Here is a 141,894-nt window from a genome sequence, read left to right on the forward strand (position 1 = left end):
TTAAAACCCTGGGGGTTTAAAAACCTAGAATAGTAGAATCCTAAGAAATTAATTTTCTAGCACATCTGACACCTTAGAAGTGTTAAAACCCTCTAATAGTGTACTTCCAGGACACAGTACCTTGGTGCTTCTGAACCTCCAGCAGAGCTGAACTGAGGCCCTTAGTATCTAACTTTGCCACCTCCTCATTGTGTAGGAAGGGAAACTGAGGCTTAACAGAGCGACATGTCCTGTCCCAGGCCTCATAGGAAAGTGGCAACCTTGTTTACCTAAGGTACTTTCTTGCTTTCTTGCAAGGAGGAGGGGCAGAAAGAGGAAAAGCTCTTCCCATTTTAAAGGTGAGGCAATGCGGGGTGGGGGGTGTCTTATGTATGTAATCTCAGCTACTAGGGAGGCTGAGGCAGAAGGATGGCTTGAGCCCAGGAGTTCAAGACCAGCCTGGGCAATATAGTGAGACCTTGCCTCTTAAAATAAAGGCAGGGCAACAGGGCTGCCAAAAAGTGAACACCATGTCCAAGTTCTGACCAGAAAACCCAAGGACCCTGTATCCGGGGATGGCTGGAATGAGACATATTCCGAGGAGGAAGATGGAGGCACCAGGACAGATGTTCCCAGAAAGCATGAAGGAAGGGAGACCCTGGAAGAGGGGCTCCAATGCTTCCCCGTCTCTGGACTGAGGGTCAGAGCTTAGGCCATCAACTCTCCTAGGGGCATCTTCGGACCAAAAAATCCAGAGTCAAGGCCTCTCCGTGCTCCATTTAGAAATGAGGCAGCCAGGCCCTCATCTTTCAGAAGGGCCCAGACACCCTACCTCCGTCCCATAAGCCCCTGGGGCTGAGTCAAGGCTTCTCCGGGAGGGGGCCTCTGCCCAGCTGTCCCCTGTGCGTCATGTGCAGGAGGCCAGGCGGCTCGCCTTACAGGGACCCGGCCACCTCTATATATAGCCCCTAGAAGACAGCTGCGCAGTCTAAGCAAGCCGCAGCAGGAAAGCAGGGGTACAGAGAGGAGCCCCCTTGGCACCGCCACCACACCCTAGGCCATCCATCATGGCGCTGGGCTTGGAGCAGGCGGAGGAGCAGCGGTTGTACCAGCAGACGCTCCTGCAAGACGGTCTCAAGGACATGCTGGACCATGGCAAGTTCCTCGACTGTGTGGTGCGGGCGGGCGAGCGCGAGTTCCCGTGCCATCGCCTGGTGCTGGCCGCCTGCAGCCCCTACTTCCGGGCGCGCTTCCTAGCCGAGCCGGAGCGCGCGGGCGAGCTGCACCTGGAGGAGGTGTCCCCAGACGTGGTGGCCCAGGTGCTGCACTACCTGTACACGTCAGAGATCGCGCTGGACGAGGCGAGCGTGCAGGATTTGTTCGCCGCGGCGCACCGCTTCCAGATCCCTTCCATCTTCACCATCTGCGTGTCCTTCCTGCAGAAGCGCCTGTGCCTCTCCAACTGCCTGGCCGTCTTCCGTCTGGGCCTCCTGCTCGACTGCGCGCGTCTCGCCGTGGCTGCCCGCGACTTCATCTGCGCTCACTTCTCGCTGGTGGCGCGCGACGCTGACTTCCTCGGACTCTCGGCCGATGAGCTCATCGCCATCATCTCTAGTGACGGCCTTAACGTGGAGAAGGAGGAGGCGGTGTTCGAGGCCGTGATGCGGTGGGCTGGCAGCGGCGACGCCGAGGCGCAGGCTGAGCGCCAGCGCGCGCTGCCCACCGTCTTCGAGAGCGTGCGCTGCCGCTTGCTGCCGCGCGCCTTTCTAGAGAGCCGCGTGGAGCGCCACCCTCTCGTGCGTGCCCAGCCCGAGTTGCTGCGCAAGGTGCAGATGGTGAAGGATGCACACGAGGGCCGCATCACCACGCTGCGGAAGAAAAAGAAGGGGAAAGACGCAGCCGGGGTCAAGGAGGCTGATAAGGGCACAGGCGAAGCCAAAGCAGAGGAGGATGAGGAGGCCGAACGTATCCTTCCTGGGATCCTCAATGACACCCTGCGCTTCGGCATGTTCCTGCAGGACCTCATCTTTATGATCAGTGAGGAGGGCGCTGTGGCCTACGATCCAGCAGCCAACGAGTGCTACTGTGCCTCCCTCTCCAACCAGGTCCCCAAGAACCACGTCAGCCTGGTTACCAAGGAGAACCAGGTCTTTGTGGCTGGAGGCCTCTTCTACAACGAAGACAACAAAGAGGACCCCATGAGCGCATACTTCCTGCAGGTGCCTGACCAGCCTTGGGAGCTGCCAGCTAATGCTGGGCTCTGGGCACTGGGGGCAGTCTTGGGGCCCAGGAGGGGCTTGTGTCTACACAAGGAAATGCCACTGGGTCTAGGGTGAGATGTAGACTGGGGCGGTTGACTGATAGCCACCTGCTTGAAGGTTGAAGACAGTCAATAGGCAACTGCCAAAAAGCAGCATAACTCTGGTATCTCAATTTCAGGGGTGAGGTAGCCCCAAGATGGCGTATGTTGGAGGCCCTGGCCCTGCACAGAGGTTGGGGTGGGGCACAGTGAGGAGGAGCAAGGTCTGTGTAAGGATCCTGGGCAGGGCCTCTTGGTGAAGGCCAGGCCTGGAGCTCGCAGCAGTGTCCCAGACAAAGGAACAATCCTGTCTGGTCCTCCCATTGTACAGATGAGGAAACTGAGGCCCAGAAGGGATCAGCAGAGTGGAGTGCCAGGTCTGAGTTGGGGTGCGACTGTGAGATCTCAAAGGGCAGAGACAGTTTCCTGGAGACTGGCCATATAAGTTTGAGCCTTGCCAGTGGGGTGGGATTTGGAGACGTGAAGGGGAAGATGGTAATGTTTCCAGCCAAGGAACGATAAGCAAGGGATAGAACTGGGGCTTAGCCTGGTGAGCAGCATGCTCAGGGAGGCCTGACCAGCGAGAGAGGTGACAGGCACTTGGTGCCAGGGTTAAGCTCACAGGCCTTACAGTTGCACTGGGGATGAGGGCAGCTTCACCAGCTACTAGCTCAGCAGTGTGGACACATTGCTTATTCTCTCTAGGCCTCTGTTTGTAAGTGGGGATACTATTCTTCCTGCATGATAAGGTCGTTGGAAAGTTAAATGATGCTTATAAAGTGCTCATCAGCACAGTGCTCAGCCCTCAGAAAACTTTCCAAAAAGATGAGCCCCTAGTATTCATATCTTTATTACAAGGCTGTGGAGGTGAACAAGGCCATGGACTGTAGCTTTTACAGGGCGAAAAGTAGGACTGTATTTGGAAGTTTCCTGAACAGTGGGATGGGGTGGAGAGCAGGGGGCAGGCAGGCCTCAGTTGGGAGCCGTTCAGCCTGGGAAAGCAAGGCCATAGCTGGACCTCCTTGCAGAGCTCCCCATCATTTCTATGCTGTGGTGCCCTACCGCCTGCTATAATGGTGGTTGCCGGGAGCCTGCCTGGGCGTGGGGGACACTCATCTGCTCTCAGCCTGATGGCAGGAGGGGCACTGTCTCTCAGGGTGCCTCCGGGCTGCATTGGCCCTACCTGGGTTCCCGACCTCCTCTGCGACCTGGGGCAGCGGGACTGAGTGGTGCTGGGCTGGGGCTGGGGGAGTAGGGGGCAGTTGCTGACTGGACACCTGGCCTGCAGTTTGACCACCTGGACTCAGAGTGGCTGGGGATGCCACCACTGCCCTCACCCCGCTGCCTCTTTGGCCTGGGAGAGGCTCTCAACTCCATCTACGTGGTCGGTGGCAGAGAGATCAAGGACGGCGAGCGCTGCCTGGACTCGGTCATGTGCTACGACAGGCTGTGAGCGTGGCTGGGGTGGGGCTGAGCACCCTGGGGGTGGGTGGGGCACCCTGGGGGTGGGTGGGAGGCCGAAGCTGGTCTAGAGCCTGGGGTGGGATTTGGAGCTAGAGCCTTGGGCTCAGAGTGGAGGTAGGCTTGGGTAAGGGCAGGGAGGTTGGAGGGCAGGGTGGGAGCAAAGAACTGAGAGGCCTGGGAAGTTCCAGCAATGGATCTGATGCATCTCGAATATGTGTTAGGAGGATGGGTGCATGGGTGCAGAGATAGGGACTGAGCCGAGCCTGGGTGGGTGCCCACCCCAACCCCCACCCCCACTCCCATCTCCTCCAGGTCATTCAAATGGGGTGAATCGGACCCGCTGCCTTACACGGTGTATGGCCACACAGTGCTCTCTCACATGGACCTTGTCTACGTCATTGGCGGCAAAGGCAGTGACAGGTGAGACTGGGCCTGGAGCGAATCTGTGGAGCATAGGTAGAATCTCCCAGAGGCTGTCAGCAGTTTGTCCTGGCTGCCCTGGCAGACGATTGCAGGGAGGCATGGCTGGGCTCCTGCTTCTCTCCACCGTTCCCACCCTCCACCCCACAGGAAGTGCCTGAACAAGATGTGCGTCTATGACCCCAAGAAGTTCGAGTGGAAGGAGCTGGCACCCATGCAGACCGCCCGCTCACTCTTTGGGGCCACTGTCCATGATGGCCGCATTATTGTGGCAGCTGGGGTCACCGACACAGGGCTGACCAGTTCTGCCGAAGTGTACAGCATCACAGACAACAAGTACGAAAGCTTGTCTCTTCCACCAAGGACAACTGTGTGGCTTTGGGCTTCTGTCAGCCTCAGCAGGAGCCGCAGTCCCTGTCTTGGGTCTCCAGTGTTGAGCTGGGACATCAGTATAGAAACAGACCTTCTCCCCTGATCAGCAGTGAGCAGAGGGCTGGGGGAGGGGATGCCAGGTTGCTCATTCAGGGACTCAAAACAGGCAATGGCTTGGTGCAAGGGATGTAGCAGTGAACAAGACAGAAGCTGCCCTGCCTGGGACACCAGAAAAGAGAAAACTGAACTGAGAGATAGTTGTACTCAACTGGCAAAAATGGTGAGGGTGGTGGGAGGAGGTTGTCCCAGACCAAGGAAATGTGGTGCGGAGGCAGTTAGGAGAAAAAACGCAAGGCCCACGGGAGGGAAGGCATTGCTCCGGCTGGGTGGAGGCGGGTGGGTCATGGAGATGGGATGGCAGTGCTGGGGCTGGAGCGGGGGCCAGCAGGAGAGGGACTGTATCTCATCTGTGTTCTACTAAAGTACTTCATGGCAGCTGATATAGAGAGCAGATTAGGGATTTCCCAGGGGACAGGAAGGTCAGGGGTGATGAAGGCCTGGACCTGGGGGCACAGCAGGGATGAGGCTGAGGGGATGCATGGGACAAAGACAGGCCAGGGCTTCTTACACAGTGATGGGCATGCGAATCTCCCGGGGATCGTGTTAAAGTGCAGATTCTGATTCTCAGTATGCAGAGGGCTGAGAGCCTGTAAGTCTGCATTTCTAACACCCCCAGGAGATGCTGATGCTGCTGGGCTGTGAACCACATTTTGAGTAGCAAGAGTCTAGGAGGTGGAAGAAACAGGGCTTAGCTATTGATTGGATGTGGGGGTGAGGGGGGAGAAGTACACGCTTCTGAGTGAGGGTGGGAGGCCACTTACTGGATAATCATTGGGATTGGGTAGGGAAAATGAGGGTCCAGTTAGGACATGTGGACTTGAAGTGCCTGGGGGTGTCCAAAAGGACCCCACCTGGGAGAGAGAGGGCTGAGCTGGAGGGAGAGATCTGGGGGTCAATAGCACATGGAGGGGCCAAGCTCCCTCAGGAGAGAGGGTGTAAATGGGAGGAGCTGAGGTCCAAGCCCTGATGGTGGGGGCAGCTTGCGTTATCCAGGAAGGAGGCCACGAAGGTGAGGCCGGAGAGATAGGAGGTGAGGAAAGTCATGTCAGCAGGGCTGTGTGCTGTAGGACCTCAGTGAGTGTGCAGTGTCTGGGGACCTCAGGGAGGGCAGTTTTGGAGGATGGGACTAAGGCCCAAGGCAGGAGCCAGAGCAGTGAAGATACATTGAGAACAACTGGGCTGTGAAAGGAGAAGGACGGAGCAGGTGTGCAAGGGGGGCGGGGCTGCCGCTGAGGGGCAAGAGGACTGCATCCAGGGCAAGGCTGGGGGCCTGCTAGGGACTGGGGTCATGAGTTAGAGAGTGGAGTTAGTTCAGGAGAGGAGGAGGGGCAGTGGGGAGATCCACAGTGGACTTTGCTGGACAGGTTGGATAGAATGGCAAGAGGACAAGGAAAGGAAAGGGGAGGAGCAAGAGAATGGGGAAGGAAGGGAAGACCAGAGGGACAGGAAGGGGAACAGGGTTGGGGGCATGGGTGCTTGGGACTTGGATTGCAAAGGGTTGCAGTTGGAGCTGTGGGTGCTGTGTGGCAGGGACAGTCACTGGGCTTGCCGAGGCACCCCAATGATGCACCTTCTCATACAACCCCAGGTGGGCACCCTTCGAAGCCTTCCCACAGGAGCGTAGCTCACTCAGCCTGGTCAGCCTGGTGGGTACCCTCTATGCCATCGGTGGCTTTGCCACACTGGAGACTGAGTCTGGAGAGCTGGTTCCCACAGAGCTCAATGACATCTGGAGGTGAGTCCGGCCCCAGGGAGGCCAGGGGGCATCATGAGCAAGGCTGACACTCCATAGCACCATGGTGGGGTACCAAGGCACTGGGCAAGCTCCTCTGGGGGCAAAGCGGATCCCTCTTCTAGGGAGTCCTGTAGGGAGGAACAGCCCATATACCCTGCTCGGCTGTTTCTCGCCAGTTTGTTGGGAAAGTCTGGGCTTGCACAGATGGCACCATGCCCCACTGTGGAGCAGCAACAATGTTGCAGACGGGAGCAGACCCAAGCTTAGGTCACAGACCCACAGAAACAGGGCCCAAGTAGCAGCCGGATTTCCTCTCTCCTGCCTTCCAGGTGCTTGGTGTGGAAGGAGGGCTGCCACTAGGAAGCAGCTGGAGCCCTGGCCTTTCAGAACCATTGCTCTCTATGGCTGGTCCTTTGTGGGGGTGGGGGAAGGAAGCTTTAGCCTCTGGGGCATCTCCTTCCTGAATCTGCAGCCATCCCCACTGCTGCAGGCAGCCCCTGGGGAGCAGTGCTGCCGGAGGGTGGGACTTGAGACTTCGTAGAAATACAGCATTGATGGGATGGTGTGGGGAGTGTAGACTTTCTTGGAGGGGAACTTTGAGGAATATGGAAACACCCCTTGAGAATTGATCTTTCCTGGGGAGGAAGACCCTTCCTGGAGTGTGGGGTGAGTGTTCCTTGAGTTGGATCTTGTGGAGTTCTCCTTTCCCAGAGCCTGGGGATTTTCAGGAGCAGATCTCCCTAGAGATGGGCCGAGCGCGCTCAGCCACCCATCTCTGCTGCATTCCACTCTGGACTCAGTTGACCGAGCTCCCCGTCCTTGTCCCCACTCTCTCTCACCCCCAGGTATAACGAGGAGGAGAAGAAGTGGGAGGGTGTCCTGCGGGAGATCGCCTACGCAGCAGGTGCCACCTTCCTACCAGTGCGGCTTAATGTGCTGCGTCTGACCAAGATGTGATCAGCTCAGGGAGACTGAACTAAGGACCCCTCCCATCCTGTGACACTCATTGGCCTGGCCTTGTGGGGGCTCCAGGGAAGAGGCTAGGCCAGAGCCTACCTGGATCCAATTATGGTGCCCCAGGGGCTGTGTCAGCCAAGGAAAGGGAAGTGCTGCTTAGTCCTGGACTTTTGGGCAAGGATGAGAAACTAGAGGCTTCTCCAGTGTTGCCGTATCTCCCTAGGTTGTCTTGATCCATGAACCAGAACCACAGAGCGGTATCCCAGGCCATGTCCTGGCCCTGCCCCAGCTTGGCTGAGTGTGCTGGCAAAGTTCCCCACAGGACTCAGTCTTCCTGTCTGTCAGATGGGAGCATCCGCATCAAGTGCAGTGTACAGTGCAGACATGTCTCCTTCTTTAGGAAGAATAAAGCGCCGTCTGAGCAAGCAGCTCAGGGTCTGCATCAGTACTCCACCAGTCAGTGAGCAGGTGTTTCGAAGACTTGGGGCTTCAATGTTCCGCTGTTGGGCTGCCAAGGTCGATGGGCTCTGCCCTCCATCTGGTGTCCCCTCCTCCCTATGGGTGGGAACCCTCCCCTGCCTGAGGCCTAGAGCCTCCAGCTCTTCAGCCACCATGGACGTGGAGCCAGGGGACTGTGGGAAGAAGGGGCAGGGAGCAGCCAAGCTGTTGTAGAAAAGTCTTTTATTCTATCAGTCAGGCCCCATCTGGCCCAAGGATAGCTGAGCAGAGCCTGTCCCTCTACCCGCTCCCTCCTACTCCGGCTTCTCTTTGTCCTGCTTCTGCTCCTCCTCCAGTGCCAAGTTTCGCTCACGCTCCTTTACTAGCTGGACACCACAATAGGTGACAAACAGGATGACCAGCGTGGTCTGGGGGAACCCTGTGTGGGGAGGGAGTCATAGATGCTTGGGAGCAGCACCGCATCCTCGGCGAGTTTTCTCTTCCCACCCCTCTCCCCGCTGGATGGGCCCTCCCTGCTGAGTCCCGGGGTGATGAGAGGGTAGGAGGCATTTTGGAAGGTCCCAGTCCTTGAGGCTGATGCCTGGCACCTTCTGCATCCCCACACCCTTGTCCCTTACCTGTGAGTAGCAGGCGTCGGGCAACCAGCTGTGTGAACTCGAGGCTGTTCAGACTCACAAGGTTGTACATGATGATGGCCCAGAAGTTCATGGCTCCAAACAGGGCCCGGACCCTGCGGGACATCTGCACTGACAGAGAGGCCTATTCGGTCCAGGAAAGCATGGGCAGCGGGACAAGAGGCCAAAGGAAAGAGGACGTGGTGGGTCAGCATCCTTACCCACATGGCCAGTCAGGTCTTAGGGCTATGTCTGGGTCTTGGGGAGCCCCAGGTCAGCTCTCCCTCCTTGTTAAACATGGGGAAACAGTTCCAGAGAGAGGGCAAGGCCTGACCAACATGGCAAGGCCCAGGTGCTCCATTCCCCATAGAAGGGAGGGATGGGCAGATTCCCACAGAGTGAGCCATTGCCCTGACAACCAGGAGGGTGGTGGTGAGAAAGTTCTGGTTTGGGGGCCAGGTGGTTGGACAACTCCAGAAAGCAGAAGTGCCCCCCTGCCCTCCATAACCCAGACAGTCCCAGCCCCAGGTCTTCCCTGCTCACCTCAATTCGTGCTAGGGGCCCCCACTCTGCCAGTTTTTGCACCCAAAGCTCAAAGTTGAGGCCAAAGCAGTTAAGGAATGACCACAGGTAGACAATGTCACAAGGCCCAAGCCACAGAGTGGTGATGGCAAATGTGGCCACTGTGGCCGCCAGCTCTGGGATCACAGCGGAATGCTCCCCACCAATGTGATCATACACATATCTGCAGGAAAAATGGGAGAAGGGCCACTGGGAGTATGGGAAAGGGCAGGGATGAGATGGGAGAGGACACACAACAGGCGACCTCCTCAACACTGTCACCCTGGGTGCATTCAACATTCCTGACCTCAGGTAGTGGTTCCTCCTCCAACCAACTTCAAATTGTGGCAGGCTCAGCCTGGGACATTATAGCTTCTCTAGCTCTGTTCATTTACTCCCCAAATGATCTCATCCAGACCCAAGATTCCAAGTCGTGTCTCTATGCCGATGACCCCTAAATCTGTGTCTTTAGGCCAGTCTCTCCTGATTTGTATATCCAATTGCTACTAGCCATGTCACTTGATTGACAGATTCCCCTATCCCTGCTCAAACCCTGCTCCGTCCTTATCTCAGTGAATGGCACCACCATCCATTCAGTTGCTCAGGGTATAAGCCTTGGTGCCTTCTCGGATTCTCAATTTGCCTCATCACCAACATCCAAGCAAGCCAGCAAATTCTGTTGACTCCTCTCAGTCCTGACCACTGCTCACCTCCTCTACAACCACCACCCTAGTCAAGATGATCCCTCTTTTCACATAAATTATTGCAAGAGCCTCTTAAGTGGTCTTCTCGTTTCTGCTTTTGCCCCCACAGTTCATTCTACATACAGCAGCCAGAGGTATCTTTTGAGAGTGTAGCTCAGGTCACATCACTTCCATGATTAACCCCTCTGAATAGCTCCCCATTACAACTGGAATAAACTCAGTCTCTTTACTCTGGCTAGAAGATCCCAAGTGGTTTGGTTTCTGTTCCCTCCCTGATCTCATCAGTCACCATGCTCCCCCTGCTCACTATGCTGGCCTCATTGGCCTTTCTGACCTTCACACCCACACAGTTGGTTTGTGTCTCAAGGCCTTTGCCCTTGTTGTACCCTCTACCTGGTATTCTCTGCTCCACATATCCTTATCACTCAAATCTCAATTCAAATATCATCTCCTCAGAGAAGCCCACCCAGACCCCAACTAAAGAAGCCTCTACCGTGTTGCCAACTTCTATCCCATTGCACATTTTATTTTCTTCATAACACTTACACTCTCCAAAATTATCTTAGTTATGTCTGTTTACCTGTTTATGGTCTGTTTCACCCCACTAGACTGTAAGCTCCATGAGGTCAGGGTCTTTGCCATGTTCACTGCTGTATCCCCAGTGCCTAGAACAGGCCTGGCATGCAGCAGGTGCTCAGTAAATATTTGTTAAATAAATTCAGTGGAAGACCCATGAATAACCAGCCTTTCCATTCCTCGACCTCCTCATTTCCAATGGCTTTTTTCTCCACTCCACCTCAGCCACCCACACCCATGGCCATGCCCCAACTTTGTCACCACTTGAAAGTTCACTCCTTTCTAATTCCCACTCTTTGCCCAGCCCCTCTTGACCTCCTGGCCCCCCAGCTTCCGTCCTTCAATCCCATTGATCTTGTGACCCTCCCATCTTCACCACCGTCCTTAGCAGGCTTATATCCAATGAGTCACCACTATAAATAATCTAAAAACCCTTATTCCTGACTTCTTCCTTCTCACCCATCTGTGAGAGCCCAATCCCCTACTTTCTCCTCAGCTACATCCAGGCAGCTAAGCCCCATGGGGGAAATCTCACATCTTCACATGCTGGAGTTCATAAGCCCGCCACCTCCAATACAACCTGGGTGCTTAGTGCCAAGGTTTCTCTGGTTAGCTGCTTCTCCCATGCTCTGCAAGGGCCACTGTGTCCTTATCTCCCCACAAGTATGAGTGGAGAGATAGTATGAGTGGGGGGATCCAGGCTGGGTTGCGGGGGTAGGCATATATGTTGCCTCCCTCCATGTCCCCAGTCCTGGCTTTCTCAGCTGATGGCCATGCCTCCTGCTTCCTGGAGAAGGCTGAAGCCTTCAGGTGGAATCCCTTACGTGTCTACACTAACCTGCCTTCATCTGCATCTACACTGGCTTCTCTTCCTCCTCCTCCCACTGAAGCCAGGCCTCTGCCTGGAACTAGACACCATCACCTCCTTCCTTCTCAGGGACCTCATTCCTGAGGTGATTAAATCAATCACCCCTATATCCTGCATCACCAGCTTCTCTGTTGAATAATTCTTCTTAGCATGTCCCATTCTCTCCTATCTTTAACACATCCTTCGTCTCCCTCAGCCACCCCTGTCTTCCCCCTGCAGTCCCAGGCTTTTCCAGGAGTCATTACACACTCCTCTACTCCTCAGTTGACTTTCCCTCCTTACCTGCCCCTGCCTTGCCAGTGAAAGGCTGAAAACCTCCATGTTACCAGCACTAATCTTTGGTCTCCAGCTTCCTTGAGGCTCAGTGGCATCTGACCCAGCTGCCCCCACCATGCCTGGATGGTCTTCCCTTGGCTTTCAGAGTGGCCCATGACCTTGATTCTTCTCCTGCCCCTCCAACCACTCTTTCCAGTCCTTTCTGCTGGTTCTTCCTTTTCCTTCCAAGCAGAGCTCTTGCAGGCCAAATCTCAGCCATCCCCATCTCTCCTCTTCTCACGCCACTCCCTCTCCTGAGGACTTACCCACTCCCAAAGCCTAAAAACCACCTGCCTATACTCAGGACGCTCTGAGTTCCATCAGTCCTCCAGACCCTCAGAACCCCAGACCCTCAGACCCAACCACCTCCCTGAACCTCCACAGGGATATCTCCTAGATTGCAACTAGACATTTCTTAAACTGAAGCCCTCTCTGGAAACTACCCTCCATCTTCCCAGGCTGCACATAGGAATTTCAGCGTCATCTCCCTCTCCTTCCCGACACCCACACTTCATGGCCACATCCTATCCAGGCTGCTGTCTGTGTGACCCTCCTCCCACCACCTCTCTGCACTTCTGGGGCCCTCACTCAAGTCCTAACTTCTATATCTTTCACCTAGGCCTCTGCCAAGACCTCCTCACTGCCCTCTGCTTCCCCTGGCCCGGGGTGATCTTTTAAAATGTGGACCCATCTTGGCACTGCCCTGTTCAGACACCCGGCAGGATGGCTGTGACCACCCCCACCCCACCCCTACTCACTTGCAAAGCCAGTCATTGATGCCACGGTCAAAGTGCCTGTAAAAGAAAAGCAGAGAGCCATGTGCCCATCAGGTGCAGCGCTCCCCAGGCATGAGGGAAGAGGCTAGGGTAAGATGTGGTTTGAGGGGGTGAACCTCCCCCCCCCCCAGCCCGGCACTCACGTTTCTGCGAAGACGTAGAGCGCGGTGATGCACTTGGGAGGCTGAGGTGGGTCCAGGTGGTCGAGGCACGCCACAGTGTTGACAACGCCAAAGAGGACGGCCGCCTTCACCCAGTCATACACCAGGTTTGAATAGGCTAGGCCAGCTGGGGACAGGGCACCATCACTGCCTGGGGTTCATCGCCTGAGGCCTGCCCCCATGGAGACCCTGTCCCACCATTTCCTTGCAGAGACACCAGGCTCTGCCTGCCCCACGGAGAACCCCCATATTGTGGAAATCAGCCATGCCTGGTGGGCTCTGTGGGATGCTGCTCTGGCCCTACAGGATGAAGCTAATGCCAAGACCCATGCATTAGAAAGAATAAGCCCCTGCTCCCATGCCCTTAGGTGCTGTGCCCTGTGGGCCTCAGCTTCCCCGACTGTGGCACCGTGGGGGTGCAGAGGGTCTGTTTTCCTGGGGTGGCAGCCCTGCCCCCATCTCTCTTCTGAGGACCTACCGAGGGCACTGTCTGGGAGGCGGTTGGCGAACTTGAGGTCACTGGGGATGGTGAGGATGTAGAAGAAGTGAAAGAAGATATCGACGGCCATGATGGCCACCACGCTCAGGCCTGCCTGGGCTCGGATGTGCCACAGCTCACCCTCGCGTCTCACTGGCTCCACCTGGCTCACCTGAGGGGATGCGAAGGGTCTGAGGGAAGAGGCAAGCCCTGCCCAGGGAGCCCTGTCTGAGGGGGGTTCACCAACTACTTGGGGCAGGAGGAGACATGGCTTTATCCAGGAGTCCTGCCTAAGGGTGGAGACACAGGTCACCCTGGAGTCTGAGGAGGATTCACAGCCAGCCACAGGAGACCCAGTTCTGTCCTGGGAGCCCCATTTGTGAGGGAGGAGAACATTCATGGCCTGGGAGTCCTGTCTGAGAAAAGAGATATCTCCACCCTGGGGTCCCTGCTGGAGGGGAAAGGTGGCCCCATCCTGGGGTCTGAGGAGGAAGGGGAGACATGGCTTCATCCTGGAATCATGCCTGAGGATGGGGATACAGCCTGCTTTGGGAATTCTATCTGAGATGGAAACCCCAATCTGAAAAGGGAGATTCAGCCCTGTTCTAGAAGCCCACAGGGTGTCCCCTCACCTGGGCATGGAAGCGATCAAAGGTCATGATGGGCCCGAAGAAGAAGAAGGGCAGATAGAAGTTGTACTTGAGCAGGTCAGCTAGGGAGTAGTGGCGGTCAGGGTGGGCGCAGCTCTCCAGTGCAAAGCTGGTGCAGCGCAGCACTGTGAAGCTGCTGCCCCCATGAAACAGCACCTCTTGAAGATCAAAAGTGCCTGTTACAAATCCGCTCTGGAGGGGGAAAGAACAGGCCACCAGCTCACTAGGGTGCCTCCTGTCTCTGGAAAACCTACTCCCCACTCCCTAGCTTCCTATAGGGGCCCAGCCTGGTCCTGTCCCTTCCTCTTTTCCAGAGCAGTTAACTTTGGCCACTGCTCTGTCCCAGCAACGTGAGGAGCAGGGGATGAGCCGGCAGTTCCTCCTGTGATGCAGGTGGTGACCGTGTGGCCAGGGCATACCCAAAAGCTTGAAGACAGGTGGAAATGTGAAGGGAATACTTGGGGATACTTGGGGTGCAAGGACTTTGGATGAAGTGAGAGGTTTGGGATCTTATCCCTACACCCTCTACCCTTGCACCAGTTCACACCTGCCAAGAGATTAGGGGGTCCATCTTGAAGGAGGCCAGGCTGGCCAAGCCAAGGCCAAGACAGAGCCAGGGCTGGCCCAAGAGTGAGGCCACATAGAGCCCCACACAGTGACCAAGCAGCAGCAGGAGGTACCAAGGGCCCATCGTGCCCATCACAGCCAGGGCCCCGTACGCAGCATACATCCAGGAGCGGAGCTGTGGACAGGGAGAAGGCTTCAGTTTTGCCATACAAATGGGGGTGTGACCCCAGAAGGGGGTTCCCACAACCCTTGTGGTAAAAGAGGAGCTGGCAGGGGGAAGCTGGGTGGCCCAGGTCCAGCTCACCTGTGGGGCAACCATTGTGCAGAGTTTAGCAAACAGCACATGTCCGGAGAGGGCGAAGATGATGACGTTGCGAAAGGAGGTGAACCACATCACCCACTCGAAGTCAGCCACATCCTGGGGCAGTCCGGAGCAGGAGGAGGTGGGGCAGGTGAGGGTGGGAGAGGGGGCAGGACGAGCTGGAACCTAGACTGGTCAGAGCCCCAGCACCTTCCCAGCCTTCATGTTCTTCTTTTATTATTATCATTTTTAAATTTAATAATTATTATTTTTTACCACTAGCCAAACCCAATGTGTCCTCTTTACACAAACACAAGTGCCTGCAGGTCTCCACACTCCTCTCTGAAGGAAGTACTCAGGCAGGAGGGTAGAGAGGAGTGAAGGGCACCATAGGGGCTGCTGGGTCCCTCAAAGCTCGCCCTCTCCTCCGCACGTTGCCTACCATTCCCCCTTTACTGCTTTGTTTCTGGGAAGGGAGGTGCTGGAGGCTCCGCTGAAGCACACTCCGCTAATGTGACCCATTTCCCAAGTGAGCAGGGCCCGGGCAAACTTGATGTCCCGGAAGGATACAGGAGGAGCCAGTGGAGAAGCTGAAGGCACTGAAGCTCAAGCCAGAGGCTCCCGAGCTGTGAGAAGCTCTCTGTTACTTGACAACATCTGGAACAGCGGAGAGGGGAGAAGGGTTCGGGATGGGAGGGACCCTCGGGTGTGGGGGACCTACCATCTTCCGGCCAATGTACTCCCAGCCAGGTCGCACAGACTCCCGGAAGGCCTTCCTGTGGGCCCCATCTGAGAACAGAGTGTGGCCTCAGGGAGAGGGGCCTTCACATCCCCTGCCCCTCCTTCCCCCGTGGACAAGGCTGCCCCCATCCTGCGGAGCGAGGGCGTCAGGAGCAGGGCGCAGGTCTGGGTCTTGCTGTGTATCTGGGTCCAGGCCTCTGTGTGTGGGGGGGGTGGGGTGGGGTGTATATGTCTGTGTGTTTGTGTGTCTGTGTGTGTATGTGTGTGTTTGTGTGTGTCTGAGTCCAGGTCTGTGTGTGTGTGTGTGTGTGTGTGTCGGGGTGTGTGTGTGTGTCTGGGTCTAGGTCTGTGTGTGTGCGCCTGGGTTCGGGCCTGTGTGTGTGCGGTGTGTGTGTGTGTTCTATGTGTGTGACTCTGTGTCCATTTCTCTGTCAGTTTCTCTGCATCTCTGTGTTCCTGTGACTGAACCTGGCTCCACCAGCCTCCAGTGCCTATCTGAGATGGGAGCCCCAGGCTGAAAAGGGAGATCCAGCCTTGTTCTAGAAGGAATACCCTGGGTCTGGAGCCTGTAAGTTTCTGGCTTTGCTGGTTGGAACCCTGAAGCCCCCAGGGGAAGAAGGGTCCTGTCCACTTGCCCCGAGGCACAGCCATTACCTTGTGAAGCCTCAAGGAGGCCCCGGCCAGCATAGGCCAGGGCCCCACTCAGCACCAGAGAGTAGAGGCCCAGCTCAGCCGTCGGCAATGCTGTCTTGATGCCCATAGCCTGGACAGGGCTGGGGAGACAGGTTGGGTGAGGGAATTACAGTCTCCAGCCCAGCTTAGCCCCACCTCATGGTCCTGCCACCCCAGTGAGGACCCCACTCTGAAGAGAGATTGTCCCACCAGCCCCTTGGGGACCTTGTACCATCACTCTGCCCACCCCTGTGTCCCCCACTGCTCACAGGCCACCGAACACCAGTGCCCCATCCCAGCTGCTGCTCTTGTCCCCACCCACCCATCAAGGCTCTTGCTGTCAGAGCCCTCACTCACAGCCTGCCTCCCTCACCTTCATTTACATCTTCATACCTTCCAGACACACCGGCCCCACCCTCTGCTAAAACCGCTCCTGCCAAGGCCCCCATGACCTTCGTTCGGAGAAACCCCACCTTTATCACTACAGTCAGGTTTCTAACTGCAGGGTCCCCACCCTGATCAACAAGTCTCCCTCAGCTCCTCACAAAGCCCCAGCCTCTCTAAGACCCTTTCTCTGACTCCCACTCCCCTCCCTGAGATCCCATGACCAACCCAGGTGCTGCCCCTGGAGCCAAGCCTCCATCCCTCGCATTAAGCCTCCAGCCTATCACTGACCTCCATTCCCCCAACAAGTCCCCAAGCTCCAGCCTGCCACACCCCAGTCCCTGCCTGTGTCTGTAACCACACTGCCCCACTCTCTCAGTGCTCTGTGTATTCAGGCCCTGGGCACCGGCTGGAGGCTGTGCTATTTGAGGAGGTGCCCTGGAGTAGCGGATGTGGGGCCAGGCGGGGGGCCAGGCGGGGCCAGGGAGGGCACTGGCTGCTGTCCAAGGTACTGACCAGAATCAGGCCCTGGTTGAGTCTCACCACTCCCTCCAGCAGGGGCCTAGCTTGTACCCTGGAGAACTGCTGGGCTGTCCTGCAGCTCAGTTAGCACCTTTGCCCTTCCTACCCTGCTTCAGCCTGGCCCAGGGGCTTCCCAAGGACCCCATGGGTACAGACATAGGGCCCAAATTAAAGGGAGGAACATGTCCAGGCACCCCTTGGGCTGATAGGGCAAAGAGGTGGCTGATGTGGCCCTTTCGCCCACCCTTGATCCTCCCCCAAATCTTCATCCCCAGCCCTGCAGCCATCTCCCCTGCCAACCCCCACCCCCGCCCGCAATCTCCTCGTACAGATGGAGGGGTCATGGGCCAGATAGGGGCAGGGACCTCTCAAGGTCACACAGCAGACCTGGGACAGACTTCTGCTTGCCTCCCCTCAGGATCGGGTTTCTCAGTGACACCTTCTGGAATCTGGGGTAAGAGAAGACCACCACTGCCTCTCCCCACAGCAGAGGCTGCCAGCCTGATGGCTGTGCTGCCGGCCTGAGGGTGGAGGCACCTCCTCATCAGCTGGGTGGGGGTGGAGAGGCCCTGGGGATCAGGTTAATGGAGCAGGAGCTTGAAACCGGAGCACAGTGAAGAGCCCGCGAAATAGCTTTGTCAGCTGCCTCCCACTCGCCACTTTCCAATTTTAGCTCCCCATGGCCGGTGCGGGGTGTCCCCAGAGAGGCCTCTGCAAGGAGCTGGCCCCCAGCCTGAGGCCTCTCCTGATAGACCCCCGGACCAGGGCTGGCCTGTGGACACAGGGGCATCCCTTTTCCCCTGGTCCTGCCTGCCCCAGATGCCCCTGGGGTAAAGCCCCTTTTGTGGCCCGTGACTTGGGATGAGGGCCTGGGGTGTGCCCCACAAGTCTCAAGAGCCCCAGAGTAGCTGCATCCCCAGCTGGCACTGACCTTGAGGAGGCCGCAAGGGACCCTGGCACACTGCCCACCTCAGGCTCTGGGGTCCTGCGTCCAACTGTCCGTCCGTCCGACCGGCTGAGCTCTGGGGCTACGGTGGGGTGTGTCCAGCCCTGGGGTCCCCACCCCCTCGAGGTTATGAGCGGTGAGTGGTGACAGCGGGAGGAGGAGGGGGAGGAGGAGGTGGCCTTCCTGGAGCGGAGCTGAGCAGAGTGGAGCAGAGCCGAGTGCTGCAGAGCTGCTGGCCACAGGGAGCCGCAGGGAGGATCCTTGAAGGGGGGCGGGTGCTGGGGGGGAGGGTGTCCAGTAGCATAGGCTCAGACAGGGACACCTGGGCCTCTCTTCAGCCTGCCTCCCCTGGCTCCTAGAGAGCCTGTGCCTCTCTCTCACTGCTACCCAGGACTTCCCTCTTCCAGGAAGTTTCCTGGTGGCCCCATCAGCCTCTCCAGGCTTGTAAGCCCTACCCCTACCACAGCCACACACATTCACAACATGCACACACTTTCACACTTGGACTCCAGGGACTCCAGCTCCTACCTTTACATATGACCTCCTAAGGGCTATCCCAGAGCAGACTCATCTCACCCCCTGACCTGGTCCTTTTCATTATGCCATGAGTCCTGGTTGGTCATGCATCAGTGCATCAGGGAGGGCTGACTTGCCTGATGGGACTGGAACTAGCATGGGACATGTGGCTGAGAGGGGTCCCCATAAGCCAGCTCTGTCCCATAGGGAGGGTCCCGACTGGAGGGGTGCTAGCAGGGTCACTTGGCAAGGCTTGTGGGTACTTGGAATGGCTGGTATCCTCTCGATGGCAGAGTAGAGGCAGACAGGAAGACAGGTGTATTCCTTTTTTTTTTTTTTTTTTTTTTTGAGACGGAGTCTTGCTCAGTCGCCCAGGCTGGAGTGCGGTGGCCCGATCTCGGCTCACTGCAAGCTCCGCCTCCTGGGTTCTCGCCATTCTCCTGCCTCAGCCTCCCAAGTAGCTGGGACTACAGGCGCCCGCCACCACACCCGGCTGGTTTTTTGTATTTTTAGTAGAGACGGGGTTTCACCATGTTAGCCAGGATGGTCTCGATCTCCTGACCTCGAGATCCGCCCGTCTCGGCCTCCCAAAGTGCTGGGATTACAGGCGTGAGCCACCGCGCCCGGCCGACAGGTATATTCCTAACCAACTAGGGGTCCTGGTAGGACAGGGCCCTCATTCTGGAAGGGAGCATCCAAGGTCTCAGCCCTGGATACCTGAGGGAAGGGGTATCCTGAAGGTGCCCCTGAGATTAAGAATCTCTGACAGTGCCCCCCTCAGATGAGGCCAAGTCTGTGCTATTTATGGAGGCCTGTTTACGTGTGTGCTTGTGGGGAGGCTCTAGGGGGTAGAAGGAGTTTTGTGACTGTGATCAGTCACAGGACAGCTCCTGGAGCCCCTACTGATCCTGTGACCCCAGCTTCAGGCTCAGCTGAGGAGGCAGGAGGGAGGTGCTGCTCCCCACCCACTAGGGCCCAGGAAGGGGAGAGATTGCACTTAGGCAGTGAGCTGCTTCCTGAGCATGCAGACACGCTGGCCTGGAGGACAGAAAGGAGACCCCCAACATACACACTCCACACAGGATGCAGAGGCCCGTGTCTGTGGTCCCAGACCCTGAGAAGCATGAATGGTGACTAGTGCACAGTGTGGGTGCTGGGTTAGGGCTGTGGTGGGTAATGGGCACTAGAGAGGCCAGCATCAGGGAGGAAAGGATACCTGAGCCAGACTTCAGGGTTAAGGAGGGCTTCCTTGGGGGGCGGGGCGTCAATGGTTGTTAGGAGTAAATTAATCATAGTAGCCGGGACGTACATGGATTAACCTTTTAATTTCACCACAGCCCTTAGGGAAGATGTTGCCATTGTCTGCAGTTGGGAGAAGAAGAACCTGGCACATGAGGAAGCCAAGTAATTGGACCAGCCCTGTAAGCTCCTGGCACTGACTGCCCTGCAGGGGCGACAACCCCGTGCACCCACAGTGGGGCCCTCACGAGGCTCAAAGAAAATGGCTCAAGGGAGCAGACACGGTGGTTTGACCCCAGAGTTAAGAACACAGGTTCAGCCAATTTACTTGAGCCTGAGCTGGTGTACCCCACTTCTTAGGGTCTCAGATCCTCGGTTGTAAAATGGGCATACCGCTGGCCCTGGCCCTCACCAGGGTGGCAGGGGGCATCCGGTGACTCACTCCATGACAAGGGCCTTGCTCATAAACAGAGGCTATTAGAGAGCCACAGACACCCTGACCCCCAGAGGCCCAGAGAGGCTGGATTCACACTCAGCAGTGAGGCCTTCCCCGGGTGACCCACAACCAGCAGGGTCTGCAGGGAGTGTGGTGTGTGGAAATGGCAAGAGGGGTGGAGGGCTAGGGAAGTCCCATGGATCTGTGACTGGACAGCCTGAGGCCAGTTCCACTGTGTCTGAGGCGGGTGGCGGGGGAGGGCACCTGGCGAGGCCAGCGCACTCGACAGACAGGAAACTGACTGAGCTAAGACCAGCAGTTGGTCCTGGGGCTGTCCCAAATGCCACAAGGGCCACTGGGAAAGATATGGCGGGGAGTGGGAACAATTCTCTCAAATCTGAGTCCCATTTCAATTTTTAAACTTTCTTTGGTTGTTTGTTGCTCAAAGTAAAAATGCGAGGAAAGTATCCTGTGTGTTTGCATGTATATATGCAACTGTGTTTTCTATTAGTTGTGTGTAGAGTCTGTGTGTACGTTTTGTGTTGTAGGTTGTTCATGGCATGTGTTTGCTGTGTATGTGTATCCTGTGTATTGCTTGTGTGTGCACATGTATCGTACATATGTGTGTATATGTGTGTTGTGTGTGTGCAAGGCTCAGGGATATAAGAGAGACAGTGTATGTAAAGGCACACCTGTGGGGAGAAGGTGGGTAGGCAGACTTCTTTGTGCTTAGGGCTGGCTGTGGGCTGGCTGGGGGTGGGGAGGAGAAGCTTCTTCTGGCCCCTGGATGTGGGGGTCCAGAGGAGCACACCCACTGGAGGTCACCTTGCCCTGGGCTCCTGGGAGCAGGGGAGGGGCCCAGTGACAGTGTAGTGTGTTTAAGCCTGAGCCAGGCTGTAACCCTGCCCAGCTCAGCTGTGGTGCCCCAGAGGCCCCCATGGGGACAGTGGCCAAACTACATCCACAGCTCAGCCAGGCCTCACCTATCAGTGCTGGAACCTGAGCACCAAGATCCCGCAGCACCTGCCTGGTGTGTGGCAGGGAAAGCCCTCACGTGAGGCAACTCCACCGCTTAACTCTTTACTTGCCCCTGCCCCTCAACCCACCAGGGCACCTGCACTCTCCCCTCCAGCTGCCTCCTCGTGGCTCTGGCCAGGGCCCTTAGTGTCTTATCCAGCACACCTGTTGCCCACCTGCCTGAGGGATAGGGAGGTCATCCTCAGGGTGCCTGGGACAGACAGTGCTACCTAGGAGTGGCACTGGTACTCACCTGGACAGACCAGCTGCCTGGCTCTGTACCTGGCCCACCTGGGTTAGGTTTCTCAGGGTCCCTATCTTTGACCCCTTTGACAACTTCCTTCCCTTGAAAATCCTTCTCCCAGGCTCTCCCCACCTTCCCTTTGCCCCTCCTTGCTCCTTTGCCTTAGGGAGATGTGAAGGACACAGGACTCCCTGACAGCCCCCTCTCCACCCAGATCTGATCAAGGAGGCTGGGAACTTGGGAACTGCCACAGGGATGGGGTGGGGATGGTGGGGGAAGCCCTGCGGTGCTGCAGCCCGGTCTTGCATCCTTCCCCACCCAGCTCCATCATGGCTTTTCCCACGCCTCTGATTGGACTGGAAACTCCCTGAAAGGAGGAAGAAAGTCAGATTCACCTCCAGGTCCCTCCCGGGCCTGGAGAGGCTGGCATGCTGTTGGCACTCACTGACTGCCTGATGGCAGACTGGCTGGATGGAATGGTGACCTGTGACCAGTCTGTCTGTCTCCTCAGCTGACCTGAGAGTTCCTGGAGGCCAGGGACTGTGTTTGCCTCACCTCGGCACCTCTGTGCCTGGGGTAGAGGAACTGCTCAACAAGTTCTGGTTGAATGAATAGAGGGAACACTAAGAGTGAATAATTATTGAGCACTTACTGTGTGCGAGCAGCTGCTGTAACCATTGGACACTTTTTATCTCAATGAACCCTGCAGAGGGTTCCAATGAGGGAATGGAGCAGACCTGATCATCAAGCTGGGCGTGGGGAGGTGCCTGGTGGCAGGTGCCAGAAGACATGACAGGGACTCCTGCACATGGCACCACAGCAATGCTGTCAAGGTTGCCTGTGGAATCTGAAAACTGAAACACTCGTCTTTATACCCAGAGTTGGCCAAAGCAAGACACTAGCAAATCAGTTAACCCAAAAATGTGCAAACAAGATATCCCATGCCTGCCTGTCTGCAGTTTTCTCTCCTCTCTCATATAACTCTCGTTGAAATCAATCTATAGATACAGGTTCCTCGTACAAAAATAAACAGAGAGCTAATAATTAGCGAAAAGTCTTTGGGTTATTCTTTGACATATATATTAGTAGCAGCCCCCTAATAGAGGATTCTATTATTGTCTGCATTTTATAGATGAGAATGTGGAGGATCAGAGAGGTTAAATAACTTGCCCAAGGCCACACAGCTGGTAAGTGGGGAGAGAAGTATGCCCCAGGCAGCCCCACCTGTCCAGACTCCATGACCTGATGCTCCTTCCTGTCTCAGGCCTAGCCGAGGAAGGGCAGCAGAGCCACCCTGAAGTGGCTGGAGTGTGGGTCACGCCATCTCTGCACTTCCCTGAGGTGACCTTGAGGAAGGACGGCTGGTCCTATGCCTGCTTTTCACTCCCTGGAACTGTGCTGAGGCCAGAGCCTGTGCCCCACATACTCAGATCACCCTCTGGAGCTCCTCAGTACCTGCAGGAGAAGGTGCTGACTCGTTTGTGTTCAGACTGCATCTGGCCCGCCCCTCGCTGTCACACACTGTCCCCTCCCAGCACAGACCCTCTCTCTCCTGGCTCTCTGCCTGGCCATTTTCCTTCACAAGGAACCAGAGAAAAACTCTTCCTTCCCAGAGACCCTTAGGACCCCATCAGAATCACCAGTTCATCCTGGTGGCCTTTGCTCTAACTTGCTGTGGGATCTCTAGATCCGTGTGACCCCATGCAGGGTCAGGGGCTCCCTGAGGAGTAGGGGCCAGCTAGGGTCCCTCCATAGCCCCATCCCCAAGGAAGGGACTGAGAAGACAGGGTCCCAGGAGCCCCAGTGGCTTTTCCTGGGGAAGGGGGTGTTTTCACAGTATGTGCACCTGCATTTGTGCGTCACTGCACAAGCAACACGCAAGTGGCTATGTCTTCACATGTGGGAATGTGTGACCACATTCACATGTGTGTGCTCATCTGCACCTGTGTGTCCATGAGTGTGCACACATGGAGGTGCCTGTGTGCACGAACAGCTGCATGCTCCTGAATTGAGGTATTTGTGTGTATCTGCATCTTTGTGTGGGGCTGTGGGTGCACGTGTGGCCAAGGTGTCTGGGGTTGGGGTGCATGGCTATGAGTGACCTTCCTTGGGACCACTCCTTCCTGTAGCTATAATTGCATAGTTACAGCTGAGAAAGGGCAACACTGTGACAGTCATGTAGAGGCCTGCGGATCTTAGGGTCCCTCTGCAGCAGCCCTCCCAGTTCACCATGGCGAGGAAGGTGCACCGTACCTTCGACTGGAGCCACTACCTCAAAACCCTTCTGCCCGAAGCTCCAGCCGAGCCCTACCTCGGCCCTCTGCCACCAGCGTCCATCAGCTGCAGTCTTGGTGAGCAAACGAAAGTGCCTCTTGGAGTGGCTGCCTAGGGGTGGGGTTGTCCAGTGGTGAGTAGGTGCGCCTACCCTGGGTGATCTCTGAATGGCAAGACCCTGGTTTTGGGGTCAGGTAGACTGCAGTTAAATATTAGCTCAGCTTCTTTCTGTGAACCTCAGTTTCTTTATCTGTCAAATAGGACAACAATCCCCTGGGTTATTAGAGGACTGAATGGGGTCAGGTTGCCACAGTAGATGCTCACTCACTGGGAGCTGCAGTGATTATGAAAACACTTATTATTATTACAAGTCCAAGGGTCCGCACCTGAGGAAGTGTCCTGAGGAACGGGCTGACAAACTGGCTGAGAGCAGAGTGCCCCAAGTCTGTGTCGGGTGTGGACGGGCTATAGATGGAGCTGGGATGGGGGTGAGGGGATAGGGTGGGGCTGAGTGGCATGGGGGATGTGCCCAGTTAGGGTAACAAAGGGCTCTCCTGTGTGTGAAGCCATGGGGACATCCAGGGCTAGTACCTAGGACGAGGGCAATGAGCACCTGCCCGAGGGACTGCCCATTCACAGCCGGCTTGCCGCCCCAGAGCTCTCGCCTCTGCCAGTGGGCCACTGGGACTCCCCGCTGCTGTAACCCAGCCAGCTCAGGGTCTCCTGCAGTGTCCCACTAGGGCTTCTCTTCTGCCTTCCTGGCCTGAGACATTGGTTTTGGTCATCCTTAAGGAGCCTCTTCTGGTAGAAGTGGTTGAGCTGGCTGCCCTGGGCTGGCTTCCTGGAGCAGATGGAGTTCTCAGACAGAGTCTTTTCCTCTCAAGACCTGAGGCTGCCCACCCGGCCAGGCCGACACTCGGCTGTCATCCTATTGCTTATCTGTCTTCTGCTGCCGCAGGGCCTGCAGGAAGACGCTTTTCACCTGGCCCAGGATCTCATGGTACATCCGGAAGTCTTCCTCCTTTCCCCGCAGGGCACTGCCCAGGGCAGCCTTTAGCATTTCATTCTCCTCCACCTGGACGGCCAGCCTGGACCACAGGAGACAGCACTCAGTGTGGCTGGAGCTGCATGCAGGTGTGCGTGGGTGACAGAGGGCCCTGGGTGGCTGCCAACATGGCTGCTCTTCAGGTTCAGGCTTCCCTCTGACCCATCCCCTCCTCTCACTGACTCTTGGGGGTACTGTGGATTCCTCTCTATGGGCCTGGCTCCCTGCAGTGTAAGCTACCTCAAGGCCCCTTACAAATTGAGTTCTAATTTGTAGAGGTTCCCGTCTCTCCCTTCCCATGGCTGCGTGGGATCTTAACAGGTTTAACTTAGTGAGAAACTGGGTTCAGTGATCCATGCTTGATAAAATTTATATTGGACTATGGGTCATTGGAGTTTGGGCTGGGCCCTCTGTCCTCTGAAGGCCAGTCCCTGAATTGCAGGCCTAGAACCCATGACCAAGCAGGACCAGCTTCTGGCCAAATGAGTCAAAAGTGCAAGGGGAGGGACACAGTCCCCCCGCCCATGGAGGCACCTCCACCCAGACAACCCTACCCTTTCAGGAAGGTGGGGCAGGGGAGCACCTGGTTGTCAGCTCTTCCATTTGGGATTCCACGGGCACATCGGAGAGCTGGGCAAAGGGTGGGTCCTTCTTCTCACTCCCGGTTGGGTTTTGCCTGGTGTTAGAGGTGGGCAGACCTGTGGGGCAGTAGCAACCACTTTCTGTGAGGAGGTCACAGCCCTGTGCTAGCACCCTGCTTCTCCTCCCCGCATTGCCCACTGCCTGCTCTTCCACATGGTGAAACGCTACACCGCCTTTGGGGTGCAGGACAACTCTGAGCTCTGCCTCCCTCCGAAGCCCTCCCTGATGCCTCCTCTGCATGCCTCTGCCCCTGGCTTTGGCCTCTGCTACAGCCCTGACTCTGCCCGCTCTGTACCAAGGTGGTTCCTCACCACCCTGTCTCTATCTCTATACTTTACAAGTTTCTGGTAATTTGTTTTCTTTTTTTCTTTTCGTTTCTTTTTTTCTTTTTCTTTTTTTTTTTTTTTTTCTGAGACAGAGTCTTGCTCTGTTGCCAGGCTGGAGTGCAGTAGCAAAATTTCGGTTCACAGCAATCTGCGCCTCCCAGCTTCAAGTGATTCTCATGTCTCAGCCTCCCGAGTAGCTGGGACAACAGGTGCCTGCCACCTGCCCGCTAATTATTGTATTTTTTGCAGAGACAGGGTTTTGTCATATTGGCCAGCCTGTCTCAAACTCTTGGCCTCAAGTGATCCGTCCACCTTGGCCTCCCAAAGTGCCAGGATTACAGGCGTAAACCACCATGCCCAGCCTGGTAATTTGTTTTCAAAAAGAGAAGGCAGTTGAGCCTGAGGTCTGGCCTGCAGGCTGAGCCCGAGTCTAGGTTGTCACTGTACCTGATGCCTTCATACCAGTGGTCCCCATCCAGGCCATCAGCTTCATACTAGGAAGCAGGGGATCCAGGGCACTGGAGTTGAGGGGTACAGAATGCTCACAAAAAGGAGACAAAGCGGCTGGGGGAGGCGGGTAGTCCCAGCACTCTGGGAGGCCAAGTGGGGGCAGATTGCCTGAGATCAGGAGTTTGAGACCAGTCTGGCCAACATGGTGAAACCCTGTCTCTACTACAAACACCAAAAAGTTAGCCGGGCATGGTGGTGTGCACCTCAAGACTAGTCTTGTGTAAACCTGTCTCGTTGCTGGGGAGGCAGCAGAGTGGCTCTGCCTTCTACAGGGGCTAGACTGAATATTCTTCAGGGCCTTTCCTGGCTCCAGGGGACACCGCTAAGCTGTCCTTGGCTTATTCCGACCATTGAGCACCTCCACATCCCCAACTAGGGCTGCCCTGGATAGGAAACTGCTTGTTCAGCCTGATGGGATTTTCTAAGCCCTGTGACACAGGGAATCAAAAACAGAGCCTCAGCCAGGTGCGGTGGCTCACGCCTGTAATCCCAGCACTTTGGGAGGTCGAGGGGGGCGGATTATTTGAGGTCAGGAGTTCAAGACCAGCCTGGCCAACATGGTGAAACACCATCACTACTAAAAATACCTAAATGAGCAGGGTGTGGTGGCGAACCCCTGTAATCCTAGCTACTTAGGAGGCTGAGGCAGGGGAATTGTTTGAACGAGGGAGGTGGAGGTTGCAGTGATCTCAGATCGCGCCACTGCATTCCAGCCTGAGGGACAGAGCAAGACTCTGTCTCAAAAAAAAAAAAAAAAAAAAAGAGAGAGACAAAGCTCAACTGGTGGCGAACTTGGGCAAAATCAAAATCACAGCATCAGAAAACCTTGGTGCTGAAAAGGCCCTCAGAGGTGGTGTGACCACAGTAAATCAGTTGGCATCAGCAGACCTGGCTTTCGCCCTCTGCTGAGAGGCCTTGGGCAAACAATCACCCTCTCTGAGCTGGTTTCCTTAGCTGAAAAAAAGGGATAATCGTTTCTGCCTCTAGAGCCTTGGCAGCCTCAGTGAATTCTATTTGGCCCTCAAGGCCCTGTGTGATCGGACCACTCCAGCCTCCCTGTCTCCGGCTCTTCCTCCAAGCCCCCAGCTAAGTTTCCATGCACCAACACTTGTTCTTCCCTCAGGGATCTGCAAGCCACATCCCCTCCCCGTTCCTCCATCTCTGCTCAGATGCCTAGCTCCCCGCAACTGGAGTGAGACTGCCACGGGGGACTGAATTGTAAATCCAGCCTCCTCGTTTTACAGATGGGCCAGGGGGAGGCGGGGAGGTGGCGCTCTGCTCACCAGAGGGGCAGGATTTTGCTCATGTTACAGGCCAGTAGGCAGCAGAGGCCACCTGAACACTTTCCCTCAGGCAGCTGCCCTCACTGTCCAGCACAGAACAAAGTGACTTGCCTGCTGTGGCTTAGCTCTCCCTGGTTGGAAGTCCTGCTGCCCTGCAGGAGGTAAGCCCCAGCCTGGAGAAGCCACACTCCTAGGGAACATATTCCTTAGAGTCTAGGAGGGTCAGCAAGGCTAAGCCCCAGGGACTCTTCCTTCTCAGCCTGGATTCGCAGAAGCTCCTGGCCCCGCTGGTGGAGGAAGAGAAAGCAGGTGGCCTCAACCCACTATTTGTGCCCTACTTCTGGCATACCCTTCGGAAACATTCTGACCTCATCTGGGCTGAGCACTGAGACCAAGGGTCTGACCATCCTTGGCTGGGGAGGGGTTGGGGGGCTACTGGGATGTTGAGAGAGGGTGCAGTGGGGGCAGCAGCACCTCCACTCCAGAGCCTGGAGGGTGCTGGGATGGGTGGGATGGGAGGTCCAAGGGAGGCAGGCCCAGCCCCTCCGCACTGGAGACCCTTCCTCCCTGGGAGTCAGCCGTCCCAGAAGTGGCTTCTGGCTCTGGCATCCTCCAGCTTGCCCCAGCCCCACAAGATGCTGTTGCTGCTGGTCTGAACACTGCACCTTGAGAACCACTGTGTTAGAGTGATAGACCTTTCAGTTAAGGACAGCATTTCCCAGCTTCCCTCTGCACCTGGCTATGCCCAACTGTCTGGGATCTGGCTGGTGGGATGAGAGCAGAAGTGACACATGCAACCGTAAAAGGTAAGGAGAAGTTTGTCTCCTTCCCTTCTCCCCTTCCTGCTGCTGATGGGAAAGCTCAGGCAGTCATTGTAGACCAGGAGATGGAAGCTGCATGTTGAGAACAGTGGAGCCACAAAATAGAGGGAGCTTGGGTCCCCAAACCTCTGGCGAGGCTACTTCCTGCTTATATCAACTTGACCGCTGCAGGAGGCAGAAAGGGACTCCTCCCCTGCTTCAGCCACTGTGGCTTGGGCTGCCCCAGTAGACCAGCTGTGCCTCATGATCACTTTTAATGAATTCAGCTCAGGATAGAGGGCTGAGGGCTGGGGGTGGGGGTCCAGAGGAGGTGGTGGCTGGGGGCATTCAGCACTGCCACCTCATGCTGAGGGCTTACTGGTGGGAAGGCCAGGGCCACATGAGGCAGTGGAGCTCTGGGGCTCCTGCTTCTGAACAGGAGGCCCAGGGAAAAGGACACCCCGCAGCGGGGGCAGGCAGAGCTCCACCCTGATGGAGGCTCTGCCTCCCACACGCTCACACACTCGCTGACGGGCTAAACAGTGCAGCTGCCTGGCTCCTCTGTTAGCAGCAACACTGCCCCATCCGCTGCACTGAGACTCCTGCCCTGGCCCCTACCAGCTTTCGTCCTGGGGGCTGCTCTCTGGGAGGCCGATGCCTTCCCTGGCTCCAGGCGTATCTTCTCCAGATGTTGCTCCAGCACCACGGTGCGGTGTCGCTCCTCCTGCAGCTTCCTCTCTGACTCCAGGAGCTTGCTGTTGCTCTCCTCCACCCTGGTGATTAGAGAGGAGGGGATGCCACATGACCTGGTAGGCAGAGGCAGCCCCCACCCCCCTTGCTCAGGCCCTTAGAGAGATGGGCACATCTTACATTGGTGGTGATGGGACCTCTTCATTTTCATTGCAGTAACACAGGAACATGCATTTAAACACCATACGGTTCTCCCCAAGGTTAAAATTTAAAAATTATCAGCCCACTCCCAGCCCCATCATTCCCAATTCCTGCTCTCCAAAAGCAATCACTTATAAAACTTCTAGCTGTTTCTTTTAACATTTACTGCCATATTTCTACAGACGCTTATGTTGCTATTTTTTAAAGGTTTAAATATAATCTTTTGACTTCCTGTCATGGAAAATGAGAATTTAGTTTTATTTTAGTACTCTCCCCCTACCAAACAGAATCACCTCTACACATTTTTGGATGAATTGATATTAGGTGGTGTATCAGTTTTCTATCACAGCTATAAGAAATTACCATACATTTAGCAGCTTAAAACAACACAAATTTATTATCTCACAGTTATGTAAGTCAGAAGTCTGGCAAGCTCACTGGGTTTCTCTGCTTCTGGTTTCACAAGCCAAAATCAAGGGGTTGGCTGACCTGGGCTCTTATCTGGAGGTTCCGGGGAAAATCCACTTTCAGGCCCATTCAGAGTGCTGAGGGAATCCAGTTCCAGGTAGTTGAAGGACTGAGGTCCCTGTTCCCTGCAGGCTGTTGGTCAATTTCAGCTTCTAGGAGCTACCTTGCCCCCTCCATCTTTAAAGCCAGCTAGATACCCTTATCACGCTTTGAATCTCTACCCTCTCTGACTTCCTCCACAGCATCTCTCTGAATAATCCCAGATGGAGATATTTCTCTGCTTTTAAGGGCTCAAAAGATTAGATTGAGCCCACCAGATAATCCAGGATAATCTTCCCATTTTAGGGTCCATAACAATAATCATATCTGCAAAATCTCTTTTTCATGTAACATAAAGCACTCACAGGCATAACAGCAGGGAGCAAAGGGCATAGACACCAAAAGCCTGTCTACATTAGGACAATTAGTCAGAGCCGTGATGCACAGTGTCACATGTCCTTTCTCATTTAATTGTTTGCTTTTCTTGGAGTTAGTGATTATCTTAAGCTTATCGTTTTGTTTTCTACATGCCTGTTATAAAGGTTATTTCACATGAAGCACTTGTCTAATCCCACTGGAGCTTGAGCTTAGGTCCTTCCTGTGGCTAGGTGTGTCATTTCAGACTTCTATGATACTAAAGGTTCAGTGAGGAAGCCGGAACTCCCTGAGATCTAACCCAAGCCAAGAGTTATATGCACACCTGCAAATTAGAGGGGCAGCCTTGAAACTGGAGGAAGTGATCTTTCCACCTTGGTGAAGGTCAAAAGGAACAGAATGGCAACAATTCTGAACAGTATACAACTACTAATAAAAAGCTGTATAGTAACACAGTACACAGCTACTAACACATATTTAAGCATATCCCTTGAGATTTTATTTGCAAAAGCAAAAACCCAAAACAACCTAAAGGCTCATCATCAGGGGACAAACAAATAAATGGTAACATATTCATACTATAGAATGTGATAGAATATGATAGAACTGTGCTGCCCAACACAGCGACTGCCAGGTTCATGTCCACATGTAGCTATTACAATTAAAGTTCAGGGGCTGGGCGCGGGTGCCCACATCTGTAATCCCAGCACTCTGGGAGGCCAAGGTGGGTGGATCACCTGAGGTCAGAAGTTCGAGACCAGCCTGGCCAACATGGTGAAACCCCATCTCTACTAAAAAATTTTAAAAAATTAAAAAAATTAGCTGGGTGTGGTGGCATGCTCCTGTAATCCCAGCTACTTTGGGAGGCTGAGGCAGGAGAATTGCTTGAACCAGGGAGGTGCCGGTTGCAGTGAGCTGAGATTGTGCCATTGTACTCCAGCTGGGCAACAAGAGCGAAACTCTATCTAAAAAAAAAAAAAAAAAAAAAATTAAAGTTCATGCCATGCATGATGGCTCACTCCTGTGCTTTGGGAGGCAGAGGTGGGTGGATCACTTGAGCCCAGGAGTTCAAGACCAGTCTAGACAACATGGCAAAACCCCATCTCTGCAAAAAAGTACAAAAATAAGCCTGGCATGGTGGCACGTGCTTGTAGTCCCAGTTACTTGGAAGGCTGAGGTAGGAGGATCACTTGAGCCTGGGAGGCAGAGGTTGCAGTGAGCCAAGATCGCACCACTGTACTCTGGCCTGGGCAACAGAGTGAGGCTCTGTCTCGACACAAAGAAAAAAAAATAAAGTTCATGAAAATTGTATAAAAATTCAGTTCCTCAGTCACACTAGTGATATTTCAAGTTCTTAAAAGCCACAAGTGGCTAATGGCAGCTGTATTGGTCAGTACAGATACTGAACAACTCCATCATCACAGAAAGTTCCACTGGTCAGTAGTGGAGTGCGTTAGTTATCGTGACAGTGGGTTTCTGATGAAGGATAACTTTGTCCCCACTTCAAATCTCCCCATGTCATTTCCCTTCTGCCTTCCACCACGGGATGCTGCAAGAAGGCCCTTGTCAGATGCTGGCACCTTGATAATGGGCTGTCCAGCCTCCAGAGCTGTGAGAAATAAATTTATTTTCTTTATAAATTACTCAGTCTGTGGTATTCTGTTATAGAAACACAAAATGGACTAAGACACATCCTTAGACACAGCTGGGTAACATACCTGAACTCCAAGATAAGGAGAAAAATCTTATAACAACAGCACAGCTAACACTTTTTTTGAGTGCTTTCCACATACTGACTACTGTGTTAAGGCACTGCATCAGCATTATTACGTTTAATTCTGTAAGTAACCAAGAGATGTACTAATATTACTTCAAGAAGACAGAAAATCTAAATTTGAAAAAAGGTTGTCAAAGATCTACCTCCAAAACAACACAAAAAATCAGGTCAAGCCAGGTTCTCAAGAAAGTTTTATCTAACCTCCAAGGAACCAATCATTCTTGCTATTCTGACAATTCCACAATATAGAAAAAATAGATGGCTTCCTATAAGTTTATAAAAAACTTGATTTCACAGTTAATAATAGGGTAAATGTATTAGTACTGCTGCATAACAAGTTACCACAAACGGTGACATTAAACAACACAAATTTTCCAAAAAACATAAAGAGCTCCTACAACTCAACAACAGGACAAACAACCCAATTAAAAAGTAGGCAAAAGACTTGTGTTTCTCCAAAGAAAATATACAAATGGCCAATAAGCACACAAATAGATGCTCAACATCATTAGCCATTAGGTAAAAGCAAATCCAAATCACAAAGAGGTATTATTTCAAACTTACTAGGATGGCTATAATTGAAAGAAAGGAAAATAATAAGTGTTGGTGAGGGTGTAGAGAAATTAGAACCCTTGTACACTGCTGGTGGGACCATAAAGTGGAAGAGTTTTGTGGAAAAGTTTGGTGGCTCCTCAAAAAGCTAACCATACGCCGGGTGCAGTGGCTCACGCCTGTAATCCAAGCACTTTGGGAGGCTGAGGCAGGCGGATCACGAAGTCAGGAGATCGAGACCATCCTGGCTAACACGGTGAAACCCCGTCTCTACTAAAAATGCAAAAAATTAGCCGGGCGTGGCATCGGGCGCCTGTAGTCCCAGCTACTTGGGAGGCTGAAGCAGGAGAATGGCGTGAATCCGGGAGGCGGAGCTTGCAGTGAGCCGAGATCGCGCCACCGCACTCCAGCCTGGGCGACTGAGTGAGACTCCGTCTCAAAAAAAAAAGGAAAAAAAAAAGCTAACCATAAAATTACCATATGATCAAACAATTCCACTTCTAGAATTGAAAACGAGGACTCAAACAGGTACTTGTACAGCAATGTTCTTGTAGCATTATTCACAATAGCCAAAAAGGTGGAAACAATTCACGTGTCCATCAACAGAATGGATAGACAAAACGTGGTATATACACACAATAAAATATTATTCAGCCATAAAAAGGATTGAAGTTCTGACATATGCTACCATATGAATGAACCTTGGAAACACTGTGCCAAGTGAAATAAGCCAGACACAAAAGGGTAAATATTGTATGACTTCACTTATACAAAATATCTAGAATAGGCAAATTCATAGAAAAGAGGTTGTGGTGGCTCATGCATGTAATCCCGGCACTTTGGGAGGCTGAGGCGGGTGGATCACCTGAGGTCAGGAGTTCAAGACCAGCCTGGCCAACATGGCAAAACACCATCTCTTCCAAAAATACAAAAATTAGCTGGGCGTGGTGGTGGGCGCCTGGAGTCCTATCTACTTGTGAGGCTGAGACAGGAGAATTGCTTGAATTCGGGAGGTGGAGCTTGCAGTGAGCCAAGATCACGCCGTTGCACTCTAGACGGGGTGACAGAGCGAGACTCTGTCTTAAAAACAAAAGTAAACAGGTTACTAGATGCTGGGCTTGCGGGGTGCGATATGAGGAGCTATTGCTTAATAGTAATAGAGTTTCTGTTTGTGGTTATGAAAAGTTTGGAAATAGTGATAATAGTTGCACAGTATTGTTAATGTAATTAATGCCACTGAATTGTACACTTTTAATGGTTAAAATGACAAATGTTTGGTGTATATAGTTTACCACAATTAAAACATACATACACCACACAGATTTATTATTTCACAGTTTCTGTAGGTTAGAAGTGCAAGGTTGGCTTAGCTAATTTGTCAGTGTCTTACGTTGCTGAAGTCAAGGTGTCAGAAGGAGTAGCTATCTGATCTGAGGCATGGGATCATTTTCCAAGCTCAATCAGGTTGTTAGCAGAAGTTAGTCCCCTATATTTGTAGGACTGTGGTCTCCATTTTCTTGTTGGCTAATGACTTGGGTGGCTGTCAGCTCCTAGATTTTTCTCCTTATTCTAGAGTTCAGGTATGTTATCCAGCTGGGCCTAAAGGTGTGTCTTCGTCCATTTTGTGTTGCTATGACATAATCCACAATCATCCACCGCCGTGTTGTTCTCTCCAAAGCGTAGTGGTTTTGTCAGAGGCGTTAGAACCAGAGCAACTCCATCTTAAAGAGGAGCTGGGTGAAATAAGGCTGAAACCTACTGGGCTGCATTCCCAGAGGGTTAAGGCATTCTAAGTCACAGGATTGAGATAGGAGGTCAGCACAAGATACAGGTCATAAAGACCCTGCTGATAAAACAGGTTACAGTAAAAAAGTTGGTCCAAACCCACCAAAACCAAGATGATGATGAAAGTGACCTCTGGCTGTCCTCACTGCTACACTCCCACCAGTGCCATGACAGTTGACAGGTGCCATGGCAATGTCAGGAATTTACCCTGTATGGCCTAGAAAGGGGAAGCATAAAAAATCCACCCCTTGTTTAGCAAATCATCAAGAAATAACCATAAAAACGGGTAACCAGCAGCCCTGGGGACTGCTGTGCCTGTTGAGTAGCCATTCTTTTATTCCTTTACTTTCTTAATAAACTTGCCTTTGCTTTGCGCTGTGGACTCGCCCTGAATTCTTTCTTGCACAAGATCCGAGAACCCTCTCTTTGGTCTGGATCAGGACCCCTTTCCTGTAACATCTTTCTGGTGGCCACTGAAGGGACTAAAGTGAGGAAACCGCCACCTCAAAGGTTAACTTTGGGTAAGTGTTGGGTTCCTGTAACATCTTCCTGGTGACTACGGAAGCAACTATAGTGAGGAAACTCCTGACCCAAAGGCTAACTTTAGGTAAGTGCTGGGATCCAGTAACATCTTTCTGGTGAACCACAGAAGGGAGAACACTGAGGAGAACCCCCAACCCAAAGGAAATAGACTTCAGCATTGATTGGACGACTTTGGGTAAGTGGGGTGCATTAACCTGGGTAAAGGATGGGATTGGGTTAGAGGCCCAACTTAGGGGAGTTAAGAGTCTCTCCTAAGACAAAGTGGGTTAGAGGCCCCTCTTAGTAAAAAAACAAAGACGCTTGACTGACCTTGGGTTAGAGGCCCAACTTAGGAGGGTTAGAGTCCCTTCTAAGCTGTAGGGGGTTAGCGGCCCCTCTCAGTAAAGTTCCTCTGGGTAAAGTCCCTTTCAGTTAAAAATGAGTTTGGCACTATGGGATGTTAACTGCTATTCTCTTTGGGTTAATCTGTCTTGCACTCTTTGCAGATGGCTGTGGGTGACAAGATTAGGCACGTACAGGACTGTGGGACATGGGGAGCTTTTTCTTCCCTAAAAGGGAAAGCTAAGAGCTGATGGGACTGCTGGAAAAGATCCCTTCACTACTGACAAGCAGCCGCCTGAACTTTTCAGTGTCGCTGCAATGGGTGGGTCTTTCTCTGGCCTCTCTTCCCCACTCTGCCTCAGGCAATGCTTTCCTCTTTCTCTCTCTGTGCAGATTGGTAAAAGTCATTGTTTATCTCCTGTAAAGTTTTAATTAATCGGAAAAAGGATTTGTGAGGCTAGTCTTAAGCTGCAGCGAATCTGGTGTGCTTTATGTGTTTTTCTGTATTGTTCCGTCATAAGGAGGGGTACCGTATGATGGAACACAGGTTTAGGACACCCATAAACCTGCTTTTCAAGACGGCCCAGCAAACTGGTCAGTTACAAACTTTGCTGCAGATCCCTGAAAAAACTGGATGAGGTTTCCTTCTTGTCTTGTAAATCCTTGGGAGCTTGACCTTGTAACCATGTGGCTATGCTTTCTCTTTTCACAATGGCAGCCTGGGTTCAGGGTTCAATTTCCAGCTCAGGGGATGAGTCCTTTATCTTCTGTCTGTATTTATATGTATTGTTTGTGTGATGTTTATACATGAAAGAGCTTTAACTAATTGGTTTGAAAATAATAAGAGCTTAAATATTTTATCAGAAAAGTAAAAAATATAATGTCTTTTACTTCATATGACTTAAGTAATTTTGGGGAAATAAAAAATTTTAAAGATTATTGGTAAAATAAAAATATCTTCAAAAATGTAAACATTTAGTCTAAATTATGCAGGTCAGATATTACATTTACTAAATTCTTTAGGATCATAAATTGCTTCTTTGACTTTTGAAAATTGTTCAGTTTACCTACTTTGGAGCATTAGATTCTACATAAGGCCTGGGGACATGTGGAATTAGCCATGCCCCCTAGCTATGCAAAGATGGTTATAAAGAAAAGAGATTTTATGTAAGAAAGGATGTTGCATGGTAAATTCTTGTCTTAAAGTAAAATGACTACTTGCTTAAAAAAAGGAAATTTGGCCGGCGCGGTGGCTCAAGCCTGTAATCCCAGCACTTTGGGAGGCCGAGACGGGCGGATCATGAGGTCAGGAGTTCGAGACCATCCTGGCTAACACGGTGAAACCCCGTCTCTACTAAAAAATACAAAAAACTAGCTGGGCGAGGTGGCAGGCGCCTGTAGTCCCGGCTACTCGGGAGGCTGAGGCAGGAGAATGGCGTAAAAACCCGGGAGGCAGAGCTTGCAGTGAGCTGAGATCCGGCCACTGCACTCCAGCCTGGGCGACACAGTGAGACTCCGTCTCAAAAAAAAAAAAAAAAAAAAAAGGAAATTTATGCAAGAAATGTTGTATAATTTGAAGCTTGTTAGGCCTCCTAAATGCTTCGTAAAATGCCATTATGACTCCTAACTGTATGACTTACCTGCTTTACAGCTAGGTTAAGGCCTGGGACACATTAGAAGTTAGACGCTAGAAAGAGTCAGACCTTATCTGCACTTCTGTTTGCTGTCCTAGGCTCCATACTAGTACATAATTAAAATCCCAAACTTACCAAGGTTTTCACCAAAAGTAAAAGTTGCTAAGAGTTGCCACTGTAACATGTAACTGAGACTACTGAAGAAACAGTTTTACATGCAAGGTGTGTAAAGAAAGTGAAATGTGTTTTTGGTGAAAAATTATAAGAAGTCATGGGAATGTGGATTTTTCTTGCCTAGATTAAAGGTTAAAGGATTGTTTTAAGTTAGAATAAAACTAAAGGTTTAAGCAAATGGTGGAAGGTTTGTGAAAAGTTAATTGTAAAAGAAATTCTGTGTGTGAACATATTGACTAAAGTTAAAGGAGTATTATTCAGTTTTTCCATCAATTAAACATTGGAATAAAAGCACAACAGGTTTTTTCTTAGAGCAAAAACCTGCCTATGATCTCTTTAACAAAAACTTGTAAAGGGTTATACAAAGTTTGTAAGAATCTTACCTTATGGTGAAACTGATTAAGATTAAATAAATTTATCTATAAGGTTTTATTAAGAATTGGATTTGACATCAATAATGCACTAATGCAACAGTAAGATTTGGCTTATTTGGTATAAAAATCATATAGAAAGCATTGTCAAATATGAAATAGTGCTTGGCTTTCTTTGGACAATATTTGTATAAATGTGTTACAGGTATATGTTCCAAAATTATTTTTAAAACTCCTATAATTCTGATAGGACTTAATGTATGTTATTGATAATTATTACATAAAATCATGTGTGCCACAGAGGTAACCAAAATTTCCTAGTCAATTGTGCGTTTAATAGTCGCTGTCCTAAGACTTTTTATCATCTACAATTGTTTTCTTGTTTTAATCATCTTTAGAAGGTGGTTTATAATCAACTACAGGATTTTGACAGATGTTCTTAAATGCAAGTTTCTGATAACTTTGGAAATTGCAACATTAGAATAGAGGAAAAAACTTTCAGGACTTACGGAGAGCTGAAATGTTCCTGAATATCAAACAGAAGTTAACTGCATGTACTAAACTGTAGAAGTCTAAAGTTATCTTTTTAATTTTGTTTAAAATGTTGCTGATCCTTTGCTTTGTTTTTCAGAGTCAAGGAAACTTTTCAGCTGTTTACAGCTTTTAACAATTGAGTAAAGTATACTCCTGTGAACAAAATTTGGAACATATTTGTTTCTATCTACCTGATTTCTCCAGAATTTGGAAACTATGTGTGAGTATTCTTAACTTATGGCAATGCAGTTATTTGCATAAGTGCAATATGAATCTGTTTTCTTTTGCAAGAGGACACAATTGGAGAAATTGGTTATTTTACCAAAACTTTGATTGGAATGGTGTGCTTTCCTTTAAGGAATCAAATTTGACTCATAGAGCCAATAAAAACCCCTTGGGCAACTGACCTTGTTTATTCCTGTGAACCAACCAGTGATCTCCGACTGCTGCTCAGAAGAAACACGAGAGATGGGTCATGTAAAAATCTGGATCAGTATTCTAATTCTGGGCATGTATTGGAATTGGCTAGCAACCCCATATCAGCTTGGTTCCAACAGTTGGCCAGTTCATGGAAAGCATTCTACTTTAGTTTACTTGAGATAATTTTACTTATCTTGCTTTACTGTTGTGGAATATATTGCTGTTGTACTCTTTGTAGAGGAATGCAGGATGAGCTTACTGAATGTTTTCTTAAATTGAACACTTATTAATCTTCCAGATGCTACATTTTGTTGGACTCAAGAGTTATGAATGGCCCTCACCATACTGATGCTTTCTGACTGAGCTCCTCACTACCCTGAACACAAGAGGGAGGAATATCATCGCCCCATTCAGCCTGGAGAAGTTACAAAAGATGGATCTTCATCCCTCTGCAACCCTAAGGATTAAAAGGGATGGGGGAAATGTCAGAGGCATTTGAACCAGAGCAACTCCATCTTAAAGAGGAGCTGGATAAAATAAGGCTGAAACCTGCTGGGCTGCATTCCCAGAGGGTTAAGGCATTCTAAGTCACAGGATGAGATAGGAAGTTGGCACAAGATACAGGTCATAAAGACCCTGCTGATAAAACAGTTTGCAGTAAAGAAGCTGGCCAAAACCCACCAAAACCAAGATGGCAATGAGACTGACCTTTGGTTGTCCTCACTGCTACACTCCCACCAGCACCATGACAGTTTACAGATGCCATGGCAACGTCAGGAAGTTACCCTATATGGTCTAGAAAGGGGAGGCATGAATAATCCACCTCTTGTTTAGCATAACCATAAAAATGGACAACCAGCAGCCCTGGGGACTGCTGTGCCTGTGGAGTAGCCATTCTTTTATTCCTTTACTTTCTTTTTTTTTTTTTTTTTTTGAGATGGCGTCTTGCTCTGTCACCCAGGCTGGAGTGCAGTGGCAGGATCTCAGCTCACTGCAAGCTCCACCTCCTGGGTTCATGCCATTCTCCTGCCTCAGCCTCCTGAGTAGCTGGGCCTACAGGCGCCTGCCACTACGCCTGGCTAATTTTTTTGTATTTTTAGTAGAGATGGGGTTTCACCAAGTTAGCCAGGATGGTCTCAATCTCCTGACCTTGTGATTCGCCCGTCTTGGCCTCCCAAAGTGCTGGGATTACAGGCATGAGCCACCGCACCCGGCCTATTCCTTTACTTTCTTAATAAACTTGCTTTTGCTTTGTGCTGTGGACTCGCCCTGAATTCTTTCTTGAATGAGATCCAAGAACCCTCTCTTGGGGTCTGGATCAAAACCCCCTTTCCTGTAACAGTTTGCAGGAGAATGTCTTCAAGGCCAGTAAGAAAATGATGCTTCCACTCTGGCTTCCTCTGTCTCTGACTGCTAGACTCAGACTAAAAGGACTCATATGATTAGGTCAGGCCCACTCAGAGAGTCTCCTGTTTGATTAACTCAAAGTCATCTGATGAGTAACCTTACATAGCTCTGCAAAATCCCCTTTGCCATGTAAGTTAACATAATTGTGGCAATAATATCCTACCATATTCACAGGTTCTGCCCACGCTCAAGGGATGAGAAGTTTATAAAGCATGTATATCGGGGGTGGGAATGTTAGAATTCTGCCTACCACAGTAAAAATAGAGGAAAAAAGAAAGAAAATTAAATTCAATGGTATTGTAAGAGAGTAACACAACATAGTTCCAAGAACACTAGCGCTGTAAGATTCAACATCGGAATTAGGTTAAAGGAGAAAATCATGTAATCCTTCCGATAGATACTGAAGAAGCATTGGTAAAATCAGTAGCTATTCCTGATTTTAAAAACTCAAAGTAAAATGAGAATAGAAGGAAACAACACAATAAAGTATTTTAAAATCAGAAACTAATAACCCATCAATAGAAGAATGGCAAATAAATAATAGTGGATTATACAATAAAATATTCTGTAACCATAAAAGGAATATGTACTGACATGAGAATGCAATATACTAAGTAAAATAAGTAGCAGAAGATTATGCATAATATATAATCTAATTTAAACATTTATAACAAATTAAACATTTAAAAACAAATAAATACAAGGATAATATAATTCAGCCTCTGGACTGAAAACAAAAAGGAATATGCAGCAGCTATTGACTCAACTGTGGGGGAGGGGTTTCACTTTTCTGTTATGAATTTCAGTAATGTACACATTTTGTTTAACTCCATTTATAATAGGGGAAATAATAAACCAACAGCAAAACATCATATAAAATAGCAAATCGCATTGTGAATTCCCACGAAATTTTAGGAATAAGCAGTCTCTTGATTTCTGTCCTTCTCCCCCATAATGTGCCTTCCATCTCTCAATAAATGTGATCCTCGCTCATGCAGTTGCTTAGCCCAGATACCTGGGGGTCACTCTTGCCTTCTCTTTCTTCCTCATCTTCAGCTTCCAATCTATCAGCAGGCTCTACAGCTTTTCCTGCAAATATGCACCAAAACCAGCTCTTTCTTCGTCCTCCACCCCTCTCCAGACCTGAGGCTGCTCCTCCTGCCTGGGATCTACAGATGTCTGTCAGCTTCAAGACCTCTAGGACCCTTCGGTATTCTGATTATTCTCTTTTGACCAATCGCTGGTCTCACTGATTTTCTTCAATTGTTAACGGGCCTAACTCAGCTAGATCCTAATTTGTCAATGTCTCTGACTACGATTCTAATAGTTCTCCAAACTCATGTGCATCAATCTCATAAAATTCCAAGTATTTTGAAAGATTTACCTTTTTGCTTCATAATTGATTTTCATTGTATTTCAAGAGTCTGACCAAAGTGACCCAATGCCAATGTGAAGTGAAGAATATTAAATAGTCAAATGATGAGTGTTTTTATGTTAAAAATTTTGCTTTCATGGGGTCTGTAACTGTGGGGATGCTGGTAAAAAATACTCGGATAAGGAGGTTTCCCCCTACCTAAGAATCCTAAGAATGAATTTAGCACAGTGACACAAAATCTTCATGAAGACAAACATACATAATATTACACATTATATACATAATACCATTTATATAATACTAAAGTGTTCTTTCATAAGTCAAATAAAAATATAAACAACTCTAAAACACGTGCAATAGCATGAATAGGTAGTTAAAAGAAAAAAACGTAAAAGTTATGTGGAAAAGAGAGTATACTTATTCTCACTTTTGGTCATAGCAAAGCAGATCAAAACAAGGAGATCTTAGCACTCCTTTGTTAGCTTGGCAAAAAATGTTAAAGATTAATAAAACTTAGTAACTATGAGGGTATGGGGAAAAATAGTTCACATTACTGGTAAGAATGTAAATTGATTCTTTTAAAAGTCAATTTGTCATGATTTGTGAACATTTTAAATGTGCGTATTCTTTGATTCAGCCATTTCATTTTTAGGAATTTGTGATACAGATATACTCCCATAAAAATGTAAAGATGCATTTAATGTGAGTCTATACAAATACAAAAATTAGCCGGGCATGTTGGCATGTGCCTTTGATCCCAGCTACTCCAGAGGCTGAGGTGGGAGGATCACTGGAGAACAAGAAGTCGAGGCTGCAGTGCTCTGTGATCACACTACTGCACTCCAGCCTGGGTGACAGAGTGAGACCCTGTCTCAAAAAAAAAGGACTAAGATAATATCCATCTACAAGTTCAGGAAAGTAGTAAGGAAGCCTGTAGTCTATCAGGGCCTTGGGAAATGGGGAGGAGGGGAGGAAGCACCAATCATGTGAAACTGAAACACAAGGGCAGCATTCATGTGTTCAGGAAATCTACACCAATAAATTAGCATAAAGTACCAATCAGAGACCACTGAAACCCTAAAAGCTTCACAGAAACAAATGCAGAACACCTCCACAGAAACATTGTCATAACCTAAGAACTCCTACAAGAAAAAAAGCCCCACTGAAGATAAGCTCATAAAAATCACAAAAATCGAAACCACACAAGGAAATAATTTCCTACAAGGGGAGAGCCGACAGACACTACTTAGGATCCTAAGTAATGAAGATAGTAGAAAACTCTAAGGGAATAAGTTCAAAATTATTAAAAGGAGAAAGGCAAAAATCGTAATGAAAGAACAAATGCTATAAGAAAGAGAACAGGAGGGTTTTTTTGTGTTGTTGTTTTGTTTTTGAGACAGAGGTGTTTTGCTCTTTTTACCCAGGCTGGAATGCAATAGTGTGATCTCGGCTCACTGCAACCTCCACCTCCCGGGTTCAAGCAATTCTGCTTCAGCCTCCCGAGTAGGTGGGATTACAGGTGCCTGCCACCACGTCTGCTAATTTTTGGATTTTTAGTAGAGATGGGGTTTCACCATGTTGGCCAGGGTGGTCTTGAACTCCTGACCTCAGGTGATCCACCCAACTCGGCCTCCCAAAGTGCTGGGATTACAGGCATGAGCCACTGCACCCGGCCGAGAACAGGAGCTTTTACCGAAAAATACAGTTATCAAAATAGGTTTCATGGTAGATGAAGCACAACCGAAGATATTTAGTGATCTAGAAGACTAATTTGAAGAAGTCACCCAGAATTCAGCCCAAAATAGTAAGGGTAAAGAGCTGTGGAGGAAAGAATAAGAAAGTCTAACATATACTGACTAGGAATTTTAGATTAAAAGAATAGGGAGAATGGGGAAGAGGCAATATATGGATAGCAGTCCTTATAAAGTCCTTGGATTGAAAAAGAACACTAACTTCTGAGTAGAAAAAAATTACATATTACATATTTACATATATTTACATATGTATACTTTACACATACATATATACAAAAATACACACACATATTTACATGTATATGTAAATATACATATTTACATGTATATGTAAAGTCACACATATATACATATATGTAAATATATGGGCATATTACATATACATGTATATATACACACACACCTAGACACATCACAATGAAATTTCAGAGCGTCAAAGACGCTCTAACAAGCATCGGAGAGAAAGGACAAATCTATTAAGGAATGACAATAAAACTGAGAGCAGATTTCTTTTTCGCAATAGTAGATGATAAAAAACAATGGGATAGCCTCAAAGTGCTGAGAAAAAATATCCATCTATTTAGAATTCTATGCCCAAATTTATCTTAAATTGTCATTCAAGATAGGCAAAATAAAGACATTTAACAATAAACAGGCCAGGCATGATGGCTCACACCTGTAATCCCAGCACTTTGAGAGGCTGAGGCAGGCGGATCACCTGAGGTTAGGAGTTCAAAACCAGCCTGGCCAACATGACGAAACCCCATCTCTACTAAAAATACAAAAATTAGCTGGGCATGGTGGCTCACGCCTATAATCCCAGCTACTCAGGAGGCTGAGGCACTAGAATCACTTGAACCTGGGAGACGGAGGTTGCAGTAAGCTGAGATCATGTCACTACACTCCAGCCTGGGTGAGAGAGAAAGACTCGGTCTCAGAAAAAGAAAAGAAAAATAAATAAATAAAATAAAATAAAAATAAACAAATACTCAGAGAGTTTACTATTTACATGGCCTCACTGAACTAAAGGGCATCTCAGTAAGAAGGAAAGCGAACCTAGAAGGAAGACTGAGATACAAGAAGTAACAGTGAGTGAAGACATTTTCAAACATGTTGGCAAAAGGAAACGAATATTGACTATTCAATATTCAAGACTTACTTCGGAGGGTTTAATTTCAGGGTTTAAAAAAAGAATGTGGAAGAGAAATATTAGGAAACAGTAACATGAAAGGCACAAACGGAGAAGTCAAAGTTAAAACATTCTAAATGGATTCTTTTGCTTAAAGTGATAGTAGCAAAACCAACTAACTTTAGATTGGTGGGTTTTATGTTAAAAGTTAAGGGTGGCCACTAAAAGAACAGAGATAGAATGTCTAACTTCCAAACTTGTAAAGAAGTCAGAGAAATAAAACTTGATCAGTCCAATAAGGAAAGAAAGGAGAAAAAAGGAACAGAGAAAAATCATGGCAAATAGAAAATATTAATTAAGGTGATTAAATATTACCAAAATCAAAATGGGTTAAACGATACTGTTCAACCACAGAAACTTCCAGATTAAATTTAAGAACCAAGCCGACTACGTGCTTTTTAAATAAGAGACCTATTTAGTGACTTTTGTCATGGTGAACTAACCAGACTAGCAACTCCTATTGTAAGTAACTAGAAAAATGGATAAAATGTAAGAACGAACTTGTTTTCAGACAATGGACAACAGGGAGACACACACTGGATACAAGATTTGAGCAGACACACACTGGATACAAGACTTGAGGAAAGGAAGGACTTGAGATCTCCCACAGCCCTGGCTTTCTGCCTGAGGCACTTTCCACTGCAGTGTGGGGTGGGGGCAGGCAGGCAGGGCACCGCAGTCTCGCTGGGATGAGCACACAGGATTAGGGAACTGGGTGGGGGAGGGGAACTGAGGCAGCTGGAAATTGTAGGGCAGAGTAGAGGAGAAGGGAAGCCAGGCAGAGAAAGACCTCCCTGGTACAAGACTGGGACAGACGCTGTAGATAAAGAAAGGAGTAGATATTGAGAATCTCTGAGAAAGGAAGGCCCTGTACTTTGGGATATTTAAAACATTAGTTAAAACATTTAGTTTTAATTTAAAATGGTTAATTTGGTTTAATTGGCCAATCATCAGTTTTGACCAATTTAGTTATAACTAAATGGTTTTAGTTTGAAACATTTAGTTTTAAACCAAAGAGATTTGAGAGAATTGAGTGCAGAACGTGCTTGGGTTCCCTTTTCTTCTTACAGCCCAGGGAGTTAGCAATAACCTCAACGAAAAAAGGCGACAGGTCTTGGTTGATGGGCCTGGCACAGCCTCACAGAGCCCCCAACACCCCAGAATGACACAGAGTCCAGGAGGAACCCAAGGACCCAAAAAGGGCCAGCATATTCTCAGACAGAGAGTTGCATGTACGTGACTGGGCATGAGTACCTCTTTACAATTCATACCCAGGTGCCTTGCTTGCCTCACCCCAATCCCAGCCCTGCGTGAAGAGGCCCTGGAAATGAGATCTCACATGGAGACAGAAGCCACATGGAGGAGAACTGAGGCATCCTTGCTGAAGTGCCAGCTGCATGAGACCAGTGAGTGACCCCCAGTTGACATTATGTGGAGCAGAATTACCCAGCCAAGCCACAGAATCGTGAGAAAGCACAAACCATTGTGTTTGAAGCCACTAGGTTTGGGATGGTTTGTTATGCAGCAATAGCTAACTGAGTCACCTTTTTCACACACCCCCAAACTCAGATGTAACTCAAGAGAAATGAGAGAGAAAGCCTGCACTGAGTATGTTTCTACTATTTGATAAAGACTTGTACTATCCATTATATTCCAATTATAGAAAAAGAATGAATGTTGCTTTCCTCATATACTTGAGTATGTCTGAAATTCACATCTTCCCTGTACTACAGGAAAGCAAAGCTGACTACTCACTATTTAAGTAGCAGGCATCCTTTGTTTTGTCCTTCCCTGCACCCCTAGCTCCTTCTTTTGCTCTCAGTACCCCCGTTTTCCCTTTGGCAAACTACCCTTCCTGCATTCTGTGAGCACCCGGAGGAACTTCAGTCAGAGTGCCCTCACGTGTGGGGTGGACACCGGCACAGCATTGGCCAGTTCAACCTTCTCTCCCAGAACCCACAGGCACAAGAGCTAAAAGTCATTTGGCCGTGCCATTTCCGTGGCCCAGGGAACTGCCCAGGGTTTCCTGCTACTCAAGATGCCTGCACCTTCCCAGACTCCTCTCCTGCTCTCTGCATTGGAGTCTGCTAGTACCTTCCAAAAATCTGCCTTTCACTGAATTCAGCCAGAATTACTTTCCATTGCCTGTCATCAAAGAGCCCTGACTGATACATGATACGGCCTGTTAGGGCAGAAACTCACTGGTGTGCTTAATATTTTTCAGTGTGGAGGTCACATGGTTGAGCCATGTGTTGGCCTGGACACCTGCAATTCTTGCCAAAAGGATCATTTGAGCGAGGAGCACTGATTTATCTGAATGGAAGTCTGTCAACAACCCTTTAGAGAAAACCGTATCTCCTGGTCCGGTGCCCCAGGCCTCGTGCTTCCCTCCCTGCCTCCCCAGCTATCAACGCCTCTCTTGCTCTTTGCGATTCCAGATGTCAGTCTAGCTTATGTTTTCTTCCCACCAAACCCTCTAGCAGCACCAAGCACAGTGCCAGGCTCATCACAGATTTTAATTATTGATGGATTGAGTTGACTGATTTACTCCTGGGTGTTTCTCTCCCAAGATTCCCACCAATGTCCACGTGCCATACAACAGTCCCATTGGGTGCGTGTAGAATGGGGCTGTTCCTAAGGGCAAAACACAGTGTGATGACAGGGCCCCAAGGTTGTGTGGTATTTGGATGGGCACATGAGTTGTGGCTGGGAATGCCCTGGACCAACACTGGGAGCTGAGCTCTCAGGTGAAGGGGACCCAGTCATAAATGAGGCCTGGCCCCAGTCCCCACCCCATGCAGGCCCATGGGAGAGATCCCTGGGTGCCATGTGTTACCGTTTCTGCAGGACAGTGACAAACTCGGTGAGCCGGTCACGCTCCACCTCGGCAGCCTGCCAGAGGGCCTTGATCTCTGTCACTTGTGCCTGCCAGCCTTTTTGTTCTGGGGAGTCCGAGAACCTGAGACCAGGGTGGAGGGCAGAGGACAGAGGTCATCCGAGGCCTAGAAATAACACTTATCCCTGTGATGGTGGGAGAGACTAGAAGGACATTCAGGGCGAATGTCAGCCAGAGCAATGGAAGCAAGCCCAGTCCCTCTAGGTCCTCCCCTGCTGGCTTCTTTGCCCGCCATTCCTGGTCCTGCTGAAGTCCCTAGACTCCAAAGCTGAACCTACCAAAACTAGAGTTACGCTGGTACCTCTGTCCATCTAAGACCTCTGGGGGCCTGGAATTAGTCTTGTGCTATGGCAGGTGGCTCTTGGGGACCTGAGGTGCCTTGGATACCTGTGTGGCCTTTGGGGCCTGGCTGCCCTACCCAGTGTCAGGTGTGCCCAGTCTCTGTGTCCCTGCCAGTCTCTCCCAGCCCTCCTGCATCTTCTGGCTTGATCCCCAAGCCCAGCCCACTTTCCTGGAGCCTGGGCATTTGGCTTTGCAGCTTGTTCAATTGTCTCCAGCCCTAAGTCAACCCATCACTGCTTCCCTCTTACCACTGGGCCTGCCTACCAACCCCTTACCTGCTGGCTGGAGCCAGGACAGAAGGTAAACTCTGCCCCCCGACTTCAACCCCCCAGAGCCCACATGTGCGTTCCAAGTTGCTCTCCGCTGTGCCCCCACTTTTCCCAGTGAGACCCTGAGCTTACTTTTCTAGCAGTACAGGGCATAGGGAAGGTTGCAGAGCTGGGCAGTGTACTGAGAACTGGGCTGGGGCATGTGATTCTGAGGGCTGACTCCTCTGTGGTCTTGGGCAGGTCTCTTCCTCTCTCTTGGTCCCAGTTCCCCCACTACACATTGAGAGGGGTGGTTGAGATGGGCTCCGAGAACTGCAGACCCCTCCGTGACTCCTAAATATGCTCTAAGGCCTTGCTACTACAAGTGGTCTCTGAATCGGTGGCTCTGGCATCTCCTAGCAGCTTGTTAGAAATGCAGAATCCCAGGCTGTACCCCAGACCTGCTGAATCAGAACCCGCACTTGACCTGGCTGATCCGCAGGGGCTCTGTGTGTGCACTGCAGTTTGGAAAGCCCCATTCATCTCCCCAGTTCTACAATGTGGGCAGAGGAGGAGCAGGAGCAAAGGGCCGATTCTTCACTCTGCCCTCATCTCAGGCACCACACCAGAGTCACCTGAAGGGAGTGGGTTCAAACCATGCCAGCCCGAATAGACATACTCTCTGGGATCACTCTGCTGGCTGGAGCCAGGACATTCTGTGAATTCCTGCCTGTGAATTTCTGTTCCTGTCACCTGTGGTAGGGGACTGTAAGCTCCATGAGGGTAGGGCCCACGCATGGTTGGGTTCAGTAAGGATTTGTGTGTTGTGGAAGAAACAAGCCTGAGAACCAGCAGTCTGGGCAGCCAAGGCACACAGCAGCTCCTGTATCTCTGTGTGGCGCAGGGGTCACAGCCACACAGGCCTGGAAGGGACTCTAAAGGGTCATCTTGTCCATCTTCCTGCTCTCATCACTGTGACTAAAACCTCAGAGAAACAGAGCCTGCCCATTCTCCCTGTGCTGTGACAAGGCCTCCCACCCTCAGGAGTGTGGCACATGCCTGTGGCTCAATGTCGGCCCACTCTCCCCAAGTGCCTTTGTGACCCCAGTCTGATGGGTGGGGCAGCTTTGGCCCACAGATACTATGCTGCCAAGTGTCAGCAGCATGCTGTCCCCCACTTTTGGGGGATAGCAGCCCAGAGAAGGACCAGTTTGCCTGGAGCCACAGAGATGAGGGACTGGGGCCACTAGGAGGCCTTGCCTGGAACCTGAGCTGACCTGCCTGAGGGGTCAGGGCGGGCAGTGCTGACAGCAGGAGCATGGCTCCAGTGGACAGTGGGCAGGGCTCGGGACAGGGCTTAGAGGCAGGACAATGCTGTCCTTTGTCTATGGGCTGGCAATAGGAACAAAGGGCCCATTTACACCCTCTGGCTTGATTCTATCAACAAAGGGGGGCCCGAAGGCTGAGGGGATATCAGTGGGAAACCATATCATGTGAAATTCTCCCCTTAGAGGCTGATTCTCAATGAGCAAAAGAAGGTGAGGGAAGGTGCTGGAAGCCAGGCCCAGGAAGATTCCTCATGTTAATTCTCGGATAGCCGGTAGGAAACCTAGCCTGGGAGTCAGAGGCCAAGATACTAGTTCTGAAGCTGCTTACTCTATCATCTTGGACAGGACACTGGACTTCCCTGATCCTCCCCGTCCTTATGTAACCTTGGAAGAGTCCCTGGACTTTGCTTGGCCTCAGTTTCCCCTCCTTTTAATGGGATGGCAATACTGGTTGAGCAATCAAGAATGGGAAAAACTGTGAAAGTCCACAGGTCGGGGGTCCATACCTAGGTGAGGTCCTGTGGGGACTGGGCAGGGAAGGCCTCGTGAGAGCAGATTCCACCAGAGTGTGGCCCAGGCTGGTCACAGAGCTGTGTAAAGGCAGAAGGGGCCCATCAGCCTGGGAAGGCAGACCACGCCCTGCTGGGCCTCACCTCTGCATGTGAGGTGGAGCAGTGGCCAGCAGGGGTCCAGTAAACCCTTGCAGCAGTCCTGTGGATTTGCTGCCCTTCTTTCCAGAACTCTTGCTTGCTCAAAACAAGAAAGAACAGGAGACACCAGAGCCTTGAACAACCCAACACAGGTCTGTCTGAGGGCCCCAGGGGCAGAAAACTTTTGAGACCAGCTCAAAGAGGATCTTACAGGGAGCTGCAACCAGCATGCTCTTGAAGTAATAAAATCTGGGCCTAACTGGCTCATTACTGCAGATGCAGAGCTGATGGCATAGGAGAGGCCCACGTATTGGAAGAACAGCAGCATAGTTACCTTAAAATTGCACCCATGGTTTCCCATCAGAGGTGGCAAGAAACAACCTTTCTTCTGAATAATTAATGTTCACTTTCCAACCCCTCTATCCCATTGTTTTCTTACCGAGAAGATCCAAGCCTGCCAATGTGATCGTCTGCTGAGGCCGGGGACTTGGTCAGGCCTGGGTCCTCCAGGAACTGGGTGTAGGCAGGGCTGACCTCACGACCACTGGACCCCTCACCCACTCCTTTATTCCGAAGATACTGTAGGAACAGATGTGGGTTCCATCCTCAGGGCTTTGGCTCAGAGGCCTAGAGAAGGCAGGAGGGGACCTTGGCTTGATTTCGGGGCTTTCAGAGGATATGAAAGAGGCTTCTTTTCAGGAGTGAAAAGCGAGGCCTGTTTGGTGAAGGCACTACTTGCATGATAATGACATCTAATAATGCCTCTCTTCAGAAAGAAAGCTACATGGTGTGAGGACGGTGACTGGGCCAGGAAGCTGTTCTACATTCAGGTTCCAGAGGGAGGTGCATGGCCTCACAAGCGGGGCAGGTCAGAGACTGACGTCTCCGAGTGGGTCCACTTCTCCAGGCAGCCCCACCCACATGTGGCTGAACACCAGGTGTGACTTGAGGCCAGCTGCCTTCCTCAGCTGGAACACCTGGACTTTCCAGACACCTGCAGCCAGAAAGGCTGGCAGGGATTCAGTGAGGGCAGGCAGCCTTGGGTGGAGGCTGAGCCTGCCAGGCCCCCACCCCTCCCTCAACCCCTTCTTCTTCTGGATACCTGCTGGGGCTGGACTGGACAGGAACATTAGAGACCCCCAGCAGGAGGTCAGGCCACCAGAGTGGACAACTGGTGTAAGCCCCTAACAACCTGGCTTGTCCGCCACTCCCACCCATTCTGAGAAAACTCGAAACATGTGCCAACTTGTCTGGTGGGTAATGCTTGGCCCCCATTCAGCTGGTGACCTCAGAGGTAGGAACAGTCTTCTCCTGTGTGCCTGGAGAAAGGACAGTGGTGAGGTGAAGATGCTGGAATGTTCCTGTGTACCCCTTCAGACTTCCCTCCCCAGTGAGCCAGAATGGGGAGCAGGGCGAGTCCCCACTCACTGACATATGTGCTCTGTTCCCAGACTTCCTCATGCCCCCAGGCTCCCTTTCAACCTTAGGGCACTTTGTCATAGTCAGTCTGGGGCCCCAGGCTGCCCAGGCCTGTGGGGATAGAGGCTACAGGACAAACCAGGCTGGTCAGCCAATGCCAGCCTGAGGCCGGGCCTAGGGGCTCTTGAGCTCTTACCTCTGAACAAACCACAGATCCCCAGAAACAAAGAGCAGGGCTGCTTTGCAACATGCCTTTGGCTGAGCCAGTCAATTTCCCCGTGGGCCAGAGGCTGCAAGGCTCCTTTGTCACTGGGAGACTTGCATGCCTGTCAAAAAATTCTCCCCAAGGCCCACCCAGCCCCACCACCACCCCAGGGGGGTGAAGGTGGCTGACTCCTAGCAGCCCCAAGCTGTGCCCTCAAGGCATCTGCCAAGACAAAATATTTTTACAAGTTCATGCCTTAGACAAACATTTATTGAGCATCTACTGTGTGCTTGCTCTAGTGCCAGGCACGGAGGTACCATGGTCTATGCTCCCTCACAGGGAGTGCAGGGGAGAAAACAGGAAAATGACTACACAGTGTGAGAGAAGTTTGGCTTGGGGCTGCATAGGGAGTTAGAAGAGTGCTAGGAGGGGCACACAACACAGAACAGGGGTCCCAGGGCTTCGTGGAGGAGCTCCTGATTGGTAAGACCTAAAGGCTGAGGGGCAGCTGGCCAGACTGAGGCTGTGCGGGAGGAGAGGAGGGAGTGTGCTTCACGCTGCACACAGCCCTGGAGCGCAGAGCAAGCAGGGCTATGTGAGGAGCTGAATGGCTCCTGCGTAGCCAGAGTGTGGGGAAAGGGGAAGGGTGAAGAGAAGATGCAGGATGGGTGACAGCAAGAGCTAGTCACGTGGTGCCTGGAAGCTGAATGAAGTATGGTTTTCCTTCTCTCATCCTGCTGCTGGAGCTACTGCCACCATCTTGAATCCTGAGGATAAAGCCACAGCTGGAGATGGGAGAGGGTAAACTGGAAGGTGGCTGGGTCCTTGAGAACCAGGTGAGGTCGAGGGTGATAGTAAGCTATGAACAGATTTTAAGTGGAGCAAGGACATAATCAGGTTTGTGTGCAGAATGGGTTGGGGAGCCAGATAGAAGAAGGTAGCCAAAGTGGAGCCAGGAGGATGAAGTTTGGCCTGAGCTAAGGCAAGTGGAAAGAAGTGGAAGGAGCTGGATGGACTTGCCCAGCTTGAAAATGGGTTTGGGGGCTGTGCCAGTGCCCTACTCACGTGCACATTGAGTTGTCCGATCTCCATCTCCAGCTGCCGCACTTTGGCCTCCCGCTCAGCCACCATGGCCCGCAGCTGGGCGACTAGGCTGTTGCTCCGCTGAGCCTCGCTGTTCAGTTGCTGGTCCAGGTGGTGCTGGGATACTCGCGTCTTCTCCTCCTGCAGACTCAGGCTGCCTAGGATCTCCTGTAGCTGCTTCAGCTGGTCCTGGAGGGCCAGGCAGGAGGGCAGGTGGAGTCAGTCATGGCCCACTGGGCAGAGGAGGACAAAAACAGACTGCCTCCCTCACCCCAAAGTAGCCTGCAGGAACCTAATAGTGGGATCCTGTTCCCTCAAGAGGCAGGAACACCTTCCTTGCCTGCCATCAGGGGGTGTCGAACCAGGCAGGCGGGGACCATGTACTTTTCCTGTCCTCAACTTCCTTCTCTGAGTTTGGGGCCAAGAAGATCCAAGGGGCTCTCAGACAACAGAAAGCAGATCAGATGGTGACACCTCACCCGGTGGGAGAGATATTTAGCTAAAAGGAAAGCCTGATCCCGCTTGGCTGGGAGACTGCCCTTGGAGGCAGTACCTGGACCCCTGCCAGGGATCCATTATCACCCGACTGAAGCCCCATGTCAAGGAAATGCCCTCAAGGAGACTCCCGGGCAAAGGCTTCCTGCCTGGGGCCAACAGAAAGGACAATGTCAGTGATTTGGAACAGGTGGGGGCTGTTTTCTTCACCTCAGAGTGGAGGAAACTGAGGCCCAGAGAGCCCAAGGGCATATTGCTGGTGAATAGCATGACTGGGGCTAGTTTGCAGCTCTCATCATGCCACCTTCAATGACAAAGAATGGTGACATGCAGGGACCCCAGAGGACATCCAGCCCTGCAACTTATTTTTAAAACTGGCTGCTGAGCCTCAGAGAGGGGATGCAACTGGCCTATGGTCACACAGTGAGGTACTGACAGAGGCAGGCCTAGATTTCAGGTCTTCTGTGCCCCGCCCACCACCCTGTCATGTAAAGTGATCATGAACTAAGGTAGGTGCCTGAGCCAGCACCCCCCAAACACCCCAGCCAAGCCAGACACGATCACCCTCCGGGGCCTGCAGGCACAACTTGGAATCTGACACCAAACTTTGGTGCCTCAGGTCCCACAGAGAAAGGTCCAAGCTGTAGGGTTAGGAAAGCAGTATGGCCTTATTAGTCAAGGAAGTTTTTTGTTGTTGTTGTTGTTTTATACTTAAGTTCTAGGGTACATGTGCACAACGTGCAGGTTTGATACATAGGTACACATGTGCCATGTTGGTTTGCTGCACCCATCAACTCATCATTTACATTAGGTATTTCTCCTAATGCTATCCCTCCCCCAGTCCCCCACCCCCTGACAGGCCCTGGTGTGTGATGTTCCCCGCCCTGTGTCCAAGTGGTCTCATTGTTCAATTCCCACCTATGAGTGAGAACATGCGGTGTTTGGTTTTCTGTCCTTGTGATAGTTTGCAGAGAATGATGGTTTCCAGCTGCATCCATGTCCCTGCAAAGGACATGAACTCATCCTTTTTATGGCTGCATAGTATTCCATGGTATATATGTGCCACATTTTCTTAATCCAGTCTATTATTGATGGACATTTGGGTTGGTTCCAAGTCTTTGCTATTGTGAATAGTGCCACAATAAATATGTGTGCATGTGTCTTTATAGTAGCATGATTTATAATCCTTTGGGTATATACCCAGTAATGGGATTGCTGGGTCAAAAGGTATTTCTAGTTCTAGATCCTTGAGGAATTGCTACACTGTCTTCCACAATGATTGAACTAATTTATACTCCAACCAACAGTGTAAAAGCGTTCCTATTTCTCCACATCCTCTCCAGCATCTGTTGTTTCCTGACTTTTTAATGATCACCATTCTAACTGGTATGAGATGGTATCTCATTGTGGTTTTGATTTGCATTTCCCTGATATGACCAGTGATGATGAGCATTTTTTCATGGGTCTGTTGGCTGCATAGATGTCTTCTTTTGAGAAGTGTCTGTTCATATCCTATGCCCACTTTTTGATGGGGTTGTTTTTTTCTTGGAAATTTGTTTGAGTTCTTTGTAGACTCTGGATATTAGCCCTTTGTCAGATGGGTAGATTGCAAAAATTTTCTCCCATTCTTTACATTGCCTGTTCACTCTGATGGTAGTTTCTTTTGCCATGCAGAAGCTCTTTAGTTTAATTAGATCCCACTTGTCTATTTTGACTTTTGTTGCCATTGCTTTTGCTGTTTTAGTCATGAAGTCCTTGCCCATGCCTATGTCCTGAATGGTATTGCCTAGCTTTTCTTCTAGGGTTTTTATGGTTTTTAGGTCTAACATTTAAGTCTTTAATCCATCTTGAATTAATTTTTGTACACAGTGTAAGGAAGGGATCCAGTTTCAGCTTTCTACATATGGCTAGCCAGTTTTCTCAGCACCATTTATTAAATAGGGAATCCTTCCCCCATTTCTTGTTTTCGTCAGGTTTGTCAAAGATCAGATGGTTGGAGACGTGTGGTGTTATTTCTGAGGCCTCTGTACTGTTCCATTGGTCTATATCTCTGTTTTGATACCAGTACCATGCTGTTTTGGTTACTGTAGCCTTGTAGTATAGTTTGAAGTCAGGTAGCATGATGCCTCCAGCTTTGTTCTTTTTGCTTGGGATTGTCTTGGCAATGCAGGCTCCTTTTTGGTTCCATATGAACTTTAAAGTAGTTTTTTCCAATTCTGTGAAGAAAGTCATTGGTAGCTTGATGGGGATGGTATTGAATCTATAAATTACTTTGGGCAGTATGGCCATTTTCATGATATTGACTCTTCCTATCCATGAGCATGGAATATTCTTCCATTTGTTTGTGTCCTCTTTTATTTCGTTGAGCAGTGGTTTGTAGTTCTCCTTGAAGAGGTCCTTCACATCCCTTTTAAGTTGGATTCCTAGGTATTTTATTCTCTTTGCAGCAATTATGAATGGGAATTCACTCATGATTTGGCTCTCTGTTTGTCTGTTAATGGTGTATAGGAATGCTTGGGATTTTTGCACATTGATTTTGTATCCTGAGACTGCTCAAGTTGCTTATCAGCTTAAGGAGATTTTGGGCTGAGATGATGGGGTTTTCTAAATATGCAATCATGTCATCTGCAAACAGGGACAATTTGACTTCCTCTTTTTTTTTTTTTTTTGAGATGGAGTCTCGCTCTGACACCCAGGCTGGAGTGCAGTGGCCGGATCTCAGCTCACTGCAAGCTCCGCCTCCCAGGTTTACGCCATTCTCCTGCCTCAGCCTCCCGAGTAGCTGGGACTACAGGCGCCTGCCACCTCGCCCAGCTAGTTTTTTGTATTTTTTTTCAGTAGAGACGGGGTTTCACCATATTAGCCAGGATGGTCTCGATCTCCTGACCTCGTGATCCGCCCGTCTCGGCCTCCCAAAGTGCTGGGATTACAGGCTTGAGCCACCGCGCCCGGCTGACTTCCTCTTTTCCTAATTGAATACCCTTTATTTCTTTCTCCTGCCTGAGTGCCCTGGCCAGAACTTCCAACACTATCTTGAATAGGAGTGGCGAGAGAGGGCATCCTTGTCTTGTGCTGGTTTTCAAAGGGAATGCTTCCAGTTTTTGCCCATTCAGTATGATATTGGCTGTGGGTTTGTCATAAATAGCTCTTATTATTTTGAGATATGTTTAATCAAGAAAGTTTTTATAGTCAGATAAACCTGCTTTGAACTCAGTTGTATGGTCTTAGATGAGTTATCTAATGAATTTGACTCTTAGTTTCCCCATCTGCGAAGTGGGATTAAAATATATAATCCTAGAAGGTATCTTGGGCACTAAGCATTATAACATGCCCAGAAGGGGAAGGGTTCTGTGCCACCACAGAGACAAGAACTGGTACTGGCTCCTCTTGTCCCTTTCATTCCTTGCTGAAAAATAACCCAGGGTATAATCCCACCTCCTTCCCCCAGTACATTTCTGTCTCTTTTGGGGTCCATAGGCCTAAGTGCCTTGTGCCTGGTGCTGCTCCATCACTGCCCTCAGGCAGCCTCCCTGAGCTGCTCCTGTCCCTGGGGCAGGGCTTTGGTGCTGGGGGCCATCTGGAGGCAATGGGCTTTGGGGTTACACAGGTGGCATTGAGGGGTGAGTGAGGGCTCACTCTGGCCATGGCTGCAGCCCATCCTTTGGGGAACCAGCCCTGGCTCTTGCCCTGCCTGAGTGGTGGGGCCATACCATGAGGGCATCGATGAGCTCGTCATCATGCCGGCCCTTCTCCACCAGGGTCCCCATCTGATTCTTGAGGGTCTTCACCTCACTCGACAGCAGCTTGTTCCGAGACCTCATGCCCTCAAACTTCTTTTTTAGCTCTTCAAGCTCTCTCTGGAGGCCATCCCGCTCACTGGCAAGTTTCTGTAATTAGAAAGTGAGGGCATGGGCAGCAGGGCTGTGTGGGACCTTGGCCACATCTGCTTCCTGGCTCCTACTCAATGGCAAGGCCTGGGGCTGGGGGTGGGGGTGCTTGTTGAATGCCACAGAGCAAGTCACTAGAGCCAGTGCCCTGACTCCCAGCCCAGGCCTCTCAGGGATATCAGGTGGCCAGCAGCCTCCCACTCTTGCCCTAGCACATGACAGCACTAACGGATGACAGCACTCCCCACCTCAGCCTGAGACACAGGCTTCCTAGCACATGAGAGGAAAGCCGCCGGCCAACTGCATGTGTCCTCCAGAGAGAACAGCCAGTCCTACCCCTAAACCCCACCCTGAGCAGGGGAAAAGAGAAAAGCCATACTTTAGAAAGAGTGCTAGGCTAGGTTCCAACTGCAGCACCTTGCACCACCAGGAGCTAGAATGAGAAAGGAGGGTTGTTCTCCCACTTCCTCCATGATCATTTGGCACAACCCTTGACAGCACCTTGCTTTGCCAGCTACCAACTGGAAACTCACATGCAGTGCACATCTTCAGAGTCTCTCATTCACTCATCCCTTCATTCTCAAGTGTTTCCTGAGGGCCTACTCTGGGCTTAGTGTTGTTATAGATGCTGGGGGACAGCAAAAAGCAAAACAGTCCTTGTCCTCAAGGAGCTGATAATCCTAATGGAGGAGACAGATAATGTCAAATAGGGACAAATACTTGAAAGTAGGAAACAGGAATAGTGAGAAGGATATGGTCAGGGAAGGCCTCTCTGAAAAGGTGGCATCTGAGCAGAGATTGAAGGAGATGAGGGGAAGAGCAAAAGCCCTGGGGTAGAAGGTGTGTGGCTGAAGCATAGTGAGTGAAGGGGCAGAGGCTAGATTAGTCAAACCCATAAAGACAAGATGGAGACATTGAGGAGGAGCTTGGGCAGTGGGTGACATCACCTGCTTGAGCCTGAGGGTGAACTGTTGCTGGAAAAATGTTTTCATATCCTTGATGAAGTGAATTATAGAAATGTAAAACAAGTAAAACATGAACCCTTTTCAGGGAGGCAGCCATTACTCACCTGTAGCTCTCCTGCCTACACACTCCAGGCTCTCATAGATGCCTGGCAGAGGGAATGCATGCAGGAAGCTGTTTCCTTCCACCCACCATTGCAGCTTATGGTCAGCCCAACTGTTCAACATAATCTGTTCTGCACTAACATGTAAGTCCAAGCTAGGTGCATTTCAAACCCAACATTTCCAAATCTCAACTCCCTTTCTCCTCTTGAACCCACCCTGTCTCCCTTACCCACCCACTATACTCCCTAGCAGTCCTTTATAACTCTTCCTCCTCATCTCTCTTCCAAGTCCAATCTGTTCTTGAGCCCTAGAAAGTCTGTCCTCACTGTCCCAGGTGTCTGGCCCTTCCATGACAGTCCACTGTCTTGGCAAAGATCCTTGGTCATGTCTCCAGGATCACTATTCTGCCTTCCATTCCTCTTCCAACCCATTCCTCCTCTTGCTCCAACCATGTGACCTTTTCAAAATGCACAGTTGACCACCTCCCTCCACAACTTAAAACCCTTTGGTGGGCTGGGTGAGTGGCTCACGCCTATAATCCCAGCACTTTGGGAGGCCAAGGCAGGTGGATCACCTGAGGTTAGGAATTCGAAACCAGCCTGATCAACATGGTGAAACCCCATCTCTACTAAAAATATAAAAATTAGCCAGGCGTGGTGGCTTGTGCCTGTAATCCCAGCTATTTGGGAGGCTATGGCAGGAGAATCTCTTGAACCCCAGAGGCAGAGGTTGTAGTGAGCTGAAATCACGCCATTGTACTCCAGCCTGGGCAACAGAGCGAGACTCCATCTAAAAAACCAAAAACCCTTTGGTGGTTCTCTACAGCCTTCAAGATACAGGCCAAAAGTCCTCGCTGGCATACAAAGCCCAGCAGGCCCTGCCCACCTCTGTGGTCTCACTGTTTCCCTCCTCACAGCTGATGGTCTAGAGCGCTGGGAGGTGCAATGTGGTCATGGTCACAGCATTCCTAACACGGGGCCTAACCCAGAGTTGGTGCTCACAGGCAAAAGTCTCCTGATGAAAGGGCAAGGCCTCACTGTTAGGTAGCTCACTGCCAGGGCCACTAAGTGGGCCTGTTGTATGGCCTGCCTGCACCTCTTCATGCTGCTTCTGCTACCTTCTTTAAAGTGGGCCCTACTCCTCACTCTCATTGCAAGTTTGGGGAGGCTAACTCATCCCCTCAAACCTTGAGGCAGGTATCTGAAGCTTGACCAATCAAAACACCCTGTACTCTTGGCCACAGTGATGAGTTCAAGGATGGCCACATAACCTGGCTAGCCCAAAGACACTCAATTCTGGGAATTTGATGGAACTATTGTGAAAGAGAAACACTTTGTCTGTAGAGGCTGTATTGGAGAAGAGCAGCTGGGACCACCCAGGGTCCCTGTGGAAAAGAGTGAAGCCAACCCAGGAGAAGTTGCTGAGAGCAAGGCCCCAATCTGTACCTGAAGCTAGGCCACCTCTGGATTGTTCATTTACATGGGCCAATAACTTCTCTTTGTTGCTTAAACCTGGTAGAGTTAGAGTTCTGACACTCCTAATGCAGCCAGTGAGATGCGGCCCCTGGTGCTGAGTCCAGCCTGCCCACTTCTTTCATCAGCCTGGAACTTTCCTTCTTCAAGCCCCATCTAACCCTATCATACTTTTGGGGCCGTGGCCCTCCCCTTCTCCCTTTTACAATGAGAATTTCAGGTACAGCACCTCCAAAACAGCCAGGATGGGACCACGAAAAGTTCATTAAATGGGCTCACAGTGAGGTCCCAGTCAGGCAGCTCAGGTTGGTTTGACAGGACATGAGGAACATGCAGAGGTGACTCAGGTCCACTGCCTAGAAGGGGTGGCTCAGACTTCCGACCACATGTGCCTCAGAGCCCTTGCAGGCACCATCACGATCTCTCCTTCCTACACGCCTGGTTGACTTCCTCACTGGGCATGCGTTACCTCCAAGCCTTCCTGTTTTTCCCTTTCCAGGCTGCGGATCCTCAGCAGGTTTTTCTCCTGTGCCGACAGCTTCCTTGGGTCTGGATAGACAGACAACTCATCACTGCCTGTTCCCACAGACTGGCTCCGGGACTGGCCCAGTTGCTTCTCAAGCTCGCGAACCTGAAGATGGTAAAACTCATTGTTCCACAATGGGTCTGCAGCCAGCCTCTACTACTCAGAGTGTGATAGGAGACCCCATGGACTGAAGATGGAACCACCTCTCTAGATGGCTGTGGTAGCCCCATCTGAGGAGGACTAGGGGTGGGGGACGATCTGAGCTGGCATCTTGAGCAACACATTGGAAGACACCAGGGAAGTTCAGCTTAGAAAAAAGGTGAATGACAAAAATCACCCTATATCTGAGGGGCTGTTTGAGGCTAGGAAGCAGACCTGTGGCCCCAGGAACCAGGGAGGGATAGGATGGCAGGTCTCAGTTCAAGAAAGAACTTCCTTATTTTAGGTATTTATTTATTTAGAGACAAGGTCTTGGTCTGTCGCCCAGACTGGAGTGCAGTGGTGCAATCATGGCTCACTGTAACCTCTGCCTCCCAGGCTCAAGCAATCCTCCCAGTTCAGCTGCCTAAGCAGTGTGTGTATATATATATATATATATACATAAGAGACGGGGTTTCACCATGTTGCCCAGGCTGGTCTTGAACTCCTGGGCTCAAGCGATCTGCCCACCTCAGCCTCCCAAAGTGCTGGGCAAGGAGGAACTTTCTAACAGACAGACCACCTAAGACTGGGTGGGCTCCTCGGAAGATGGCGGTCACTTACAGGAGATATTGCAGAGGGGAAGGCAGGGTTTGGAAGCAGAGAGACTGGCTCAAAGCCTCACAGACTGTGTGACTGCGCACAGGTAACTCTGAATCTCAGTTCCCTCATCTGTAAGACGGGACTAAGAGTACACCCTGCATAACACTGTTATGAGGATTCAGTATCATGAAGCTGTCTGAGCCTGGGAATCCTCTGAGGTTCTTCTTGGACTGACAAATCTTGGTGCTTACTCCAGATCAACAAACTAGAGCTCTAGGGGAAGGGACTTAGAATCTGCATTTTAAATGCTACAGGTGATTTTTAGGATTAGGCAACTTTGCAAAATCCCAAGATGGTCTAGGTGAAGCTGTCAATACAGCCTGGCACACGTGGGCCCTCAGCAAGTGGCAGGTAGATGTCATCCCACAGAACAACGTCCTTATCACCCTTATAACACTAGGGTAGAAGCAGACAACTCCTAGGATCCTTCTGACCCTGGTTTCCATGTCAACACAGCCAAATGACAAAACAACGTTGGTAAACTTGAGCCAGGAAAGGAAGCACAATTCGCTAGGCTCCCTGGCAAAGGGCAGCAGCACAGCTTTGAAGGCACCCATCAGTGCCCTCGTGTGGCGCTGTGAGGCAATTCCATTTAATCATTAAAGAACACCTTTAAGAATTTCACATACAGGGCTAGGCACGGTGGCTCACATCTGTAATCCCAGCCCTTTGTGAGGCCGAGACGGGCGGATCACGAAGTCAGGAGATCGAGACCATCGTGGCTAACATGGTGAAACCCCATCTCTACTAACAATACAAAAAATTAGCCGGGTGTGGTGGCGGGCGCCTGTAGTCTCAGCTACTCGGGAGGCTGAGGCAGGAGAATGGTGTGAACCCTGTAGTCTCAGCTACTCGAGAGGCTGAGGCAGGAGAATGGTGTGAATCCGGGAGGCGGAGCTTGCAGTGAGCTGAGATCGTGCCACTGCGCTCCAGCCTGGGAGACAGAGCAAGACTCCGTCTCAAAAAAAAAAAAAAAAAAGAATTTGACATACAACTTAATGACAATAATAAGGAAGTTGTTTTGTGCTTATTATGGTCAGGCACTGTCCTAGGTGCTTTAGAAATGTTATTTTATGTCACCCCATTTCACAGGTGTGAAGACGAAGACATAGGAAGATGAAGGGGTTTGTCCAAGGTCACAGAGTTGGCAGACCAGTGGCCAAACGTAAACTCAGGTCTCTCGAACCCCAAGGCCATGCACTATCATCTATTAGCTTCTTGGAGTTTTTCCCCCTTTATGTTGGCTTCAAGGATCTCATGGGAGACACCGAGGATAAAAGCCACTGTGACACTTTAAGTCCCTGGGAACAAGAGTGATATGCTTGGCAAATAGTGGAAATCACACACCTTCTCACATGTTTCTCAGTTTGAAGGCACAAAGGGAAAAGAACCACACCTAACTTTTATACAGTGCTTCCTCCATGCCAGGCCCTGTGCTAAGCACTTTACAAGTATTGACTCATTTCACCCAACAATCCTGTGGGGTAGGCATCGTTATTATCCCCATTATACAGATGAGGAAACTGAGGCACAGAGCTAAAGGAACTTGCTTGAGGTCACACAGCTGATGAGTGGAGAGCTGGGATTTGAATCTGAGCAGTGTGGCTCCAGAGCCCTTGCTGTTAGCCTCTTTTGGTATGCTCCAAAATATTCAGACAATAAAGAGGGAGACAAGGCTAAGTTTTTATTGGGTAATTAAAACTTTCAAAAGACTACAAGCATCTGGACAAAACTGGAAAAAGCTTACAATTACAACAGTCACGCAAATTTACATAAACTAGGGGAAAAAAGATGCCTGGAGTTAAATAAATCAAACCAAAGGCGTTGGCATTTGTTAAGCTCCAGTGCCTGGCATGTGGTAAGTGTTATATAAGAGCTTGTTCATTAAATAACAAATTAGAATCAGGCTGGTTGGCGAGAAGGTAAAACAACAGCCCTGCACGAGTGCACTGTGAGACCTAAAGGCCTTTTTTGGGTACTGTGTGCTTAAGTCTCTATGGGGGTCAGGGCAGGTCTTTCTGGGGCATTTTAAATCCTTTGTTCAGGCCAGGAGAAGTCTGGTGACTCACCCACCTTGCTCTGCAAAACAAGAATTTGTTGAGCCCGACCCCTCCAGGTCCCTGGTGAGGATAGGAGCTGCTGGACATTGACGTCTTCCCCAACCTCGCTGGCCAAAACCTGAAATAAGGCAGGGCCTTCAGTGTGGCCAAAAGAGAGGGCTCCACCAGACCCTGATGCTGCTGCATATTTAGAGGCATATTCAGAAGCAGCCTTCACCTACACAATCTTCTTCCCATCTCAGAGCATAGCCCTCAAAGGTCAGTTTACCATGTCCCAAGGGCAGCTCTCCCTGGGAAAGTGGTAAACCCATCATCCCTGGCATTTCTTGGCAATGCTTAGAGCCGCCAAGAAACTGCCGGCAATTCCCAGATAGGGCCCCTTGCTCTTGACATATTCTGGGATGACTGAACCACAAAGCTGACCAACACCTGCTTCCTTAACCCATTCACCTGTCACCTAGAGCTGAGCTAATTCTGGCTATAGGAAATACATCGCCACAGGACCCGGGCCTCTGTGAAAAGCCACAGACAAGTGGACCGCTGAGTGCAGCAAAGGTGGGCTACTGAATGTCAGTTGGGGCACTGTGGTCCAAGAAGGGCCCAGCTTTGTGATTATTGAAGTGCAGCGCTCAGGCCCAACGTCAAGGCTTTGAGGCAGAAACAATACGCTCCAGCTTGTGACCTGGGCCCCTCTGAAGCCTGTCACAGAAACCTGATCCAGCGTACCAAGTCTCTGGCGCTTGTTTCCACAATAGAACACTGTTTTGGAAATCTTGGCCAGTCTGAGTGGTTCCAGCAGGGAAGACAAATGCCAGAGAATTTGCTATGTAAATAAAAATAAATAACGAACCAGCTGGGCCTGTGTCCCAAGTCTGAGCATTTTCCTTTGAAAGGGTCCTTCAATACACAAAGAACCTCTTCATTTTCTGTTACAGACAGGAAAGCAGAAGGCAGGTGCTGGCAGGCTTCCAAGTTAAGTAAGGGTGACATTAAGGGGAGACCCAGGATCTACTGGGGCACAAGTTGTGCAGGGAAGGCTTAATGGACTCTCCCTGGGTGGATAGCACTGTCCTCCTCAGTCTAGAGCTGGGCAGGCACCACAAGGGCATCTATGCTGCGGGGGTGGGGGTGGCAGGCTCAGGTAGTCAGCGATTCTGCCCACCAAATGGGTATGGACCAAGGACTGGTGGGAGGAAGGACTGGATCTGGAGCCTGACCCAGAGCAAGCAGTGTGCTCATGGGGCTGAGCACTCACGGCTCCAGAATGGAATCCACTGTGCCAGCCGTGCTTTTCCCAAGTCCAGCCCCAGCCACACAAGAAGCCCCAAGCCCTGGCTCTGAAAGACCTTCTGTGCCATCCGCAGCTCCTGCTTCACAGACTGGATCTGGTTGCGGAGGTCACTCATCTTCAAGTTGGTGGCTGCCAGCCTGTCCTGCAGGGCCTTCACCTCTGGGGTCTCCGGCTGGGTGGGAAGGACAGGAGAGAAAGTAGTCATTTATTGTCTACATGGGAACAGTAATCATAGCCCCCATTTATCCAAGTCTGTGCCAGGCACTGTGCTAAGTGTTTGACATGGAGTAACTCATTTAATCCTCATAAACCCCTGTGAGGTAGGTTCTCTTGTAAGCCCCTTATAGATGCAAAATAGAGGCTAGTGGAAGGTAAGTCCTCTACTTGGGCTATCTGGTTAATAAAGGTGGAACCTGGATTTGAATCCTGGCAGCTTAACTTTGGGACTGAGCTTTTTGCACAGTGTTGCACACACACGTGGGTGCATGCCTTACCGTACAGGTGAAGCATCTGGAGAGAGCGGCAGGCTCCACGCCTCCCAGACACTTCCTGGGTGTGGACCCTCTGCTGTGCTCAGAGATTGGCATCACAGCTAATCCATCTTCACTCAGAATAAAGAGGAAACCACCTTACTCCCAGAAGACAAGCCCAGCGTGGCAGGAGAGCCACAGCATCCCAATTCAGGATCCGCCTCTCCCAGATTCGTCAGCTTGGGCCTTGGTTTTTTGACAGCTGAGGGGCCTTGGGCTCTCTTTCCTAGCAGTGACCACTGTAATTTCCAAATGTTCATCTCTGCGGCTTGAAGAACTACAGCAACCATGAAAACTGCCTGCTGGAACTCTTAGCAGTGTCTTTTTTTTTTTTTTTAACCCAATGTTTTATTTAAACTATCTGGATGGAAATTTTTCTTAAATGGGCTGACTACCTCTCTGTCTTCAGTAGACACTCCTGTGACTCATAGATATTTGACAAAGGGACCTTCAAGGTCAGCCCATTCAAACCCCTTCCATAATGATGAAAATAAGGCCCAGAGAGGGGAGGTAATTTGCCTTCAGGCATACAGCTGGTTGGGGTGACACAGGTGGAATTAGAAAGAACACTGGTCCTTCCCCTGCTCTGGCTGACTCTTCCCATTTAAGCTGCTGCTAATGCTGGGCATCATGGCCACAGAAACGTTGGTTGTCAGGCTGAGCATCCCATCGGGCAATGATGCTGAGGCCCTCTGCTGCTGCCCCAACAGGGCAGAGTAGCTGAACTTCAGGAAACAGGGCTGGTACTACAGTGGCTTTCTGACCTTTCTCTATCAGGCACAAACAAAAGCTCCTGTGAATGCTAGTGTGAAAGACAGATCCAAGTATACTGGGTCCAGGAATTTCCATAGACCCCAGAGGCTCTGGGCAGCCCAGCTGAAAACCACTGGCCAAAGAAACTAGACATGGACACCTGGTCCAGAAACCCTGGCCTCATCCAGTGTCCTCATCTATGGAAAGGGTATGCAAATACTTCCCTGTTCCGCTTCCTCAGAGCACCACCATCAGGCTAAAGAGAACAGCCAACGTGAACAGAATGTGCCAGCTGAGAACTTATATGAAGCATAGGTGTATCTTTTTTTTTTTTTTTTTGAGACAGAGTTTCACTCGTTGCCCAGGCTGGAGTGTAATGGCATGATCTCAGCTCACTGCAACCTCCGCTCCCCGGGATGAAGCGATTCTCCTGCCTCAGCCTCCTGAGTAGCTGGGATTACAGATACCCGCCACCATGCCCGGCTAACTTTTTGTATATTTTTTGGTAGAGATAGGGTTTCCCGGCTAACTTTTTGTATATTTTTTTAGTAGAGATGGAGTTTCACCATGTTGGCCAGGCTGGTCTTGAACTCCAGACCTCAGGTGATCCAACTGCCTTGGCCTCCCAAAGTGCTGGGATTACAGGTGTGAGCCACCATGCCCGGCCATCCTGTTTTTAAAAGTATATTTTGTTCTGTGTTCTTCCTCCTGTCTGGCCACCTGCCATCCCTGCGTACTCTGTTGGGTGCCTGCCTCTTCTCCTGTTAAATGTGTGGCTTTGAATCTGCCCTGGGTTGGGAAACAACACCCCTCCACCCCCTGCCACGCCCGGTCTCCAGTGCCATGAGCCCCAGTGGCCCTGACAGTGGGGGTGCTGAGAGCTGTGGGAATACGTGTGCTTCCATATGGCTGCAGTGACCCTGCAGCATCTCTTTGATCTGCTCAGAGCATGGAAAAAGCATACAGATTGGATCTGACTCTAGAACCTGGGCAGTGATGCCCTGTCCCAGTCTCATTTTCTCATCTGTAAAATGGGGATATGTAATGCCAATCTCCAGGGAACCCGTGAGGGTTGCTAAGACAATGCATGTCAAGGATGCTGTCTGGGGCAGGTCCTGATGGAGGGCAATGCTGGCAGGCCTAGCTTGGCTTGAGTGGGCAGCTGGCAAGTGGGCTGAGGGCCAGATGGTGTTCTGGAGAGGGCTGGATCAGGCCCCATCCTCCTGGCTTAGGCAGCTGAGCTAATCCTACCTCCAAGCCATTTCAGAGTTCTTTCTGCCCAGAGTGAAATTCCACAGGCTTTGTGGGGGACCTGGGTATGGGCACACTCCCTCCCCTACCCGAGGCTGTTTTCTTTGAGAAAATAACTAAAACACAGTCCATGGGGAGCAGATAATGCCAATGCCGCTCACATCACAGCCTCCTGAAGCCCCAAGCAGAGGGAAGCGTGTTCAGCTCCACTCTGGAATGTGCTTTGGAGGCCTAGGGTTGGAATGTGGATTGAGCCTGCAGGCTTCTGGAGTGTGGCTTGGGCTTGGGCTGCCCTGAACAGCCTAATGAGGGGGAACATTGCTTTTGCTTTCGCTCCGATCAGGAGATGCCAGGGAGAACACGTGATACTGATGAATTGAGATCTGCAGCCCATCACACACTCTTCTCTCTGGAACCTGGAACCTCCCATGCTCCCTGTGGCCAGAGAATAAAGTCAAAACTCCTGCTCCAGCTGCCATTCAAGGGCTCCCTCTATGGGTGACTTTACCCCAGCTTTTTTGGCTTACATTCCCCTTTTCTCCCTTGTGAGCTCTGGGCTGCAGTCAAATGTTATCCAGCTGACACTCAGTTCACCTTCCCCATCTTCCTTCTCCAGTAAGGCCAACTCAGGGATGCCCTCCTCCGCCCCCCTTCTAGCTGCAACCTTAATGGAGGGTGGACTCCCCTGTGAGCTCAGAGCACAGGGGCCATCTCTGAAGGCCCTGTCCACATCCTGCCTTCAAATGACTCCTCATTCCTCCTCTGGGATTCTCCATAGACAGAGCCTCTGGTTTTTGTTGTTGTTGTTGTTGTTTGTTTTGTTTCTTTGTTTGTTTTGAGACAGAGTCTCACTCTGTTGCCCAGGCTGGGGTGCAGTGGTGCAATCTCAGCTCACTGCAACCTCTGCCTCCCAGCTTCAAGCGATTCTCATGCCTCAGCCTCCCGAGTAGCTGGGATTACAGGCGTTTGCCACCATGCCTGGCTAATTTTTGTATTTTTACTAGAGATGGTGTTTCACCATGTTGGCCAGGCTGGTCTCGAACTCCTGGCCTCAAGTGATCTGCTGGCCTCAGCCTCCCAAAGTGCTGGGATTACAGGCGTGAGCCACTGCACCCGGCCGAGTCTCTGTTTTTGATTCCCTGTGTCACAGGGCTTAGAAAATCCCATCAGGCTGAACAAGCAGTTTCCTATCCAGGGCAGCCCTAGTTGGGGATGTGGAGGTGCTCAATGTGTGGAATAAAGCAGGGGCAGCTTAGCAGTGTCCTCTGAAGCCAGGAAAGGCCCTAAAGAATACTCAGTCCAGCCTCTGTAGAGGGCAGAGCCCCTCTGCTGCCTCCCCAGCAATGAGACAGGTTTACACAAGACTACTCTTGAGGAGGCACATTCACCCCCAAACCTGAGGGGCCCATCACTGCACAGCGAGGACTGAATTCTCCTCAAGGAAGGCACAGGGCAGTCTGATCCCAGTGTAGGCAGCAGGGAAGATAGGGCTAGAAAACAAGCACCTAATTGGGAGTCCTGGGGCTTGGCTGCCTCTCTCACCAACTGACCTGGCTTCCCAAGAAAACCCTTGGTGAAGCCTCCTGGAATGTTCTTTAGACTCTGATGTTATTTACTGTCTGGTGTGGGGATAAACCAACCCACTAGGTCAGACTGACTTCCTTTCATGGAGCTGCAATTCCCACCTCTTGAATTTCATGAACTGTCACTGGTTTAGTAAAATGGGCTCTGGGGAACAAGTCCCCATTTCCAACAGCCACTTTTACTCTGTAGATTTGGAGCTCTACGAAAGGGAAAGTGTTCATAATATGAACTGCCCCATAAAGAACAGGATTCCACTGGGCAGTGGTGAGCTCCCTGTCCCTGGAGTAAGGTGGAGGCTGGATGTGTCCCCAGTGAGGATGCTGTACAGGAGATGGCTGGGCTGACAGTGGGAGGTCAGTTGGACCAGGCCTTCCCTCTTGATCCTGAGGCTCTAGTGTTCCAGGGTTCTCAGGCTCCTCCCAGCCTTCCTTACTGGAGACAGAGTTGGAGCTACACCCTCCATGGCTTCCGACAGGACATTCTTGGCCTCAGGCCATACACTTGGTACTGTTCTCTGATGTCTGCTCTGAGGATGCAGCAATGGTAGACAATGGGCATCTGGCTCGGCAGCGCGGTTGGGGGTTGGGGTGGACCCCAAGTAGAGGTACCTACACACCCGTGGAGGAGGGGAGGCCCAGGCCCATGGCTGCCTCGCGGACTCTCCAGCACAGAAGAGAATTCATACCAATGCTCTGTCTCCCATCTGGGCCCTCAGTGGCTTGGCTCCTGCGTCGGTGGCCCCCTTGGCTGACATTCTGGTCAGGGCTGTCTGTAGCTGAAAAAGCAAACCTCGTGCTTAATACTCTGCTCAGCAATTGTGCAGCCCAAGGAAAGCACTCTGGTGCCTTGTGTGTGTGGTTACCTATGTTGGTGGTGTGTCCTTTTAGCTCACTTTAGGATCATTAATGGAAGAATTCTCCTTTAGAAACAGCTCTGGAATGGAGAGGGCTTAATTGATTTTCTGACCCATTCCCTAATCGCACTATAAAAGCAGTCCAAGGGTTCACTAACAGCTTAGTAAATAATAATGCTACACCCATAATCTGTTTCCTGAAATTCCAACAACAGCCTAGGAGGCGGGGCATAAAAGAATGATGGATTTCAGGTTACAGATGAACAGATGAGGCCAGAGACACCAAGAAGCCTGTTGGAGGGCAACAGAATTGAATTTAAAATGCAGCACCACCATATACTGCGTGACTTGAGAAAGCCTCTTAACCTTCCAACTTCAGCTCTTCCAGCTACATATGGAGAAGCTAGGGAGGTTCCCTCTTGCCCATGCTGGGAGTCCCCTCCAGAGGGAGAATGACCAAGGACCCTCACTTCCCGCTCCAGCTCCTGGATGCGATTGGTCAGCTGCTTCACCCTGGTTTTTGCACCCTCTGATTCTGCCATCAACAGCCGGTTCTTTTTTGATAGCTCCACAATTTTGGTGGCGACCATGTCTCCGGCTACACCAGCTGTCCCTAAAATGAAAGGAATGGTGAGGTCAATTAAAAACACAGGCATACACATCAAACTCATGCCCCACCACCAACAGCACCAGGGCCTTAAAAGCTAAAGCTGTTTGGCATGAATGCTCATGAAGGGGCACTAGTTTAGGAGGGTCATCATATACCTAGCAGCCCTGGGACCCAACTCCAATGAGTGGAAATGCAGCCACTCAGAGGTTCAGTATGTTCTAGGAAAATGATAAAAACAGAAAGCAGAGTTTTAATTCCGTGAGAGTTAGGTTTATCACTCCAATGCTTCATGACATCCTCAGTGATAGGATTACATCCATATCCCTGTAATTTTGCTGTGCCTTCTAATGAGCAGGATGTAGTCCCCTTAGGCCTTCTATGACTCTGGGCTCAACCATTTGGCTTGCTTTGGCCAATGGCATGTTAACAGAAAAGGTGCAGATAAGGTAGAGGTTTAAAAACCACTCGTGCAGTTAAACTCGCTGTGTTTGCTTCTGCCCTCTCCACAGGAAGAACATACCTGGCTGGCTGGTCTCAAGAATAGAAGAGAGACATGTTGAACAAAGTAGAACCAACCTAGCCAAGCCTGGCCTAGATCCGCCAATCCCCAACCAACCCCCAGATGTTTAAGCTCAATACATGCTTACTGCTGCTAAGATTATGTGGTTGCTTCTTACACAGAATTTGGTGGTAACACCTACCCAATAGAAAGGCATATATTCATTTAGCAAATATTTATTTTCCACCAAGTGCTGGGTCCTCTTGGTATTAGGGATTCAGTGGTGGATAACAAAGACTTATGGAGTTTACATTCAAGTAGGGAAGACAGATAATTTAAAACATCAAATAAATAAATATGTATTCTAATATGTAGGAGGAATAAGTGCTAGGAAATAAAATGGAGCTGGGCAAGGGGGTAAGAATGAGGGAGGTGATGCTATTTTAGATGGAGTGGCCAGGAAAGGCTCTCTGAAAAGGTGATGTGTGAACAGAGACCTGAGTGAATGAAGTGAGGGCTCAAACCAGGAAGAGTGCTCTCACCTAGGAAGAACATTCTAAGCAGAGGAAATGGCAAGTACAGAGGCCTGGAGGTGGAATGTGCTTAGAGTATCTGAGGACCATCAAGGACTCCAGAGTAGCTGGAAGGCAAATTGCAGTGGGCCAGGGAAGGAGGCTGTGGAAGGTGACTGGAGGATGTGAGTGGGGGAAGTTGCATGGTATGGGAGCTGTGTGGAAGGCAGGCAGCGGGAGCTAGTCCAGCATGGTCACTGACTAGGTGGGTAGCCCTGACAGTCCCTTGCCCTCTGGAGTGCAAATCCCCCATCTGTGTAATGGCAGATGTGGTCAGATGGTCTGCAAGTTTCCTGAACACTTCTGACACTGTAGCAGGGAGTAACTGGCAGTCCTATTTTTTAGTCCTACTTTTTAACATGACCATGATATGCCTCAGAACAAGATGAAGGGTGACAACTGGTGGAAAGCAAATAGGCACTTGATGGCTTTCAAATCACCTCAGCCCAGGCTTGCTCCTGCCAGCCTGGGCAAGGCAGTGAGTGGGGCAACTAGGAGTAGCTGCCCTTGGAATCTCATGTCTGCTGAAGAGGACAAGGACACACCAAGAGAAAAGGCTCAGAACAGACCTGGAGCCCTGGAGTATCTAGAGGGAGACAGGCCCCATTCAGCACCAAGATGGCACACTTTGCTCCCTGGCTCCTTTAATAGGTTGTGTGTCAGGAGGGTGTCGGGGGTGGTGATAACAAAGGATCACTGTGAAAATCATGAACTCTAGCAGTTAAAGAAATGCAATTTCAGCAGAGGTCTGGTTCTGGTTAAGATGGAATAAGCACACTCTACCCTGTCTCTTTCGCTGAATACAATCAAAAGGCCTGGATAGGATGTGTAAAGCAGCTACCTGAGGGTTCTGGAAGTAAATGGTAGCAAGCCTACTGGGGAAGGAAACCAGACCTAGAAGTACAAATGGTCCAGTGGTACGTTTCCTCCCAGGACTCAAATCAGCACAAATTCTGGAACTGGCCATCAGAAAGAGGTCCAAGACAAGGTCTTTCTAGTCCAAAGAGCAGGAAGTGGGGCTCGGACAGAATGGAAAAATCCTCTGGGTATTTTTTTTTCCTATTCTTTCCCAACCTTGTCTCCAGGCAAGCTCTACTGTTGAAGCTGCAACCCCTTGATAAATGGGGGCGGCAATGGATGGGCAAACACAGAAATACTAATTATCGGCTAAATAGAATAGTTCTCCCTTTGGGTTCTTTAAAATATGTATAATAGTTGAAAGCAAAAAGTATAACACTGACCGATGAGATTTTCAATATATATAGATATAATACATATAAAAACTGCAATAGAAAGGGAGAGGTAAAGGGACCTGGATGATGGTAAAGTTTCTACATTCCATCTGAAGTGGTAAAATATTATTTATATGTAGACTATGAAAAGGTAATATGTATTTTGTAATCACTAGATCACTTAAAAACTGTACAAAAAATACAGTAAACAAACAAAACCCAAAAGCAATCACTAAAAATCCAGCCAAAAGAAACCCATCTATCAACTCTCAGTAGCCTGTTACTTGCAGCACAGTTTAAAAACATAAATGGAGGTCCGGCACGGTGGCTTACGCCTGTAATCACAGGACTTTGGGAGGCTGAGGCGGTTGGATCACAAGGTCAGCAGTTCGAGACCAGCCTAGCCAATATGGTGAAATCCTGTCTCTACTAAAAATACAAAAATTAGCTGGGTGTGGTGGCGCACACCTGTAATCCCAGCTACTCAGGAGGCTGAGGCAGGAGAATCACTTGAACTCAGGAGGCAGAGGTTGTGGTGAGCCAAGATCATGCCACTGCACTCCAGTCTGGGCAACAGAGCAAGACTCCATCTCAAAAAAAAAAAAAAAAAATTAAAAACATAAATGGGCTTGTCAGATTTTTCTCTCCAAAATGTGAGAATGGAAATCAGAATGATGACTTCAGAGCGAAGACCGGATTTAAATGGTTTTCAGGGACACTTAGGGCTGGCAGTCAGATGAGGCCATGACCAAGTCTGTGTTTTGGCAAAGATTGCAAGAGACAGTTAACAATGAGAGGGGCGGCCGGGCGCGGTGGCTCAAGCCTGTAATCCCAGCACTTTGGGAGGCCGAGATGGGCGGATCACGAGGTCAGGAGATCGAGACCATCCTGGCTAACACAGTGAAACCCCGTCTCTACTAAAAATACAAAAACTTAGCCGGGCGAGGTGGCAGGCGCCTGTAGTCCCAGCTACTTGGGAGGCTGAGGCAGGAGAATGGCGTGAACCCGGGAGGCGGAGCTTGCAGTGAGCTGAGATCCGGCCACTGCACTCCAGCCTGGGTGACAGAGCGAGACTCCGTCTCAAAAAAAAAAAAAAAAAAAAAAAAAAAAAAAAAAAAAAAAAAACAATGAGAGGGGCTGGGGAAGAGGGAGTAACCCCAGATCTGCTTCCCAGGTCGGCTGGGTGGAGATGTGTCTCCTGCTCCTCCTGGAGCCCATCAGCTTCTCTACAGCCTTGCAAAAGTGCAAGCAGCACCTTCTACAGCTGAATCCATAGCCAGGCTGAGAGTGTAGGCTTCCTTAGCCAGGCTTTGTGTTTTTTGTTTCAGACAGAAAAGGTCAAAGAATGGAGGGAGGTGCATTAGGCTACCATGCGTCCTTAGGATACCAAATTCCCCTTTCTTTGTAATTCAGCATTGACTGATCAGAGCTTTGGTCCTATGAACGTACCTATCCTCAAATGCATTTACTCTCAAAGGCAAGGAGGGGTAGTCTGGTAGATGTTGAGTCAGCCCTGTTGCTCTCTGTGATTGGTGACATCTATAATACTTTCTGATTTATTAGCCATTTAATTGGCTAACCATTGAATTGCTCAATGGGTGTATACATAACAGAGGACAATCAAGTCCAAAGTCCCCACTACATCAGCAGGGCGAAAGTCAAACTCATAACCACAGAGATTATTGGCTCACAACCACAGATCAAAGGTCATTACCAGACCTGCAAAGCCAAAGTCCTCACCAGATTCATGGGGCCACCATGAGGTCTCCATCAACACAGCTAAGGTCTAGCCCAGACTTATAGGGCCAAGGCCCAGCCCAGACCTTGCTGGTGGTTGGGTCCCATGATATCCTCCCAGAACAGGTGACTTCCCTGTCTCATCTACCTTTCTGGAGCAGCAACAGCAGGTGCTGTAGAGTTCATACCTGGCTCTACTGGGGCCTTTTTTTTTTTTTTTTTAAGACAGGATCTCACTCTGTTGCCCAGGGTTCAGTGCAGTGGGGGTGATCATAGCTCACTGCAGGCTGCTGGGGCTTTTTTATGTTCACAACATAACATGTGAGCCAGTATACCAAGGAGAAATGGATCCTGCCAGTCCTTGAACATGCTGCGAGCATGATGGCGAACCCTTGCCATGAGTCCCAACTAGATCACCAACACTGCCTATGATGCTTGCCTGCTGGCCCTGCTGGCCCATTTTTAAATCCCTCATTGCTCCCTGTGCTCCCATTTTCTGGTGGGCTGGCCTCCCTGGGGCTGCTCTTTTCCTCTACCCTCTCCCTCACTTCCAGGACTCCTCTGGACAAGCTTGAACAAAACTGACCCTTGGCATTCTCTTGGGCACTTGGCTCCCTAGAACCTGCTGTTTGCCCTGTCCGTAGTCCCTGGACTGCAGGACAAGGACTGTCACAACAATGGTGGAGCTACCTGTGAAGGCAAGTCTGTCCTCTTCTATTTTCTTTTTGAGGTGTTTGATTTCAAAGTCCCTTTCCTTCAGCAGCTTATACAATCGCCCATTCTCATCCACTGTTTCCCTGAGCTCATTTCGAAGGTGTTCAATCTCATCTTCAAGCACCCTACAAGGCAAAGGCAGAATTAATCCTCCTCCAAGGCAAAGGCCCTGGTGGGCAGGGGTCAGTCCTCCACTGCCTAGGTGGACAGACGGACACGCAGATGCAGACACACACGTGAAAGAAGAAAGATTTCAATGTTGTTCATTAACTGGCTTCAATAGGGAGTTATAAAAAAAAAAATCCACTCAGAATTCATATTTCTTTTTTTTTTTTTTTTTTTTTTTGAGACGGAGTCTTGCTCTGTCACCCAGGCTGGAGTGCAGTGGCCGGATCTCAGCTCACTGCAAGCTCCGCCTCCCGGGTTTACGCCATTCTCCTGCCTCAGCCTCCCGAGTAGCTGGGACTACAGGCGCCCGCCACCGCGCCCGGCTAGTTTTTTTTTTGTATTTTTAGTAGAGACGGGGTTTCACCGTGTTAGCCAGGATGGTCTCGATCTCCTGACCTCGTGATCCGCCCGCCTCAGCCTCCCAAAGTGCTGGGATTACAGGCTTGAGCCACCGCGCCCGGCCATTCATATTTCTTTTAAGCATCCACGGAACATGCATAAAAATATATTACAGGGCTGGGTGTCATGGCTCACGCCTCTAATCCCAGCACTTTGGGAAGCCAAGGCAGGAGTTTATGACTAGCCTAGGCAACAAAGAAAGACCCTGTCTCTAAAAATAAGAGAAAAAAAAAATTAGCCAGGCATGGTGGTGTACACCTGTAATCCCAGTGACTCCAGAAGCTGAGGTGGGAGGATTGCTTGAACCCAGGATCTTGAGGCTGCAGTGAGTTATCATCCTGCATTCCAGCCCAGGTGACAGTGCAAGACCCTATCTCTTAAAAAAAGTATTATAGGCTATACAGGGAATCTTAGCAAATTCTAAATAATAACATTACACAGACTCTTTTCTCTAATGGCAAGTGACTGTTTTAGAAATCAATAATAAAGCCGGGCGCGGTGGCTCAAGCCTGTAATCCCAGCACTTTGGGAGGCTGAGACGGGTGGATCATGAGGTCAGGAGATCGAGACCATCCTGGCCAACACGGTGAAACCCCGTCTCTACTAAAAAATACAAAAAACTAGCCGGGCGAGGTGGCGGGCGCCTGTAGTCCCAGCTACTCGGGAGGCTGAGGCAGGAGAATGGCGTAAACCCGGGAGGCGGAGCTTGCAGTGAGCTGAGATCCGGCCACTGCACTCCAGCCTGGGAGACAGAGCGAGACTCCGTCTCAAAAAAAAAAAAAAAAAAAAAAAGAAATCAATAATAAAAAATAGAAATAAAACAAGAAAACCCAAAACTCATCATATGTTTGGAACTAGAAAAACACCCTATACTCCTAAATTATTTGTGGGTTAAGAAGAAATCATAATATGTATTATAAAGCATTTAGAATGAATTGACCACAGAAGCTGTATGAAAACTTGTTAAATGCAGCTATAATTAAGGCTCTAAGCTTCCTTCTATCACTTTAGCTGCATTTTACAAGTTTTGCTATAGCTCCTGTGGTACACGCACACACACCCCTGAGAGATTTCAAACTTGCATTTACCTCTTCTCAAAGCTGTTTTTCGAGTTTGGCTCCCCTGTGTGGAGAAGGCTGAGGCCATCTGAGACCTCCAAGGGCTCCTCTGGGTCATCAGCTCTGCTTTTGAGGCTCAGTTCTTTTTCCCTCTTTTTCTCCATCTGCTTCTGTAACCGTTTGTGCTGCATCTCCTGCATTGCCTTGAACTGGAGCCGCAAAACGTTCTGTGAGGCTTCATCTGCTGCCATCCTGCCCTAAGCATCAGAAAAGAAGCCTGAGCTGAAGCAAACTCCACACCGAGCATTCAGCACACAGTCCGCCCTGTCTGTGGCCCCAACCCTGAAGTTTACTGCTTCGCGTTGCATGTATGTCCATGCAGAAGCTTGGAAGCCCCATCCTCAACTCAGATCACTAGAAAGCCAAGGTTGAGCTGAGCATCCTCCCCAATTCCTGAACATGCCAACAGATTGCACATGGCATCAGAATAGTCTCCATTACTCAGACTCAACACTTGACTCTTGCCTGTCCCTTAAATCAATAGCTCTCAGCTCTGGTTGAACATTAAAATCCCCTAGGAACTCATATATAACAATGCCTAGGACCATTTCCAGACCAACTAAATCCCAGTTTCTAGGAATGGGGCTTGGCCATCATTTCTTCTTTTTCTTTTTAAATTCAGGTATAATTCACATGCAATAAAGTACATAAATCCTGACCATACGGCTCAGTGAATCTTTCCATAGACATATACCTCTGTGGTGACCACCCAGATCAAGGTATAGGGCATTTCCAGTCCCTGAGCAGGCTACTTTGTGCCCCTTCCAGTGAATCATCCCCCAAGACAATCATTATTCTGACTGCTACCATTGAAGATTAATTTTGTTTGGTTTCTTTTTAGTCAGTCTATCAAAGGATAATTTATGTACAATAAAATATACCACGTTGGGTGCAGTGGCTCATGCCTGTAATCACAGCACTTTGGGAGGCCAAGGCTAGTGTACTGCTTGAGACCAGGAGTTTGAGACCAGCCTGGGTAACATGGCGAAACCTCATCTCTACAAAAAATTGGCTGTGGTGGTGCATGCCTGTAGTCCCAGCTACTTAGGAGGCTGAGGTGGCAAGATTGCTTGAGCCCAGGAAGTGGAGGCTGCAGTGAACCATCATTGTGCCATTGCATTTCATTCCAAGTAACAGTGAGACCCTGTCCCAAAAAAACAAACAAACAAACAAACAAAAAAACCCACCAATTTTATGTGTACAAATGAGTTTTGACAAATATATTCACCTGTGTAAACCACTGCCACCATCATGAAAGAACATTTCATCACCCCAGAATCCTCCACGTGCCCATTTGCAGTCAATTTCCCTGCCAATCCCAATCCCAATCCCAGGCAAACTATGGTCTGCTTTTGTTCACTCCAGTTTTGCTTTTTCTGGAATTTCATATAACTAGAATCATACAGTAGTTAGCCTTTTGTGTCTGGCTCCTTTTTTGCTCAGCACTACCTTTTTGAGATTCATCCATGTCATTGCATGCATTATAAGCTCATTCCTTTTTATTACTGAGTAATATTATGTTGTTTAAATAAGTAACAATTTGATTATACATTCACCTGTTATTGGACATCTGAGCTGTTTCCAGTTTTGGCTATTATGAATAAAGCCATTATGAACATTCATGTATAAGAAGGTATTTGTGTGAATGTATGTTTTTATTTCTCTTGGGTAAATACCTAAAAGTGAAAATTCTGGTTTATATGGTAAATTTATGTTTGACTTCACAAGAAACTGCTAAACTGTTTGCCAGAGTGGCTGTACCATTTTACATTCCTACTAGCAATGTACAGGAGTCCCAGTTGTTCCATCCTTGTCAGCATTTAGTCTGGTCAGTCTAAATTTTAGACTTTCTCGTTAGTATGTAAAATGGTATCTCAGCCGGGCGTGGTAGCTCATGCCTGTAATCCCACCACTTTGGAAGGCCAAGGTGGGTGGATAACCTGAGGTCAGGAATTCGAGACTAGCCTGACCAACATGATAAAATCCTATCTCTACTAAAAATACAAAATTAGCCAGGCATGGTGGCATGTGCCTATAATCCCCGCTACTCGGGAGGTTGAGGCAGGAGAATTGCTTGAACCCAGGATGCAGAGGTTGCAGTGAGCCGAGATCACGCCATTGCACTCCAGCCTGGGCAACAAGAGCAAAACTCCATCTCAAAAAAAATAAATAAATAAGTAGGCTGGGCATGGTGGCTCATGCCTGTAATCGCAATACTTTGGGAGGCTGAGGTGAGTGGATCACCTGATGTCAGAAGTTCGAGACCAGCCTGGCCAAAATGAAGAAATCCCATCTCTACTAAAAATACAAAAATTAGCTAGGTGTGGTGACACAGGCCTGTAATTCCAGCTACTCAGCAGGCTAAGGCAGGAGAATCACTTGAACCTGGGAGGCAGAGGTTGCGGTGAGCCAAGATTGAGCCATTGCACTCCAGCCTGGGCGAGGTTGCAGTGAGCCAAGATTGCGCCATTGCACTCCAACCTGGGTGACAGAGCAAGACTCTGTCTCAAAATAAATAAATAAATAAATAAAATATAAATAATTAATTAAAATAAAATAAAAATAAAATGGTATCTCAATGTGGTTTTAATTTGTATTTCTCTGCTGACTAGTTATGTTGAGCATCTTTTCATGAGCTTGCTGACCATGTGTATATCTTCTTTTGTGACGTGTCTATTCACATTTTTTGACCATTTTAAAATGTATTAGACAACACAATTTACACTCACAATACAATCACTCACTGTTACTGAGTGATCAGTTTCTTATACATTCTTGATGTTTTGTCTGTTTGAACTTCACATAAATGAAATACTAGAGCACAGACACTGGAATTATTAAAAGCTCCCCTCACGACTTTAAAGTGTAGCCAGTGGTAAGCATCCCTGCCTTAAACCAACCTCAAGCCACATCATCTACCTATCATCCAATTGATCATAAATCTTGTTTATTTTCCATAAATGTCCTAAAATCTGCCCCCATGTCTCCATTCCCACTGATACCAGGCTCATAACCACCTTGGGGTATCTGCACTTGCTGTTACCTATCCCAGGAATGCCTTTCCCCCAGACATCCACCTTACCTACTTCCTCTCAAATGTCACCTTATCACAGAGGTCTCCTCATATCCTATTGTAGAAGGCATCCCTGCCCTCACTCCCCATGCCTTTGCCCTGTTTCGTCTTCCACCATGGCACTGACAGTCACCTGACACATTATATTTTGATTTGCTTACTTGTTGACTGCCTCTCTCCCTCCCCACCAGCTTCACGATGGCAGGCACTGTGTGTTGTTCACTGCTGTATCCTCAGTGCCTATAGCAGGGCCTGGTATGTAGCCGGCATGGAATGAACACTTGGGGAACAAATGAATAACATTTGCTGAGGGACTAGTTTCTCTAAACCACAGTTCTGAGTCTGACAGACTCCTGTGCAAAAGCTTCAGCAGATGCCCCTTAGCCACAAAGCCAAGTCCAATGTCTTTAAGTGCTTTGGATGTGGCCTCTGTGTCCTTCTAGCCTGTTTCCCCTTTCATAATGCCAAGTTCTAGCTAGTTGTGTTGACTTGCTCCTCTGTTCCTCTACTGCCTTCTCCCTCCAAGGCTTAAATCTTGCTGATCCTCCTACACCCAGCACGAATACCATGGTCCTTTTCTGACCCTCCAGGAGGAATACTCTACCTGCCCAAACAGCCTCAACTGCTCTATCTGTACCTTCTCAATATACTTATCTCCATCTCTCACACAGGAGTGGTCCCAGAGCCTGTACCCAGTTATCTTAAACTTGCTTCAATACCAAATCCCCAGGATACAATCTAAAAATGCTGATAACCAGGCCCCACCCCTAGACAATCTGATTTAAATTAGTCTGGAGTGGAGACCAGGTGTGGGATGGGATAACTGCTGCCCAGGTGGTTTTAATGTGCTGTGGGCTGAGCCCAGGGTTTGGCAAAGGTCAAACAAAAGCAGGAGCTGGTGTTATGTTGAAATTTCTTACCAGGCAGCTCTGCCCAGTAAGAGAACTATAAAGAATTAACTCAGAAAACCTGTATTGTCCACACCCACACATTCCAAAAAACAGGTTTGGCCTTTGACCGGCTCCTAAGAGAGAATCTCTGAGCCCTTGGACCATCCTTCCCGATGAGAGTGTTTTTCTTCACCTGGGGGCCTTGGGCCATTCCAGTCCATGTTAATTAACAAAGTGATTCATTGCCAGGTGTGGGGTAGGCTGGAGGGGGCTGGAAACTGAGTGACTAAGGTCAACTGTACCTATGTAACCATCTCCTAATAAAAACCCTGGACACCAAGACTCAGGGGAGATTCCCTGGCTGGCAATACTCCATGTAAGTTGCCATGAATTGTTTCTGGTAGAAGTAAGTATTGTCAGCATGACTCTACTGGGAGAAGACAACCGGAAGCTTGCACCTGGTGTCTCCTGGACTCTGCCCTATGTACCTCTTTGCTGATTTTGACCTATATTCTTTCACTGTAATAAACAATATATGCGAGTATAATGGCTGGCCCAAAGGCTATATCCTCTGTTAAAAGACAAACGTTAGGCAGGCATGATGGCTCACACCTGTAATTCCAGCACTTTGGAAGGCCAAGGTGGAAGCATAGCTTGAGCCCGGGAGGTTGAGACTACAATGAGCTGTGATCGCGCCACTGCACTCTAGCCTGGGTGACAGTGAGACCCTGTCTCCAGCATAAAAAAAGAAAAACTTTAAACAAATCAAATTCAACAGAATTTAATTGAGCAAAGAATAATTCACAAGTCTAGCAGCCCCCAGAACCAGAATACATTAGGAGTGACTCCTGGGCTGCCACCTAGTTGAATAAGATTTATGAACAGAAAAAGGAAAGTGATAAACAGAAAGCACAAGTGAGGTACAGAAACAACTGAACTGATTACAGCTGGCTGTTTGCCTTTTTTGAATACAATTTGAATAGCTGGCTGCCTGTGATTGGCTGAAACTCTGTGACTTGTACAAGAGTAGGTTACAGTCTGTTGAAATATCTAGTTAGGTTACAGTTTACTATGTACAGAGAAACCTTTAGGCTGAACTTAGAATATATAAGAAAGCAGCTTTAGGCTATAGTTAGTTTAACACATCCCACAGACATTTTTGTTTGGCTCTCACAGACATTCAAATAATTGCAATTTCAATATCAGATTTCCAGTGTCAACAAAAGCAGTCTAACTCTGTAAAACATTTGAAGAGAAGTACTCTTTTTTTTAGACTAAGTCTCGCTCTGTCACCCAGGCTGGAGTGCAGTGGCGCAATCTTGACTCACTGCAACCTCCGCCTCCTGGGCTCAAGCAATTCTCCTGCCTCAGCCTTCTGAGTTGCTGGGACTATAGGCATGCACCACCACACCCGGATAATTTTTGTATGTTTTTGTAGAGACATGGTTTCACCATGTTAGCCAGGCTGGTCTTGAACTCCTGACCTTAAGTGATCTGCCCGCCTCAGCCTCCCAAAATGCTGGGATCACAGGTGTAAGCCACCTCGCCCAGTCTGAAGAGATTTATTCTGAGTCAAATATGAGTGATCATGGCCTGTGACACAGCCCTCAGGAGATCCTGAGACCATGTGCCCAAGGTGGTCAGGGCACACCTTGGTTTTATACATTTCAAGAAGACCTGAGACATCAATCAAATACATTTAAGATATATATTGATTTGGTCCAGAAAAGCAGAACAACTCCAAGGTTGGGAGAGGGGAGCTTCCAGGTCATAGATAGATTTAAAATTTTTCTGATTGGCAATTGGTTCAAAGAGTTACTATAAATAGAAAGGAACGTCTGGGTTAGAATAAGATCATTTGATCATGCAAATGAAGCCTCCAGGTAGCAGGCTTCGGAGATAATAGATTGTAAATGTTTCTTATCAGACTTAAGGTCTGTGTTGATGTTAATTAAACATTGGTCAACTTCTCCTGAATTCCAGAAGGGAGGAGGGCATAATGAGGCGTGTCCCGCCCGCCGCTTCCCATCAAGGCCTGAACTGGTCTTTCAGGTTAACTTCAGTGTACTGGCTGAGAAGGAAATCCATTCAGATGGTTGGGGGACCTCCGAATTTTATGTTTGGTTTACACCAGCTTCTCTTATAAAAGTTTACAGATCTGGCAATGCTGGGCCCATAGTTCCACATGGACAGCAGCTGCTATGCAGAGTTCCTTTGGTGCACAATATGTTCTTTCCATTAAACCACCATCCCTGCCACTTCCAGATGCTGCAGCTGGCTCATCAGCTGCCCATTATCACTGCACATAAATGTTGTTCTTTCTCTTAAACCTGCTGAATTCACTTTTATTTCCCATCAGCCACAGCAGATGCTTTGGGTTTGTGGCTCCTGTTGAGGATTAAGCCTGGTGGCATCTCAGGCAGGCTTCAGGCACTCCCTCTACCTGGGAGGCCTTCCTCCCAGGCCTCCCCATCCCAGCCCTTTACTTTCCCACTAACTCCCAGTTAGCCTCTAGGATTCCCCTCAGGGTACCCTGTGGACTCCCAGAATCCCTAGGGCACCTCTTGATCACTAAACTTAACCTCAGTGTATTATAATTATCTATTATTTTATTTATATTACTTCCCTTTACAAAGAAACCTCTTAAGGGCAGGGGTCCTAATATCTTATTTGCTAATTCTCAGCATCTTGCCCAGAACAGGCCTTCAACTGATGTTTGTAGAATTATCACTGAATGAATGAATACAGTAACTTGTAAAGCTTTTCTCCTTTTCCACTCTCAATTTGCACTTGAATTCACTGAGGAACTGGTACTCATTGAATGTATACTGTGCCCCAGGCAAATTACTTAACCTCTTTGCTTTCGTTTCCCATTTGTAAAATGGGACTCTGATACTTACGAACTTCACAGGGAGGTTGTGAGATTAAGTGAAAGAATGCATGGAAATAATTATCATTATCACTGTATGAAAAGTGGTGTTCTTGGCCCAGTGAAGCCTCTGGGATAGACAGCAACGTCTGCACTGAGAGGACACCTATGGTCCAGACCGGCCCCCAGAGTATTAGTATCTAATCTGTGCTATTCATGAGGCCAGTGGAGATTTGGAATTAATTGATCTGGGCTGTGGCCAGGGTGTCTATTTTTATTTTTATTTTTTTGAGATGGAGTTTTGCTCTTGTTGCCCAGGCTAGAGTGCAATGGCATGATCTCAGCTCACAGCAACCTCTGCCTCCTGGGTTCAAGCGATTCTCCTGCCTCAGCTTCCTGAGTAGCTGGGACTACAGGCGTGTACCACTATGCCCGGCTATTTTTGTATCTTTTTTTTTTTTTTTTTTTTTTTGAGACGGAGTCTCGCTCTGCCGCCCAGGCTGGAGTGCAGTGGCCGGATCTCAGCTCACTGCAAGCTCCGCCTCCCGGGTTCACACCATTCTCCTGCCTCAGCCTCCCGAGTAGTTGGGACTACAGGCGCCCGCCACCGCGCCCGGCTAGTTTTTTTGTATTTTTTAGTAGAGACGGGGTTTCACCGTGTTAGCCAGGATGGTCTCGATCTCCTGACCTCGTGATCCGCCCGTCTCGGCCTCCCAAAGTGCTGGGATTACAGGCTTGAGCCACCGCGCCCGGCCTATTTTTGTATCTTTAAAGCTTCCCAGGTATGCCTAACATTAAGCTGGTTTGAGAATGAGAGGTATTAATTGCTCTGAGAGGCTGTCTGGGGAGAGGCTACAGGAGAGACAGGCATCTCAGTCAATTTGAAGTTGAACGCAGAAGAAATTGGCCTGGGTGGGAAAGGGATGGTGCCTGAGTAGGGGGCAGAGGGCTTTCCTGCCGGAAGAGCATGTGCAGAGAATGTGATGAGTGTGGGGAACTATGAAGGGTTCAGAACGGCCAGAGGGCAGGGCACATTTGGGGAGGCACCAGAAGGAGGGTCTGATCGGCCCAGCTAAGGAGCCTGGACTTTATCTTGAGGTGTTGGGGATGTTCAGAGGGTGTACACAGGATCACCTTTGCCTTCCGCAGAGCTGGAGGCAAAGGGCCTAGTTAGGAGGGGGTCTCTGGGAAGCCATGTGGGCCTAAATCAAAACTGCAGCAGTGGAGATGGAGAAGGGGGAACAGGAATTGCTGCCAAATGGAAGGGACTGAAGGCAGCTATGCGGAGAAGGAGAGGGGAGAAACCTAGGTGGTTTGGGTTTGAGTGATTGGGGAGATAGCAGGCCCTGACAGAGGAGCAGTTTTCCACGCTGCAGACAAGGTGGTGGACTTTGAGTGCTGGATGGGCAGCTGGCTGGCTGAGATGCTGAGTGGGTCTCGGGTTCAGAAGGGAAGTCTGAGCTGGAGCCTCAGGTAGTTGGAACCTAGAGTATGAACAAAGCAGCATGAGGAGAAGGTGCAGAGTGACGAGGTGGGAGAGAGGGAAGGAGAAGGAAGAGGAAGAAGAGGCAGCTGGAAGCAAGTAACAGCCTGACAGGTTTATCTTGCCTGCTGTCCAGAAAACCAATACATGGAAAACAGCCAGTTTTGCAGCAAAGAAAGAGTTCGATTGGCCAGTCAAGTGAAAGGAAGGAAGGTAATTCTCAAACCTTCCTCTCACTGCAGTGAGCCATGATTGTGCCACTGCACTCCAGCCTGGGCGAAAGAGCTAGATCCTGTCTCAAAAAAAAAAAAAAAAACTTCCTCTCCAAGAATATTAGCAAATTGAATCCAACAATGTATTTGAAAAATTATACCACATGACCAAATAGGAGTTACTTTAGGTATGCAAGGCTGGTTTAACATTAGAAAATCAATTAACGTAAACCTATCACATCAGCAGGTTAAAGAAGAAAAGTCACACAATCATATTAATAGACACAGAAAAAGCATTTGACAAAATCCAGTGCTCATTCATGATAAAAACTCTAAGTAAACTAGGAATAGAAGGGAACTTCTTCAATTTGATTAAGAATATCTACAAAAAACACACAGCTACCATCATACTTAGCGGTGAGAAACTACACGCTTTCCCCCTAAAACTGGGAACATGGCAAGACGTCCCTTCTCTCCACTCTCATTCAGCATCATACTAGAAGTTCTACCTAATGGAATAAGCCAAGAAAAGGAAACAAAAGATACATATTTTGGAAAGGAAGAAATAAAATTGCCTTGGTTGCAGATGACTGATTGTCTATGCAGAAAATCTCAAAGAATCTATTTAAAAAAAAAAACAAAAAAAACTCCTGGAACTTATAAGTGATTGCAGCAAGGTTGCAAGAAGTAAGGTTAATATACAGAAGTCAAATGGTTTCCCACATACTAGCAATAAGCAATGGAAAACTCAAGTTAAAAATGCAATGCCATATATATTAACATAAACATTGAAATACTTAGGAATAAATCTTACAAAATATGTGTAAGATCTATACTAGGAGAAACATAAAACTCTGAGAAAATGAAGAGGCCGGGAGCGGTGGTTCATGCCTGTAATCCCAGCACTTTGGGAGGCTGAGGCAGGCGGATCACCTGAGGTCAGGAGTTTAAGACCAGCCTGGCCAACACGGTGAAACCCTGTCTCTACTAAAAATACAAACATTAGCTAGGCGTGGTGGCGCACATCTATAATCCCAGCTACTCGGGAGGCCGAGGCAGGAGAATCGCTTAAACCCAGGAGGTGGAGGTTGCAGTAAGCTGAGATCACTCCATCCACTGCACTCCAGCCTGGGCTACAAAGCAAGACTCAAAAAATAAAAAAAAATAAAAAACAATAAAATGAAAGAAAAGAGAAGCCATAGAGACTGGAAGAAAACCTGCCAGACACATATTTGACAAACGACTATATCCAAAATATACAAAGAATTCTGATAACTTAATAATAAGAAAATACTCCAGTTAAAAAGTGGGCAAGGTCAGGGTGTGGCTCATGCCTGTAATCCCAGAACTTTGGGAGGCCGAGGTGGGTGGATCACCTGAGGTCGGCAGTTCGAGACCAGTCTGGCCAACATGGTGAAACCCTGTGTCTACTAAAAATATAAAAATTAGCTGGGCGTGGTGACAGGAGCCTGTAATCCCAGCTACTCAGGAGGCTGAAGCAGGAGAATTGCTTGACCTGGGAGGTGGAGGTTGCAGTGAGCCGAGATCATGCCATTGCACTCCAGTCTGGGCGATAAGAGTGAAACTCCATCTCAAAAAAAAATAATAATAATAATAATTTAAAAACGGGCAAAAGATCTGAACAAACTCCTCAACAAAAAAGAAACATGGATGGCAAATAGACATGAAAAGATGTTCAGCATCATATATAATTAGGAAATTGCAAATTAAAACAAAAATGAGATACCATTACACACCTATTAGAATGGCTAGAATCCAAAACATTGACAACATCAAATGATGGCAAGAATGTGAAGCGGCAAGAATGTGAAGCAACAAGAATTTCCATTTATTGCTGGTGGGGATGCAAAATGGAAAAGCCACTTTGCAAGACAATTGGGTAGTCTTTTTCAAAGCTAAACATAGTTTTGCCCCGTGATCCAGTAATCATATTTATCCAAATGAGTTGAACAATATAGCCACACAAAAACCTGCACATGAAATGTTCATAGCTTTATTCATAATTACCAAACATCAGAAAAAAACAAGATGTACTTCAACAGGTGAACAGATAACCTGGTACACTCATATCAGGGAATATTATTGAGTGATGAAAAGAAATGAGCTATCAAGCCACAAAAAGACATGAAAGAAACCTAAATGTATATTGCTAAGTGAAGAAGCCAGTCTGAAAAGGCTACGTACTATATAATTGCAAACTGTATAATATTCTGGAAAAGGCAAAATTACAGAGAAGTAAAAGATATCAGTGGTTGTAAATCCCTTCTAAATGAAAAATATCAGTGGTTTCCAGGGGTTGGTGGGAAGGAGGAAGGAACAGTAAAGCCTAGGAGGTTTTTAGGGAGGTGAAACTGTTCTGTATACTTTAATGGTGGATACATAGCATTAAACATTTAGCAAAACTTGTAGACCTGTACAACCTAAAGCAATGAATGCTGGCCAGGTGTGGTGACTCACAGCTGTAATCTCAACACTCTAGGACTAGCCAAGATGGGAGGACCACTTGAGGCCAGGAGTTTGAGACCAACTTGGGCAACATAGCAAGACCATATCTCTACAAAAAATAAAAAAATTAGCCGGGCATGGTGGCATGTGCCTGTGTTCCCAGCTACTCAGGAGGCTAAGGTGGGAGGACTGCTTGAGCCCAGAGATTCCAGGCTACAGTGAGCCATGATCAGGCCACTGCACTCCAGCCTGGGTGACAAAGTGAGACTGTCTCAAAACAACAATAACAACAACACAACAACAACAACAAATGAACTCTAACGTAAACTATGGACTTTAGTTAGTAGTAACATACCAATATAGTTGTATCAACGATAACAAATGTACCACACCAATGCAATGTGGAAGATGTTAACAACAGAGGAAACGGGAATATGGAATGTATAAAGGAAAAGTTTTTTGTTCAATGCTTCTGGAAATCTGCTTTAAGTCTATTAATTTTCTTTTTTTTTTTTTTTTTTTTGAGACGGAGTCTGGCTCTGTCGCCCAGGCTGGAGTGCAGTGGCGCGATCTCGGCTCACTGCAAGCTCCGCCTCCCGGGTTCACGCCATTCTCCTGCCTCAGCCTCCCGAGTAGCTGGGACTACAGGCGCCCACAACCGCGCCCGGCTAATTTTTTGTATTTTTAGTAGAGACGGGGTTTCACCGTGGTCTCGATCTCCTGACCTTGTGATCCGCCCGCCTCGGCCTCCCAAAGTGCTGGGATTACAGGCGTGAGCCACCGCGCCCGGCCAAGACAGGCGTGAGCCACCGCGCCCAGCCAAGTCTATTAATTTTCTTTTAAAAGTAAAGGCTAGGCCGGGCGCGGTGGCTCACGCCTGTAATCCCAGCACTTTGGGAGGCCGAGGCGGGCGGATCACAAGGTCAGGAGATCGAGACCACGGTGAAACCCCGTCTCTACTAAAAATACAAAAAATTAGCCGGGCGCGGTGGCGGGCGCCTGTAGTCCCAGCTACTCAGGAGGCTGAGGCAGGAGAATGGCGGGAACCCGGGAGGCGGAGCTTGCAGTGAGCCGAGATCGCGCCACTGCACTCCAGCCTGGGCGACAGAGCGAGACTCCGTCTCAAAAAAAAAAAAAAAAAACAACAACAATAAAAGTAAAGGCTAAGCCGGGCGCAGTGGCTCATGCCTGTAATCCCAGGACTTTGGGAGGCTGAGGTGGGCGGATCACCTGAGGTCAGGAGTTCGAGACCAGCCTGGCCAACATGGTGAAAACCCGTCTCTAGGAAAAGTACCAAAATTAGCCAGGCATGGTGGCGGGTGCCTGTAATCCCAGCTCCTCAAGAACTCGAGGCAGGAGAATCGCTTGAACCCGGGAGGCAGAGTTTGCAGTGGGCCGAGATCGCGCCACTGCACTCCAGCCTGCGCAATAGAGCGAGACTCCGTCTAAAAAGAAAAACCAGTAATAATAATCAAAAATAATAAAATAAAGGCTAGAGCTGTATGGAAAGAACTCTTGGCTCAAGTAGGATTTAGAGCCAGGGAGTGGGAAGAGTGGCACCCACTCGGGAGTCCTATGAGGCAGCAAGATCCCACAGGCTGTTGAGTGCATAGGTGACAGGGACCAGTGAGAAAGGACTGAGACCCCTTGCCCCATTGGCCTGCCACTTTCTTTCATTGTTTTTCTCTTACTCTCTCCTTCTCTTTCTTCTTTTCTTTTTTTTCTTTCTTTCTTTCTTTTTTTTTTTTTTTTTGAGACGGACTCTCGCTCTGTCCCCCAGGCTGGAGTGCAGTGGCGCGATCTCGGCTCACTGCAAGCTCCACCTCCCGGGTTCACTTTCTTCTTTTCTTTTACTGTGTTCTTTTCGAGTATTCTCAACAACAGCCTGAAGGCCTGGAGGTGTAGGGGAGCCGCCCACAGATGCCTAGTTTGGCGCCCTATACGCTGCTAGCATCTACGTAGGGATGGGTTTGGGATGGGAGCGGGGTGATGCTCTGGTTCTTCGGGCTGGAGTCCGCGCGTGGAGGGGAACTCCCTCTTGCGAGTCCCCCAGCAGTCCTGTGGGGGCTGGGCCTGGAAGGGGAACTGGGAGATGGGGAAGTGCACGCCGCTGGGTCCCATCTCAGTGCGGTGCGAGAGGGCACTCCGGCAGAGGCCCAACAGACAGCGCTTGTCAGGCGGACCTGAGTTCGAGTTCTGACTGTGCCATCTACGCTATGACTTTGGGGCAGGCGACCCACCCTCCGCGCCTCACTAACCCATGTACTGCATGGAAAATAAGCGTCTTCCTGGGGAAGAAGAGGGCTGTGTGTGAAGATTCAAAAGACCAAGAGGGAGTCCTCGCGGGCTCCCGGCGCCCGGCCAGTGGCAGTACGCTCGGGCTACGGTTGCGCTCAGGATCGGGTCCGCGCCCCCGGCGGCTGCGGGCTCTCTCCTGGCTCCGGCCTGGCCCTTCCGCCCTCCCCCGCACTTACAGCGGTCTCTCTCCACTTTTCTCTTCTCGGACTGCAGCGGCTAGGTCACCTCCTCTGGACGCCGGCACGCGCTGCCCGGGCAACTGTCACCAGGGAAACCAGCGACGTCACTCGCGCGTTTTCAACGCGTCTCTACGGGGGCCGAGGGGGCGCCAAGAGTTCTGAAAGTGACAGAGGCGCTGAGGACGCGCTGGGCTGGATTCAAAGGGGCGCCGTCTCGAGTGCGCTGGAGATTTTAAATCTTCTGGAGTATATTTTTTAGAAAGTTTTGTGGACCAAACGTTCTGTACAGAGATGCCCATTCCTCTCTCCTGCTGGGGAGTTAAACAGCGAACGATCTCACCATGAAATTTAAAGTAGCCGTTCAGATATATTTGAAAAATGTGAAACAGTGTGGGGAAAGGCCATGTTACGATGGTGAGGGAAGGAAGCAGGACGCAATATAGCAATGCTAAATAAATAAAGTTGCGTTTATTTCAAACCTGGCACTAAAACAATACCGAAATAGAAGTATTAAAAGTGGTTATATTTGGCCGGTAGAATAGCAGTGCTGTGTTTATTTTTACACTTTAAAGGATTTTTAAAATAATGAACAGCGTTTATTTTCACAGAGGAAAACACTTGCATTTTTTTTTTAACTGCACCTTCCAATTTAAGACATTACTATATTTCAGGGCAATATGGGGGTGGGAGGCAAATTTCTAGGAAAGATGGTTCAAGGGAGTCAGTCTGTCTGTCTATCTATCTATCTATCTATCTATCTATCTATCTATCTAATCTATCTACAGAGTCTCGCTGTGTCGCCCAGGCTGGAGTGCAGTGGCGTGATCTCGGCTTATTGCAACCTCCACCACCCAGGTTCAAGCGATTATCCTGCCTCAATCTTGCGAGTAGCTGGGATTACAGGCACCCGCCACCACACCCGGCTAATTTTTTTATTTTTAGTACAGACGGGGTTTCACCATGTTGACCAGGCTGGTCTTGAACTCCTGACCTCAGGTGATCCGCCCGCCTTGGCCTCCCAAAGTGCTGGGATTACAGGCGTGAGCCACCGCGCCTGGTCAAATATTTATCCAGGCCTTCATAATTTGAAAATCTTGGTAGTTGTTTTTCTATTTTTTTTCCTCATAAGGTGAATGAATACCCATCCCATAGACATGCATACATAAGATATGGCACTAGACTGCCATCAGCACTGCAAGTGTAAACCCGAAGTTTTCTGATACAGGAAAAACAGATCTTTTCCATTGGTCTCCAGTTTCTGCCTAGTGACCTGAGGGTGGGAGACCTATAAATATACAGGTGGCAGCAAAGAGACAAGATAAAGAGTAGGATTCAAGTAGATGTGAGCCCCAAAGGAGTAGGGTCTTTTTATATGGTGTGTGTAGTGGGGAGTATCATTCGTTTGCCTCATGACCACGATAGGACTATGTGGCATAGGAAAAGGAATAGCCAGGTCTACTTAGAGGGCTTCTGGAAAGCATGGTTCCTAGCAGAAAGCCAGGTTTTCATTAAAGTAAGACCATGCTGTGAGAAAATTAGGGATGCAGGAGAATTTCAGAACAGACGTTCTAGAATGTATGTATTAAAAAGTTTGGGAAAGGGGGTAACATTTGCTCCAGCAATCCAAGGATTATTTTTGACAAGGATATCATTTTTGCGGTAACCCATTTTTTCAAACCCAGGGATGATTTTCCTCTAGATTTGTTACTTTTCCACTGTCACCAGTAAGGCTCTCATGCCATCTTTTTTCTGCCCAAAATTCTCTTGAGAATTTTCTTTAGTTTATAAGCTTGACATTTTATCATCCAAGAAGCTGGAGAATCCAATCTGGGTCACCAGTATTTCCTCATGTAGAGTATACAGATGTTCGTTAATTCCAGCCCACTTTGTTTCTCTAACCAGAAGTATCTGTAGGACACTGCTCTTGTATTTTGTTTGCTTTTTAATTTGAAATTGTATTGAGATTGTTATAGAATCATATGCAGTTGTAAGAAATAATAGAGACCCCTGTATACTTTTCCAGTTTCCCACAATGATAATATCTGCAGAACTTTAGTATAATATTACAACCAGGATATTGATATCAATACAACCTACTCCTCTTAGATTTCTCCAATTTAACTGTACTTTTCTTTTGATTTATCATGTGTCAGTTTGTGTATCCACAGCCATCAAGATACCAAATACTGGCTGGGCACAGTGGCTCATGCACGCCTATAATCCCAGCACTTTGGGATGCTGAGGTGGGCAGGTTGAGGCCAGGAGTTCAAGACCAGCCTGGACAACATGGCAAAATCCTATCTCTACTAAAAATAACAAAAATTAGTCAGGGATGGTGGTGCTTGCCTGTAATCCCAGCTACTTGGGAGGCTGAGGCATGAGAATCGCTTGAACTCAGGAAGTAGAGGTTGCAGCGAGCTGAGATCGTGCCATTACACTCCAGCCTGGGTGACAGAGTGAGACTCTGTCTCAAAAGAAAAAAAAAAAAAAAAAAAGATACCAAATACTTACTATCACAAGGAACTCTGTTGTGCTTTTATAACTATATACACTTCCCTCCTTCCTCCTGTCCTAGTCCCTAACCCTTTATAACCACCAGTCTGTCCTCCATTTCTAAAATTTTGTCATATAAAAAATGTTATATAAATGAAATAACGCAGCATGTAGACTTTTTAGGATGGAATTTTTTTTTTTTTTTTCCTCAGAACAGTTCCTTGGAGATTAATCCAAGTTGTGTGTATCAATAATCCATTCCTTTTTATTGCTGAGTAGTTCTAGTATGAATGTACCAGTTTAACCATTTACTCACTAAAAGACATCTGGCTTGTTTCCAGTTAGGAGCAATTATGATTCAGCTGCTATAAACATTCATATATAAGTTTTTATGTGAACATAACTTTTCATTCCTATGGAATAAATGCCCAAGAGTGCAAATGCTGTGTAGTAAGGTAACTGCATATCTAGTTTTAGAAGAAATTGCCAAAGCTGTTTTCTAGAGTGACTGTTCCACTTTACATTCTTACCAGAAATGTTTAAGTGATCCAATTTCTCCACATCCTTGCCAGCATTTGATGTTGTCACTATTTTTATTTTAGTCGTTTTAATAGGTGTGTAGTGATATCTCATTGTGGTTCTAATGTACATGACAGATAATGATATTGAACCTCTTTTTCATGTGCTTATTTGTCATCTGTATATTTTCTTTGGTGAAGTGTGTGTTCATCTCTTTTGCCCAATTTCTAACTGTCAAGTTTTGAGAATTCTTTATATATTCTATATACTAGTCCATTGTTTGATATGTGGTTTGCAAATACTTTCTCCGAATCTGTAGTTCATCTTTTAATCCTCTTCACTTGGGCTTTCACAGAACAAAAGGCTTTGATTTTGACAAGGTCCAATTTACTTATCAATTCCTTCTTTTGTGGATTGTGCTTTTGATGTCAAGTCTAAAACTCTTTGCCTAGCTCTGGGTCCCAAAGATTTCCCTCCATTTTTATAAAAGTGTTAAGAGTTTTATGGCCATGATTTATTTTGTTGTAATTTTTATATAAAGGTATGAAATTTAGGTCAAGTTTCTTTTTTGCTTTTTTTGCCTATGATGTCCAGTTGGTCCAGCACCATTTGTTGGAAGGCTGTGCTTCCTCCATTGAATTGCTTTTGCACCTTTGTCAAAAATCAGATTAGCTATTCAACAAAACCCAATTCAAAAATGGGTAAAGAACTTCAATAGACATTAATCCAAAGATATACAAATGGCAAATAAGCACATGAAAACATGCCCAACATCACTAACCATTAGAGAAATGCAAACCAAAACCACGAGATACCATTTCACACCCATTAGGATGGATATTATCCAAAAGATGGAAAATAACAAGTGTTTGCCAGGATGTGAAGAATTTGGAACCCTTATGCATGGCCGGTGGGAATGTAAAATGGTATATCCACTGTAGAAAACAGTTTGGCGGTTCCTCAAAAAGTTAAACATTGAATTACCATATGATTTACAATTCCACTTCTAAGTATATGCCCAAAAGATTTGAAAGAAGGGATTTGGCCAGACACAGTAGCTCATTCCTGTAATCCCAACCCTTTGGGAGGCTGAGGTACAGGACTGCTTGAGGCCAGGAACTCGAGATCAGCCTGGTCAACATAGCGAGACCTTGTCTCTACAAAAAAAATAATAATAAAAAATAAAGAAGGGACTCAAACAGATAATTGTATGCCAATGTTCATAGCAGCATTATTCACGATAGCCAGAAGGTAGAAACAACCCAAGCAACCTTCAACAGATGAATGGATAAACAAAATGTGGTATATATACTCCATGGAATATTCAGCCTTAGAAAAGAATGAAATTCTGAATTCTGGATGAACCTTGAAAACATTATGCTACGTGAAATAAGCCAGACACGAAATGGCAAATATTGTATGATTCCACGTATATTAAGTACCTAGAATGAACAAATTCATAGAGACAGAAAGTAGGATAGAGGATGCTAGGGAGTGGAAGAAGCGGGGAAGTAGAGAGGTTTTGGGATTTTTGTTTGTTTTTGAGACAGGGTCTCACTCTGTCACCAAGGCTGGAATGCAGTGGCACAATGACAGCTCACTACAGCCTCGACCACCTGGGCTCAGCTGATTTTCCCACCTCAGCATCCCAAGTAGTTGAGACCACAGGCTCGCACCACCACACCAAGTTAATTTTTGTATTTTTTGTAGAGATGGTGTTTCGCCATGTTGCCCAGGTTGGTCTCGAACTCCTGGCTCAAGTGAATTGTGTAGACCTCCCAAAGTGCTAGGATTACAAGTGGGAGCCACCGCATCCAACCAAAAGTTATTCTTACAGGGCATGGAGTTTCTGTTTGGGCTGATGAAAAGATTTTAGAGGTGGATGGTGGTGATGGTTACATAGCATTTTGAGTATACTTAGTTCCACTGTATTGTACATTTAAAAAGGGTTAAAATGGTAATTTTTATATGTATATTTGCCACAATAAAGGTTTTAAAAATCAGCTGCGCATACTTGTGTGGGTCTAACGGCTTTTTTTCCTAATCCCTAAATTAGATTCTCCCCACAGTTCCATGTAGTTCCAACTTTAAAGTGGGACCTTTACCCATGCTTATTTATCTCAATGATAATAGTCACCAAATATATTTCCCCTCCCTGAAATTCTCTCTCCCACAGATAAGTAAACATAACATAAACAGTGGTACTCTTACCATGAGAAACAAAAATGAATTGAACAAAGTCAGAAGTGGGAATACCTGAGTTTTGACTCTGACATTAGTCAAGTCACAAACCTCAACTTTCTACTTAAAATAGTAATAGTACCTTTATTATCATGATAATCAAATAGGTCATGAAAGTGCTTTGTAAAATGTGAAATTCTCTTCAGTTATCTTTATTATTTTAGTAGTCATATATATTACTACAGATTTAGCTGTTTTGCCTGATAATGGAAGTAAGTTTTGCTGTAGCTTAAAACCAAGGCCTCATTTGGCTCTCTCCACTTCACAGCTCTCATTCCAGACCTCAGCTTTGCAGGCCCCAAATCCAATTTGGTCATTATACCATGAGTATCTCTTGGGGCTAGACTTAAACCAGTCACGTGTAACTGACATAAACCAGGAACACTAAGCCTCTCGTTTATATCTGTGGGTTGTGACCCATGTCCAGAGACTCTCCCTTCCCAGCATCAGGCACCCACAAAGCCAAAAGAGTCATCAGAAAGATATTGTGAGCATGTACTGAGAACAAACAGAAACAAACTGCCTAGAGATATTTTTGGCACAGGGTTAAGCCTTATTAAATTATTCCACTTCACAATCAGGAGCCCTACATGGATAAAAATTGTTCATTTTCTCCAGGTTCAAGCCCCTTCATGCTGGAAGTTCTGCCTGTACAATTTGCCGTGGATTTGGGCTTTGGTAGCTACTAGCCTCCCATAGTCCTCCAGCACATTTTGTGTTTAGCTTAACACTATTTGGCTACAGTAAATCTTATTTTATCCATGGAACTATTTTGTCTAAGATGTGTTTGTATAGATGTGGTCTCACTCATCATATGTTGACTTTATTAGAAAACTCAATGTTCTGCCAAGATTCGTCAATTCTTAGTTCCAAGGGACCTCTCCGATAGATGAGATCTACCCTGGCTCTCCACCAAGCCTTCAGCACAAGGTTAATAATGTATTTGTATTTTACCCTCGTATTTCTCAATTCCATTCTTGGCTCACATCACAGTCTTTCAAAACATTTGGGTGAGTCACCTGATCCTAGTAATTATTCATTTTTCTCATTAACTAGGTCCCCAATGCCTCGTGCACTTAATAGTATTTAGTTTACCACTTTCACAGTAAAGACCAGTTGTATGTGGGAATCTCTTCAGCTTCCTTTCTATAAAGGCTGAAAAAGCTAGGAGTGGTGGTGTGCACCTATAGTTCCAGCTACTCAGGAAGCCGAGGCAGGAGAATTGCTTGAGCTTAGGAGACAGAGCTGCAGTGAGTTATGATCATGCCACTGCACTCCAGCGTGTTCTCAATTAAAAAATACATATATATACACACCAGGCACAGTGGCTCACGTCTGTAACCCCAGCATTTTGGGAGGCTGAGGCAGGCAGATCACTTGAGCTCAGGAGGTTGACACCAGCCTGACCAACATGGTGAAATCCCATCTCTACAAAAAATACAAGTATCAGCTGGGTGTGGCGGCCCACGCCTGTAGTCCAACTACTTGGGGAGCGGTAGTGGGAAGATCGCTTGAGCCCAGGAGGTTTGAGCTCAGGGGATGACAGTGGGAGATGGGGTTACCATTGACAGAAATGAGTGAGCTAGGAAGGGGCGCTGTGGGGAAAACAATAGATATGGTTGTAGACAAGGTGAGATTAGGTAAGGGCCATAACTCAAAGATGAGATGGCAAAATTTTAGTCAGTCCTAACACTTCAGAATTATATTCAGGATAGGAAAAGACCTACACCAATGTTACAAGAAGCTCAGAATACTACTGCAAGGACCTGTTCTTAGGTTCCTCTGAGGGGATCAACTGGACACCGGCCTCCACTGTAGACTCACTTATTACTGCTGAATTTAGGAGGAAAGTTTTCTAACTTTTGTCTTGCTAAAAACAAATTCTTTCTTTTGCTTCATTCAGTGACTAAGGGGGAAGTAGGCAAGGAAACTAGATTGCATGAGCAGTGTTAGTTCTTCCATGAACTCGTATCAGGTAAATCATTCACTGATAAAAGTAGCAAACCAGTCAGGGTGTATGTCCCAGCTGCCTCTCCAAATTCCCCTATTCTATTCAAACAGCTTTCAAATGGGACCAAGGGTATAAATAATATTTGGCAGTTCCACTCTGACTCGAGAACTTTAAAATACTTTATGTTCATTCAGTGTTGTTCTGGTCTGGTAGTTATGATGTGATAAACTACAGATGTATATGGGGATACAGCCTAAATTTCAAGTCCCTGAAACCAAGCAGCTGTTCCTCGTCTGTGAGGCAAGAGACATGGCCTACATGACCAATACTCTTTCCACTCCAAAAATCTGTCTGTGTGATTCAGAAGTCGAGTGTATTTAGGGGGCTTTTAAGTGTGGAGTGAAATTCCAACTCTTACCACCAGATGTCACTGTTGTTCATTAACTAGAAATATGTACCTTCTAGGGACAGTAGGATCCTGAATACAGAAGCCCCAAACCTTTTAATTCTAAGTAATTCAACAAACACTGAACACTTATGCGTGCCACGTGCTTTGGATAAGAAAGGCCATCATGCCCTCAGACAACTGGAGGAGAGGCATGGAAGCAATCACACACACCAACACTCCAACAACATCCAACATTAAGCCAGGGACTCTTAACTCTCAATGAAAAATCAACATACTATCTCCTTAAAGTAGAACATTGTTTCCTCAGGGAGAATTTCTTCAACCCCAACCCTGGGTTAGGCCCACCCAGCGGATGTTCCTGTTGCATCCTCTACCTAATAATTATCATCCTTTATTGTGCTGGGACTCAGAAATAAATACCCCAAAATACGATGCTTTGACATGCTGGACCAAATGAAGATGCAGCCTCAAGGTCTCTCTGACTTCCTATCCCCTCCTACCCACCCCCTCCCCATCATGAAGCTGTTCTATGAAGTTTCCTTATCTGCTTAAAGTCTAGACCTGCCAAAGCGGGGAAAAATTACTCCTGGTCCTTTCCTTTTTTTTTTTTTTTTTGAGATGGAGTCTCGCTCTGTTGCCCAAACTGGAGTGCAGTGGTGTGATCTCCTAGGTTCCAGTGATTCTCCCACCTCAGCCTCCTGAGTAGCTGGGACTACAGGTGCGTGACACTATGTGCAGCTAATTTTTGTATTTTTTTTAGTAGAGAGGAGATTTCACCATGTTGGCCAGGCTGGTCTCAAACTCCTGACCTCAAGTGATCCACCTGCCTCGGCTTCCCGAAGGGCTGGGATTACAGGTGTGAGCCACTACACCGGCATGGAGTTTTCATTAGTTTAATTCATATTGCAGGAAGAGAGACAAATCTGTCAACACATCTGGACAAACTATTATCTGTTCTGTAGGCCAACAGACTTTGTCTTAGGCCATCATATGTTCTCTAAGTCCACTGAATCCTCCTAAAAATAATTCATTATCCCTCAAATTCCCATATTTCCCCCATCTCCCCTTCCCCATGGAGGATATATAAACATCTGTACCCTATTGGGTTACTGAGTAATCATTCTGCCATTCCCCCATGATACACACATTAAAATAATTGCATGTTTTTTCTCCTAGTAATCTGCCTTTTGTCAATTGATTTTTCAGTAAACCTTCAGAGGGTGAAGGTAAAGTTTTCCCTGGACCCCTACAATTGTCATCACTTAGTTAATGCCAGCCTTCCCTGCTAGACTATAAATTCTGAAGGCAAGGCTCATTGTCTCCTGTGCTGCTGCATTCCCATAGTTAACACAGTAATAATGGAAACAGCAATCATCTATTGAGCTTACTGATGCACTGGGTGCTATGCTAAGTAAGCCCTTTAAAATCAGTATTGTATTTAATCCCAACAACCCTAGGCCACTGATACTGTCCCCATTTTATAAACAAGAAAACCATGGCTGCTTGGTTAGGAGTGGCAGAACCATGAACCCAGCTCTCATTCAATAAAAAATAGTATCACATCCACTTGAACCACCTAATGTACCATTTACCATTCTTTTCAGCAAGGAATCCCACAAATTTCTCATGAACACTCATTAACATCTTAACCCTTCACTTGTTCTTCTCCCCATCCTCTGCCATTTGTCTAGATCAATGACTCTCAAATTAGTTATTTAAACAAAACCAAGAGTACTCATCAATTAGAATGAAAATTTTCTGAAAATGTAGTGAAAACTGACCCAGAAAGGTCAATACCAAGACCTGTTAAGAGTTATTGGACTTGATAAAGGAATAATTTGAGCAGCCAAGCAAAAAATCAAATCACTTTTGTAAGAAAAATGTCGCATGACTTTAGGCTTCTCTATAGCAACACTTTAGGCTTCTCTATAGCAACACAGAAAAATATGAACTGAGAATTGTATTATCTAGCCAAATTGTTTTTACTGTGTAAAGGCTACAGATAAACATATTTGACATGGCAAAAATTTAGGGAAATTGTTCCATGAGTCTTTCTTAAGGAAACTGTTAAATCATTAGTTTCAGCTGACCAAGAGATTACTGGGAATGTTTGAGTTTCAAATATATTTAAACTGTGGAACTAAGAAATGTGAGGATGACAACAGAATGTAAATATTACATGTCCTCACAATGTAGAAATGATACAACAAAAATTGAGAGAAAAGGGAAAGAAAGTGGAAGTTCACTGATACAATGATAGTTGGGCACCAGAGCATATCAGCTAAAGCTACACTGACAAGTCAAAGAGAAGTATAATCACATTTAACAGTACAAGAGTAGGTCAGGTGTGGTGGATTATGCCTGTAATCCCAGCACTTTGGGAGGCTGAGGCAGATAGATCTCTTAAAGCCAGGAGTTCGAGATCATCCTGGCCAACATGGTGAAACCTCGCCTTTACTAAAAATACAAAAATTAGCCTGGCCATGGTGGTGCATGCCTGTAATCCCAGCTACTCAGGAGGTTGAAGCATCAGAATCGCTTGAAGCTAGGAGGTGGAGGTTGCCGTGAGCTCAGATCACGCCACTGTACTCCAGCCTGAGCATCAGAGCAAGACTCCGTCTCAAAACAAACAAACAAACAAACAAACAGTATAAGAGTAAAATCCAGGCCGGGCGCGGTGGCTCAAGCCTGTAATCCCAGCACTTTGGGAGGCCGAGACGGGCGGATCACGAGGTCAGGAGATCGAGACCATCCTGGTTAACACGGTGAAACCCCGTCTCTACTAAAAAATACAAAAAACTAGCCGGGCGAGGTGGCGGGCGCCTGTAGTCCCAGCTACTCGGGAGGCTGAGGCAGGAGAATGGCGTGAACCCGGGAGGCGGAGCTTGCAGTGAGCTGAGATCCGGCCACTGCACTCCAGCCTGGGTGACAGAGCGAGACTCCGTCTCAAAAAAAAAAAAAAAAAAAAAAAGAGTAAAATCCAATAATATTATTGACTAGAACTGGTTAGTAGAGAAGGAGGGAAGAAAGAAATATGCTAGGCTTAAATATTTCTCAAAAGGAATTATTGGTGACTAAAAATAAATCGAAGAGTGTTATAATTATATGGATAATCAGCTGGGGGTGGAGGCTCACGCCTGTAATCTAGCACTTTGGGAGGCTAAGGCAGGTGGATAACCTGAGGTCAGGAGTTCAAGATCATCCTGGCCAACATGGTGAAACCTCATGTCTACTAAAAATACAAAAATTAGCCAGGCGTGTTGGCACATGCCTGTAATCACAGCTACTCGGGAGGCTGAGGCAGGAGAATCACTTGAACCCGGGGAGTGGAAGTTGCAGTAAGCAAAGATCGTGCCACTGCACTCCAGCCTAGGCGCCAGAGAATGATTCTTTCTCAAAAAATAAAAAATAAAAAAATAATAAAAAATTTATATGGATAATCAATAGAACAAAAATTACTCACAAAAGGAAAGAAAGTAAAACACACCATAGAGTAAAATATTTTTAAAATCGTCGAAACAGAAAGCAGAACATGATTAGAGAACAACAACAAGAAAGGCAATTTCCTGAAACTTGTTCTCAAATTTGTTCCTCTACAGAAAGCTCTTCCTCATGAAATAAACACAACACATTTGACATGGGTCACTTACTTTAATAACAATACATATACCATGTTATCGCCATGGAATGTAAATTTAGATTAGACAAGAGAATTTCACAAGTGTAATAGCCTTCTGTAATACATAAAAGTTTGGGTATACTGTCTGGCCAAACCAGCTTGCTCATAAGTCATTAATCAAATCCATTACAGGTAATTTGTTCAGTTCAATGTTTACAATTCTTATGGAAAAAATAAGCAACACACACGTTTAAAAAGTGTTCATTTACCTTTGCATGAGTGCTTAAAATACATATTTCTATTTCAAGATGACATTTAAAAATTATTATATCAGCAGCAAAAATATAATTTGCAATTACAAAAAACGAAACTAGAATCCTTAAGTTATTCTCATGTTTACAATTGTGATTCTTTAATAAATACTACTATTATGCAGTTCTATTGTAAGCTTTCTGGATTTGGTTTAAACACATGCACATATATTGTCAGCTGTGGGAAGCTTTACAAATTATATTCCATGCACTTTTTGGACAGAGTTCTAACAGAGCAGATAGTCCATAAAATAGGTAGAAAAAAGTTGAATTAACTGCGGCAAATAGGACTCTTATACAACATCCAAAATACGAGATTCTGCAGCAAACTGGGACTGGGAGTACCTTCAGGACTGGCCTGTTATCTTCTTTAGAACTAAGTTCATCTTAAAAATTTAAGAAGGTGGACATTTCAACACTATCAAGTACATTTAGGTGACAGGTTTAAGTTAACTTGACTTCCTTGAATGACCTAGTTAGTAAACTAGTCACTAGTAATTCGGTCACCAGGCAAATCAAGCCTGTAAGAAAGGAAGCCAATATTCAAAATGCCATGTTACCATCTAAATCCATACAAATTAGTTTATTTTCAACAATAATAGGTAACTTCAATAATGAGACATCTAACTAAAGCAAGTTCCTCCAACAAGACCAAGACAGCATCTCTTCTTCTAAGGCTTAGGTTTTGCCCAGAATTCCCGATACATGGAATAGCCCATACCTAAAGAAAAAGAATGCTAGTTAAGCATTTCAATATTTTCTTAAATATTGGAAAATAAAAACCAGTTCATAAAATAGCTGAAAGTAGTACCATTGCTAGCATGGAATATTTACAAGGGGAACAAGACCCTAGGAAGCTTATACTCTTGCCTTCTTAAACATCTTAAATTTCTAAAACTCTTTTTACATAGTTTCCCAAGTAGTAAAGGGCTGGTATGGCTACTTCACATATTACAATATTTCTTTTAAAGAACAATCAATATTTATCCGGTAACTTTGAAAGGAATCACTCTTGCTACATAATACCAGATAAAGTCAATGAATTATAAAGCCAATAGAAGCATGTAATACCTACACTTTAAGAATCTCTCCTTTGAAAACACAATAAAATAGCAATTGTATGTCTCTCCCAGACAACAGATGTTACTACCAACCCCATTTACATGTCTAGGCTCTTGAATTTAAACTCAGTGATTGACAGGATTTTTTTCATTTCTTTAAAATCTTAGTAGGATATATCATAGAAAAACTATGTCACTACTTGAATTATCTTCATTAATTCATTTTCTACATGAAAATAAGTGATATTCTCAAACTGCTAAAAGGTCAGCTAAAAATATTTACCTATTTTGATCGTCAAGAAATATTTCAATGAGAAACGAAAATTTGAAAATTTCCTGTAGGAACCTACCAATAGTCATTGCTCCTACAACAAAGCCTTGGGCTGCCACACGCATGTGGATCAGATGAAGGGATATTTTAGTATTTCCCCTGCTCTTCAGTTTGTATAATCCATATGCAACAATTGCTGCAAAACCTGCCATTCCTGTAAAACAAAGTAACAAGTATGTCAGACGCATGAGGAGAAGGGACCAAGATGACTTTACCATCAATCAATGTACATTTTATTATTTATATGAGGATTCTTTATCAGATCATTAATTAGCTAACATACAAATTGAGTTTTTCATGTTTTCCCCTGTCAAAACAAAAAATCATGAAGCAAACAATAGCAGATCCAAAAAGTCAGGATTATCTTTAAAAATGTGGGTTTGTGGGGCCAGTAGACAAACTCCTTTAAAAGAGTGCTAGAAAATTAACAGGAACCTAGATTATGCTCATCAGAACAAAAGTGTGCCAAAGGTCTTGACTTAGAGAATGAATTTATTACATTTCCTCTCTGTCCTATTTCCCTCCCTCAAGGTAATCAGTTAATATACCAGAGACAATCCTACACATTACTACCACTGAGAAACACTGCCTGAATATTTCAAACTTTGGAATACTGTACTGGGAAGAATGTAAGTAAATAAAGGAAAAGAATAGAGTAATATTAGTTTCAGTTAAAAGTTCTATAGTTCTAGAGTTCTATAAGTCCTAGAGTTCTATACAGAGCCGAACTCTCACTCATTTTGAGGGTAAAAGCATTCAGGACATGACCTTGCATGTTTTCTTTTTAAGATTTATTATTTTATTTTTTAAGAGATGGGGTCTTGCTCTGTTGCCCAGGCTGGAGTGCAGTCGCACAATCATAGCTCACTGCAGCCTTGAACTCCTGGGCTCAAGTGATCCTCTTGGCTCAGCCTCCCTAATAACTGGGACTACAGGAGGGCTCTCTTTCCCAAGCTGCCACCCAGGTGCTGATACAAAAACCTAGAGGAAAATATCCAGTCAAATAAAAACAGTGAGTCAAAATGGACAGTTCAAGAAATAAAGACATAATGGTTAAGATATAATGGTGAGCAATAAAGACAGGAAAATCTGTACTGGTTCCTTGAAAATGACTGGTATAATACAGAAAAATTAAGAATCTGAAATTAGGCTATGATTATTACAACAAAATGTGTGCTAAAGGTCTTAAGTTAGGGAATAAATTTACATTCATTTTAATACTGGAAATAGATGAAAAAAACACATCCTAGTTTGACAATGTAAAGAAAACCACCAGCAAGCAGTATAAGAACAGCCTCAGAACTTCCAAATCATAAGAAGAAAAAAAAATTAGGGCTGGGAGTGGTAGCTCACACCCATCACCCCAGCACTTTGGGAGGCTGAGGCAGGTGGATTACCTGAGGTCAGGAGTTTGAGAACAGCTAGGCCAACAGCCTGGCCATCTCTACTAAAAAGACAAAAAATTAGCCGGGCATGGTGGCATGTGCCTGTAATCCCAGCTACTCGGGAGGCTGAGGCAGAAAGAATGCTTAAACCTGGGAGGCAGAGGTTGCAGTGAGCTGAGATCACGCCACTGCAGTCCAGCCTGGGCAACAGAGCGAGACTCCATCTCAAAAAATATATATATACATATAAATAAATACATTTTTAAATAGTCATAAAGCTTTAAAATAATCTAATATAGCAGTAACATAAATGAGGCAAAAATTGTTAGGAACACAAGATCAGCTCTATTAGAAGATAACAAAATGGGAAAATATGTCTCTTTCAGAAAACAACAGAATAAGAAGCCCCAAACTAAAGCTACAGAATTGAATGGCACCATTAAATAACCTTACTTAAATTCTTAAAAATAAATAAAATTTAATATTTTAATTATAACAGAGATCCCACATTCTTTCAAATGTCTATGAAGCTTTGACAAAACCAATCGTTTATTAGGCCACGAAGAAAATTCCAACTTCCAAAAAGGCCTTCTTCCTGGACGACTACCATAAAGCCAAAACTTAGCAATCAAGACATAAAACAGCCACACACACACACCTGCCCTCTAACCACTAGGAAGCTGAGCACCAATAACTAGATTTGGAGGTTAAAGTAAAAACTGAGAGATTAGGAAACTATCAAACATTATTTGAAAAATAAAAACAGTACTGGTTCTTAGAACAAATAAAATTGTAAAACCTCTAGGAAGTCTGATCAAAGAGAAAATAAATATACAACATTAGGAATGAGAAAATGGATATAATCACAAGTGGTAAAGAGATTTTTAAAAATAAGAGATGATTGCTCTTTGCCAATTAAATTTGAAAATCTAGGTGAAATGAATGATTTCTGAGGAAAATATAAATTCCTAAATTTGATTCAAGAAGTTGTAGAAAACCTTTCTATACCAATAACCATAGAAAGAATTAAATGGGCAATCCATGCTTTATCCCCAAAAGATAAAGACCCAAATAGTTTTATTAACAAGGTCTAATAAAAATTATAAGGGCATTCTTAATTCATGTTATTTAAAGTATTCCAGGGCATTAAAAACATACCAATACATTTTTTTCCGATATATTTCCCAAGAAAACAAATCCCTGATACCAAAACAAAATCAAGATAACATGAGAGGCTGGGTGCAGTGGCTCACACCTGTAATCCAAGCACTTTGGGAGGCTAAGGCAGGTGGATCACTTGAAAATAGGAGTTCAAGACTAGTCTGGCAAAATGGTGAAACCCCATCTCTACTAAAAACACAAAACAGGGTCTCACTGTGTTGCCCAGGCTGTCTTGAACTCCTAGGCTCAAGCAATCCTCCTGCCTCAGCCCCCTAAAGCACTGGGATTACAGGAATGAGCCAAAGCACTCAGCCTTATTTTTTATTAAAAAATGAAAAAGAGATAAGAAAAAAAGTTCCCTTTAAAGATAAGAATAAGTCAGGGATACATGTGAATACTGCTGTTGTTGCCTGGAGATCCTAAACAATTTTAAATCACATAAAAAAAACTATAGGCATAATTTAGGAAGAAACACTACTGGTTTGCAGATCATCTAACTGTGTGTATAGGAAATCCAAGAAAATCAAATGAAACACAACTAGAGGCCAGGTGCAGTGGCTCATGCCTGTAATCCCAGTACTTTGGGAGGCCGAGGCAGGTGGATCATTTGAGGTCAGGAATTCCAGACCAACCTGGCCAACATGGCAAAACCCTGTCTCTACTAAAACTACAAAAATTAGCCAGGAGTGGTGGCAGGCACCTGTAATACCAGCTACTCGGGAGGCTGAGGCACAAGAATTGCTTGAACCCGGGAGGCAGAGGTTGCAGTAAGCTGAGACTGTGCCACTGCACTCCACCCTGGGTGACAGAGCAAGACTCTGTCTCAAAAGAACAAAAAGAAACACAACTAGAACCAGTAAGAAAAAAGATTACTTTGATGAATACATTAAAAAGCATATCTAGAGAAATTAAATTTCTAGACCTACAGAAAACAATAAAATTATATTTAAGGACACAAAAGGTTTGCATGAAAGATTCCCATTCTTCCCAAATTTATAAATTCAATCTAATCCAAATGTAAAAATGAGACATTTTTCCCCATTTTGGGCTGGGCAGGCCAATTTCTTTTTCTTTTCTCTCTTTTTTTTAGACACAGGGTCTTCCTATGTTTCCCAGACTAGAGTTCAGTGGGTATTCGCAGGCATGACCATTATACACTACCGCCCTGAACCCCTGGGCTCAAGTGACCCACCTGCCTTGGCTTCCTGAGTAGCTGCAATTAACAAGCTAATTTCAAAGTAAACAGGCAAGCTCTATTTGAGAAGGTAGAATAGTGAAAGGGTACTGGTTTATGAGGTATCTAAACATACCATTAAGTTTCTGGCAGACAGATCAAAGCAACAAAATAGGTACAGTAGTTCAGTAACAAACCTATGTTTTGTGTATTACATAGTTCACATTTCAAATAAGTGGGAAAACAATGCAAAACAGATACCCAAATTACTGTGTTAGAAAATTAAGGGGCCGGGTGTGGTGGCTCAAGTCTGTAATCCCAGCACTTTGGGAAGCCGAGACGCGCGGATCACAAGGTCAGGAGATCGAGACCATCCTGGCTAACACGGTGAAACCCCGTCTCTACTAAAAAACATACAAAAAACTAGCCGGGTGAGGTGGCGGGTGCCTGTAGTCCCAGCTACTCGGGAGGTTGAGGCAGGAGAATGGCGTAAACTCGGGAGGTGGAGCTTGCAGTGAGCTGGGATCCGGCCACTGCACTCCAGCCTGGGCGACAGAGCGAGACTCCATCTCAAAAAAAAAAAAAAAAAAAAAAAAAAAAAAAAGAAAATTAAGGTATCCATACGGAGAAAGTATAAAGTTAGATTTTGCCTCATGTTATACCTACAAATAAATTCCAGATAGATTAGTATCTCAATGATAAATCAAGAACATAAGGAAATACAGGAACCTAAGTAGTCCCAGGATCATGAAGGCCTTGCAACATATAAGAAAACCTAATACCTAAAATACATAGTTATAATTTAATTAGAAAAAGACAACCTAGTCGAAACAGAAACAAAAGTAAAAACAAAAAAGAAAAAAACAAAAAAGCTAATTCACAGAAGAGAAGCCTGAATGACCAACACATGAAAAGATGCTCAAAGAATGATAATATCTAGTGCTATTGACAGTATGGGAAAACCAACCCATCACAGACTACTGGTGTAAATCATTGTTTTGGTATAATTAAACATACAAGGATATTTAATTTTTACAACATACTCTTCCAACAGTTTGTAAAAGCAACATAATGAAACAACTCCTATGTCGTCAATAGAGCAATGGTTAAATCAATGTAGGATTTATGTACTCCTAAGAAGGGATACGTATAAATGACAACCCATTAAAGAGCAGAAAATTTTATATTTGTATTTTATCCTTTTGAAATGTCTTTCTGCCTATTTCATAATGTGCCTATTTCATAATGTACCAAATGTGTAAGAACACAAGTACTTATAAATGACTTAAAAATAGGTAAACACACAACACACTGGCAGGACGTACGTGCTCAAATTATTTTTTACTGAGGGAATGTACAACCAAAAAATTTTAGAGATCTCTGTTACAAAACATTGTATATCGCCGGGCGCGGTGGCTCAAGCCTGTAATCCCAGCACTTTGGGAGGCCGAGACGGGCGGATCACGAGGTCAGGAGATCGAGACCATCCTGGCTAACACGGTGAAACCCCGTCTCTACTAAAAAATACAAAAAACTAGCCGGGCGAGGTGGCGGGCGCCTGTAGTCCCAGCTACTCGGGAGGCTGAGGCAGGAGAATGGCGTGAACCCGGGAGGCGGAGCTTGCAGTGAGCTGAGATCGGGCCACTGCACCCCAGCCTGGGCGACAGAGCAAGACTCTGTCTCAAAAAAAAAAAAAAAACAAAAACAAACAAAAAAAAAACATTGTATATCTACAAAATTAACGATTCAATTATTAAAAATATAAAAGTTCCTATATGCATTGTTATAAAAAGATAATGAAAAGAAGGCTAAAGAAAAATATTTCATCTAAAAATAATTATAAATAATAATTGATGGTAGTATATGGAGAAGAAAACACTGACAGACTGTGCAACCTGCTGTTGTCTTTCAGAGTCAAGATCATAGGGCATGGTACCTTTCTGTTTTATGCAGTTTTGCAACTAACTTATTAATTATGCTCAGAAGAAAAATTCCTTCGAGAGACTTCAAAGTCCTTTAACTTCTTGGAGAGCCATCTAAAAAGATGCTCAGTAGTTTGTTAATAATGAAAAACTAGAAACCACATAAATTTCTACCAAGAGGATTATAATGTTATATATAATAGTAATTTATATCATATAAATTAAGTCATTAAAAGTGGAGTTCTGGCCAGGCGTGGTGGCTCACGCCTGTAATCCCAGCACTTTGGGGGCTGGGGCCGGCGGATCACGAGGTCAGGAGATCGAGACCATCCTGGCTAACACAGTGAAACCCTGTCTCTGCTGAAAAATAGAAAAAATTAGCCGGGCGTGGTGGCAGGCACCTGTAGTCCCAGTTACTCAGGAGGCTGAGGCAGGAGAATGGTGTGAGCTCGGGAGGCGGAGCCTGCAGTGAGCCAAGATTGTGCCACTGCACTCCAGCCTGGGCGACAGAGGGAGACTCCGTTTCAAAAAAAAAAAGTGGAGTTTTTAGGCCAGGCACGGTGGCTCACGCCTGTAATTCCAGCACTTTGGGAGACCGAGGCAGGTGGATCACCTGAGATCAGGAGTTCGAGACCAGCCTGGCCAACAGGATGAAACCCCCGTCTTTACTAAAAATACTAAAAAATTAGCTGGTGTGGTGGCGGGCACCTGTAATTCTAGCTACTTGGGAGGCTGAGGCAGGATAATCACTTGAACTCAAGAGGTGGAGGTTGCAGTGAGCTGACATCGCACCATTGTACTCCAGCCTGGGCAACAAGAGCAAAACTCCTTCTCGAGGAAAAAAAAAAAAGTCGTGTTTCAAATAACATAGGTAAAAACATGAGATAAAAATTGTAATACTTATATGCATCTTAGTATGATCCTGAATTTGCAAAGATAAAAAAAGAAAAAACAAGTGGAAAAAACATGTACATCAAAATGGTAACAATAGTTATATCTAAATGGTGGCATTAAAGGTAATTTAATGAGGTGGAAGGATCAAGAACCTGAGAGGTCGAGGGGTGGTAGCAGTGAGCTATGATCGAGCCACTGCACTTCAGTCTAGGCGAAAGAGACCCTGTCTCCAAAAAGAAAAAAAGAGTCTGAATACATACAGAAGAATCATTGTGATGAGATTTATATTATGCCAATATCAGCATATTTCAACAACATAAGAAAAAAATGGAAAATACATTCTTTCAGGATATACTCAATGAACAAGTTTATCACAGCTCTACCGTATTCAAGATCACTCAAATGTCAGTCAAACTTACCAATGGGTACGAATGGTGCCTCTTTAGCTTTTCGAATAAGTTTGGATCCCTGATCTTCCTCATATGAAGGAAGGGAAACACCTGTGTCTGTTGACATAGTGACTGCTTGAAGAATCACCCTGAGAGAGAATTTCTGAGGTTCTGTAATTAAAAGCATCTGACATTATTAAATATCTGGATGTATTTAAAATATTCCTAACTTCCATGAGAATCTTAGCATATGTTATCCATAATCCTAAAGTTAAAAAATATTTTTAGAAATTAACTGTAGTTTTAACGTATAGTCACCCTCAGGGAGAGTTGTATACATTTATTCCCCCTATTGTTTTGCCATTTCTCCGGTACAACCCATTCATTTTTAGCACAATGTTATTAAAAATAGCGAAAAATTTTAAATTGATGTTACTTTTATCAATTAAAATAGTAGCTACTAATTTTCTGGCTATCTTCATCCTTAATCAACTACTTAACTTGACAATTTTAAGTTACTCAAAGCAAACTGAGAACTCCTACTGAACCTTCAATATCACGATGGAAATCCTACTTAGCACTTTTCGGTGTAGTTAAGTGCAGTCTTTATTGCTTTCAACTGCTGGTTTATTTATTCCAATGTGCTTCCTTGCTTTAGTTTTCACTTCAGATTAGTTTCTAATCTATTACAGTAATCTGTTATCCATGATGGTTGCCCCTGGGGGAAAGAGTAGTTATTCTGAACAGCCAAAGTTTCTACCTAGCTCATTATTTACTCATTTTAAGAACAAAGCTTTTATTTCAAATAATATTGGTAGAAATGTCTCCTTCATAGCCTTTTAGATTTTTTTATGACCTATGATTAGTTTTTTTCTTTTTTGAGACCGACTCTCGCTCTGTTGCCCAGGCTGGAGTGCAGTGGCACGATCTCAGCTCACTGCAACCTCCACTTGGCACACACCACACCACCATGCCTGACTAATTTTTTTCTATTTTTTAGTAGAGACAGGGTTTCACTCCTGACCTCAAGTGATCCACCCATCTCAGCTCCCAAACTGCTGGGATTACAGGTGTGAGCCACTGTGCCAGCCTATGATTAGCTTTTTTTTTTTTTTTTTTTGAGATGGAGTTTTGTTCTTGTTGCCCAGGCTGGAGTGCAATGGTGCAGTCTTGGCTCACTGCAACTTCTGCCTCCCAGGTTCAAGTGATTCTCCTGCTTCAGCCTCCCAGATACCTGGGATTAGAAGTGCCTGCCACCATGCCTGGCTAACTTTTTTGTATTTTTAGTAGAGATGGGGTTTCACCATCTTGGCCAGGCTGGTCTCGAACTCCTGACCTCAGGTGATCCACCTGCCTCCCAGTGTTGGGATTACAGGCGTGAGCTACCAAGTCTGGCCCTATGATTAGCATTTTTAACATCACTGCAGCACAAAACTGAATTACCCTCAGGGTCTTCTTAATATCTTCTAAGCTTCAGATCTGCCTTCCTTTACATACCTTACATCCCCCAGGCTTCCCTTTAAAACTCTACCCTCTTTTTATAATTCCTTTAAATGATATCCCAGGGCCGGGCGCGGTGGCTCAAGCCTGTAATCCCAGCACTTTGGGAGGCCGAGATGGGCGGATCACGAGGTCAGGAGATCGAGACCATCCTGGCTAACACGATGAAACCCCGTCTCTACTAAAAAATACAAAAAATTAGCCGGGCGAGGTGGCGGGCGCCTGTAGTCCCAGCTACTCGGGAGGCTGAGGCAGGAGAATGGCGTGAACCCAGGAGGCGGAGCTTGCAGTGAGCTGAGATCCGGCCACTGCACTCCAGCCTGGGCGACAGAGCGAGACTCCGTCTCAAAAAAAAAAAAAAAAAAGGTATCCCAAAGGCAAGAACTAGCCTGATAGCATATGAATAAGGGGATAGGGGTTAAAAAAAAAATAAAAATAAAAAAGATTCATTTTCATTATCACAGGGATCAAAGGCTCCTTTCCTCCTTTTCAGTCCTCTCAGTGAATAGCCTTTTACCACAATGAGGCATTAACAAATTCAATTTCATTTTAGCCACAATAACAAAATATACTTTCTTCACTGAACTATTTTGAATTGCAGTAAACTTTACCCACAGATAAAATAAGGGGCTGAAGCACAGTTTAGGTATACAAGTCTCTAATTAGTGCCAATTACAATAAACTTAAGTCTATGCCCACCCTATCACCCATATAAAATCTTACTTTCACTTCTGGGTTTTTCATATGCATTATGCTCCCTTTGATAAAAATACCTCTCATTCAACACCTTGCTACTCAAGGGGAATCAGTGGCAGTTAAGGTCCTCAACGAAAATGCAACTCCAGAGGTAGGGGGTGGTGTGCTTAGTTTAGAAAGTGAATTCATCCCTATAAGCCTCACCTTCATTGAGATGACTCAACCCTGTCATCGGACATAGAAGAAAATAAAAGAAAATTTAGATTGGACTTAGACCTTCTTCTTGTACTCCATTACTTGTTAATTGAATAAACTCCTAACTACTGAGCTTTATTATACATAAGGTTCAATAAGCTCAAGGTTCAAGATACTCACTATATATCTGAATAATACAATATAAATGCTAAAGTAATTAATGGTTCAAAAATTAGTTTTTTTTTTTTTTTTTAAAGAGAAATCATGTAACCGCCCAACAGGTTCACCTTGCTCGCGGGCTAGACAGAGCTGATTTATCAAGACAGGGGAATTACAATAGAGAAAGAGCAATTCACCCAAAGCCAGCTGCGTGGGAGACTAGGGTTTTAATTAGTCAAATCAGCCTCTTGGAGCATTCAGGTATCAGTTTTTGAGGATAATTTGGTGGGTAGGGGAAGGCCAGTGAATAGAGTGCTGATTGGTTGGGTTGGAGATGAAATGGGAAGTTGAAGCTGTCCTCTTGTGCTGAGTCAGTTCCTAGGTAGGGGACGTAAGATCAGATGAGACAGTTTATTGATCTGGGTGGTGCCAGTTGATCAAATGCAGGGTCTGCAAAATATCTCATGCACTGATCTTAGGATCATTTTAGGGAGGGTCAGAATCTTGTAACCTCCAGCTGCATGACTCCTAAAATATAATTTCTAAGCTGTGGCTAATTCATTAGTCCTCCAAAGGCCATCTAGTCCCCAGGCAAGAAGGGGGTTTGTTTTGGGAAAGGGCTGTTACCATCTTTGCTTTATTTTTCTATTTTTATTTTATGAGACAGGGTCTAGTTGTGTCACCCAAAGCTGGAGCACAATCTCAATCTTGGCTCACCGCAACCTCTGCCTCCCAGGTTTGAGCGATTTGTGCCTTAGCCTAACAGCTGGGATAACAGGCGTGCACCACCATGCCTGGGTAATTTTTTTGTATTTTTAGTAGAGATGGGGTTTTGCCATGTTGGCCAGGCTGGTCTCAAACTCCTGGCCCCAAGTGATTTGCCCGCCTCAGCCTCCCAAAGTGCTAGGATTATAGACATGAGCCATCATGCCTGGCTCTGTCTCTTTTTTGGCTAGGTCCTATCTCTTTCACTGTCTCAGTTATAATTTTGCAATGGTGGTTTCAATCACAGTGTGATTAATTGTCAATAGCCTAATACAGACAACGTCTGAATTTAGAGAGAGTGATGTGTTTTAGCTAAAGGAAGTTTGGCATCTTTCACATAGAAACACTTGAGACTGGCTTTGAAGAAACTGCATAAATGGACTGGATGGAGAGATTAAACACTGTAGACCAGCCTAGCCAACATGGTGAAACCCCACCTCTACTAAAAATACAAAAATTAGCTGGGCATGGTGGTGGGCGTGGTGGAGTGCCGCCTGAAATCCCAGCTACTTGGGGAGGCTGAGGCAGGAGAATCGCTTGAACCCAGGAGGCGGAGGTTACAGTGAACCAACATTGCGCCACTGCACTCCAGCCTGGACAACAGAGTGAGACTCAGGAATATTGAGTGGAAAAAAAATAACAATCATCCAGATTTGTAGGGTTTAATCAGTAAGAAAAATGCCAAACTGTATGTTCTTAAGTGCTTATTTCTTTTATGTTTCTTATATTGTACCTATGAAAAGAGAAATAACCTGAGGTCTTAGTTCCTTGCAACACAGGGGACAAAGCTATTATATACCACAATTCACTTTTAAAAACTAAAAACTTCTGCAGATATAAAAGCATGTTTTCCCCTTTTTTGCCTGAATCTTTTCTAAACTAAAAAATCATTTGGGAACTGTCTTTAAAAGCAAGAAAGTTGGTAGCCAGGAATCATGGTGCACACCTGTAGTCCCACCTCCTCAGGAGGCTGAGGCAGGAGGGCTGCTTGAGCCTGGAAGGTGGAAGCTGTGGTGAGACAGGATCCAGCCACTGCACTCCAGCCCGGGAAACAAGCAAGACCCTTGCTGAGGGACCCAACAAACAAACAAAAACAGGACATAAATGGTTTTTAAAAAACAGCAAGAAAGCTGGTAGTTTTTCTTGTAATTATCTCACATCTGGTTGACTCTAATTCTCCAACGGGTCAATGGAGCAAAAGGTTTTTGTTTTTTTTTTTCTCCTTTCAGGAGGGAGGGGGTTAGTTGTCTCTTTCCTGTATATAAATCAAGAACAGAAGAAAATCTATTTCTCCGTTCTTCATCTATGATACAGACTCTTAAAGTTTGTATAGATAGGGCATTTGACCTGGCTTTCAGAAAATAGCGCCTGCGGTAAGAATCAGGGTGTGAGGAACAAAACGGCCATTACTTGCTTGAAACGAGACTATAATCTGTCTGTGATTCCAGATTACCTTATGTGTACATTTCAGAATAAAATTAATAAGGATGAATATTTAAAAATCCAACACATATCACTTGTTATTCTGTAGTCCAAATATTATAATTCCCATATAGTACATATCTAAAATATTGTATGAATACAAAATTTTGATAACTGTCTTTCTAACTACCACGTGTAAGTTTCCAAAGTATTCATAGTTTATAGCCACCTGAATTGAAAACTGGTTAAGTATCAGGAACAATAATTTCGAATCATATAATTTGAGAGTAACAAATCAGATGAATAATCCAGGCCAACAGCGTTATTTTACAGGTGGGGAAAAGGTTGTGAGAGGGTTATACCAATTGCTCAGTACAAGGAATACATGTCTGGTGGGGCAGGATTAGAATCCAGCTCTCCTGATATAGAGTCCTGGGTTCTTTTGATTGACAATATATTGCCAAAACATCAATCTAATGCTGCTGATGTAAATTAAATTTGCAGATAAGAATTCTGATTAGAAAATGCAAGAATCCATTACTCAACAGAAGCCCACGTTGTTCTCTTTCAATGATATATATAAAAAAGTCATGCCTAAATGGAATCTTCTTCAGTGACCTAACTCATCTAACAATTTCAATTGTGATTTGAAAAGGCTTTTTTCACTACACCACTGCCAGACTTTCCTTCATTATCCACCCACAGTAATTGTCCCATATCTCTGTCAGAAAGTTGAATAGACGCTAAAAAAGGCACCAGTAACCAGATATTCAAAGTCAGTTTGGAGAGCACAAATTATTCTGTACGCTTAGTAAGACACGACTGAAGACCTTTCCACAGGGAACCTAAAAGTGGCATTAAGGGAAGATGAGCCGTCCAGCATCAGGAGACGTAACAGGCTGAATGAAGGATCTTTCTTCACAGTTATTTTGTCACGGGAACTACTATCTAAAGCAATGCTGGCTTCAAACTTTGATTTTGCATCAGTCGCCCATCAGCCTGTTTAAAATGGCTGCCAAGGCCCCAGCATGGAGATCCGGATTCAGGTGGTCTGCGGCAGAGCTCGAGGAATTTTTACTTTAAGAAGCCCCTTCAAGTGACTCTGGCGCACAAAGAGAACCCCTAGTATACAGGATTCCAAATATGTGTGTCATGCTGGAGCTTCATGACCAGGTTGTCACCGCTTCAACCTGTTAGAACTTTCCATCCAAACCTGTCTTATTCGAAAGTGCCTTTGTACTTCCGGAAGCAGAGATCCCTGTCGTGGGGAATACTGCGAAGAGGGAAATAGGCGGCTTCCTACTCCGGGAATTTAAGACAAAGGCGAATATCACTGCTGCATCATGTCGGCAGCTCCCAATTCTGCCCTCACGCTGTGCTTTGTAATCTCTAACCCGCCGACTCGGCAGGAGAAAAATTTAATTCGGTCACAGAAGCAATACACAGGGCCCTAGGCCTGGTCACTTTCCCAGGGTGGAGGAAACACCAGGTCGGGGAGAAAAGCAAGATCAGGACTGTAAAGTCCTCTGCTAGTACGCCCTCCCCTCAACCTCCCGACCTTCCTCGCCGCCTCTCTTCCTGTGACCTTGTCGGGACTCCGTGACAAGAGAGCTCGCTCTCCTATCCCGCCTCGCCCGCCGCTCAGCCTGCTCTTCAGAATGTTCCAAGCTCTGGGGACGCTCCCGCTCCTCGCTCTCCGCCGTCCCGCCCAGCCAACACTCTCCTACTCCCGCCTCTCATTACCACCCCAGCAGTGAGTCCTCCCCGCTCAGCAACAACTCACTCCACAAGCTTCTGCTTCATCTCCTCGCTGGCTCCGTCTCCCCTCACCCTAAGGACCCCAGGCCTGGGGTCCCGACCCCTCTCCTCCTCCCATGCTCTAGGCCGGGCCTAAGCCCCGGCAACTCCACCTCTCCTCCCTCCTTCCAGACACTGACCCCAGCCTCCAGCCCCCACCCCTAAACTCCACCCCCAAAGTCCTTTCGGCCTGGCCAAGCGCTGCCCCACTTCTTCCCGCCCCGCGGCCCGTGACCCTGGCTCACAGTCCCCCGACTTGTTTCGCTCACCTAGAGTGAGAAAACCTCTCACACGCCAACCGGCTTCCGATCCCTGCAGTCGTAACTTGTCCGGCCGGCTTCTCCCCACCCACAACCGTCCCAGCCAATCAGAGGCCAGCGGCCGCAAAACGACGCGTGCGTGTGAGCGGCGGGTGGGGCAGTCCAGAGCGGGTCCCAGATTGGCTGGGGCGGTGAGTGCGGGCCCACTACCCCGGCTCTAGCGTACTGGCGGAAACAGACGTGAGAGCTTGGCGCCCAGGGTTCGCGCCCGGGCACTTGAGGGGCTTTGGCTACTGGCTCGCGGACTCCTCAGATTTCTCCTGCGCTTTTCTCCTCGGGCAGCGGGAGCGAGCACCGCGAACGCCGTGTCCCGAGTGCCGGCCTCCTGCGGACGCCTCACCGGCCGGAAAGGGATGGGGGTGAGGGGTTTCCGCTGTGAGTGAGGTGGGGTTCCCGGACCCGTGTGGGTCCGACTGCTTGTTCTCGCCGTTCAGTAACGAGATGCAGACTCACTGGGAAAGAACGGAGTTTATTTCTGCAACAGGTTATAGGGAGAAGGTCGGAGTAACTTGAAACTAGGCCGCATAAAACTTAGAAACTAGGCCTCATAAAAAAAGAACTTAAAAAAATTAACACCAGGTGGCTCTGGATAGGGTCCCACCCTGCCTCGATAGGGTCCCACCCTGATAGGGTCCCACCCTGCCAATTCTGGGAAACAACCTCATGGGGTCCCACCCTGCCAATTCCGGGGGTCCCACCCTGCCTCGAAGTTCCCGGAATCAACAACTCCAGGAAAAAAACCTCATAAGGTCCTGCTCTAACCAATTAGAACAAGACACCTTGCTCAGGCCATAGATAGACCCAATTACCACGCGCCTAAAGCTTTGTTTGAATTTCGCGCCCTAAGCTGTGTTTGAACTTGTGTTTGCCTATATAAACAGCCTGTAACAAGCAGTCGGGGTCCCAGGGCCAACTTAGAGCTTGGGACCCTAGCGCGCTAGTAATAAATAACTCTCTGCTGTGAATCTCGTGTCGGTGATCCTTCGCGGTGACCCCTGCCCAGGAGGGAATCGACAGTTTGGTTCCAACAAACTCACCAGACCAACTCAAAATTATTAATACAAGTTTTTCTAGTGCTTAAATACATTCAGTGCACTTGCAAGTCGAAAGCCAAAGTGTTTCACTCAATCTAATCTTTAACCGTAATAGGGTCAGGTGTCTAGACAATTGCTTTCAGAGCCTTGGAAATAATCTAAAGTGGGCCCCGGTACAAGGTGTGCAAGAACAACTCCATTATTTTAATTAAACTCTAGGGGCTGAGAAAGCCCAGGCGGGATCTTAATGGACTTGTCTTTACATTCTAGCCTTTCTTTCTTTTTTTTTTTTGAGACGGAGTCTCGCTCTGTCGCCCAGGCTGGAGTGCAGTGGCGGAATCTCAGCTCACTGCAATCTCCGCCTCCCGGGTTCACGCCATTCTCCTGCCTCAGCCTCCCGAGTAGCTGGGACTACAGGTGCCCACCACCGCGCCCGGCTAATTTTTTGTATTTTTTAGTAGAGACGGGGTTTCACCGTGTTAGCCAGGATGGTCTCGATCTCCTGACCTCGTGATCCGCCCGTCTCGGCCTCCCAAAGTGCTGGGATTACAGGCTTGAGCCACCGCGCCCGGCCCATTCTAGCCTTTCTGCTAAGGCACCAGCTTCTCCAATTCTTTAATGTTTAACTTATACATGCATCGGAATGACAGTGAGGTGTTCGTGAGAGCTGCTCTGGTTGCTAATGGAGATCTGGCCTGCCACAGTGGGAGCAGAGCTTGCTCTGGGGCGCCTGGTGCGCTGGGAAGATTGCGGGCTCTATCCATTCCACTCCCAGGCCGGTTGTCGGTCAGGACCGTGTGCTGTCAGATCCACGTGGGATCTTTCCTGGAGCTTACACTATAATAGGAGGCAGCCAGTACTTGCAAGCATGGGGTTGCGGGAACTACGACCTCACCCAGGCCAGGCCACCTTTCTCTCAGGAAGGAGGTGTCAGAAGCCCCGTGTGATAGCGAGCTTCCGGGGACAGGGCTTCTAATGTGTTTGTCAAGTAAATAATGAGTGACAATCCGGCGAATTGTGGGTCAGCGAAAAAAGTCGAACTCTTAGATATTTGAAGAGATTTATTCTGAACCAAATATGAGTGACCATGGCCCCTGACACAGCCCTCAGGAGGTCCTGAGAACATGTGCCCAAGGTGGTCCAGGCACACTTGATTTTATACATTTTAGAGAGGCATGAGACATCAAATACATTTAAGAAACACGTTGGTTTGGCCCAGAAACGGGGGACAACTCAAAGGCGAGAGGGGAGCGGGCTTCCAGGCTATAGGTAAATGTAAACATTTTCTGGTTGATAATTGGTTGAGTTTGTCTGAAGACCTGGGATCAATAGAAAGGAAATGTTCAGGTTAAGATAAAAGATTTTGGAGACCAAGGTTGTTTTTAAGTCTTATAGAGACTGCTTTTAGAGACAGGCTGCCTTTAGACAGATATAGGCTGCCTTTAGAGACAATAGATGACAAATGTTTCATATTCAGATCTTTGAAAGGTGCTAGACTTTTAATCTCTTTAGGACTGGGGAGGCCTGGAAGAAAAGATCTAGCTATGTTAATGGAGATTCTTTACAGATGCGAATTTTCCCTCACAAAGGACAGATTTGCGTGGCCATTTCAAGATATGGCAAAGAAACATGTTTTGGGGTAAAATATTTTTATTTTCTTCCTTGTCTCATAATGTTATGCCAGAGTCAAGTTGGAAAGTAAGTCATGATATATAGAGTTAAATAAAACCCATTTGATGAAAATTTATGACTTGTAGGGCATGACTCCCCAGACCCTTTAGATAGGAATTTGGGTAAGATAAAAAAATCAGAGCTTAGTCCTCAGACACAAAGTATTTACAACTGCACCGTGGGGAAATCTGGGACTAAATTAGAGTCTCTTGATATAACCACAAAACAAGGCAGACTACCAAGTGCTCTGTCTTACAGATAGGAACTAAATGTCATGGGCTCAGGATTTTGAAAATCGTTCGTCTTATAATTAAGATACATGTAAGAAACATTTCATGCTATGGATGATTAAGAACTTCATACTTCTGGGGCCGGGCGCGGTGGCTCAAGCCTGTAATCCCAGCACTTTGGGAGGCCGAGACGGGCAGATCATGAGGTCAGGAGATCGAGACTATCCTGGCTAACCCGGTGAAACCCCGTCTCTATTAAAAAAATATATAAAAAACTAGCCAGGCGAGGTGGTGGGCGCCTGTAGTCCCAGCTACTCGGGAGGCTGAGGCAGGAGAATTGCGTAAACCCGGGAGGCAGAGCTTGCAGTGAGTTGAGATCCGGCCACTGTACTCCAGCCTGGGCGACAGAGCGAGACTCCATCTCAAAAAAAAAAAAAAAAAGAACCTCATACTTCGATTATATGGTAGCTTTCAGCTCCTTGAAGGCACATATTTTGTCTGGATGATCTTGGTATCTCCTTGAATGCTGCCTGTGTGCTCAATAGAAATTCAATAATGGTAAATGAAGAAAGATGTAAATGCTCCAAGAACTGGAGGGTTTAAAAGATAAGTAGGGATAGTCAGGAACTCGTTTAGGATGAACCCCACTGCCTTCGATATGAAGGTCAACGAGAAGTCGTTAGTCTCTTGATTCTGTAAACACAAAGGCTAATAGCAGCAGTGACCAAAGCATATTCATTCCTGAAGGGAATGTATATGCCTCAAAATAATGTCAGCTAACTTGTTGATTTCCAGAGAATAAGATTTACCGCCCCATCAGCGGAGAGCAACTATTTGGCAACATACTAGACATGACCTTGTGCTTGATTTCTCAAAATGTTACTTTTTTCACTTGTAAAATGGGGAGTAACACTAATGATGGTTAAAGAGGAAATATATGTAGCATGTTAGCCCCATGCTTGGCGTGAAAAATGTTAGCTATTGCTTTAAAAATTCCTTGCTGTGTACTGTGCAAAAAGAGTCAGACCTTGCCCTCGGAGCTGAAAGGATAAGAACCTGTTAAACCAATTACTACTGAGGGCTCCCAATCCAGACCCCGAAAGAGGGTTCTTGGATCTCCTGCAAGAAAGAATTGTAGACGAATCCATAGAGTACGGTGAAGGCAAGCTTATTAGCAAAGTAGAGGAATAAAAGAATGTCTACTCTATAGGCAGAGTAGCCCCAAGGGCTGCTGGTTGCCTATTTTTATGGTGATTTCTTGATTGTATGCTAAACAAAGGGTGGATTATTCATGCCTCTCCTTTTTAGACCATATAGGGTAACTTCCTGATGTTGCCATGGCATCTGTAAAATGTCATGGTGCTGCTGGGAGTGTAGCAGTGAGGATGACCAGAGGTCATTCTCGTAGCCATCTTGGTTTTGGTGGGTTTTAGCCAGCTTCTTTACTGCAACCTGTTTTATCAGCAAGGTCTCTATGACCTGTATCTTGTGCCAATCTCCCATCTCATCCTGTGACTTAGAATGCCTAACCTTCTATCTCATCCTGTGACTTAGAATGCGTAAATCTCTGGGAATGCAGTCTAGTAGGTCTCAGCGTTATCTTACCTAGCCCCTATTCAAGATGGAGTTGATCTGGTTCAAACATCTCTGACATGATGATTGGTATGAAGGTCAAATAACTAGTAAGTAACAGAGGTAGAGGACTGTAAACTAGGAATTTTGATTCCACTATATTTTAAGAATATAGTGTTGTAGTAGGACAAGCAGCAGACAAAACTCCTCAGACACCGAGTTAAAGAAGGAAGGGGTTTATTTGGCGGGGAGCATCAGCAAGACTCCTGTCTCAAGAGCCAAGCTCCCCGAGTGAGCGATTCCTGTCCCTTTTAAGGGCTCACAACTCTAAGGGGGTCTGCATGAGAGGGTCGTGATCGATTGAGCAAGCAGGGAGTATGTGACTGGAGGCTGCATGCACTGGTAATCAGCTCGGAACAGAACAGGACAGGGATTTTCACAGTGCTTTTCCATACAATGTGTGGAATTTATAGATAACATAACTGGTTAGGTCAGGAGTCGATCTTTAACTACTAGGCTGAGGGCATGGCGCTGGGCTGTCTGCCTGTGGATTTCATTTCTGCCTTTTAGTTTTTACTTCTTTGGAGGCAGAAATTGGGCATAAGACAATATGAGAGGTGGTGTCCTCCCTTAGTATCACTTAACAGCAAGTGCTTTTTAAGACATAGAAAGGAAATACATTTTTATATATAAGCTGGACTCTTTATTCATAATATTAAAAAAATAAGAATTTAGACAAATTATAGGATGATAGATCCACATAGATAATTGAAGGAAAGTTAGATATGCACTCTATGGCTACAACTGCATGGAAGATGCACATTTGTCCCCCAAAATCTCTTTATTAAGGCTACTGTTAAACACTACTTGGCAGAATTGTCATTAGTCTGACCCAGTTTGAAATGACGGTTGAATTTAGGAGAAAAAAGGCTCATCTTTTGACAAAAGTGTGCCAGCCCTGTCAGTTTAAGGGAGAAAATATAAACAGAGGCGGTATAGGGGTGGAAAGGGATGATCCCTTTCTTTCCCATCATAAGCGTTGGAGCCAATGCTCCTGTAATAAAAAACTGGTTAACAAGAGAAAATTACTAGCCTGGGCAATGTGGCAAAACCCTGTCTCTACAGAAAATACAAAATTACCTGGGTGCGATGGTGTGCCTCTGTAGTCCCAGCTACTTGGGAGGCTAGGTGGGCAGATCACTTGAGCCTGGGAGGTCAAGGCTGCAGTGAGCCAAGATTGCGCCACTGCACTCAGCCTAGGCCACAGAGTGAGACCCTGTCTCAAAAAAGAAAAGACAAAAACAAAACAAAAACAAGAGAAAAACATTATAAATGTACTGTATTTGATCAAGGTTTGTTTTGTTTGTTTGTTTGTTTGTTTGTTCGTTCTTGAGACAGAGTCTTGCTCTGTTGCCAGGCTGGAGTGGAGTGGCGTGATCTTGGCTTACTGCAACCCCCTCTGCCTTCTGGGTTCAAGCGATTCTCCTGCCTCAGCCTCCCAAGTACCTGGGACTACAGGCGTGTGCTACCATGCCTGGCTAATTTTTTGTATTTTAGTAGAGACGGGATTTCACCATGTTGGCCAGGATGGTCTTGATCTCCTGACTTCATGATCTGCCTTCCTCGGCCTCCCATTGATCAAGGTTTTACGTGATGCAGGAACCTTCAGAGTGAAGACCCAAAGAAACAGGTGATGCTTATCTGATTATATGCTTAGGTTTGATGAAACAGGGACAGTCATGTAGAAATGTGATTGGACAGCAAAGGATATGACCTAATGGTAATAGAAAACCTAGCAAGACCTGTCTGTTCAGATTCTTGAACTTTCTTTCTATTGTAGCATTTTTCTTTTCACGATACAGTACAGGATCCTTTCTGGAATGGAGGTCTTATGAGCTACTATTGAACAAGGTAGGTGAGAGAATTTCTTTACGGCCAATTCTTAGACAAAAAGTTGGGGAAGCGGTCGGGCGCAGTGGCTCACACCTGTAATCCCTGCACTTTGGGAGGCTGAGGCGGGTGGTTCACGAGGTCAGGAGTTCGAGACCAGCCTGACCAACATGGTGAAACTCTTGTCTGTACTAAAAATACAAAAATTAGCCAGGCATGGTGGCGTGCAACTGTAATCTCAGCTACTCAGGAGGCTGAGGCAGGAGAATCGCGTGAACCTGGGAGGTGGAGGTTGCAGTGAGCCAAGATCGCACTGCTACACTCCAGCCTGGGCGACAAAGCTGGACTCTGTCTCAAAAAAAAAAAGTTGGGGAAGCTTAGAAGTTCTGGTTTCTGTAATCAGCCTTGGGGAAGAGGAATTCTATTTTCTATGACTTGCTTCAGGAGAGAATGAGGGGCTGAGAGATAGACAGGAGGGTAAGACAGGTTGGGTAGAAACTTTACTTCTGAGGCTGCTTCTGAGGCCTTCACTTTGGGGTATCATTTTCTGAGCCCCAACAGCAGGAAAGAATAAGTAATAGGAAATTAGAAAACAGTATTGACATAGATATTTCCTGAATTCTAAACTGATCCATCATTTAAAAAATAACATTTTATTGGAATTAGTTGCAGAATATCTTTCAGTCTATTGGTAATGCGATTGGAATGATGAGTTAGGAATCAACTCACCATTTCAAACAAATTAACGTTTTGTTGAACTTGTTTAAAAAGACTGGGTGTATTGATAAACCAATGTGGGATATGATAAGGTGTCTCTTCAAATAATCTGATCAATCTTTTATTCTTTAATTCATAGTACCCCTCCCCCCATTTTTCTCCTTTTTCTCCTTTTTTCCCCCTTGCCTTTGTTAAATGCCCAGGCACGCCACAATACCAAGTGTTATCAATACAACTTACATTCCTTTCCTTATTTAAAAAAAAGACTAACTTTCTAGCTCATTACAAACACCCCTTCCCCTTTCCCTCTACTTTTTCTTTTACATGCCCACCCTATCTAAAAAAAATCAAATGTCTAGCCAACCAAAATTAGTTTAAATTATACGACCCGACCCTGGCCAATAAAAAAAGAATACGAAGGCAAGACTTACGTCAAAAATAAAGGCCCTCATGCCCCTTTGTTCAAGTGTGCTCTCATGGCAACTGGCCAAAGAGACACCTCTCTGTGCAAAAGTAAAATTACTTCATTAAAAATCCTTTGTTCGAGTGTTCAATTTCCTTAAAATTGTAAGCATTATTCCTAACACCGACTTCTTTTTTTTTTTTTTTTTGGAGACAGAGTCTCGCTCTGTTGCCCAGGCTGGAATGCAGTGGTGCAACCTTGGCTCACTGCAGCCTCCACCTCCCAGGCTCAAGCGATTCTCATGTGAATAGCCAGGATTACAGGCATCTGCCACCTCATCCAGCTAATTTCTGTATCTTTAGTAGAGATGAGGTTTCACCATGTTGGCCAGACTGGTCTTGAACTCCTGACCTCAAGTGATCTGCCCACCTCAGCCTAGCAAAGTGCCGGGATTACAGGTGTGAGCCATCAGGCCAGGCTCTCATTTCCTCATTATTTTGAAACAAGGCACATACATTTTCTGTAGGGAAAAGAAAGATCAGACTGTTGCTGTGTCTATGTAGAAAAGGAAGACATAAGAAACTCCATTTTGATCTGTACTAAGAAAAATTGTTTTGCCTTGAGATGCTGCTGTTAATCTGTAACTTTAGCCCCAACCCTGTGCTCACAGAAACATGTGCTGTATGGAATCAAGGTTTAAGGGATCTAGGGCTGTGCAGGATGTGCTTTGTTAACAATATATTCACAGGCAGTATGCTTGGTAAAAGTCATCGGCATTCTCCATTCTCGATTAACCAGGGACACAATGCACTGCGGAAAGCCACAGGAACTTCTGCCCAAGAAAGCCTGGGTATTGTTCAAGGTTTTCCCCCACTGAGACAGCCTGAGATATGACCCCATGGTAAGGGAAAGACCCGACCGTCCCCCCAGCCCAACACCCGTAAAGGGTCTGTGCTGAGTAGGATTAGTAAAAGAGGAAGGCCTCCATCTCCTGCATGTCCCTGGGAACGGAATGTCTCAGTGTAAAACCCGATCGTACATTCGTTCTATTCTGAGATAGGAGAAAATCACCCAGTGGCTGGAGGCGAGATATGTGGTGGCAATGCTGCTCTGTTACTCTTTGCTACACTGAGATGTTTGGGTAGAGAGAAGCATAAATCTGGCCGACATGCACATCCGGGCACAGTACCTTCCCTTGAACTTATTTGTGACACAGGTTCCTTTGCTCACATGTTTTCCTGCTGACCTCCCCATTATCACCCTGTTCTCCTGCCGCATTCCCCTTGCCAAGATAGTGAAAATAGTAATCAATAAATACTGAGGGAACTCAGAGACCGGGCCGGTGCAGGTCCTCTGTATGCTGAGCGCCAGTCCCCTGGGCCCACTGTTCTTACTCTATACTTTGTCTCTGTGTCTTGTTTCTTTTCTTAGTCTCTTGTTCCTCCTGACGAGAAATAGCCGCAATTTTCTTTCCCTCAGGGTTGTATATTGCATAATGGCCCTTGTTTGGCTAAGAGTATTGTAGTGGGACTGCATTTGTTGTGCCAAGCCCTTATTGAAACTAATGGGTTGGATACAATTTATTTCCTAGATAGTCATACCTTCTAATGTTGCTTTATGAGAGAGACAAAGTATAAATGTTTAGGAAAGGTTTAAAACAATGCATTCTAAATTTTTTTCTAAAGATTGAGTCTCAGTGTTAGATACTAAAGGGGCCTTAAAGCTCATGTAGTCCATTTCCTTTCTTTTAATGAAAATACAGTTTTTGAGAATGTAAATGGATGTTTTAGATGACACACTTACAGGCAGAATCTGAATAACTGTGCCTTCCTGAGAAGTAGCCCAGTGCTCTGTTTGCTTGGTTACCTCTCCAGGTCATGGAATCAGACCTCTTAGTATTCCATGCAGCTTAAAACTGAAAACCTTTAGTAAAAGTGGTTGGGCAATTTTCAGCTTTTTTTTTTTTTTGAGATGGAGTCTGACTCTGTTGCTCAGGGTAGAGTGCAGTGGCGTAATCTCAGCTGACTTCAACCTCTGCTTCCCAGGCTCAAATGATCCTCTTGCCTCAGCCTCCTGAGTAGCTGGGACTACAGGCATGTGCCACAACATCCAGCTAATTTTTTTGTATTTTTAGTAGAGATGGGGTTTCACCTTTTTGGCCAAGCTGTTCTCAAACTTGTGACCTCAAGTGATCCACCCGCCTCGGCCTCCCAAAGTGCTGGGATTACAGGCATAAGCCACTATGCCCGGCCTTCTTTTGGTTCTAATCATATATGCGGTAAAGTGACTTATTTAGACAGTTATGTAATATGAACAATGCTATTAATGTTATTGAATTTTATTAAAATAAAGGTCCATAATTTATTTTATTTTATTTAGCATTAGGGCCTTTGGGACAAAATATGAATAATGAAAGCAAGATAATTTACAAATAAGAATTAGTCCAAGAGCTATAGTATGGCCTTGTTTTAGGTTTGATTTTGATCTGTTTTTAATTAAGTATGTTACAGTATCTAATATTAACTTAAAATCTTGGTTTAGTTTGCCCCACATCATCTATTCTAAAAATATATGTATTAGCCTGTTCTCGCAATGCTGGAAAGAACTACCTGAGACTGGGTAATTTATCAAGAAAAGAGGTTTAATTGACTCACAGTTCTGCAAGTTGTATAGGAAGCATGGCTAGGGAGGCCTCAGGAAACTTAACAATCATGGTGGAAGATGAAGGGGAAGCAAACCTGTCTTATATGCTGGGATCAGGAGAAAGCAAGTGAAAGAGGAAGTGCTACACACTTTTAAACAACCAGGTCTTGTGAGAACTCACTATAAGAGAACAGCAAAGAGGAAGTCTACCCCCATGATCTAATCACCTGCCACCAGGCCCCTCCTCCAACACTGAGAATGACAATTTGACTTGAGATTTGGGTGGGACACAGACCCAAACCGTATCATACAAATTCAAGAATTTATAATTTGGTACAATATGCCTTTATTATTTTCTGCACCAGGTACATACTTCACTGTTTCACAGCATAAAGACTGAAAACTGCCATATTTATTAGGAAATTGTATTTTGTTTTTCAAGCTCTGTTGAGGAATAGATGGAATTTGTTCCATAGTGAGCTGTTTTTAAGTTTTTGCAATATCATTAATGACCCCAGTCTCATTCTGGGAAACTTAAATTCTCCTTGTAAATTCTAAGACGTTCACACTTCACCCAAGCTTAATGTAATAATGAGAGACAACATATGTTTATGCCAAGGTATTTGAGTTTTGTTGCCTATTTGTGGGAGAAATTCTCTCTTTCTGATTAGTATGCAGAAACTAAAATCTTGGTGAATGATGGTGATAAATATCTGAAACATAATTAGACGATTCGGTCGATTTTTTGTGAAGATTATTCTGCTACACTTTATACCATGTTGCGTTACAAGAAAATGATAGTGACACACTTACATCTTTCATAATACAGACATCATAATTGGTAACAAATATGCAACATATATTATTCCATTCTTTGTACTGTGTGTCATTTTGAAGTATAATTGATGCAGAAGACTCAATACATTATTTGGGTTTTCAGGTATTAAACCAACCCACCTGTAATTTACAGAAAGAAAGGCAGCACAAAAAGTAGCTGCCAGCTTTGCTATTTTCCCCTCTTCAGAGAGCCTCTGTGACTTTTCATGCTGCAAGTAGCTGTCTACACATGATCGTATCTTCCATAGGAGAAACAGGCTTGTAAATTCAGATGTCTGTTTATGCTGAGGCCCAACTAAAAGCTGCATTACCTTGTTCTTGACATCCTTTTTAAAAAGTACTGTGTGATCTTTGTCAAACTTTGTTTAAAACAAAGGTTAAAGCTTTTGAGAAAATTGATAATGATTACCAGTGTTTTTATACCAGGTTTGGGAGTCACCATCAGCAGTTATTGAATATACACTTTGTGCGAAGTGCCTGTACTAGATTCTGAAGTTAAAGACTCAGTCCCTGCCCTGAAATAATTTATAATCTATTATAAGTATATACAAATATACTTTATTTATATTTAAATATAAATATTTAAATTTAAGGCAGAAGGAACAAGTATATATAAATAACAAAGACAGTTTATAAGTACTTGGAATGAAATTTCAGGTAGATACCAAAGTAAGTGGAGCAGTTTCAAAGGCTTCTTGGGACTGGGGCTTAAGTGGACCTTGAAGGATGACTAGAATGTAAATAAATTGGGAGGATATTTCAGAAACAGCAAACAGAGGGCAGAAGAATAGAGGCAGACTCTGGGATTGTAGCTGTGTCACAGAGGACAGCAAGTGTGAAAAGGCAAACATTTGTGACTAGAGCAGAGTCAAAGAGAATAATGAAAAGTGAGTCACTGTGGGGAGGGCCTTCCGTGTTAATTAAAGAACCTGAACAATGTTCTATTAGGTGCCCCCTGAAGACTTTGGAGCAGGATGCTGACAAGAGCGGAGTGCAGTTGAGGTTCTTGGGAGTGAAATAGAATGGATTAGAAAGGGAGTGTCAGCCTTAGCCAGAAAATTAAAAACTATTCAGTAATAACCCATTACATTCTGTGTATTGAGACCATTTTCCCCTTGGTCTTAAGAAGGTAGAGGTAGTTACATGCAGTAGTGTTATCTCTCTACTCCTTGACAAGGACTGTCACTTTGAGGTAGCAATATTCTTTAAAGACCAGTCCCCAGGGAGAATTGGCTAGGGGCCAGGCCATCACAAGATTCCATGTCAGAAAATTGCCTTAACAGGCTACTCATAATGTGTTCCAATTTAGTACCCTTTACACCGCAGAGTCATGGACTAGTACTTAAGCTGTTCATTTTAAACAAAAATAAACTTCCTGGACACATTAATTACATGTTTCAAAGTTTTATTTAAAACTTGCCTAAAAGGTAGGAGCTTTTAAGTAAACAAAAAATTTTCTCTTGGCAAAAAGTAACCGGACTCTTCCTTGGTCTGCTCATTCAAATATATCAGGTGTTTTATAAGAAACACTAATATTTTTCCAGAAGGATCAGCTGGCATCATATCTGACCATGTTCTGCTAAGGTGACAATTTTTCTTTCTCACACTTTATGCATTCCAGAACATTAATTCTCAAGGTAGGTACCTAGTTCATTCCTCGGCCCTTTAGGAAGAACAGTTCTATAATGAAAGCTCAAAACTCTCCAGAGGGAGAAAAGTTACAGCCACTTTTAATTTGGTATGAGTCAGGCTCCACAGGCTCTGGGGTTTGCTTTACTGTTTACTAGTTATGTGACACTGAGCAAGTTAATTAATCATCTTGTGCCTCTGTTTCTTCATTTGTACAATAATAGGTTTCTTCATTTGTACAATAATAATAATAGTGGGGCTCTGGGGAGTGTTAAATGATATGTAAAACCCCAACATTTTCTGGCATATAGTAAGTGTTATATGTATTAATTGTTATGATATTCTGTGGGGTTTTTTTATGTGTTCCTGTAGATACTACTTAGCTAATCTATAAACACAATTGATAGTTTCATGTGTGTGTATGTGTGTGTGTGTGTACTTTGCATTTTAAAATGTCTTTTGGTTACTGAGGGTTTCCATAAAAATCATAAATACAAGATGCTCACCATCAATATGGTATATTTCAGCAAAGAAGAAGCTAGGAGCTAGAAGCCACCTTCGATCTCTTTAGTTTACATAGTGTCTTAACTTTTATATTGCTGGTTTCATCACCTGGTTCCCATTAGCAACCAAAGTGGCAGCAGGATTTGTGTGTTTATGTAGTGATTTTTTTTTTTTTTTTGTGAACAAAAATATTATACTTTAAATATTTTAGTCTTGAATTGACTTTTCCACTGAGGAAACTCTGTGGAAAAGGTCAATGAACTGAGGCACTCAGTTCATTTTATTTTTTTTTTAAAGGCAGAGTCTTACTTTGTCACCCAGGCTGGAGTACAGTGTGCAGTCTTGGCTCACTGAAACCTCTGCCTCCTGGGTTCAAGCGATTTTCATGCCTCAGCCTCCTGAGTAGCTGGAATTACAGGTGTTTGCCACTATACCTGGCTAAAATTTTTTCTATTTTTAGTAGAGACAGGGTTTCACCATGTTGCCCAGGCTGATCTCAAACTCCTGACCTCAGGTGATCTGCCCACCTCAGCCTCCCAAAGTGCTGGGATTACAGGTGTGAGCCACCATGCCTGTCTAGCACTCAGTATTTTTTATTGTTGTTGGGGACAGCAGGACACTTAACAAGTACTAATGAAAAAGTAATTTGGTAGAGTGGAAAAGGCACTGGCTTTGGGCCCCTAGATTGCTACCATGCATGAAGTCAAAAGACATGGCTTTGAATGACAGTTTAAATGCTTATGGACATTATGACCTTGAACACATTATTTAGCCTCACATTTTTCATTAACACAATGGGGATACTAGTAAGTATATGCCTTATAGGATAGCATTGTGTGATCTAAATGACCATACCTAAGACACCAAGAAGCGTGCTTGGGATGTAATAGAGCCTCAGTCCATGTTAGTTCCTCTCACCAAACCAGGCCCCTTCCTCTTGCTGCTATCTTCTTAAGCATTAACCAGCAATGCAACCTCAAGTAAGTCATTTTTCTTCTTTAGACCTTCAAGTTTCCTGACCCCTTCTCCGAATCAATTCTCTCATTTATTCTTGTTCAGCCTCAGTTTCCTCAAGCCCATATCTTACTTGACTCTTCTATCATATTTGATGTTATGAATCTTCCATTGACACCCTTCTTCTCATTCTCCTTCCAGTCTGGTCATTCTTTCTTAGTTATTGTTGCTGAATTTATTTCCTCTGTCCCTTAAATATTGGTGTGCTCTAGGGTTCTGTGCTCTCTTTCCTTCTTACTCTCTGCCCTTCTCTTAGAGTAATCTCATGTACTTTATGGTTTTTTATTCTCATCTTTATGCTGATGTTCTCATCTCTCCTCTGTCTGCCACACTTCTTGCCTGTGTTCCAGAGCTATCTGTTCAACTGTGTGTTGGACATCTTCACTTTGGTATTTCACAGACTCCACATGTCCATAAGTGAGCCGAGTTAATCATCTCTCTCCTCCCCTCTCCTCTGCTCTCTACGTCTCTCTCCACACAAGCCTGCACTTTCTCCTAAATTCCCTGACGTGTTTGATGGAACAACTCTCCATCCCATTCACCAAACATGAAACCTGGGTCAATCCCTGATGCCACTCCCTCCTTTCTTCACATCCAGCCAGTGACATCGGAGCAGAGAACTGAATGACCAGGGGTCAGCCCTATGAAGATCTAGGGAAAGATCTACAGCAGACATGGGACTGAATTTTCATTTTCGTTGTGACGTGTTCTGAGCAAACTGGCCCAGAATTGGCTGCTTCCTACAAGCAGTAATGTTAAGAGGATCATTTACACAGGAAAGCGCTTAAACAGATCAAATAAGGAAAGACATTGGCATAATTTTTTTGAGATGGAATCTCGCTCTGTCGCCCAGACTGGAGTGCAGTGGCACAATCTTGGCTCACTGCAACCTCCATGTCTCGGGTTCAAGCAATTCTCCTGTCTCTGACTCCAGGGTAGCTGGGATTACAGGCAAGTGCCACCACACCCAGCTAATTTTTGTATTTTTAGTAGAGACGAGGTTTCAACATGTTGATCAGACTGGTCTCAAACTCCTCAGGTGATCTGCCCACGTTGGCCTCCCAAAGTGTTGAGATTATAGGCGTGAGCCGCCATAACCGGCCCATAGATTGTTTTTACTGACAACATTTTCAAAGAAAATGCTGTGAGGTTGTCACTAAAAAATGGATCTTGGATTTTTTGCAGCTCCTCAAATCTCTTTTTGTTCTTTCTGTTAGTTATTTGATGAGGTGTTGGTGGGGGAAATGGGGGGCAGGTGGGATGGTGGGCACAGAATTTTCCTGACTAAGCTGAAGCTCTCCTGCCTCTTTTACTTGTTCTGAAGACTTTTGATTTTGAGACTAACAATACAACTATCTCGGCTTAAAAGTCTATATAACTTTATCTTGCATATATTTTATTATTAAATATGTGTTTTAGTAGAGAATGAGTAGGAAGACTTTGGTCTTTTCAATATTCAGTTTTATGTGGGTTATATCCTGATTTTTAAAGTTAGAAACTCATAATTTTATGTAATTCTATGTAACTAAAAAGATTGATTTATTTTTATAATCTGTATTTGTATAAGTATGGGACTAGATTACACAAAACAGCATTGATCACTGGAACTAAGGGCTTTCTGTTTACCACAGGCAAACAGCTCTTTCTAGTAGAAAAGAGCTGGGCTCCCTCACTGTTTCCCGGCACATGGTATGATACTGAGTTCCATGATTATGCATGTACATTGGGTTACAAGCCCCCTGGCAGCAGAACCTCCATTGCATCCTTCTTTGTATTGCCAACAGGGCCTGTTGGTGGCCTGCACACAGGAGCCCTCCAGTCAGTATTGATTGAATGACTCAAGGCTGCCTCCCTGCAAAGTTGAGGTAAGCAGTTGAGTTCAGTGATGCTGGCTGCATTTTCAGCTATTGGGGCTGCAGTAGCTAGGCAGGGGCTGCAGGCCCTTATGGCTTTTTAGCCCTCCTTGTCACCCACAATTTACACAGTCTTCCTTTCAGAGCCCCCTGTTCTTGTCCTGCACTTCCTTAAATATTGATTGCCTCTCTGATTTCCCTCACTTTGTCTCTCCCAAAGATTTAGGGCTGTTTTTATGGTCTGCTAATTCTGTGAGAATGAGGTACCTTTTCTGGGAGGCACTGCCAAACTCAATGGCACTGCAAACAGGTTTTTATTGGCTCATCTCCAAGCACTCCAAGTCATTCTGCCCTCATACTGATTATGAGACACCATCTGTTTATCTTGATTGCGTAATAAATTGAGTACTCATAAATGTAGTTGACATCTAAATTAGATCCAAATCACAGTAAGAACAGGATAATGGTCTCCTTTGCCAGAGATGGATGAACAATTACTTTTATAGCTCTGGGAGAAAAATGGGTTATGCAAACAGATACTTCACCCAAATTGGTTTCCTGAGTGACTCTCCATATGTTGATGTTTTTGCTCAGGGACAGGAACCTGCCTACCCTGTTTCAGGGAAAACTAGAAAAGAAACGTAGTCTGCTTTGGGAGGCTGAGGTGGGTGGATCACGAGGTCAGGAGATTGAGACCATCCTGGCTAACATGGTGAAACCCCGTCTCTACTAAAAATACAAAAAATTAGCCAGGTGTGGTGGCGGGCACTGGTAGTCCCAGCAACTTGGGAGGCTGAGGCAGGAGAATGGCGTGAAACCAGGAGGCGGAGCTTGCAGTGAGCAGAGATCATGCTGCTGCACTCCAACCTGGGCGACAGAGCAAGACTTCGTCTCAAAACAAACAAACAAACAAACAAACAAATATAATCTCCCCAACCCAAGTGAATCAATAGTCAAATGCTAGCCACCAATGTCCTTCTGTCACTCTGCTTTCTGAGGGCCAGAAGAGATTTTCAAAGACTAGAAGCACTAAAATAACAGTTTAAAAAAAAAAAAAAAAAAAAAAAAGCTAGTAACCTTGGCCTGTTGCCTAGTATAATATAGCTGTTCAGAAGGAAATCACAAGGCAGTGGGACTGGGCTTAAGGTGCAGCTTGTGAATTCTCTAGGAATTGGGTGAGTTATTGCTTAAGGACAGTTCATCAATGGTTTTTTTTTTTTTTTTTTTTTTTTTGAGATGGAGTCTCACACTGTCACCTGGGCTGAAGTGCAGCGGTACGATCTCAGCTCACTGCAACGTCTGTCTCCCAGGTTCAAGTGATTCTCTTGCCTCAGCCTCCTGAGTAGCTGGGATTACAGTTGCCTGCCACCGTGCCTGGCTAATTTTTAAAATTTTTCAGTAGACATAGGGTTTCACTATATTTGTCACGCTGGTCTTGAACGCCTGACCTCGTGATCCACCCGCCTTGGCCCCCGAAAATGCTGGTGTTGGGATTACAGGCGTGAGTCACCACACCTGACCTCATCAATAGTTTTAAAAGACCTATTACCATTTCTGGCTAATTTGCTTTTACAGTTAATTCGGAATGCTTGTGATCCATGGGCTGTATTTAGTGAGTTGTCCCTGGCATCCCTTTTTCTTATATCTGTGTTCCACTAGAAGCAAGAAGAACCACATGCAGCTGCTCAGTCTGCAATACACCACCAGCACACAAACACAGGAGTCCTGTTTAGCTCATTTCCATTTCCTACATGCACTGCTGCAAACTTGACCTACACACTTGACATATGAAAGTGTCTCTGATCATTTAAACAACTCTACAAGTGTGTATTATTACCCCCATTTTATACAGGAGGAAACTGAGGTTCAGTGTGGTTAGGTAACTTGCTTGGGTTTCCATAGAGGCAGAGGTAGAATTTGAACCCAATACTGTTTAGCTCATGCTCTTTCTGGAACACTCTGTCTTTTCTTTTTGCTGCCTGTGCTCAGATTTCTCTCTCTCTCATATAATACACTTTTCTTTTTCTTTTTGAGACCGAGTCTCGCACTGTCACCCAGGCTGGAGTGCACTGGCACGATCTCAGCTCACTGCAAGCTCTGCCTCCTGGGTTCACGTCATTCTCCTGCCTCAGCCTCCCGAGTAGCTGGGACTACAGGTGCCTGCCATCATACCGGGCTAATTTTTTGTATTTTTAGTAGAGACGGGGTTTCACCATGTTGGCCAGGATGGTCTTGATCTCCTGACCTCGTGATCCACCTGCCTTGGCCTCCCAAAGTGCTGGGATTACAGGCATGAGTCACTGCGCCTGGCCAGAATATACTTTTCAATCTTCTGTTTCCCCTGTCAGAATCTTTATCAATCACAACTTTTGTTTTGAAATACATATGTGTACATATTTACAAACACATACAACTTAGGTTTATATCTGTATTTATTTATATGCATAGATTTTTAGATATTTATAGATAGAGACAGGTATAAATATAAATAAATAAATAAATAAATAAATAAATAAATAAATAAATAAATAAAATGTGGAAAGATATACTCCCTAAATGGTAATGGTGGCTTTATCTGAACAGTAGAATACTTTGTGATTTTCATTTCCATTTAAAAAAATATATGTATGAAACTAAATTTATATTGTTGCTATAATCAGAAAACAATTTTTAAAACCTTTCACATCCTTTCAAATTCACACGTCACTACCTGAATATAATCTTTTCCTGGTCTCTAAATTAAAGCTGTCTGTCTCTCTTTTGAAACACACTGCCTTTTCCTAGTACTTGTATTTTCTTGAGTCACTTCTAGCATTTTGCTTTGTATTCTGTGTAGCTTCAATTTCCCAGGTCCCACCAACTCAGAGAGGGAAGAATCTAACAGGCACAGTTAAAAATAAAAACAGGCTGGATGCGGTGGCTCACGCCTGTAATCCCAGCACTTTGGGAGGCCAAGGTGGGTGGACCACTTGAGGTCAGGAGTTCGAGACCAGCCTGGCCAACATGGTGAAACCGTGTCTCTACTGAAATGCAAAAATTAGCCAGGCATGGTGGTACATGCCTGTAATCCCAGCCCAGCTACTTGGGAGGTGGAGGCAGGATTGTGCCACTGCACTCCAGCCTGGACGACAGAGCAAGGCTCCATCTCAAAACAAAACAAAACAAAAAATGAATAAAAACAATAGCAGAATAATTGTTATTCCAGTCTGCCCCCCTCCCCAGTCATGAAAGCTAGAATCTTTCTGCTGTATCCACCAGATCTCAGGCTTGTGTCTCTTCTCCTCTCTGTAGTCTTGGCTGTGTGTCCACCACAACACTGTTCCTTTGATGTGAGTTAACCATTATGCTCACTCCAGTGTTTGTCTTTGCATGATGCTGTCCCCTTCCTTTCACTTGGTTCTAGGCTAAGCCCCATTGTTCCACCAGGCCCCACGTGGTCTAGGCTGTGCCTGCTCTCTTCACTTTGCTGAAGTGGCAGGACAGTCTTCTCCTACCCAGGTTGCACTTTTAAAAAGTTATCCCTTCCTCTTGTTTTCTTCATCTCTGATAAAGCCTAGCATGGAGTGACTTTTGTATTTGAATTTTTCCTTTTGTTTCTTACAGCATCCCCTCCCCTGCCACCTTGCCTAGGGGAATTTGTACTGAGCTTGGTCAGGAGTCAGAGTGATCTGTCTCAATACCTCCCTCTCCTCAATCAGGGGCTCCAGACAAAAGGATGCTCAACTGCATTCTCTCCTGTCTGGGAGATCAGGGTGTGACCTTCATTCTATAACTCATTTAAGTGTCTCTCTCCTGTGTAGCCTGTCAGCCTTCATGTCTCCAGTCATTCTCTTCCTAGACAGACTTGTTTGGGATGCTCAGAACTGGAAGTTTGGTGGCTTGCCCTGACATGTCCAATGCTCAATAGGCAAGCAGAATTTACCCTCTTTGGGCTGTCTGCACTGTGTGCTCTTCTAAGCCATGCCATCAACTTCTAAGAGCTTAAGAGGGGAGCTGAGCACCATTCAGCTTTGTATGCCCTGAGGGAACTAACACTGTTGCATAGGATGGCAAGAAACCTATACATTTTTGAGAAATGAATTAATAAAATTTATTGACTTTTGTGCTCTGCTTTTCTCCCTTAACATTATTGCAGGAAGCAATCAAATAAAGGTAATTAGTCCCAGTTTGTTCTACACTAAGTATATCACACCGTGATTCTGATTCCATAACTTAGATCTGAGTTTTAAAACACTGAAACAATCACAGTCATCCCTTGGTATCCACAGGGGATTGGCTTCACATCTGACCTCATGTGATAGTTTGCAGTCAAAACCCAGTCAAAACTTTGTTTCGTGCACAAAATTATTAAAAATAGTGTATGAAGTTAACTTCAGGCTATGTGTATGAGGTGTATATGAAACATAAATGTTGTGTTTAAATTTGGGTCTCATCCCATAGATATTATTTATATTTTGAAATATTTCAAAATCCAAGGAATTCTGAAATCCAAAACACTTCTGGTGCCAAGCATTGTGAATAAGGGATACTCAACCTATAATACCTAATGTAATGTAAATACTATGTAAATAGTTCTTATACTGTATTTTTAAAAATTTGTATTTTTTTATTGCTGTATTGTTATTTTTAAATTGTTTTTCTAAAATATTTTCAGTCCTTTGTTGGTTGAATCCACGGATTTGAAGGGCTGACTATATACATAAAATTCAGCGTCTTAAATTATGCAATTTAATATAACCACAAAGTTGCATAATCATCACATTGTCTAAAATCAGAACATTTTTCATCATGCCAAACACACACATTAGTTGTCACTTCCATCTCCACACCTTCCCCCTGCCCCATGAATCTGTTTTGGGTATTTGCCTATTCTGGACATTTCATATAAAGGGAATCGTACAATATATGAACTTTTGTATCAGATTTCTTTTACATTGCATAATGTTTTCAAGGTTCATCCGTGTCATAGCATGTATTGATACTTTATTCCTTTTTTTTTTTTTTTTTGAGACGGAGTCTCGCTCTGTCACCCGGGCTGGAGTGCAGTGGCCGGATCTCAGCTCACTGCAAGCTCCGCCTCCCGAGTTCACGCCATTCTCCGGCCTCAGCCTCCTGAGTAGCTGGGACTACAGGCGCCCGCCACCACGCCCGGCTAGTTTTTTGTATTTCTTAATAGAGACGGGGTTTCACCGTGTTAGCCAGGATGGTTTCGATCTCCTGACCTCGTGATCCGCCCGTCTCGGCCTCCCAAAGTGCTGGGATTACAGGCTTGAGCCACCGCACCCGGCCAATACTTTATTCCTTTTAAATGGCTGAATAATATTTCACTGCATGGATATACCACACTTTGTTTATCCATTCATCCGTTGGTAGACATTTGGGTTGTTTCCCATTTTGGGCCATCATGAATAATGTTGGGAACATTTGTGTATATGTGTTTTTCTAGGGACATATGATTTCAATTTTCTTGGCCTTATACCGGACCATATGTTTAAGTTCTTAAGGAATTATCAAAATTGTTTTCCAATGTGGCTGTGCCATTTTACATTCACAGCAGCAATGTATGAGGTTCCAGTTTCTCCATGTTTCTCTTTTTGAATTATAGCCATCCCAATGGATGTGAAGTAGAAAATCAATTGACCATGGATACCTGGATTTATTTACGGACTCTCAGTTCTATTCGATTGATCTATATGACTGTTCTGATATCAGTACTACACAGTCTTGATTACTGTGACTTTGTAGTAAGTTTTGAAATAAGTGTGAGTCCAGCTTTGTTCTTTTTCAAAGTTGTTTTGGCTCTTCTGGGTTCCTTGCATTTCCATGCGAATTTTAAAATGTCTGTTTCTATAAAAAATGCAGTTGCAACTTTGATTGGGATTGTGTTGAATCTGTAGATCAATGAAGGGAGTATATCCCTCTTAACCTTTAGTCTTCCAGTCCGTGAACATGAAATGTATTTCCATTTGCTTAGGTCTTCTTTAATTTCTTTCCATGACGTTTTTGTTTTTAGTGTATAGGCCTTACACATCATTTGTTACATTTATTCATAGGTATTTTATTTTTTCTGATGTTATCATAGATATAATTGTTTTCTTTTTTTTTCTTTTCTTTTTTTTTTTTTTTGAGACGGAGTCTTGCTTTGTAGCTCAGGCTGGAGTGCAGTGGCGCAATCTTGGCTCACTGCAAGCTCCGCCTCTCAGGTTCACGCCATTCTCCTGCCTCAGCCTCCCAAGTAACTGGGACTACAGGTGCCCGCCACTACGCCCGGCTAATATTTTGTTTTTTTTTTTTTTAGTAGAGACGGGGTTCCACCGTGTTAGCCAGATTGTTCTCGATCTCCTGACCTCATGATTCACCTGCCTCGGCCTCCCAGAGTGCTGGGATTACAGGCATGAGCCACCACGCCCGGCCGATATAATTGTTTTCTTAATTTCTTTTTAGTATATAGAAATACAATTGCTTTATGTATATTGAACTTGTATCCTTAATGTTGCTGAGATAACTTAGCTCTGATTGTGTCTGTGTGTGTGTGTGCATGTGTGTGTGTATTTCTTAGGATTTTCTGTATACAAAATCATATAATCTGCCAATAGAGAAAATTTCACTGCTTCCTTTCCAGTGCAAATGCTTTTTATTTCTTTTTCTTGCACAACTGCTCTCACTAGAAATGCCAGTACAATGTCAAATAAAAGTGGTGAAAGTGGGCATCTTTGTTTTGTTTGTGATCTGAGGTAGGGAGGGGGAAGCTTTTAGTCTTTTTACCATTAAGTGTGATGTTAGCGCTGGGTTGTTTTTTTTTTTTAAATCAGGAAAGAGTGCTAAAGATTACCAAATGTTCCTTCTGCATCTGTTAAGATGATCATGTGTTTTTTGTCCTTTATTCTTTTCATATGGTGTCTTACATTATTTGAGTTTCAGATGTTGAATGGTTTAACCTTGCAAGCCTGGCAAATAGCTTAACTGTCCATGGTGTATAACCCGTTATATCTGTAGTTGGATTTGGATTGTTAGTATATTGTTTAGGGAGTTGTGTGTGTCTGTGTATCTATATATTGTCCATAAGGGATATTGGTGTGTAGTTTTCTTGTGATGTCTTTGTTGGGTTTTTGTATCATAGTAATACTGGACTCATAGAATGAGTTGGGAAATGTTTCTTCCCCTTCTGTTTTTTGAAAGAGTTTGAGAGGATTAGTGGTAATTCTTTAAGCATTTGGTAGAATTTACCAGTGAAGTCATCTGGTCCTGGGCTTTTCTTTGTGGAACATTTTTGATTACTAATGAAATTCCTTTCTTTGTTATAGATCTATTCAGATTTTCTTTTTCCTCTTGAGAGAGTTTTGGTAGTTTACGTATTTCTAGAAATTTGTTCATATTAATTATCTAATTTATTGGCATACGGATGTTCATAGTATTTTCTTATAATCTTTTTTATTCTATAGTGATTCTTTTTTATTTCTGATTTTAGCAATTTGAGTCTTCTCCCTTTTTTCTTAGTCAATTAGCTAAAAGTTTGTCAGTTTTGCTGATGTTTTCCAAGAACCACCTTTGGTTTTGTTGATTTTCTCTATTGTATTCATATTCTCTCATTCGTTTCTACTTTAATATTTATTTTGTCTTTGTTTTTGCTTGCTTTCAGTTTAGTTTGCCCTTCTTGTTCCAGGGTCATAGGTGAAAAATTAGTTTACTGAATTGGGGTCTCTTTTTAAATATATCTGTATTCACATTTCTTTCTAAGCATTGCTTTCACTGCGTCCCATAAGTTTAGTACATTTTATTTTTGTTTTCATTCATCTCAAAGTATTTTCTAATCTCCCTTGTGATTTCTTCTTTGACCCAATGGTTATTTAGGAGTGTGTTGTTTAATTTCCACATGGTTTTGAATTCCCCAAATTTTTCCTTCTGTTATTGATTGAATTTAATTCCATTATGGTTGGAGAAGATATTATATATGGTTTCAGTTCTTCTGAATGCATTGAGACTTGTTATATGGCCTAACATATTCTCTCTCCTGGAGAATGCTCCATGTGCACTTGAGAAGAATGTGTATTTTGCAATTGTTGGGTGGAGTGTCTTCCTTATATGAGTTTTAGGTATTCACTTTTCACCTGGTTAAACATTATTCATTCTTTGAGTCATAGGTCCATAGGACTTCTTGTGTCAAATATTTCTTAATCCGTCTCCCTAAGTAAAATGTAGTTTCTTCATTTGAACTTCTATAATTCTGCCAACACCTATACCTGTATTATAACTTTTATTCCAGTTCAGTCTTTCTAAACTCTGATGTTGTGAGTTTCTTTGTGCAGAGCCATGTTGTAACTGTATCTCCATATCCCTGAAACCTTACTTCTAGCGGTAACTTTAAAGCATGTCATCGAAAGGCCAAGAGAATCTGCTAGTTATTGAACACTTCTTCAATCCAGAGCCATAAGCTACCTACAGTGGATTATGGATCAGGAGAAGCAAGGCAGTGCTCTCTGCCTCTGGGGAACCTACATTTTAGTTAAGAGATCTACAAGATACCAATGTAGGAAACCTTTAATACAAGATTTGACAAAGTGCCAAGATGAGAGCACTAGGGGATTGGACTTGTTCATTTTGTCTCTCTCCCCACGCATGGGAAAGAGGCTTGTGGAATTGTGAGGCTGGAACAGCCCTCAGGATTTCTGATTTCTAGCCATCATCCAGCCTGCGCTTGGACACTGTCACCCACAGGGAGACGCCCCCACACTCCCATTTAGGACTTGATGATGGCTGTTTGTCAACTTTGGGCAGAGCAGGAAAAATGAATTGCCCTTTAGCTACCACACACCCTTCAGTCTTCTCCATAAAATAAACCATAAGCCTGCAAAATCATGTGTAAAGTCAACAGAGAAAGGAAAGAGCTGTAGTCATAAACTGTAATCCCAGGGGGATAGGTGAAAGAATGCTTGCATTATATATATCTTTTTTTCTTTTTTCTGTTTTGAGACAGAGTCTTGCTCTGTCACCCAGGCTGGAGTGCAGTGGTGCAATCTCTGTTCACTGCAACCTCTGCCTCCAGGATTCAAGCGATTCTTCTGCCTCAGCCTCCCAGGTAGCTGGGATTACAGGTGCCTGCCACCACACCCAGCTGATTTTTGTATTTTTTAGTAGATATGGGGTTTCACCATGTTGGCCAGGCCAGTCTTGAACTCCTGACCTCAGGTGATCCACCTGCTTTGGCCTCCCAAAGTGTTAGGATTACAGGCGTGAGCCACCACGCCTGGCCAGCTTGCATTATATTTTGATTTCAGATAAGCAAAGTCAGATCAAGTGACCATGAGAAGATCACTTCTTTCTTCTCCCTTCCTTCCTTCCTTCCACAATGCAGCCCCTAAAAGTGGCAACATCTTGTTTTAAGGGGAACCAAAAGGAATGTTTCTGAGACTTATTCTCCTAGTGCCTACCTGTCTGTGAATGTTCTGGGAAGGTCTGAGGGTGTGAGATTTGGAGATGTGGAGATTTGGAGAGGCGAATTCATCTCACATGCCAGTTAGACACTTTATTCTGTCTAATTCAGGACAAAGACTGATGATTTTGGAGGCTAATCAGGGGATTCTTTTCAAGAATACAGTGTGATGAACAAGGTTGTCAAGACAGACTGCAAACTCTTCTCTAGTAACCTCTGAAAATAGACTCATAATGTGAAGTACAATACCTGCAATTATGGTAGCACACATTAAATAAAACAGGAGGATAATACAAGAGCAGGCCCATAGTTGTATATATTAGTGGACTAAATGAGTGATATCTTTATTATGATCATCATGGTCACATTTATTGACAGTCAGTTTCGGGCAAAACACTCCTGGGAGAGGGGAACATCAAGCCATCTGAAATTGGAAGGAATTAAATAATTAGAAAAGAAACAGAGCAGGTGTCCTGGAATACAGTGGACTTGAACAGGGTGGAAGAATGGGCGATCTTTGGATGGAGAGAAGGGGAGAAGAAAATGAGGGTGAGTAAAAGGCCACAGAGGTTGGAATGTGTAAGGCATACATTTTATCAATGCAAAAATACCAGAAGGTGGAAAACCTGGACTTTGGTAGAGGCATGGCACAGGAAAATTGCTGTTCATGGGTCCACACAGATGTGTCAACTTCCAAACAATATTAGCTCACTAGGTGCAAATAAATTATCCACATTACTCTGTTCCAGGCAATAGCCCTTATTGACCTAGTGACAAAGGTAAACCATCTGACTCATCAGAAATTCTCTTCCCAAAGAGGTGAGGGGAGAAAATGGGAGTGGTAGGCCAGGAATAAGGGGCAATTCTGGTTGGCCCAGGGTGAGTCACTTTCCCTAATGTTCCTACCAGGA

At 46.4% G+C, this 141,894-nt stretch overlaps 4 protein-coding genes across 13 annotated transcripts; 1 reads left to right on the forward strand and 3 right to left on the reverse strand.

Moving 5' to 3' along the window:
• Positions 1-955: 955 nt before the first annotated feature.
• LOC105480276 (kelch like family member 40) lies at positions 956-7,794 on the forward strand. The gene is made up of 6 exons (XM_011738880.2): positions 956-2,198; positions 3,567-3,727; positions 4,055-4,162; positions 4,313-4,498; positions 6,243-6,389; positions 7,235-7,794. Exons 1-6 carry the CDS (start codon positions 1,047-1,049, stop codon positions 7,344-7,346), a joined length of 1,866 nt encoding a protein of 621 aa, XP_011737182.2. The 5' UTR covers positions 956-1,046; the 3' UTR covers positions 7,347-7,794.
• A 216-nt stretch (positions 7,795-8,010) lies between these two features.
• Positions 8,011-17,894, reverse strand: LOC105480280 (hedgehog acyltransferase like). Of its 4 annotated transcripts, none has more exons than XM_071091509.1 (12): positions 17,627-17,893; positions 17,083-17,144; positions 15,772-15,890; positions 15,098-15,165; positions 14,380-14,493; positions 14,056-14,250; positions 13,491-13,700; positions 12,859-13,030; positions 12,363-12,507; positions 12,202-12,237; positions 8,963-9,164; positions 8,011-8,564 (listed from the first exon to the last, which is right to left on the reverse strand). In XM_071091509.1, exons 3-12 carry the CDS (start codon positions 15,875-15,877, stop codon positions 8,154-8,156), a joined length of 1,659 nt encoding a protein of 552 aa, XP_070947610.1. In that variant the 5' UTR covers positions 15,878-15,890; positions 17,083-17,144; positions 17,627-17,893; the 3' UTR covers positions 8,011-8,153. The 4 variants fall into 4 exon arrangements, with proteins under 4 accessions (XP_070947610.1, XP_011737195.1, XP_070947611.1 ...); XM_011738893.2 differs by lacking the exon at positions 17,083-17,144 and having other exon boundaries at positions 8,011-8,223; positions 8,423-8,564; positions 17,627-17,884; XM_071091510.1 differs by lacking the exon at positions 17,083-17,144 and having other exon boundaries at positions 17,665-17,894.
• Positions 17,895-23,702: 5,808 nt separating this feature from the next.
• Positions 23,703-89,004, reverse strand: LOC105480278 (coiled-coil domain containing 13). 7 transcript variants are annotated; one of them, XM_011738883.3, is made up of 16 exons: positions 88,840-89,001; positions 75,343-75,569; positions 73,664-73,812; positions 68,794-68,936; positions 68,156-68,245; positions 63,408-63,524; positions 62,075-62,179; positions 59,144-59,305; positions 56,037-56,135; positions 51,736-51,942; positions 49,486-49,625; positions 48,903-48,986; positions 46,419-46,541; positions 28,592-28,746; positions 24,996-25,110; positions 23,703-24,455 (listed from the first exon to the last, which is right to left on the reverse strand). In XM_011738883.3, the coding sequence occupies exons 2-16, from the start codon at positions 75,561-75,563 to the stop codon at positions 24,296-24,298; spliced, it is 2,070 nt and encodes a 689-aa protein (XP_011737185.2). In that variant the 5' UTR covers positions 75,564-75,569; positions 88,840-89,001; the 3' UTR covers positions 23,703-24,295. The 7 variants fall into 7 exon arrangements, with proteins under 7 accessions (XP_011737185.2, XP_011737183.2, XP_011737186.2 ...); XM_011738881.3 differs by having other exon boundaries at positions 55,959-56,135; positions 88,840-89,000; XM_011738884.3 differs by lacking the exon at positions 68,156-68,245 and having other exon boundaries at positions 55,959-56,135; positions 88,840-89,004.
• An 11,315-nt stretch (positions 89,005-100,319) lies between these two features.
• Positions 100,320-115,645, reverse strand: LOC105480283 (HIG1 hypoxia inducible domain family member 1A). Its single transcript, XM_011738894.2, has 4 exons — positions 115,506-115,645; positions 108,733-108,873; positions 101,797-101,931; positions 100,320-101,106 (listed from the first exon to the last, which is right to left on the reverse strand). The coding sequence occupies exons 2-4, from the start codon at positions 108,827-108,829 to the stop codon at positions 101,057-101,059; spliced, it is 282 nt and encodes a 93-aa protein (XP_011737196.1). The 5' UTR covers positions 108,830-108,873; positions 115,506-115,645; the 3' UTR covers positions 100,320-101,056.
• Positions 115,646-141,894: the final 26,249 nt, after the last annotated feature.

This window comes from Macaca nemestrina, chromosome 2 (genome assembly GCF_043159975.1).
Source record: "Macaca nemestrina isolate mMacNem1 chromosome 2, mMacNem.hap1, whole genome shotgun sequence".
NCBI classification, from domain to species: domain Eukaryota; kingdom Metazoa; phylum Chordata; class Mammalia; order Primates; family Cercopithecidae; genus Macaca; species Macaca nemestrina.

What these genes read in the sequence shown, in the direction of transcription:
- LOC105480280 (XM_071091510.1), bottom strand. Translation starts at nt 15,877, where the DNA reads ATGGGCATCAAGACAGCATTGCCGACGGCTGAGCTGGGCCTCTACTCT. An exon ending in CCTCCTTGAGGCTTCACAAG is followed by an intron (nt 15,166 to 15,771) that starts GTAATGGCTGTG and finishes CTCTGTTCTCAG; the next exon opens with ATGGGGCCCACAGGAAGGCC. An exon ending in GCACAATGGTTGCCCCACAG is followed by an intron (nt 14,251 to 14,379) that starts GTGAGCTGGACC and finishes CCCTGTCCACAG; the next exon opens with CTCCGCTCCTGGATGTATGC.
- LOC105480278 (XM_011738881.3), bottom strand. Translation starts at nt 75,563, where the DNA reads ATGGCAGCAGATGAAGCCTCACAGAACGTTTTGCGGCTCCAGTTCAAG. An exon ending in AGATGGGAGACAGAGCATTG is followed by an intron (nt 63,525 to 68,155) that starts GTATGAATTCTC and finishes CTTCCCACCCAG; the next exon opens with CCGGAGACCCCAGAGGTGAA. An exon ending in TTCTTGTTTTGCAGAGCAAG is followed by an intron (nt 59,306 to 62,074) that starts GTGGGTGAGTCA and finishes TACCATCTTCAG; the next exon opens with GTTCGCGAGCTTGAGAAGCA.
- LOC105480283 (XM_011738894.2), bottom strand. Translation starts at nt 108,829, where the DNA reads ATGTCAACAGACACAGGTGTTTCCCTTCCTTCATATGAGGAAGATCAG. An exon ending in GGCACCATTCGTACCCATTG is followed by an intron (nt 101,932 to 108,732) that starts GTAAGTTTGACT and finishes TTTGTTTTACAG; the next exon opens with GAATGGCAGGTTTTGCAGCA. An exon ending in TGTAGGAGCAATGACTATTG is followed by an intron (nt 101,107 to 101,796) that starts GTAGGTTCCTAC and finishes CTTTTTCTTTAG; the next exon opens with GTATGGGCTATTCCATGTAT.
- LOC105480276 (XM_011738880.2), top strand. Translation starts at nt 1,047, where the DNA reads ATGGCGCTGGGCTTGGAGCAGGCGGAGGAGCAGCGGTTGTACCAGCAG. An exon ending in GGCGGCAAAGGCAGTGACAG is followed by an intron (nt 4,163 to 4,312) that starts GTGAGACTGGGC and finishes TCCACCCCACAG; the next exon opens with GAAGTGCCTGAACAAGATGT. An exon ending in GAGCTCAATGACATCTGGAG is followed by an intron (nt 6,390 to 7,234) that starts GTGAGTCCGGCC and finishes TCTCACCCCCAG; the next exon opens with GTATAACGAGGAGGAGAAGA.